The 144,179-nt window shown below is 34.4% G+C and overlaps 8 protein-coding genes and 2 long non-coding RNA genes across 10 annotated transcripts in view; 9 read left to right on the forward strand and 1 right to left on the reverse strand.

Annotated features, from left to right (window-relative positions):
* Positions 1–3,092, forward strand: part of LOC129876408 (lysine--tRNA ligase) — a 4,707-nt gene extending 1,615 nt beyond the window's left edge. Inside the window, exons 8-16 of the mRNA XM_055951845.1 lie at positions 78–161; positions 534–659; positions 746–1,028; positions 1,126–1,222; positions 1,316–1,472; positions 1,619–1,762; positions 1,855–1,923; positions 2,645–2,788; positions 2,871–3,092. Coding sequence (XP_055807820.1) covers positions 78–161; positions 534–659; positions 746–1,028; positions 1,126–1,222; positions 1,316–1,472; positions 1,619–1,762; positions 1,855–1,923; positions 2,645–2,788; positions 2,871–2,906 — 1,140 coding nt within the window. The 3' untranslated portion in view covers positions 2,907–3,092. The remainder of the gene's footprint in view (positions 1–77; positions 162–533; positions 660–745; positions 1,029–1,125; positions 1,223–1,315; positions 1,473–1,618; positions 1,763–1,854; positions 1,924–2,644; positions 2,789–2,870) is intronic.
* A 7,281-nt stretch (positions 3,093–10,373) lies between these two features.
* Positions 10,374–15,284, forward strand: LOC129876409 (acyl-coenzyme A oxidase 4, peroxisomal-like). Its single transcript, XM_055951846.1, has 13 exons — positions 10,374–10,492; positions 11,052–11,156; positions 11,429–11,535; positions 11,704–11,781; positions 11,862–11,985; positions 12,126–12,199; positions 12,287–12,346; positions 12,474–12,583; positions 12,955–13,114; positions 13,830–13,906; positions 14,427–14,598; positions 14,677–14,769; positions 14,935–15,284. The coding sequence occupies exons 1-13, from the start codon at positions 10,465–10,467 to the stop codon at positions 15,064–15,066; spliced, it is 1,320 nt and encodes a 439-aa protein (XP_055807821.1). The 5' UTR covers positions 10,374–10,464; the 3' UTR covers positions 15,067–15,284.
* A 703-nt stretch (positions 15,285–15,987) lies between these two features.
* On the reverse strand, positions 15,988–26,140 carry LOC129876305 (phosphoinositide phosphatase SAC8). Its single transcript, XM_055951703.1, has 20 exons — positions 25,838–26,140; positions 25,588–25,662; positions 22,283–22,410; positions 22,047–22,138; positions 21,884–21,941; positions 20,526–20,582; positions 20,316–20,349; positions 20,088–20,168; positions 19,827–19,933; positions 19,486–19,572; positions 19,331–19,408; positions 18,725–18,789; positions 18,134–18,232; positions 17,912–18,011; positions 17,669–17,777; positions 17,510–17,582; positions 17,331–17,424; positions 17,145–17,231; positions 16,714–16,780; positions 15,988–16,586 (listed from the first exon to the last, which is right to left on the reverse strand). Exons 1-20 carry the CDS (start codon positions 25,989–25,991, stop codon positions 16,462–16,464), a joined length of 1,770 nt encoding a protein of 589 aa, XP_055807678.1. The 5' UTR covers positions 25,992–26,140; the 3' UTR covers positions 15,988–16,461.
* Positions 26,141–35,376: 9,236 nt separating this feature from the next.
* Positions 35,377–38,056, forward strand: LOC129876698 (protein trichome birefringence-like 3). The gene is made up of 6 exons (XM_055952190.1): positions 35,377–35,555; positions 35,646–35,883; positions 36,124–36,295; positions 36,536–36,735; positions 37,308–37,466; positions 37,560–38,056. Exons 1-6 carry the CDS (start codon positions 35,402–35,404, stop codon positions 37,891–37,893), a joined length of 1,257 nt encoding a protein of 418 aa, XP_055808165.1. The 5' UTR covers positions 35,377–35,401; the 3' UTR covers positions 37,894–38,056.
* A 1,738-nt stretch (positions 38,057–39,794) lies between these two features.
* Positions 39,795–42,499, forward strand: LOC129877714 (uncharacterized). Its single transcript, XR_008763594.1, has 4 exons — positions 39,795–40,005; positions 42,200–42,261; positions 42,343–42,401; positions 42,484–42,499. It is a non-coding gene; the product is annotated as an uncharacterized LOC129877714 (long non-coding RNA).
* Positions 42,500–44,899: 2,400 nt separating this feature from the next.
* On the forward strand, positions 44,900–74,035 carry LOC129875588 (wall-associated receptor kinase 5-like). Its single transcript, XM_055950885.1, has 2 exons — positions 44,900–45,813; positions 73,837–74,035. The coding sequence occupies exons 1-2, from the start codon at positions 44,900–44,902 to the stop codon at positions 74,033–74,035; spliced, it is 1,113 nt and encodes a 370-aa protein (XP_055806860.1).
* Positions 74,036–79,634: 5,599 nt separating this feature from the next.
* Positions 79,635–80,990, forward strand: LOC129877555 (uncharacterized). Its single transcript, XR_008763555.1, has 2 exons — positions 79,635–79,722; positions 80,699–80,990. It is a non-coding gene; the product is annotated as an uncharacterized LOC129877555 (long non-coding RNA).
* A 978-nt stretch (positions 80,991–81,968) lies between these two features.
* Positions 81,969–85,214, forward strand: LOC129876253 (wall-associated receptor kinase 2-like). The gene is made up of 3 exons (XM_055951630.1): positions 81,969–82,924; positions 83,278–83,454; positions 83,866–85,214. Exons 1-3 carry the CDS (start codon positions 82,024–82,026, stop codon positions 85,026–85,028), a joined length of 2,241 nt encoding a protein of 746 aa, XP_055807605.1. The 5' UTR covers positions 81,969–82,023; the 3' UTR covers positions 85,029–85,214.
* A 33,553-nt stretch (positions 85,215–118,767) lies between these two features.
* LOC129876252 (wall-associated receptor kinase 2-like) lies at positions 118,768–122,003 on the forward strand. The gene is made up of 3 exons (XM_055951629.1): positions 118,768–119,812; positions 120,100–120,276; positions 120,667–122,003. Exons 1-3 carry the CDS (start codon positions 118,909–118,911, stop codon positions 121,845–121,847), a joined length of 2,262 nt encoding a protein of 753 aa, XP_055807604.1. The 5' UTR covers positions 118,768–118,908; the 3' UTR covers positions 121,848–122,003.
* Positions 122,004–135,173: 13,170 nt separating this feature from the next.
* LOC129875589 (uncharacterized mitochondrial protein AtMg00810-like) lies at positions 135,174–135,942 on the forward strand. Its single transcript, XM_055950886.1, has 2 exons — positions 135,174–135,252; positions 135,341–135,942. Exons 1-2 carry the CDS (start codon positions 135,174–135,176, stop codon positions 135,940–135,942), a joined length of 681 nt encoding a protein of 226 aa, XP_055806861.1.
* The last annotated feature ends 8,237 nt before the right edge of the window (positions 135,943–144,179 follow it).

The following is a 144,179-nucleotide window of genomic DNA, read 5'->3' on the forward strand; positions in this document are numbered from 1 at the left end:
TACTTTTTTGTCTCTGTCCTGTACATATTACATCAATGATTCTTAATACAAGACTCAAAAGAGTTGTTTGTTTCCAGAGTTTCCAAGGAACAACAGCTAATGATGATACTTGGACTCCAGGAGATCCAAGAAATCCTGAGTCATATGTGCTAAGGGATCAGGTATGATTATATCAAGAATCTGGCTTTTTAAATGTAAAATGGAATCCCCCTCCCCACCCCACTTCCAGACCAAGAAGGGATAAAAGAAGGGCAGCCCGGTGCATCCATGCATGAAACATCCCGCATTAGCATGGTCCTGGAAAGGGCCACACCCCAAGGTGTGTGATATAGTCAGCCTACCCTAATGCAAGCATTAGTGTCTCCTTCTACAGATCGAATCCGTGACCTATAGATCATACGGAGACAAAGAAGGGATACAACTAGAAGGGAAAAAAGGAGAATTTCTCAATTGTATTGGAGTACTATATTTGGTTAATCTGATGTCGTGCATCCAATTACATTATTCTAATTGTGTTACATTGTGATTTTCAGGAAAGTCGGTATCGTCAACGGTACTTAGATCTAATGATGAATCCAGAGGTTCGAAATTTGTTCAGGACTCGCGCTAGAATCATTTCTTACGTCAGGAGCTTCCTCGATAATCTTGAGTTTCTGGAGGTTTAGTTCTGCAAATAGCACTTCCAATGCTGACTTATTCTTCTGACTACTGTATCTTCTTTTACTCAGATTTCTATTTGTCTTAGGTGGAGACTCCTTCTATGAATTTGACAGCTGGAGGAGCTTCAGCCAGACCATTTGTTACTCACCATAATGAATTGGACACAAAACTATTCATGCGTGTTTCCCCCGAGCTTTATCTTAAGAAGTTGGTTGTTGGTGGATTTGATCGTGTTTATGAGATCGGGAAGCAATTCAGGAATGAAGGAATGGATTTAACTCACTCTCCTGAATTCACAATGTGTGAATTTTATATGGCTTATGGTGATTACAACGACTTGATGGATTTGACAGAGCAGCTACTATCAGGTAAGCTTCTCAAATAGTTATCAAGATTGCTTTTCGTCTTCAATCTGTTGATATAATTTAAGCGACAGATGATTTGATTTTTGGATATTGCTCTTAGGTATGGTGAAGGAACTAACCGGAAGCCATAAAATAAGGTACCATGCTAATGGCTTGGATAATGAACCAATAGAAATTGATTTCACTCCTCCATTCAGGTATGTTGAATATGTGACTAATGGTGTGAAACTTCACCTTCCAGATTAGCATTTACTTAAATATTTGGAGTTTCTCTTGTTTATTAATTGCAGAAAGATTGATATGTTGTCGGAGTTAGAGAAAGTGGCTAACATCAGTATACCTAGAGATCTTTCCAGTGAAGCTGCTAATAAATACTTGCTAGATGTATGTGAAGAGTTTGATGTCAAATGTCCTGCTCCTCATACCACAACACGATTGCTCGATAAGGTCACTTCCTGCCTTTCCAAAGCATGCTGTTGTCTTTACTATATTTTATTTTCCGAGTTGAATGGCAACTCTATTGATGTTGTATTTTTTCAGAAACTTAGTTTATATCTTATTGATGTACTAATACCTGTGTGATTGTTTCCCAGCTAGTTGGTCATTTTATTGAAGTGAACTGCATAAATCCCACTTTTATTATTAACCATCCTGTGATCATGAGCCCACTGGCAAAATCACACAGATCAGAACCTGGTTTGACTGAACGTTTCAACTTATTTGTTAACAGACGAGAGGTAATATTTTATTTTTCGACATTGATCCAAATGCATTTAGTACTATTTCACCTTACCCTATGATCAGCTCATCCTGTCTCATTTTCTTCCAGCTATGCGATGCCTATACTGAACTAAATGATCCTGCAGCACAGAGAGAACGTTTCGCTGAACAATTAAAGGTAACTTTGTAATATTACCAATTTGGAGGACATGAAGTAGCAAAACATATGAATGTCAAGTTCCTACTATTATTCCAATTACCACCATAAGAAAACAAGAAAATTGTGCATAAGATCTCTATTGTTATTTTATTTCAAATCTTCAAATTCCATCTAAGAAATATTGGAAACATATGCAATTGGATTTGCTGAAATGTTCTGTATTCAAGATTCAAGATAATGTATTTGTGCAGCCTTCTAACCTAAATCTCTCTACTTATTCAATGTAACGATAAGACACCTGGCCTAACGCTACTCAAAAGTTAAGTCTTGGGGTTGAGTTAGGTCCAGGTGTTATATCATGGTATCAAAGTCAGGTTTGTCCTTGTTTGGGCTATCGGTCCACGCTCCAACTTGGCTTGGGCGTGAAGGGGGTGTTGGAGTAGTTTAGAGTCCACATTGGTTAGGGAATATATCGGTGGTCTACTTGTATAATCGTCCTCTCATGAGCTTGTTTTTGGGGTTGAGTAAGACTCAAATGTCATATATTTACAATCAACAAGTATAATATGTGAAACCATCCAAAAGAAAGAAACAAGAAAATACCAATCAATGGTACTGTTAGCAAGTATTTGCTACTCAGATATCAGTCTTCTAATAGTTAGAATTCTTCTCATGTAAAGACTCATTAAGCCAAATCAGGTTCATTTTCCTCCATAACATTGCTGTTTCATTACATCAGGACCGACAATTAGGAGACGACGAGGCAATGGTTTTGGATGAATCCTTCATTACTGCATTGGAGTATGGACTACCCCCTACTGGTGGACTAGGCATGGGGATTGATAGACTTACAATGTTGCTTACAGATTCACAAAATGTCAAGGTTCAGTAAAATTTTATTCTTGAAGCATTTAAAATGTAAACAGATATCAGTTCTTACTCTACATTTTTCTCTGTTTTCTCAGGAAGTTATCCTCTTTCCAGCCATGAGACCACAATGAAAGAATTTATCAAGTGGCGCGAGCAATTGCGTGTTCTCTCTCCATTATGATCAAGTTGATTGAGCAATTCTACATAAAACATTCATAATAAGTTCCCAGAATTTGTTTAGAATTTTCATTTAGTAGTATCTCAATGTAAAAATGAACACAATGTTATCATATTGAAGATTTACTTTTTGTTTCTGAGAGGAAGTGTATTGTGGTGGACAAGTTAATAGTGTCAATTTTAGATAAATCATCCAGTTATCTATATATCATATGATGTCCATCTCTTAAAAGTGTAGTTTTTTTTTATAGGGAAAACTACCTTACATACATTCATATTATATCATATGATGTCCGCACCCTGCGCATAGCGGGAGCTTAAGTGCACCGGGCTATCCCTTTTTATACACTAAATAAGGAGAGAGGCGAGCAAGATAATCGTGTATCCTAGATCAAGGGCGGAGCCAAATTATAGCATTTATACTTGGTGTCACGCTCCGAGAGGGTACCCTAGGCGTGACGGGCATTCAGAGACTATTGCTAGTCCTCAAGCGAACCACTTGGCCTGTTCATACATTCACTCAATCAACACTCCATCAGCGGAAGACTTAACTCATCAAGAAAGAATCTCAACATGATAATCAAATAGATAACTTATAGAATAACACCAAAGGCCAGCAATCTATCTAATCCAATCAACAAGACTAGTTTAAATGAAACTAGTCAAAATACTATCCGATCAACACATCAACAATCTAGTCTATGAAACTTCTATCAACTGTCTAAGTGATGTCAATGACAGGTTCATAGCTGCCTTAAATCAAAATGAAAAGGACTAAACTCAAAGCAAGAATTACATAAATGGTATCCTCCGAATGCAGGGGAGGACTCATCAATTAGCTGGAAGAGAACAGATGCGCCTGTTGATGATCTCTAGAATCTATCTCTGCATCATGAAATGATATAGGTCCAAATGAACGTCAGTAGGTAAAATGTACGAGTATGTAATATGGCAGAATGAAATATGCATAAAGTAGAATAAAAGCAATTCAGATATCTCAAATCAGAAAGATGAGAAACTCAATCAGGATGTCATAAGTTTAAAGCAAGAGTAAGGTTTAGATATGAACCAATCATATACAATTCAATCCGATCCAATCCAATCCAATCTAATCAGAGTACTATCAAGACCTATATGAGAGTTTCTTGTATCCGACAATGATTACTTATGAGCCAGTGATCGTACAACAAGCTCGTTGATGTTGCCACAACAGTCCAATACTTTTCTAGGGTAAAGGACGAATTAACCAATCATGGATCCAACAATTAATCAAGTTCTATCTTTTCAGGATAATAAAATAAGGAAATATCTGACTTAACGATTCAATCCTCTCCTACGTTTGGCGATGTAGTTATTGAGTTCGAGTTATTATTTACTCTTACCCAATTCAATGCTCAATATTCCTCCGAAGACTCAATGCTCATAAGACAATCAATTCCAATCAAACCAATCAACAAGTCTCATATGAATTTTTATCAGGTCATCAGTTCTATTCAATCAATCCATTCAACCAATCAATTATCCAATCATTTCCGATCATTTAAGAGTAGTTGGGACAATCATTTATGACAACATTCAGTTGAGACTATTCAATTGGGTTCAATTATGAAGATATAAAGGACTATCAAGTTTCACCAAAACTATCATCATGCTCACATCCCAATCACAATCATGTTTTCACAAATTCCAGGCTCTAGACTCAATCCTTAGGCATATACATCCAATATTAATCAAAATACTATTAGGGTTTATGAAATAAGTAGTTTAAATCACTTGTTCAAGAAACAAGTTCGTAGAAAAACATCGATTACGCAATATTATGTAAAATATGTTACTTTAAGGAAATTCTCAAGAAACACAATCACAGAAACTCAAATCATTCACAAATCAACCTATCACAATCATGGAACACATGGAAGAACAAGGTTCATGTTTTAGTTAGCCTTAAATACTTGGAATGAAGACAGAACAATCAATCTGGCAAGAAATTGTTTGAATCTTTTGAACTCTAGGCTTTTCTCCATTCCTTAACCCTATATCTCTAGTTAGAATGCATGAAAGGGACTTAGGAATGTTTTGAAACTCTTTTAAGGTCGAAAACGACCTATATAAGTCGTAGGTTAAGTATAGGAGGGGTGGAGAAAAGATCGGAATGCCCCTCTTTAAAAATAACATCGGGCAGAAAATTTGGCCTGTGGGGAAGTAGGTTTGCGACGCCGAATGGTTCCCTCATAGTGCAATTTTTTCTAAAAATCTTCAACATTAATTTTTGAACTAAAATTGACTAAGTTCGCGATACGTACTGGTCGCGCACTTCTCTGAATTGTAATCTTGCTCGGAAAAATTATCCTTTGATCCAGTTGGCCTAAAATTCAATGGAGACCACTTTTCCACATGATTTTTCCCCCTGGTCGATATTCCGGCCTCGAATTGAACAAAAAAGTTAGGAATGATGCGTTGTGCAAGTGTTCTTTCGTCTAGGGGTATTTTGATAGTTTTACTAGGTGTAACACATAGTTAAAATATTTTTTTATATATAAATAGTAGATATCGGACCCCCTTCTACCAGTTTGTGTGTTTACTTCTTCAGATTTTGAACCCCCTTATTGAAAATTATGGCTCCACCACTGTTCTACATATATGTGATTCACACTAGATACGTGATTCACATGTATCTGAGATACCAAATTTGTCTATGTATCCCAGACACATGTGTATCAACTTGGATACTGTGTATCTAGATATATCTAATTTTGATATCATGTATTTCGAGATACATGTATCTAGACGCACCAAATCTGATAAAATTCGAAATATTGCAAACTAAAATGTATCTAAGTAATTAATTCTTAAACTAGTAAGATTTCTATAAATTCTTTTTTTTTATAGTAACGATTTATCGCGATTCATTGATTATTATTTTATGGGGTCAAAATCTTGAAAGTGTAGTTAAATTAACTTTCTTTAGCCAACCTGCAAGTACAGAGTTTCGTATTTTCATCCTTTTGTTTACTCTAATCTGATTTCTGATATTTTATTAAAATATTCAAATCAATAAAAGATACTTACTCCATTTATTTTTACTTCACCATATACTAAAGTACATTTTACTTTTATCAGAAGGAAAACACTTTCTTCATATTTTATCTTAACATGAATTACTTCTTCTTCAAATTATTTCTAAGATTTTTGACTGTATATGAGCACGTACAGATTGCTTATTTCTTCTCTTTTTTAAATCAAATCTATAAATTTATTGACTAGAATTTAATTATTTAACCAAAAATAAGAAGATTCATTTTTTTAATACATATTTGAACCGAAAAAGATAATTCACAAAATTTATGGACTTAGAAAGATTTAAAAAAAATATTTTATTTTAAAATATCACACGAATATAAGAAAACTAACCACAATATCAACTATTTAAAAAAAAAAATTGACCCCAAAAAGATGATTCACAAATAGTAAAGAAATTAATATTAATAATGTGTACTTTAAAATATGTTGTATTTAGGTCAATTGTAATTGCCTTATTTAGCTTTCCAATATGTTTCCACGTTGCAATATTATCTTCGCCACACACCAAATAAAAAAAATACAACCAGTCTACTATTCCTACTTAGCAATATTTTTAAAGACAAATTATGCAAAACGTTCGATTTAACCTAGGCAAATTATGCAAAATGTTCATCGAGTTAAATTTTTTACCCAAAAAATGATCCATCTTTTTTTACTTAAAATGGCCAATTCATTGTTCTTACCAAATATATAGACGTTCGGCTATTACAAAAGTGGCAGGTTGCCATTTTGGCACAACGTTAATTTGGCCATTTGGTCATTTTCTTTCTGATTTTTTTTTTAAAAAAAATAAATCAGTTTGTTTTTCCGTACTACTAAAAAGAAAAAAAATCGTTGTTTTAATTTATTCTTTTTGCTGATTTTTAAAAAAACTTTTTCCTTTTCTAATTATTTCGCCTCTTTGGTGGAAAAATGAATATTTATGTTATTTTATTATTTTTATTTATTTTTTTATTTATTAAAGTGGAATGCATAATAATCAAATAAATATCGACATATATATAATTTTATAATATCGATACATATATAATTATTTATATAATATCGACACATATATAATTATTTATATAATATCGATACATGATTGTATATATTTATACAATATTAATATATTACATATACACTACATAGTTATTTATACATCATATATACATGTGTATACATCAGTTATATATTATTGATACACTTTTATATATTATTTGGACAATATCAATACATTACATATCCACTACATAACTATTTATAAAATATCGATACATTATATATACACTATAGAATTATTTTATACATTATATATACACGTTTATACACCATTTAGACACTATTGATAGATGAAAAAAATTGCATGGAAAAAGTTTTGAAAAAAAGGGGGAAAAATTATTAAAAAAAGCACAGCAAAATAATAACAACAACAGAATAATTTTTTTTTAAAAAAAAAGGTTGCAAATGAAAAAAGAAAAAGAAAAGAAAGTAAAAATGGTCTAATGACCTTGGGCCAATTTGAGATCTGTAATTTTTGTAAATAGAAACATGATTGTATTTAGTACAAATTAATTATTTTATTGTCTATATTTGAAATTAGTCCTATTTTAAAATGATATTTTAATGTTTTAAGTACTAAAGTGTTAAATAAATAAATGCTCATTAAAAACATTCTTATTACGACAATAAAAAGAGATATCCAAAGTCTAACTTTTCTTGACTTATAGTCTCGTGTGACCATTTATAAATGTATATATAATATTTTTTCTAATTAAAAGAGAATAATGTTTGTCAGATCATTAATTTGTAAAAATAAAGGGGAGGTTTATGTTTAGCCAAATAGACCAAACGCATTATAAGGGGAGAGAAAATATACAGTATAGCAAATATATATTATGTATTTACTATATATAGCAATAGTTAAAAATAATATAATTCATAATTTATATTATTTATTTAATAACTATTTTTTAAAATATGTATCTTTCAATTAGCATATTTCTTAGTTTATTTTTAGGCATTGTAATTTGTATCTATCAATTATTTTCTTTTTTCCTTTTCAGATTAGTGTATAACCTCAAATTGTCACTATTTTTTCCTTTTTTTCATGCATGATTTTTTTCGCTCTTCTTTTCTTTCCTAAATAATTCTTCAAATTCAAACTTAATGATGTCGTACTTGCTTTTTTTTGTCCTAACAAAGTGTCATCGTCATTGATTCGTGATGATGTATGTAAATTTATTTACAACCAAGAGAAAAGGCTTTGATGTTTAAATTCTAATTGCGGGTTTATGAAATTATTATTAGATTTAAGTGGATGGTATTTTGAAAGATTAGATATATTACGAGAAGTTCATATCTCAAAATTAAGAAATTTTGGTAAATTTGAGGCAGATTTGGTGGACTTCTCTAGGAATCAAGCGTACCGATATATGCATGGTATTCATGCATTGAGTGTATATTTTCATAGTTATACATTTGTATCAAAATATTCGAGTTTTTCTGAAGTGTGTCCATCACCAGAATGTATTTGGAGAAGCAATTGAAGTACATAGGTTCTTTGTTATTCATGATATATCAATGTATGTGAGTGTATATGTACTGATTATAAATTTGTATTAATTTATTCAAGTGTATATGTTTCTTGTTATACTTTTGAATCAAGTGTTTTTATTCCTTCTTATTTATTCTGTATCAATGTATCAAGTTATTTATTTCTTATTATTATTATGCATCAATGTATTTGAATGTATCTTCAACTTGTTATAAATTTAATTTGTATCAATATATTCAAGTATACTAGTTCCTTGTTATATATTTGTAACCTGCATTTTAGTGTATATGTTCACTATTATTTATTTGTATAAATCTATTTAAGTGTTTCTATAGTTTATATATGAGAAAATGTCATAAAATGGTCCGTGAACTGTTGGAGTAAGTCTAAAAATCTGATAATTTTTTATATACTTAAAGGACTAAACTGATAAGTGTATAGTTAAGAGACTAAAAAAGGTAAGTGTATAGTTAAGAAATAAAACTTGATAACGTTTTGGATAATTAAAAGACTAAATTCGATAAATGTGTAGTTAAAAGACCATTTTATACCTATTTTAATAGTTCAGGGACCATTTATGTCATTTTCTTGTGCATATATCACCAAAATATATTTATATTAATATTGTATCAATTATTCAAGTGAAAAAAAATCTATAACAATAAAAAAAATTATGTATCAATATGGTACAAATAATAATCAATAACACGACAAAATTAATAAAGAAGAAAAAATGATGGAACATAATTTTCTTTTTATTATGAAAAAGATCTTGCGAAATTTCAAAATCTCATTGATTATGAAAAATTGAGATATCAGTGATTTATATTAAGTTTTCCTTTTTAAAAAAGATTTTTCTACATAACTAATACGGTAAGTCGTTTGATTTGAATACAAGTTATGATGTGATTAGTTATCCTGAGATTATATTTTATTAATTTTTTGGTTTGTTGTATTTAAAATAATATGCATTACTTAAACTTTAAAAATAGATTGTTTGTTTACAAAAATACCCTTCACTTTATTTAGTTTTTTTATATTTTTATTGCAAACTTTTGTTATTCATTTTTAAAAATAAAGCTTCCATCTTATTTAGTTTTTTTTTGTGTGTGTGCGCATTCTCATGATGGTATCATATATATTTAAAAATAAATTTTCATCATATTTAGCTTAAAAATAGAACTTCTATCTTAAGTTTGTTAAAGTAAAAAGAGAATTTATTATTTATGTCACTTTATTTAAGCACATGTTCCTCTTAAATTGTAAAATATTAAAGTTATTTTCAATTAATTGATATATATATAAAATACAAGCTTTCAAGTAATTAAAAGAATATATAATTTAGTAGTAGAGAAATAAAAATTTAATCAACATAAGAATTTGTCAAATAAATTCATAAATAAAAATTATATTATATAGTATAATTTTTTAATAGAAAAATATGAAGAATTATAATAAAAATAAGAAATAGTATAGATTGTGAATGTTATTAGACATGATAATAAAAAAATGTGAATATACATGAATGTGAAAATAAAGTATAAAAAGATTTAAAGAAATTTATTTTTTATATTAATTATTTAATTTCAGAATAATTTACTATACCACTCAAGAAAAAAAATAATTTATCCCAATACTAATTATTAATTTCTAAATATATTATCCAAATTTACCAATCAAACAATAAATTAAATAACATTATAATTTTATCTCAATACTATTTGATGTCATGCTAGACGGATTTGTAAAAGACGTCTTTCGACTTTCGACTTAATTAGCTATAAATATCAATCAATACCTTGATTTCCGTGCCAAATTTTTATCATCTTTTCTTTCTTCTTCTTCTTCATCATTATTTTCCTTCAAGAGTCGACAGCATTCTTCCCTTTTTATTCATGAAAGTTCCATCAACTAAAACTCAAGGTCCGTTCATTTTACCTTTCACTTTGTTCGGTTCATATTTTATACGTGATTAACATGTTTTTTATATTTTTTGCTTCAAAGATAATATAGAATACTGTAGTAAATTCTTAATTATTTCTTTTTTCAGAATTTAATTAGGAAATATAACGGAGAAGAAAAAGAAAAAAAAAGATGTGATTTTAGAAATGGAGTTTTTCGTTTGCATAAATACTACGAAATTGCAGGGCAAAAACGTACAATTTTTATTATTTTCTTTTAAAAAGATCGGTTACAGCTTTTGGGGATTACAGTTTTGGTTGAATTTGTTTTTTTTTTTTAATAGTCAGTGTTCACTCCTTTGCTTTACACTTTAGAAACTTTGGATGGTGTAGAAAGCTTAGATATTTGTAATAATCTGGAAAATTAGCTGTCAAATGAAACCTAAATTAGTACTTGTGATGTTGATTAAGAGATTCTGTTTTGTAATTTGGTATTTACTTTGAGCATGTTTTAGTTACGTGCTTCAGACTCTGTGTGTGATTCATTTGATTTAGGACTTAAATTTTTAAACGTCATGCAGAAGAAATGTATAAAGAGGCGAAAAGCTCCTATTTTGATCTACCAGCTTTGGATGTTTCCATTGCATTTCCTCAAGCAACACCAGCATCCGTCTTTCCTACGTGCAGTAAGATTGATTTTTACTCGACTTGGTTGTGTATTAATATAATTTATTAATTGAAGAAAGAAGTTCAGTACTCTTGAATATTGCTAGATGAGACTGCTTTCTTGGAAGAAAAAATTGTGTTGATCTCTTTCCTTTAGGACTGAGTTATCTTTGTCGCGATGTTGTTTGATATTCGAGCTGATCAGCTCTATTTCCTTGGTAACAACATTTGAAAAGATCATTGTTGTAGTCACAGTGCTAGGACTTCACTAACTGGGATGTAAAAATTACAGCTTCGGACTATTATCAGTTTGATGATCTCTTGACTCCTGAAGAGAGAGCCATCAGACTGAAAGTGAGAGAGTGCATGGAAAAAGAAATTGCTCCTATAATGACAAAGGTATCCGTATCCCCTAATTCTCTGTATTTCCTGTTTGTGTTAAATATTTCGTTACAAATATAGTTAATAAAAAATGAAGACATAGTCATAATTCTCCCAATGAACTCAAATTTCTAAGTAAAAGGTTGAGCATTTGATACTTATCCCTTTCTTGATTTGATTGTGCAGTACTGGGAGAAAGCAGAGTTTCCGTTTGAAGTCATTCCGAAGCTTGGTGCTTTGCACATATCTGGTGGCACTATAAAGGTGTTTTTATATAGCATGATAAGTTTATATTTCCTGGCATTCTTAATTTCTATGAGGCATGTAATTACTTTCCGCTTCAGGGGTATGGTTGTCCAGGCTTTTCAATAACTGGAAGTGCTGTTGCCCTAGCAGAAGTTTCCAGAGTTGATGCAAGCTGCGCTACATTCATTTTGGTGCATTCATCTTTGGCAATGCTCACTATTGGTAAATTTGTTTTATTATCCAAAGTTTCTGCCTGCACCATTTTTATTTATTTCATTATTTGGATCTTTGGGAATTTCAGACATAATAGTCTTAAATAATGATAGACAACTTCTTATACATTGATTTTCTTTCAACAATAGGACTATGCGGATCAGAAATGCAAAAGCAAAAATACTTACCATCTATGGCTGAACTTAGCAGTATATCTTGTTGGGTAAGATTCTCGGTTAGTTGTTGATTTTGCACTAGCATCTGTTCTTCTATAGATAAGTAGTTATAATCTTAATCTTTTGGGAGTTAGGGTCTAACTGAGCCAGACTATGGAAGCGATGCAAGTGCTTTGAAGACCACTGCAACAAAGGTCTAGAATCTAAAATTTAGTCCTGGTTCTTAAATTAAATACTGTTCATCATTATTTTGTTCTTTTTAGGGTAAAAGGCTGCTTAATATGTGCCCCTTCCCTTTCTTTTGTGATCTCAAATGGTTAGGTTGAAGGAGGTTGGATCCTTGAAGGGCAAAAACGGTGGATAGGAAACAGCACTTTTGCGGATGTGTTGGTTATTTTTGCTAGAAACACAGCCACAAACCAAATAAATGGGTAAGTAACAGTATACTATCTAGATAATCAAGTTCACCACATCTGTCACCTATTGCAACATGACTTGAGACCATTTTGAAAGTGTTGTGATAAAAATGCAGTGTTTGCCAGCTTTCATCATCTAGAGACTTGGGTTTAGTTTATTTAGGATAAATGTTGGTAGTTATATTTCTTTGAACCTTCTTGTAGAACGATTTGGTTGTTACTTGCTCCTATACCCAATTTGGATTCTAGAAGTATGACTATAATACTGATTATTGTAGGAGGTCCTCCCTCCCTCCTCTCTTTCTCACTGACATATACATTCTGTAGGTCTCTCCATCCTGAACATCTTATTTTTGTCTCAAAATCGGTTATTGTGTTTGTCTCAGTTTCATTGTACAGAAGGATGCTCCAGGCTTGAAATCTACTAAAATAGAAAACAAAATTGGGCTGCGGATGGTTCAAAATGGAGATATCCTCCTTAAGAAAGTGTTTGTTCCTGATGAGGATAGACTACCTGGTGTCAATTCTTTCAAGGATACAAATAAGGTATGCGCATCGCTGTGATGCTTAATTGAGGTTGATGATGCAAAATGTGTGCATAAGCTTGTTTTACTAATAAAGCTTTGAGCAGAAGGATCATCCTGAAGCTATTGTTAGTTTTATATACTAAAACGGAACCGACAAGGGAACAAGAATCACAAACATGTGAATTTAGATCTTAAATCTTAAGAGAATGAATTAATATGTACTTTTATTGATGCTTTATATACTAAAACGGAACCGACAAGGGAACAAGAATCACAAACATGTGAATTTAGATCTTAAATCTTAAGAGAATAAATTAATATGTACTTTTATTGATGCTAATAAAGTTATTAATATTCTTGAAAATATACCCATCCTCCACCAAATGCACCAACCCCCCAAAAAGAAAAAAGATGATTCATTGATAAAAATACATAGGTATCCACAAAAAAAAAGGGGTAAATGAATCAAAATTCCTCTGATCACTATCTTCAGTTTGCTAATGCATTTTTTCTTGCAGTGTGACTGTCATACTAACTGATAAAGCCACTGTTCTCATTATAACGATTTCCTATCTTTATTCCCGATAATCCAAGCATGCATCTTTGCCATTAATTTTCTTGAAGTTCTGTCATTTAAAATTCTGTCCTTTTAAGTTATTGTCAATATTTTGGTAGTGCCAATTACTGAAGTAGCTGAAATCGTCTTGACAGCCTATACTTTGTTCCTTGAACAGGTGCTTGCTGTATCACGTGTCATGGTTGCGTGGATGCCTATAGGCATGGCAATGGGTGTATATGATATGTGTCACAGGTAGTAGTTTAAATTAGATCACTTCTTTTATTTGCGAGCAAATGTAAGTTAATTATACTTCATGCTCTTTGGTTCTAATGACTTCAAGCTAATTCCTGCTGGGTAAAATAGGAAAGTTGATTTTCGAGATTCCTATTGTCTAAATGTCCTCTTGGTAAGGATCGAAAAAAAAGAAGAACTAGAGTAGCAACTGTTGTATCTTTCATGTCTCATCAGTCAACATATGATCTGTCATGAAATTTATTTACTTCAAGAAATAGTCAAGTTATCAAGCAAAGAAATTTTAATTCCATGATGGGATTTTATATTTTTTATTCTCTCAGGAAATAAGTAATTGAAGATAAAGTGGTCCTAGAAGTTAGTAGCTACTATTTAGGATATCTTTACCATGAAGCGGGTTAAAAGAACTTCCATTAGCATTCTATTGTACCCTTTATTTGTCAATCTTCTGTTCAATGTTTTCATAGAGTTCCCTAGTTCGACATTTCTCTGCGCTAAATTATCTTCTTCTAACTTCAAGGTATTTAAATGAGAGGAAGCAGTTCGGAGCTCCATTGGCTGCTTTCCAGCTAAATCAACAAAAGCTGGTTCAGATGTTGGGCAACATTCAGGCTATGCTTCTTGTTGGATGGCGCCTTTGCAAGTTGTACGAGAGTGGTAAAATGACTCCTGGTCAGGCTAGCTTGGGGAAAGTAAGATCTTATTCTGCAGATTTTAAAAGTGGTTATGGATTCGTCATTTGCACTGATTAACAAATTGTTTGTTTCTAGTCATGGAATACCTTGAGGGCTAGAGAGACTGTTTCTCTTGGACGAGAATTACTTGGTGGTAACGGTATCTTGGCCGACTTCCTAGTGGCAAAGGTTTGTGGATGAACTCTCAATGCATTGCTTACTTCCCTCTGCAGATGCAAACCACAGGATACTTTATTTTCCTATTTCTGTTTACTTGTATAGTTGTGTAGATCTCATTTCAGCAGCAGCTTACTTATTGTGGTTTCGTTTCTCCATATCTGCCGATATCTGCAGGCATTCTGCGACTTGGAGCCCATCTATACGTTCGAGGGTACCTATGATATCAACACCCTAGTAACAGGTAGAGAAATTACAGGTCTTCCTAGCTTCAAGCCAGCAAAATTGAGGCCAAACAGTCGGCTGTAATGCTTCAACCATCTTCCTATTCTCTGGAAATTGTTCTGCTGAAGTTAGTGCACCTTAAAATACTTGTTCAAAAAAAATGCCACGGACTTGAGAATATTTAATCCCTTTTAATTTCTGGTATCATAATCATAAAGAAGTCTATTCTAATAAAGCGAACATTGTTATATGTGAACTTGTTCGTTCTATGTATCGATTTGGCTATGTAAGCCGGTATGCCAGCTCTCTCTCTCTCTCTGATTTTATATGAATTTTCTTAGTTGAATAGATTTTGAAAAACTCACACCAATTGCCTCGTATTTATATTACACTATTCTGAAACAAATGAAATCATATTGTGAAATGATACGTAACAACCATCTAAACAACCTGTTAAAAGTTTTGATGTGCATACCTATGGACATAGCTGTTAAGTCAGGACAGTTGTGAGTTCAGGGCAACTCTTTCTGTTGTTTGTTTCCTAATGTATTATACTTTTTCTCTAGTCTCAACCTACTTGTCCCACTTCCTGATACGAAAACTTGCAGTAAGAATTCAGGCTAAAGTGTAATGCAGAATGTACAAAATTACCTGATATAGGGATGATTTCGGCCTTCTTATTACTCTTTATAGCGATACTATTTATTTTCGGAGGCTCTCCATAATCCAATCGACAACCTAATACTTGTCAGTTCTCACTTAATAATAAAATAGACAAAGATAATTCAGTTCTCAAGTTCAATCTTCAGAATCTCAAGGTTATTAAAACAATTTATTAATAGATGTGTCTTTCTTCATCTCAAAATAATTCGACTTTCATTTTAAGGAAAATCTTGCAGGCTTATATAATACAAAAGGCTCCGTGAAATTTTATTTTCACTACGCAACATTTTTTTCTCAAAAGACTCGGAAATATATAAATATTTATTTCCATGATGCAGCCTATGTTTTTTGTCTAAAAGTTTCACTATTGAAAATAAACCTCGACATCACTGCTTATTGTATGCCATGTCTGGATATACATACTATGCTTCAAATGTTTTGACTAGATGAAAATCTACAATCATCAATTCCCCCAATCAGGATGTATAACATTATTAGGATATGAACTTATGATAGCCTTGTTTAAGTCAATTTTAATACGACTACACGTCTACACCTCAGTCCCAAACAAGTGGAGGTGAAGTCAAATTTGACACAAGTAAAATACACCTCATGTTTCCCATTTACTAGGAGGTTTTCTGATGTTCGATAATATAATTTACAACAATGCCTGCCACTCCTTCCATAGTCCCGGAGTCCTAGTTTCCGAAAATCCTTTAATGGCTTGCCTGTTCATTCAGGGTTCAATATCATTCAGGTTCACGACGCAAAGATGCCTCATGGTTCTGGATATCTATCATAATATTATGCTCAGATTTACAGCAGTCCACACAATCGAGGTCTTGAGCAGATTTGCCTTCCATTTGATTTGACCAGTGCCATAACTCCAGCAGTTACACCAGCACAGAGTGCAGAGGACAAAATGGTATTCGTATTTCGACCTGCTACCCAAAGTAGATTATGCTAAACCAGAATCTTGAGAAATGAAACTACAAAAGACTTTGGCAAATACTTTGATACTGACAATCTCATTCAGCTCTATTAAAAAATGGAAGTAAAAAATGATACCTTGGTTTATCGTGATGGTGGTCACGGTCAATCCTCCAATTAAAAGAGCTGATGCTACTGGTAGATACTGCAATGATTTGTTCATATGATCAATAATCAGTCTAACAATGTGTTACAAAAGGAAAGAAGTAAAATGACCTGGTTAAATTACTGCAACAAGTCAGTAGTTATTCTTTAGACAAGTAACCACTTGGTATAGATTTACGCTTTTTCATTATAATCTGGTCAGTGATACTCATTTTCTGATCAATTTCTTTAACAAGTTTGCACCACACAATGGACACACTAGTGTGTAAAAGAAGAAATATTGCCATAGAGATTTAAGTTTGTCAAACAGATCAGTAAAGATTCATGATTCTACAAGATTCAATAAAAGATGGAGAAGCCTGGCTATACTCTAGGTTATTTACTAAGACACAGTCATTGCTTACACTGAGTGATTCGAATCCATTATTCTGGAACGGAGAGGGGCTGTCCCTGTTAACAATGTAGCGACCACTTATAAGGTCCACCGCATCCTGCAAGTGCATAGAAAGTATATGGAGGTCTCACTTGAAATGAACAGAGAATAAAATAAGAGAGGGTCATTTCATAGTAAGATTATATCTGCGGCATGCCTGACGAATTCCATCCTGAAAATTGTTCAAGAAGTATCTTGAAATGGCACTCATCCCATCTTGTATAAGTCCTGTCATAGTCTGTTTTCCATATCTGGTATATTTTTCAAAGTAAATTAAGAGTAGAAAAATTGATGTTTCTGCATTGAGACTTTAAACCAAAATATTTCGTCCATTACCTGACAAGGTCCCGTTTTAGAGCATGTGTTCCAGAATATTCCAGGCTGATTTCGTCGCCTTGCTCCACCCACACTGCAATATTATATGAGTATGAAGTCTAAATAGATAAAGATTGCAAGTATGAATTTACTGGACCACGAGTGTTACAGAGTCCATACTAGTCTTAAAGATTTCAAAATCTTCAGTGAACATAGAAATGCACTCATTTGAAGAAAGTGCACCAAGTCTTTGCAGTTGACAATCCAAAGACTTCCGAGCCAGGTAGCTCTGCGCAAGATAACAGCAGATTATAAAGGGCAAGTACAAGGGAAATCATCATATAAAATAAACAATATTATGTGTGTGTGAAGCATTTCGAGGACTTAATTCATCGAATAAAGAATAGATGTGGTTCCTCCAACCTGAGTAACATTTGTTCGATCTAGGCAGTCAATGCAGTTGGATCTTACAACTCCTCTCTGCTCTAATAGAATCTTCTCTTCTGTGTCTATGAGGAAGTATCTGCTCAGCTGGATTAGTGAATTTTAGCAAGAAAAAACAGTATTATGGAGATCAAACATTGTCAAATTAGAAGAATCTTTTCCTGGCAAGCAATGCCACTGTTGTTCTAGTTTTGTTCTTACCCATTTTTTTCAAAATCCTCCGAGATCTGATCATATAGAAGTTGTATGTTGTCAAAGTTTGAACCCCCACAACAGTGATGAAAGTCAAATGACACATATCTGAGACAATGCAAACAGAATCAAGAAATTAATCTTGAATTTGAGTAGGAAACACCTCAGTTTTTCAATGCAGTGCAGTAGGCACACAATTGCTGAAATATTGATTGGAAAAGAAACTATATTATTATGTAACACAGAAAACATAATCGCTAACTGTAGAAACTATTCATACTATTCCAATCCTATCCTTTAATCAGAATGAATGATGGGACAATCTTTCAACCAAATGTTTACCGACTTTGATGACTACCATATCAGAAGTTACTGTGGCCAACTATTATTAAATTGTGTATCTACATTATTACATTGAGACCCTATTTATAGACACTATATTAGACTCCTTCCTACTCCTATTCTAACAGTAACTATCATAGAATTAAGCGTAGCCCAACTAGTGAATTCTCCAGTTCTCTCTCTACCTTATCACTATGGAACTATGGGATGGAAATGGTCCTACAGCCTCAGATAGATAAAGGTTTGAGAGTCAGTCACCTCACACTTGACAGCTTTTGGATTTCTGTTGCATAAGCTGCACTTAATAGACCCTCATCACCTTGCTGCATAAGGAGATAACAAAACTAGTCAACACATTTGTAAATGTGAAAAAGCTATTATTAGAATTAACTCCTGTAGCAGTTAACAAAAATTGATAAGTGGAATCAAATAAAAAACAGATTACTATGAAATATGACTCAACCCAGCTGGCTGGTTAATCTCAGAGATCTTATTGGCCGGCAAACCGGAGAGGGACAACCACGGTCCCGGCCTTACCAGCACCGTAGGTATACTAATCAATAAACCCACGAAACCCCGCTCTGACTATTAAGAAATGAAATAATAGTTACTATTTTGACACAAATTTCATCATTCGTAATAATTTTGAGATATCTTGGAACGCAACATAATGTTTAGATTATAGTAATTGGATTAGAAAGAGAGAGAAAAAATCTTAGTTTTCCTGATACATGTATAGTTGAGCATGGATACACATATAATATACTTTACAACATTCTCCACGGTTGATGCTGGAAAGAAATGTCCACATTATAAACATCAAATCAACCTAATGAATTAAGTATCAACAGAAAAGCTATATACCTTGTTTGTCAGGTCAACTGCAATGACATTCCCGTATCTTTGCAAGAGATCACGAAAATGGCGCTCCACGACTTTTGGCTAAACAAGGGAAGGCAATTTCTCAAAATTCATACACTAGAAGATTTTAAATAAAAATAATTAAAATGAATACATACTGTTTCCTCGTGACCAATAATATTAAGCCGTGGTTTATAGCTCAAATCAACAATTTGCTCCCACAAGAGTGGAATTGAACCTCGAATCTGAAATGCAGAAGAGATGGTTTCTCGATGCTTAGAGCATTGAAATTGTCAAAGTTCCCTCTGTTCTTGGTTGGCGCAAAGTGCCATCTCAAACATACACAATTCCTCCAACAATGGAAAGAGGAAACTTAAAAAAGAGGCAGTTACACAAGAAAACGACGGAAGAAACATCAAGAAATCCTTATTTGCCAATAAAATGTGTGAAAACCATAGAGATGCAATTTAACTGAAAATTCATGCTTCAAAAAACTTACTTGCAAAAAAGAAGACCTCAAACCTTCAAACTCTAGCAACTGCTCAGTTTCAATAAAATTAGCAGTATCTCCTTCTAGATTAGCCCCTCTTCTCCACATTCGTGTTCCTATATTTAATACAATAATATTAACTTAGAAAACAAATTTGGGTTTGATTCCAAAAATCAATGTCATATGCTTAATGCAAAGATTAACTCAAAATACAAATTTGTGCTGGATAAAACCAACACCACATGCTTTGGAGGATAACAGATTATGTACCCAAGCGGCGTGTGCATCTCCTTGAAATCAATGCTATGGTAGCTGATGAATCTTTGAGTTTAAGATGTCCAGTCTGGAAGCTTAGGTTCTGGTTAAGGAAAAAGTATTTGTACTTCCAAGAAAAACACACGTAGTTTGGCATTTATGAATTGCATATCCTTAGGGAGGGAGGAAGGGCAGAGGGAAAGAGAGGGAGACATGGGAGTAGGAACAAGAATTTCAGGATATTTCCTTGCAAGAGAGGAACGATGAATCCATCAAGCTGCACCAACAGAAAAATGAAAGACATATTAGACAAGCTACATATCAGGGTCAAATACACTTGATTTTTAATAATCTCATTGACGGTCAACAGAAATATTTTAATTTGTTAAATGACAAGGAACTTATTTTTTTAGAAGAAATGTAACTATCAGACGATGAAGATCTTTAACAAACCTTATTTTCAATCAGTTCCTCCAACAGATTTTTATTCCAAACAAACCGTGGGTCAGCCTGAGATTAAGCCAAAAAACAAAATATTCAAGAAGAAACAACTTTACACAAATATGATACACTAATGAAAAACATTATGATGTCGGTGCATAAAGGTGATAGGAACATTGTTGTTGATGGGGGTGATGCCAAAAAATGTATAATCCTACTTGGTATTTATCATCCATCCGGAACAATGTATCAGGAATAGCCTCTATAGGAAAGCAAAAAACCCGCCAGAGTAGTTCAATATGACACTACAATGTTTTGTCCCACTCCCCCATCTATATCAATTTGAGAGGCAAAACTAATCCAGCATGATATGGCAACTAAATGTGGTAGAGTGGTCAAATATGGGAACCCAATTCAGTTTTTGGTATAGCTGTAGGCTAGCATCATGTCAGATCACATGCAAAAAGACGTCTTCAGTTGGTATTGTGACCACAATAAGTAACACATCTTCATGAGACAAGGCTCGATTAGAGGATAACGTATTTTTGGCAAAAAGATTTTGACTCCCTTCATAACCACGGACGACAACTTGATCCGATAAGGTGACACTCAACAGATTTTACTCCAACAGAAAAAAAATGTGAATCTCTTTGCTTACGAGTAATTGTTTATGGCACAGCAGAAAAATCTTAAAGCTATCACATCCAGAAATTTAAGAGACTCATAACACTAAGAGATATAATGGGATGAAAATATATGGGCAATGATATTAACATCATCAAGTATATCTTAAGCAGTTCTCGATCACTGACTTCAATCAAAATGTGCCAACCAACAGTGACAAAAAGGCAGATACAATAGCCTGATTGCAATATTTATTCTCCCATAGTGTTCACTGAGCCTTAACCTTCAGCAACCTCCATATATCAACCGAAACCAATTGGGACTAGATAAGAAAGCTAACAGTGAATCATAGTAGCCTTTTTCTTAAAACTACCTCCAACCGAAATTGAATTTAATGCTTTGTATTTCATATACACACAGATGAAGGAAAAAAGGATTCCCAAGTGTTTCATAAAACATTTTTGATACAGTAAAAGATATCATGTGAGGTGTGCATGCAAGTAGCGTCAATTGTCAAATAGGTCACTGAAGTCTACTTTCCTTCTTTTTCCTTTCTATCTTCCATGGGTTTGGTACTCAATTTAATGCACTAAGCAAGTCATCCTATCAGTGTGAATCCTTCATAAGTAGGTCCAGAAAGCTTGCAGCCGCCAGAATATGTGTTCACATGCAGTTGGAAGCAATAATATATAACATTCTACAAGTTTAATGTTATGAAATAGTTCAAAAATAGTTAGTAGACAAACCTGTTTCCAAACTGGTTTACTCATCCACCCTTTTGCCAAATTGCATCTTCTCTGCAAGCTGATAAACATATTTAGATGTCTTGAAACTAAAAGAATTGGCAATGTGCAAAGTCAAGAAAATGGCTGCACAAAAAATAGGTGTAATAGCACAGCTTGAACATACTTCACTGTTATATCGGTTTCATAGGAATAATACAAGCCTGGAGTTGATTCCACTATTGTCAACAAATTCATGAAGTAAGCTTCATCTCTTTTCTGCCAGCACACGAAAAATAAAAGAGAAAAGGTCTAAGAGATTCATCTCTTTTGTTCCAGCTCAAGAAAAGTACAAGAGTAAAAGACAAACATTATTCAAATGGAAGTATATTAAGTTTGGCTATTATGATACAAGAACCATACTTCTTGACATGTAAGATGCCTTGAGGCCTCGTTGCAGGAAAGAACCTTCATGGACATCACACGAAAAACAGGAAAACCAAGATAGTTTCCCACTTCTTTCCGGGATGTTATTAATAATATATGAGATCCTACAAAAGAAGAAATTAACAGAATGTAATAAATCTTGACAGGAATTGAGTTAAATTATGATATTATCCTTTTTCTATTGCTAATCATTCCCACAATTGACAACCTAAGTCTAATTAAGTTGACATTTAAGGAAGACCTAAACAGCTAGATTAACAACCTTACTCTTATGGATGCAGTTATAAATATGGATTTGATGAAAGATTTACATATGTCAATTCCTCACATTGTTGTAAACGATTGTGCATGCTTAACCAAACATATGATAAATGATTTGACAGCAAAGGGAAGTACTATAGTCTCAGATATATAGGTCAAGCAAAACAACAGCCAATCAAAGGAATTAAAGCCCAAAAAGCAGTGGCAAGGCAGAAGCTTCATATCAACGCAGACATTAAATGTTAGGGAAAATAAAGGAGAAACGGAACCTGGGAGATGAACCTGAACTAGTATAAGCACGAAACATGGAATCCTTTAAGAGTTGTGAATTGACTTGATCTTTCACAATAAGTTGCTTCACCAACTATAAACACTTGATAGAGTAACTAAATGTTTATGACCATGTTTGTGAATATCTTAAACTTAATGATATTTAATCTGCAACTGTTTTTGAGAAGATAATTTTACACAAAGAAAGTAGCTAACGACTTTTAGTACTTTCATTTTGTATCTATCTGTGCCATGCAAATAGACTTATCAGAAAAATCAACTTAATTTAAAAAGGAAACACAAGTGATACTATGAGATATTATGTGTACATTTGCGTAGGTTGTCCATCATCAGAAGATGGGTTTATGCAAAGTTCTTAAGGATATTTAGATGCTGACATGCAAAGAACTGGCCTGATAACATTTTTCACGAGATAGTGAAGTATATACTGAACCCCCCCCCCCCCCAGCTATTCACACTTCAACAACTTTAAAACGAAAATTGAAAAAGATCAAATTTTAGCAAGTTTGCAACTGTTTGCTAAAGCAAATTCAGTATTCAAACCGTCTACCAAGTTTACACTATTACCCATCCATCAACTACTTTCAGCTTGTTAAGTTGTACCAAATTGGTTGAGGAATCAACTATTTGTCTCCTTATATGGTTTTGGACAATCCTCATCTCATGAGCTAGCTTTGGGGTTGAGTTAAGTCCCAGGTACATCTTTTAATATGGTATCAGAGTTGGACCCATTCCTGTAATTGTATTTGCCAATGTTGGGCACTCATGTTATGTTGTCCATACTCCAATTGGCAGGTCTTCGTTTTACTTGAGTTAAGGGTCTATCGAAAAGAAAGTCTTTACAAGGTAGGGGTAAGGTTGCGTACACATCATCCTCCCTAGACCCACTTGTGGGACACACTGTGTATGTTGTTGTTGTTAAGTTGTTCCTCATTGATTGAGGGTTGCATCGTTTGTCTCCTTACATGGTCTTTTGACAATCTTCACCTCATGAGCTAGCTTTTGATGTTGAGTTAGGCCAAAAGGTTCATTTCTTACCACAACTTATTCATCATCAAAAATTGCACTGATTTAACCACATTGATGATACCACTAATATCACTAACAAAAAGAATGGCGAAGCTTGGACTACAAAGGTCAACACATATAATTTCAGACGGAATGTTTTGATTTTTACATACTTAAGAGTATGTTCGGATGGACTTATAGCTCATGGCTTATAAGCAAAAGCCATAAGTTAGAATTTTTAGCTTATGGTTTTTGGCTTCTTTTCTTTTTGTTAATCTTACTCAAACAGTACAAAAGTGCTTAAAACTATTTTGACTTAAAACAAGCAAATCCAAACAGGCTCTTAGAAATTACAAAAAGGTACCAAAAATCACATTTTTTTATGTTAAAAAGTATTTGGAAAAGAATCATAGTCAAATAAAAATATGTTCAACTCTCCAAAGTAATAAAGTCATACATTTGAATAAGTACATGCCAAAAACCTAATTGTTCAATCTTTAAGTGTATAAGCTACTGACTACAAAGTGTTTGACAACAAAGGAGAGCACTATGATTTCGGAGAATAGGTCAAACAAAAAACAGCCAATAAAGGAACTACAGCCCAAAAAGAGGCAGTAATAACAACAGGGAGAAGTTTCATATAAATGCAGATATAAAGCATTTAAGAGGAAAATAAAGGAAACTAAAACCTAGGAGATAAACCTGAAGTAGAATAAGCATGAAATGCTAAATCCTTTGCAAATTGTGATTAGGCTTCATCTTGCACAATGGGGTTTTACCAACTTTAGCACTTATTCTTAGTTCGATATTTTATACCATTTTAATGAATACTTTAAACTTAGTTTAATCAAAATACACTATTTGTGAAGATAATTTTTAAATGAACAGAAAATAGCAAAGGACTTCTGTGTTCCTCTACTGTATTTTTATAGGAAGTATTAATCAGTATCTGTCTGATGAATGTAAATAGATGAATTAGCAAAAGAAACTTAATTCAGAAAAGGAAATGCTATTAATTGTTGATGCTATGTGAGGATTTTTATTGGTTACTGCACTAGAAGGACAAATAACATCGGGTTATTTGAAGTTCTTATGGATAGTTAACTGCTGATATGTAAAGTAGCAAACCCCATTAGCCCAAGCACGTTAATTTTCACCTCCATTGAAGTATCACTGAACTCTTACTACGTGATCTTAGCAAAGATATCTAGTATTAAGTCCATATAAAGGAAGAGAGTTATAGTGGATGCATATAGTCAATCCTATACATTTGGAATTGAGATGTAGTTGATTGATAGTGAAATATCTACTGTCTTGTTTACTCTTAAAAGGTACAGTTGAATTTGTAAGTGTGGTTTAAGGGCACGTGGATTAAATTGATTTGATAATGAAAATATAATGAAATAGATTCCAACAATCGAATGGTAATTCAAGTCCAATCTTCCACATGTCAATCCCAGGTTTTACCCTATACATGTCTATAGCTATTTTACACTTCATCGAATTTGAAAGAAAAGAAAGACTGAATATTTGTAACTCTAGAACTCTTTGCTAAAACAAATCTCAATATTCACACCATGCACAACAAGCCAAGTCATGTCTATCAACTACCTTCAACTAAGGACCAAAAAAACCTCACTCATAGCATTCAAATTACTGGAGTTGTATTGATTCACTTACTAAAAAGTATATACTAATAGAGATTCATTTTAGTAGATTACCAGCCAGCAACCTAATTGTTCCAGCAACTCCATAAATTGTAGAGACTTTTGAAGGTTTTCCAAAGCTCATATCACCTGGAAAAAAAATGCATGAGCAAATGAGTACTCTTAAATTCACAACTCAAAATTGGTTCCAAAATGAATACATAGGTCAAATTAAAGCATATAATTCTGGAAATGAATAAAGTTTTACACATTTAGAAACTAAACAAAAAACAGATTATTATTTTTTTAACAAACTGCAATTCACCGGTGAGTTTCTCGATGTTCCCATCGAAGCGGCTAACGGAGAAGCCTTCAGTTGGAGATTCCGGCGATCGGAAGACGAATTTGTCTACAAACTCCTGTAATTCCAATTGGCTATATAGCTTGAAATGCTCGATTGAATTTGGTTGAATTTCCATTTGTTGGTAACTCGAGGAAATCAGAATGTCAAATTTTGGAATAGGGTTTTTAGGATAAATTGATGAGTCTACAAAAAGATAATCAAAGAGGGTTACGAAAACGCCATAAATGATTTGTTTCCATGATTGATGTGAAGACTGGATTGTCTGGAACCTACGTGGAATGGTTAAATAAGACACAATTACTTTCCTAACAAAAATATTTCTGTTGTTACTAGTACTATATTTTATTTTATTTTAGGTTTTGACCCAAAAATAGGGACTTTGTAAAAGGTGGGAATTTTAAGAGAATATATTCTTCATGTTGCACATTCGTCTCTAATAAAACTTCTGGAATAATTGATGTGGTTTGATTTGCGGATTAAGTTATTTTGAGATTATAATTTTTGAATTAATTTATTATTTTATTTTATTTGACAGATGGATAAGATGAGATATTTAAGATTAAGTTTCAAATTAAATTTATATTTATTTGATTGAAAGTAGGGGTATTCGTGATTTGGATAAAAAAACGATTCAAATCGAAAAATCAAACCAATGAAATAAATTAATTTTTATTTGGTTTGATTTTACATTTTTAAAAATCGATAATATTTGGTTTGGTTTTGTTCAAAAAAATCGAAGAAATAACTTAACCGAACCGATAAATTATATACATATTTTTTATAATTATATATACATATTATATTATTTTTTATGAACACTTTTTATGCAAAAAAAAATATAGTACACTAATTTAAAAAAGTAAGGTATGATGCGTCTTTTATTAGTGCAACAATATCATTAGCTTATGCATTATTCAATAAGTTTAAGTTGTTTAATACATTGGATTAGCTAACAATATAAGCAAGAAGTTAAACATAATTATAAGATCCCAAATGACACGAAGACAATTTATTTCTTATTGAATGAATTATTGTCTTTTTATTTCTCTTTTGAATGAATTTTTATTATTATTTTTGTATATAGTTAATAACCAAATAACCAAATCAAACGAAACTGAAACCGATGAAAAAATGATGGATGTATATTTTATTTAGTTTGATTTGGTTTCAATAATTTAAAAATCGATTAACGTGATTTAATTTTGATTTTGATTAATAACCGATCCAAACTAATCCGTGACCATCCCTTATTGAAGGTATAAATTTACATATTCAGCCAAACAAACTATAAATTTTAATCTCAAATTTAATCCTCGAAATAATTGTCCCTTCCTCTTTTAATTTTAAATATGACTTCAAGATTGAAAGTTCAATTGAATACAATTTAAAATCATTCCTTTGTAGAATTTTTTACTGTGTGTGAATACATCAAAATATTTAATTTATGTTAAATTTAAGGCTATTAAATCACTAAATATTTTTTTTTGAAATAAATCTATGAGAAATTATGCTATTTTGCATTCTTTCCAAAATATAAAATATCGACAGTAATTACAAATAGAATGATATATATTTTTAATAATAATATTATTTATAATTTACATATTAAAATTTTTGTAGCAAATAGAATGGTTAACATTCATCATATTACAGTTAACAATTCTTGCATGGTTGACATATAATTAGGACAACCTATATGAACTAAACAATCCCTTACGACCTTAGTGGATGCATTAGACGTGTTGATACTATATTTCAGTTTGTGCATAACTTGATAAACAATATTTTGCATGTAAAGATTATAAGAAGAAATTATACAATATTTTTTGCTTTGATTGAGATTAAAATTTGAAATCTCATAATTATCAAGTATTACAATAATTCATATTTCTTGATCATTAGGTCATATATACCCTTGAGTGTTATATATATGTAAGTATTAGATATGTTATATAGCCACACATCTAGTTTATAAGAACGTTCTTATGTAATAATATCTTACTAAGTATTTTTTTTAATTGATTTTTTATGTTATATTTTACCTCTTTACAACAACAACAACAACAACCCAGTGAAATCCCACAACGTGGGGTCTGGGGAGGGTAGAGTGTACGCAGACCTGACTCCTACCAAGGTAGGACAACTGTTTCTAAAAGACCCTCGGCTCAGTAAAATCAGATAAGAAAGAAAGAAGGAAGTCAGATGTCAGATAAGAATAAAGAGTTCAAAGCGATATGTAAAAGCAAGATAGAGCAATCAAAGTACAGAAAGTAATGAAAGTAATAAATGATAGTAGATATCAGACCACAGGGAAATATTGTGCGCTAATACGCCTACTAATAAGAAAGAATGACGAGACTATGAACTAGCCTTCTACCCTAATGTGGGTCTTCCACACCCTCCTATCTAAGGTTATGTCCTCGGTAAGTTGTAATTGCGCCATGTCTTGTCTAATCACCTCTCCCCAATATTTCTTCGGCCAACCCTACATCTTCTGAAACCATCCATGGCTAACCTCTCACACCTCCGCATTGGGGCATCTGTGTCTTTTCTCTTCACATGCCCAAACCATCTCAGTCGCATTTCCCGCATCTTATTTTTCACCGAGGTCACTCCTACCTTGTCCCGAATAGCCTCATTTCTAATTCTGTCACTCTTGGTATGCCCACACATCCATCTCAACATTCTCATTTCCGCAACTTTCATCTTTTGAACGCGAGATACCTTAACTGGCCAACACTCCGCCCCGTATAACATAGCCGGTCTAACTACCACTTTGTAGAACTTGCCCTTAAGTTTTGGAGGCACCTTCTTGTCACATAGCACACGGGAAGCGAGCCTCCATTTCATCCACCCTGCCCCAATACGATGTGTGACATCATCGTCAATCTCCCCGCTACCTTGCATAATAGACCCAAGGTACTTGAAACTACTTTTCTTTTGGATGACCTGGTCACCAAGCCTAATTTCCATGTCAACCTCCTGAGGTGTCTCACTGAACTTGCACTCTAAGTACTCTGTCTTGGTCCTACTCAGCTTAAACCCTTTAGACTCCAAGGTCTGTCTCTAATCCTCCAGCCTAGCATTAACTCCGCTATGAATCTCATCGATCAAGACTATGTCATCCGCAAAAAGCATACACCATGGCACCTTACCTGAATTTGTCGCGTCAATCCATCTATCACCAAGGCAAATAAAAATGGACTTAGAGCTGATCCTTGATGCAGCCCCATCACAACCGGAAAGTGCTCTGAGTCGCCTCCGACTGTCCTTACCTTGGTTTTGGCACCCTCATACATGTCCTTGATCACCCTAATGTATGCCGCAGGTATACCTTTAGCCTCCAAACATCTCCATAGTATCTCTCGTGACACTTTATCGTAGGCCTTTTCTAGGTCGATGAATACCATATGCAAGTCCCTCTTCCTCTCCCTATACTGCTCCACCAGTCTCCTCATGAGATGGATGGCTTCTGTAGTTGAGCGTCCCGACATAAATCCGAACTGGTTCTCTAAAATAGACACGCCTCTCCTTATATTTTACCTCTTTATAATAACTTTTTGCCTATAACAATAACATGACCATTTTTATAATAATACACTCTTTATAAAATTACCCATCTATAAAGACAATCTTCTTTTTCGGTAGTATAATAATTAATCATTTTTACAAAAATGAAATCTCCTAGCTTACGAATAATAGGTATAAAAATTTTGACCGATTATTTTGATACGCTATTTATGATGAAGAATATTGTATAAGTATACATTTCCATCACTAAATATCTTTCATCAATCTTGAAAGAATTTAATTTTGAAAGTAGATTTAAAATGTGTGCTTTAGAGTTTAATTTTTATACATTTAGTTATGAATTTATTGAAATTGTATTAATTTGTTCTTTCATTTTCAGTTAGTGAAGTGTGCATATCCCTGAGATTTAAAATTAAATAAGAGAGAAGTATTTATAATTGTATTATTAGTTTTGTCCTTACATTATTGACAGACTTTAAAAATATTCTTTTACTTGATTAACTGAACTTAAATACACCTCTGATCATGCAATATGGGTGAAATACACTCCTAAATTTTCATTAAGCTTAAAAATATTTTAAATACTTCTCTCAATTTTTATTAAGATCCCCATAATCTTACAAGAGTTGGAGTAATGACAATTAATAAACAAAAGAAGGCCCAAACAAATTAAAAGAGTTTTGAGTAACTCATCATTTGAAGTACTCTAGAGAGTAAACTCCAAACGAAGAAATAATTCAATGTTGAGCAGTAATGACAATGACAATTATCAGAAATAAAATTAATAAAAATCTAAGAGAACGTAAATATTTATGGGTGAGTATTCTAATATTTAAGTTATTTTTTAATTTTTAAAAGTATTTGATAAATTAAAAAGATGTTTAAAATAAATTAAAATTTATAAAAGAGAAGTCAAAAATTAATTGATCCCCTCTTACTTTTTTCTTTTTAATTTTAAATTATTTATTTAATATATTTTTTTTCTAGTCAATTCAAACAGCTCTATAATTCATATGATAATAATAATTGATAGCTAAAATAGAAAATTATGGCCACTTGTCTTCTGTCGCTCTCAAAATTGTCTGTATCAACTACCAACCATCAAAATGGCCACATAAAATATATATATATATATATATATATATATATATATATATATATATATATATATATATATATATATATATATATATATATATCCTTCCTCTAATTTAAATTAAATAAATTTTTAATTTTTTTCATAATTCAAAATAAGTGAATTGTTTAAAGCTTAAAAAAATTATTGAGATTAATTTTAGCATATTTACTTTTTATTTAATAAAATTCTTAACGACATTATATTTTCTAGGAGAATAATTTAAAAATAATAAATAAAAATTAATAGTAAAAAATAGCATTTTATTTATATATATTAATTTATTTATTTTTAATTCTGTCATACCCCACAATTCATCTAATATTAGTATTTTAGTACTTATATATAAAGGAATAACTTCAACAGCTTCCGATCGTATTGCTTTTTTGAGCAGCTTCCGATTGTCCTGCCTGCTTTAGCTGCTTGAAGCAAGTGGTCATTGATGTATCTACTTATATTTATTTTTGTATTTTTTAAATTTAATTCATTTTTACTCTTTTGGAATATGTTATATATTAAAAAATTAAGTGCGAAGTATTATAAATTACAGTGATTAGCAATTTCAAAATTTTACGTAAAAAGTATTATAAATCACAATAATTAGCAACCTAAATTGGGACGGAGAAAGTAACATATATTACTTGAAATGATGTAAAAGGTATAATAAATCACAATAATTACCAACTTAAAAATTTAAAAGACATAGATGAAATCTAAATGATTCTTTAAATTTTATCAATGCCACATAAATTGAGACAGAAAGAGTAACATATATTATTTGAAATTTATGTAAAAGGTACTATAAACCACAATAATTAATAATTTAAAATATTTAAAAGATAAATAAAATTTTGATGCGACATAAAATGGAACAAAATAAATAATATGTATTAATTAAAATGACATAAAATATATAAATCATAATAATTATCAATTTAAAAATTTTATAAACATAAAATAATAATTTTTAATATCACATAAATCAAAAGAAAAGAATAAATACTGCTAGCACGGTCTTTCATGACTGGTGAGACTAAAGTTTTAGAAGATTGGAGCAACTTGGATGTGGCATCATTGCTTTGGTTGTAGTGTCTATATCAGAGACAGAATGTTTGATTCTAGTATTGAATAATAATTGCAGTTTTAGTAGAAACCTATTTGATTATCATAGCTAATTATTAGACCCAAAAAAAAGGTCAAAATAAAGAGAATGGTAGTCTACACAAAACGAAACGAGTACCTTATTAGGAACGCCTATCTTTACCAAAACACAAGCTAATCAGGTATAATTCGAGGTGTTTAATGGATGAATTGAGTTAACTTTTGGACAGGTTACTTTATCATGAGTTGAAATGTTTATAGGCCAATTTGAGTAAGTTGTTAATCAAAATTAAAATAAAATCAATTAAATTGATTTTTAAATTATTAAAATCAAATCAAATTATATATAATATAATTTTTCGTTTTGATTATGTTCGATTATTCGGTTATAATCGCAAATGAAAATAAAATCATAAAACAAGGTGGGGGAAGAGAAAAAAAAATACATGTTTGGAATACTTTTTGTTTTGGCCTTTTTTTTTTTACTTTCATAAATAAATTATAAATATTTTTTTGATAAAAATATATATAAAATATTTGAAATTGTTCATAAAAATAATATATTATATATATATATATAATTATAAAAAATATGTATATAATTTATCGGGTTTGGTCCGATTATTTCTTTGATTTTTTTATGAATAAAATAAAAAACAAAACATTATCAACAACAACAACAACAACAACAACAAGCCCAGTATAATCCCACCATGTGGAGTCTGGGGAGGATAGAGTGTATGCAGACCTAACCCCCACCTTGAAAGGTAGGGCGACTGTTTCCGGAAGACCCTCGGCTTAAGAGAGAAGAACAAGAGAGTAAAAAAACAAAACATTATCAATTTTTATAAATGTATGACCAAAATAAAATTAATTTATTTAATCGATTTTTACCTAAATCATGAACACCCCTAATTATGAGCGCCTATCTTTAGCAAAACACAAGCTAATCAGGTATAATTAGAGGTGTCAAATGGATCGATTAAATTAAAATTGAGTAGGTCAAACCCACTCAAACCTACAACTTGAATGGATTATGATTTTATAGGCTAATTTTATCACCTTCGATACAATGGCCTAAAGAACTAAAGATGGAAATCAATAGTACTATTTAGCAGTCAACAGTGCAGGTTATGAACTTATGATTAAACTCAAAAGATGACAGTGTATGAGTGAAAAGTTTAAGGATACTGAGGCATACTCCTTGAATATGTAACTTTATTTGTACTTATAAAAATAATCAACTTACTATACCTCGATCATTTGTTATTTTTAGGTCACCTGATAGCTTTTGCATTATCGGTGCATAAAAATTTAACTCTAAAAACATAGGTACAAACCCATACACATGAACGAAGCTATAATTTTGCTTACAAGTTCAACAGAATCTTGTAATTTTGGTCTAAATGTTTTTTTATACTTAAAAAAAAAACTATATATATATATATATATATATATAAAGCAGCCCGATGCACTAAAACTCCCGCTATGCGCAGGGTCCGGGAAAGGGCCTGACAACAAGTTATATATATAAATAATTTATTTAAACCCTAGTAAATTGCATTTTAAATGCATTTTCTAGAATATAGAACCATAAACTCAAAATTCTAATTCAGACTTTGTCCATTCCTTTGATTTATTTGATTAAAATATGTTGAACTTGCTGTATAAGAAAGATACCCTATTCTGTTAGTGACTGCAAATGCAAGTCATGAGATCTCAATATAGGATGATGAAACTAAAAGACAGCTAAAATATACATGTCTCGGCAGAAAACCTTTCCCACCTACTGATTATTCTTGTTGGTCCTGTCTGTAGGCCAGAGTCTATTAGAAACAATATTTCTATCTTCGCAAGATAGAAATAAGGCGAAGTCAGAAATGTTGTTTAAGGTATTAAGATTTAATGTATATGTATAAAAAATAGTTGTCGACCTATATGCTTCATATAATTTTCTAGTATATATATATATATATATATATATTGTATAATTTTTTCTACGAAGGGTATTCAACTGATCATCCTTCAGTATATATGGCTACGCCACTGGTAAGATTGCGTACACACCACCCTCCCAAACTCTCTTGGCCTTACTTATGGAATTACACTGATTACATTGTTGTTGTTATGGTCCTGTACGAAGGGTACAAAGCAGCGGGTGGACTTGGAATACTAGTTAGTTGGGGCAGTGAATTAAAAGGAACTTTTGAGAGTGTAAATAAAAAGGACACAAGTCTTGAAAATGAAGTAAAAGAGACTCTTTTTTAAATAGTGATAATGAAACATATTTTAAGAAACCACTAGTTTTTTTAATTTACAAAAGCCTCTCTCTCTCTTTTTTCCTTGCCCCTATCCACACCTCAGCTCCATCCTCCCCTACTCCACGTCATCACCACCTCCAAACAACTAGCAGATGTTTAAACATCTTTCTAAACAACTAACAAATGTTTTCATATCTCGATCTTTCAAACAATTAGCAAATATTTTCATATCTCTCCAAACAACTAGCTGATATTTAAAAAATTCTCATTTTTTTAACTAAAGAATTATAGAAAATACCTAAACAACTTAGGGTTGTTTAAACATCTTCTAGTTGTTTGAACCAAATAACTTAGGGTTGTTTAAACAACATCTCTCGGTTGCTTAAACAACTCCTGTTTATATAAACAACATATCTTATTTGCTTAAGTAACTCTCAATTGTTTTTCGACGAACTACGAAATTCTTTCAATATTTTGAATTTTTTTCATCAATTTTTTTCAGAATTTTCACAATCAAATCGGAGTGAAGAAAAAAAATGAAGATGACAACATCCGAAGAAGAAGAAGATGAAAACACAAAAAGATGAAAAGAAAGGGGAAAACGCATAAGAAAAAAGGCAAAGATATTAAGGAAGAAGAAGATGAAGTGGAAAAGGAACAAGAAAAGAAGAAAAAGGTAGATGAATAAAAAAGAGATGGAGGGAATAAGAAATTTTGAATTTTGAAATATAAAAGGGAGACTTTTTGGGGTTGTGTTTTAATCTTTTTAATTTTTACCCTAAACTTTTAAATATTCTAATTCAACCCCCATTTCCCCATAATTAACAAAGAAAAAAAGAAAAAATATGAAAATCCTTTTTTATTCATTAGAACTCTTGTGTGTCCCTTTTAGCTCGTTTTTCCTAGTTACTTTTTCAAATATAACAAATGACTCATGAAAAAAGACAATCCAATACACAAACATTCCATTCATGCTGAAAAAATGTCGTATTCCAAGGATATTTTAGTCTTAATTCTCAGGTGTGTGTACCTGCAAATAGAAGAAGATGAACAGGTGGTTAGTCTGATTCACCCTATTCCCCTCACCCCTTGAAGAAGGCGTGATTGGCTGGATCTCTTACTAACGCGTTCATTGAGTATAACAGAACAAATGAGTCTCGCTCAGTAAAGAGAGTTGTAGGATTCGTAAAACAATACTCTAGCATTAACCTTTTCCTCCAACAAACGCTTTAAAGGCACGTCCGCTTGGAAGATTATTCTTTCCTCCTGGGAGTGTAATTCCTAGAAAAAAAAACTCAAAATAGTCATTTCCCAAGTTGGATAAATCAATATTTTGCACCAACCATGCATGACTTTCACTTCACTCAAAAAATAAAAATAATCCTCCAAAAGCTTCTCTCATGTCTCATTGTTCTGTTACTTTTAAGCCTTCCAATCACTTTGCCTTGCTTCATCTTGCAGTTAAGCTTCTCCATTGTGAATTAATTCATATTCAACATGGGATGGACAAAATCTGCCAGAAGAAAAATCTCTTTGCCCATAATCACAGTCATCATCTTTACCTTCTTAGCCTTCAGTTTCCTCTTGTATACCGAGAGGATCACTACTATTTCGAGGTTTAAGCCTAATTGCCCCAAAAGAATTTCTGCAGGTGTACCAGCTAGTTGATTAATTTCTATCCCAATTGCTCTCGTTAAAAAATTTTGTCGTGCTGATTTTTTTTTGTTTCTTGACTTAATAGATGATACAGCATTGGAGAGAGATTCAATAAATAAACCAGCAGATGATATTATTGATTTTGATCCTGATGAATGCAGTGTCAATCATGGGAAATGGATTTTCAATTCTTCAATTAAACCATTGTACACAGACAGGACTTGTCCGTATATTGATAAACAATATTCTTGTATTAAGAATGGTAGAAATGATTCTTATTATCTTCACTGGGAATGGAAGCCTGATGATTGCATGTTGCCAAGGTTAGCGAGTTACTCGGACTCTTTAAAAATGTCACTAGATGTGTGTCAGATCCTTCAAAAGTAGTGCATTTTTGAAGGATCTGACACGGATGAAGGACCTGACCCGGGTGCTGCTGCATTTGCAAAATGAAAGTAGTATAATTAATTCTTGGTTCTTTTTTCAAGTTACTTGAATTGACATCCTGACGTATGCAACGACTAAAACTTCAGGTTTGATTTTTTTTTGTTTAACAAGTTCAGGTTTGATCCTGAGATTGCTTTGAGAAAGCTTCAAGGGAAAAGACTAATGTTTGTAGGGGATTCACTACAGAGAAATCAATGGGAATCTTTTATTTGTTTGGTTGAATCTGTAATCCCAAAAGGCAAGAAATCCATGAAACGAGGGCGTGTTCATTCTGTATTCAAAGCTAAGGTAATTCACCATATAACTCAAACATAAAATAAACATGGCATAATCGTAGATAGCCACTCAAAGTTGAGCGTGTGTCTGGATATGCATTACCAAAGTTAGAGTGACTACTTGTCAACCAAAGTTAGAGTGACTACTTGTCAGTTGAAGCCAAGTTTGAGTGCTTATCTACTTATTATGCCGAAAACATTGTCTTATTCAAGAATTTGCTCAAACAAATAAGGGATTTCACTTATTTGACAGGAATATGATGCCACCATTGAGTTCTATTGGGCACCTTTCTTGGTGGAATCTAACACAGATATTCCTATTAAAAGTGATCCAAAGCAGAGAATTATTAAAGTGGACTCAATTTCTCAACGTGCCAAAAATTGGTTAGGAGCAGACATCCTTGTTTTCAATACTTATGTTTGGTGGATGAGTGGACTCAAGACCAAAGCACTGTAAGTTCTTCTCTTTATACAGTTAACTTCTACAAAAAGGAATTATAGCAGCAGAGCCAGAAATTCTAACAAGGGAATTCAAGAAAACGTTGAATATCACAACCGGAATTACAAACTACAACCTCAGTTTTTGAGCCACCCTTGACGGTTACCACCAAACTAAAGGTTTTTATTGCTCCAGGGGAACTCAACAACTTATTCTACTTCCCCTATTTTTTATTTGTTTGTTTGGTTTTGACTTGATACGGAGATTAAAAAAGTAAAAAACACTTTTAAATCTTATGGTCTTAAACTAAAGAGATACGTAGAATGTATCAAAATGTTATTTAATCTTATGATTTTAAACATATCATCAGGTGGAAAGTCACAATTAAGGAGTTGTCAAAAAAGAAAAAAAATGCTTTTTTTTTAAAAAAAAACTTACTAAAAAGAAAGTAAGACTGACATGCACAGTATAATTTTCGGGGACGGAGATTTTTATCAACCCCTTCTGATTATGTAGCTCTGCTCCTGTATAGAAGAATTTCTACTTTGGCTTTGCATATAGCTTTTAAAGTGATAAAAAAATGTAGATGGGGCGAATTCGAAAACGGAAAAGAAGGTTATGAAGAATTAGACACATCAGTTTCTTACAGAGTAGCATTAAGGACATGGGCAAATTGGATTGATTCAACAATTGATCCTACCAAAACAAAGGTTTTTTTCACTACGATGTCCCCTTCACACCAAAAGTAAGTTACCCCGACAAACACACACGTCAATTTCTTATTAAAATCGCGTTAAAATCCTGTAGAACTTAAACTCACAGAATCTTTTGCTGTCAGAAATAAAGAATGGGGTAACATGAACGGGATCAGGTGCTTCAATGAGACGAGACCAGTAACGAAGAAAGGTCACTGGGGAACTGGTTCAAACAAAGAGATGATGAATGTTGTTGCTAGTGTCATGAGGAGAATGAAAGTTCCTGTTACTGTCCTAAATATCACGCAACTATCCGAGTACAGAATCGATGCACATACGTCGATTTATGGTGAATTGCAAGGCAAATTGTTAACAGCTGATCAAAGAGCAGATCCATTGCATTTTGCAGATTGTATACATTGGTGTTTGCCTGGAGTTCCTGATACTTGGAATCAGTTGCTTTTTGCATATTTGTAGCCCAAAAAATGTAATGCTAAAAAGTCTAAACAGACTGAAAGAGATTCTTTGGTAAATTCCTGTAACCACGTTGAATCAATACGCAAAGTGAATTGATTCACCTAATTTATTTCACGGGTATCAAATTGGGTGTAATTTATTTCAAATACACAATATTCAAGCGTGATTCATATATATATATATATAGAATATGCGGACTCTGTTGCTCGTCTCTCTTCCCAGTTGAACTAAAATGAGGTCAAAGCGAGCAAAATAAAGTACGGAAGAAATACTGACAAGGTTGTAGCTATCATCAACATCTATTGAAGGAGAGAAAGAGAACGGAGAGAACAGAAAGAGAGAGAGAGGGAGGAGGGGGGAGGGAGAGAAGAGAAAAGGAAGAGGGGAGAGAGAGAGAAAGAAGGAGAGAGAACCGCAAGGAGAGATAAGTTATTATGTAATTATTTAAAGAGAAAAAACTCAAATATGTCATCGAACTTTGAGAAAAGACTCATTTATATCATCCGCTAAAAGTTTGGCTCATTTATGTCATTTTCATTTGAGAAGAAACTCAATCATCCCATTATTTGTTAACTGAAATGACATAGATGAGCCAAACTTTTAACGGATGACATAAATGAGTCTTTTCTCAAAGTTCAATGACATATTTGAACCTTTTCCATTTTAAAAAAATAAGTTAGTTAATGAAGTGGCCGAATCATAATTGACCACGTGGACAAAATAGTTTTGCAAAACAGAAAATATTTTTAGTTTACAAATAATGGCATGGATGAACCTTTTCTCAAACGAAAATGACATAAATGAGCCAAACTTTTAACAGATGACATAAATGAACCTTTTCTCAAAGTTCGATGGCATATTTGAACATTTTTCCTTATTTAAAATATAAAGAAATTTATTACTAGACTAGAGATATGGTAGGAATATTTCTTTAATGGAAAACTATCTAATACACAAATATTCCTATCATATTTACTAATTCTCTCTAGAGTTTGATATAATAACATATTGTCTCGCTAATTAATAATTTCATACCAGATTTCAACTCAAATAGATATAGATACATGTATTTTTACTACTAGATACACTGAAATAGGGAGAGAAACGAGCGATATGAGGGAGGTGAGCGAGATAATCTATATATCCTAGATACATGTGAATCACACTAGATATACATTTTGAAATACAGATACATAGGAAAAGAGGTAAGCGAGAGAGGGAGATATGCGAGCGAGGTAGATGAGAGACAAGTGGGAGAGTCAGATATATGCAAATCCACTTGGATACAGTGTATGTGAAATAAATTACACGTACTTTTGACCTTATGTATCCGAACGTGCCAACTACATGTATCTGAAGTCCAAATTCTTATAAGATTCGTAATATTGAAAATTCGCATGAAGATAATTAATTTAGGAAAAATTACGCGGATAATCAAACATATACTAGTTAATTAGCTAATATAGCTATAGTTTGAATTAATTATGACTTGCGACAAACATCTATCTGTAATTATAATTTGAGGTTTTTTATAATTTGCGCGATTATACAGTTGAATTTTGTATAATTCGCGCGATTTATATAAACGTTGTGCGCGAATCAAATTGTATAGCGAAATATATAAGCACTACAAATGTATAGCGAATTATAAAAACATTTTACATGAATTTTATAGTGAAATATACAAATGTTAAACAAAAATTGTGAATTGTATAGCGAATTATATAAATGTTGCGCGAATTATACAAACGGTGCTATAACTATAGATACGAATTGTAATTAGCAAACTATAACTATGGAGCATAATTAAGGTATTTTTTGAGTGGTTATATATGAAAATTCTCCATTAATTTATTATTAAACTAGTAGAATTTGTGTTGTTTGCCATTATTTAATGATTTTGTTTAATTATGTAGTTTTCCAAAGAAAAAAAAGTCATTTTGAAATGCTTGACTCAGATGGACGACGACTCTAAGCCCATCTGTGAAAGCTCGTCAAGATTGGGCCTCCTACCCTGCCCCACAACTAAAGAGTTCCATCTCTTTTCGTTTGCAGTCCTTAGGTATCTGGAAGCTTCGAGATCCTAATTTAGCTGATTCCTTGTTCCCCAAGGTAACCAACCGTACCTCATCCATTTGTTCGCTTACGTTTTAATTTACTGAAATCTGTTTTTTGATCTGTGAAGTTCCCAAATTAGAACGAAAACGTAAATCTCTTATTAGTAAAGAAAGAAAGAAAGAAGTTTTAGGAATCAGCTATGACTGGAGGAGGAAACTTTCTTCATAGGGTTATTTCTTATGTAGCCAACGAATTGATCGTCAATGGACTAGCCAACAGGTAGTCTATTGTTCATTGCTGTTGCTTTATTTTCTTTTCTTATCTATTTATATTTCGGTATTTTCCGTAAAGGGCAAATTTTTATTCTAATATATTCATACGGTGGACCTTAACTAGTTTGAAATTGAACCCTTTTTGTTACACATCTTCTGTAACTGTCTTCACTTAACGATTTAATCTACCTCGCTCTTTTCAAGTTTGAAGTTATCACGAGGAAGGTAGGGATGGAGATGGTGCAGGGCAGGGAAGGTAACAGTGTTTGCGGGTTGGGTTTAGACCATAAATACAATTTTTCTGTCATGAATGAGCCTAACTCGACCCCCTTCTTTTTTTTCTTTGAAAAAAGCAGTAAGGAGTGAGAGTTTAATTAAACTCTCGGATGAGACTAAGTAGCTACCGACCATTCCGATGCGCCCTTGACCTATTTTGATTAAGACCAAAAACCTATCTCTAAAGTGGAGCCTAGTTTAAGCTATCAAACAAGTGATGATTGAATGAAAGAAAAACCACTAGTAAGGATATGGATGGAGTCTCGCTCAGTAAGAGTTTTAGGATTCGTAAAATAGGAGAAGAGCATCTCAAAGTATGGGACAAAGGATGTTGTGTTTTGATTTTTTCTCCCAGGATCCTACCACAGGTTGGTTTTGAGAGCCATGTGATGGGTGACTATCCAACACGGTTCGGAGAGCACTTTTAGTCTGCGCTGGTGAATGGAAGCGTGCTGGTGTCCATCATTGAAAGTTGTATCTCTATTTGCGCACATTGGAGAAAGTGCTCTACTAGTGAAATCGGTCCATTAACACCTATAATTGTTTCAACCAAGGCCGAGCACTCTTCTCGAATATTTGGATGCACTCTCGCTTTAAGTACCTGAAACCTCATGAATTTATGCAATTTAGGAGTAATCAATGAGAGGAGATAAATTCAATCATAAATTTTTGAATTGAGAGTGATCAAGAATTCTCGGCAATTCTTAGATTCATGGACCAAATTTGATTCAATGGGATTCTTCAATCAAGTTTTTTTCTCTGTCAAAACGTTTCTTTGACCCCCAAAGTTGGAGTATCCTACTTTCATGCATTATGCAGGGTATCAAGTGTGGGGTTGTTGTCTTTTCATCTTAAGCTTGCCAATGTGACTCTGTAGTCTTGTAGGTTGTAATGATTGTGAAGATGATGGAAATTTAGCATCATCATACAGCCATACACAATAGGCCATATGATTGTGCTGGCTAGAGGGAATGGTTTTCTTCCCTTCAAAGTGAGTTGTGTTCCGTTATTTTTTATTTTTTGATGAACTTGGTGTTCAGACCATCTTGCAGGCTCTTCGATAACCTCCTATGCATGTTCGTTTGTGTTTGTCACATCTTAGACAATTGTAATACAGTGAGTGAATGAGATGAAGAAAATCTTTTTGCCTTATCTATGCAATTTCAAACAAATGAAAAGATAAAAAAAATTCCTTGCAGCTTTTGTTATACAAAACATTAAGAATCTATGAAGTAGTTGTTGCATCACTATTGTAGCTTTTTAGGCATGTTATATATAGCTTCAATGGATGAAGTTGTATTTATAAGTATTACCACGTCTCGCTTACGTTGCTCAGTGGCTGAGCCACCTTACATCGACGAAAAATTATACTATTTATATATGGTCAAAATAATTTTTTATGTATATATAATACATGTCGAACCCCTTCGGCTAGTTCATTAGTTTATTTTTTTAGATTTTGAACCCCCTTACTAAAAATTCTGGTTCCACCACTGACGTTGCTAACTACTTGTAGACATCTTAGTTGATATAAAATTATTGATGGATTTAAAATGATGACAATGGAACAAATCCTTCTGCTATCATGGGAAATATAATGTTTTTTCTTTGTTGGGGATGTCCTACAGTATGAGGCCTGAGATATCATTCTGATGTTCTTGAAAATATGCCCACTAACTGTATCTGTCTTTTAATCTCAGCCAAAGTTTCCAAAGATTTGCCGTAAGAACCTCGAGGAGAATAGAAGATCTATCTAAAATGGGTAACTAATATACCAATATCTCTTCCTTATTCTAGTCAAGTTTTCAGGCTGTTCTGAGCAAATCTGTTTTCATACATGCAGCTGAGCAGACGAAGCGAGGAATTGCTGACCATATGAAAGATGCATCTAAAATCTTTGAGGTTTTAACTGTGAAACTCTTAAAAGTAATTATAATGAGTCTCAAACTAGTAATTAATTTACTAACTGATAATTTTCCTGCAGTCTTTCAAGAACCAGTGATTTTGGAAACAAAGGTGCAAGGATGTACAGATTTCTCTTTTTTCTCCTCAACTAATGTTTTGAAGTAATTTGAGTGATAGATGCCTCGAGGATAATTACAGTAATGTAGCTTTGTTGGATATGGTGATACAGATTTGATCTCAGTAGTAATGTTGCATTGAATGTGTTATTTGTTTTCCATGTTTGTCTCTTTTGTGATGTGTTTTGCAAGTCGCTTGGATTTCCTGTACGGGAGAGATTTGAATCTGAAATAGTGTATTTTTCTCTCATAAATATAAAAACTTCACATTTTGTAAAAAATATCAAAGTAGTTCAATTTTTATCATTTTACCATATAAGCAAATCATAATTTATAAACAAGATATTATAATATTTTCAAGACCTTGCATTAACAAATTTCATATTATCATGCTTCTTTTATGAAAATAAATAATATGTGCGATTATATGCTATTATAAATTTTTAAATGTTCTCAAATTTATAAAGATTCATTGATTTGGTAAATCAACAATAATAATAACTAATTATTTTTCAATATAATTTTTCAAATGATATGAACGATCTCTTCATCTCGAATGTAAGTTTTTTTTTTTTATAAATTTAAAATTATGATTTTTTTTTCTTTTGGAAAATATAACTTATGGGTCAATTTTAATGTATTATTTTAAAAATAACATCATAAATTCAAAACTGAAATCCTCTACTTTACAAGGATTTGAAATTTGAAATAATGTTAAATTGAAGTTGAAGATTTATTTAAATGACACAAACAAATATTAATCTAAAATCAAAATTTCAAATTTGAACTCCAAATCACTTGATCAAACGCCTACTAATTTCTTCTTTTCAAGCACACATTGTTTACAAAAGTTTAGTCTCTTACTCTCTGGTGCATGTTCGCACATTGTAATAAATCATACTCGAAAGGGGTATATATAGATCGGGTTGATTTGAATTTTTCAAATAAAAATCAAACTGTTTGTATCAATTTTTAAATTTATAAACTAAATCAATTTTTTAAAATTGGGGGTAGGGGATGGAGAAATGGGGAGGGAATTACAATGAAGGGAATCGAACCTTCATCAATAAGGTGGGAGTTTAGATAGTCAACCAATTGAGCTACTAAGATTCCTCAAACTAAAAAAAGACAGATTTTACAACCTCAATTTTTTTTGGTAAAGTTTTCATATAAATATACATAAACTAATTATGTATATACCGAAAATTCCTTTTAAATGAAAGTACTCTTTCACAATCGTTGTAAGCTTCAAATTAATTATAAAAGTATACATCTACTAAATGTGTGTATATATATATATATAAATTAGCTATGCAGTCGACTTTATGTATATATAACTTGGTTACACATATCTGAATTATTTTGAGTGAAGTAATCTATCATTGTCGATGTATACATAGACTAAATGTATATATAAATTAGCTATACAGTAGACTTTATGTATACATAAACGAATTATATACCGCAAATTCCTTTTAAATGAAAGTACTCTATCACAATGATGTATACTAAACTATAATATCGTAAACTCACAAAAAGACAGATAATTAGTTCCTAAACTAGTGCTCCTATATTAAACCATACTCATTATGAAGAGTGCATGGCCATGTTGAACCAGTCTTTTCCTCTGACTTTCTCAAATGAATCGTGACAATGGTTAGAAAGAGTATTTGAACGAGCCTTTTCCGATGATCTTACAAGTTCAAATGGTTAAATTGTCTTACGTCATTGAGTTTATATACATGCTACAGAATAATAGTAACAGAATTGGTTCTTATAAAGTTTTGCCCACATATACAAGGTAAGGTTTTTTTTTTTGTAAATAGATAAATAATAATTGAATAATTTTTTGTCCTAAAAGAAATAATTGTGATTTTAGAACATATTTAGATGGACTTATAGTTTTAAGCTTATAAGCCAAAAGCAATAAATTAGGAATTCTAATATATGATTATTGGACTTTGATTTATTTATGTCTTTTTCTGGCTAAAAATGAGTGCTTAAAATTTTTTAAATAAAATTTATATATTTGCAAACTATATAAAAAAATATTATAAGTGATAATATAATTCATAATTTTATATGGCATATGAAAATAATCACAGTCAGAGAGAATTTGTTTGACTCTTAAAATTTCAAAAGTGCCACATAAATTGAGACAGAAAGTATAAAAGGTGTACAAAAACCGGTTTAACCGAAACCAAACAAAAAAACACTATTGGCTTATCAATGTTGGGTTATTGGGTCAATGACTTTGAAACGGTTTTGTGAATATTGGGTTATCGTTTCTATTTTCGATTTTATGATTTTGATTAATGGTTAAACAGGAAACCCAATAAGATTATATCAAAAATACTATTTACGTCTGATTATATAACAATGTCTTTAATGTTTTTCCACCTTATTTTCAAAATTTTAGTATTACTTTCAGTCGTAGGCAACACAAAAGAGGGTGGTGTGGAAGCAACAAGAATTTTTACAGCCGAGGAGCTCAAGAAAGCTACAAACAATTATGCCAATGACAGAATTCTTGGTCATGGTGGCAATGGGATTGTATATAAAGGTGTGCTACGTGATGCTCGCGTAGTTGCCATTAAGAAATCTAGAATTGTGGATGAGAGTCAAATTGAGCAGTTTATCAATGAGGTGCTTATTCTCACTCAAATCAACCATCGAAATGTGGTGAAGCTCTTTGGGTGTTGTTTGGAAGATGAAGTTCCTTTATTGGTTTATGAGTATGTCTCTGAAGGAACACTTTACGACCACATTCACAACCAACGTGGAGCAGGTTGGTTAACTTGGCAAAAGCGATTGAGAATTGCAGCAGAGATAGCCAATACACTTGCTTATCTTCATTCATTTGCGTCCATGCCTATAATTCATAGAGACATTAAGTCTGCCAACATATTGTTGGATAATGTTTACACAGCTAAAGTGGCAGATTTTGGAGCATCAAGGTTAATTCCTCTAGATCAGACACATGTGGCTACATTGGTTCTAGGGACATCAGGGTACTTGGATCCAGAATATTTTCGCACAAGTCAATTGACGGAGAAAAGTGATGTTTACAGCTTTGGAGTAGTTCTGGCAGAACTTTTGACGGGGTTGAAACCTATTATTAGGGCTAGAAACGAAGACGACAAGAACTTGGCCGATTTTTTTGTGTTGTCCATGAATAAGAATAGCTTGTTTCATATTATTGATCGTCGTGTTTTGCAGGAAGGGAGCCTTGAGCAACTCCAAATGATGGCTGAGCTGGTGAAGAAATGCCTTCGGCCTCATGGAGAAGAAAGGCCTGTTGGGCTATGACCCATGTTCCAGCCAAAGGCCCATGGCCTAATCCTATTTGTAAAAGTATTTGAATAAATCTCCTAATTTGGTTTCCAATTCTATTTGGAAAAGGATTGGAATAATTCTCCTAATTTGGTTTCCAATTCTATTTGGAAAAGAATTGTAATTATAATCCTAATTGGAGTTGGTTTTGACTTTAGAAAAAAATACCACTCTATAAATAGGATGACTTGAGAAAATTATGTAATTGCTCATTGGTATTGTCTTTGAGAGACATTAGGCACATAAGAGAGGTTTTTGAGAGAGCTTTCAACAAGAGAGAAGAGAGAAGAAAAGAGTGTTTTCTGCAAGAGTTTTGCCTCTCCGATCAGCAACCTTCAAATTACTTTTGCTGATTCATTAACCGTTGGATCGGGCTAAAATTTTACTGAGTGTTCCTAACATCTTAGTGTTTGATTTGAACGGTGGAGATCGTATTTAGAGGTAGAAACATCCCATTTTAGGTCCCGAACAGCAGCTCTATTTTGGATGATTTTCTTCCTATTACTTTTGTTGTTATAGCTATTACTTCTCCTTACTTGGTAATTGTTGTGTAGCCATTTAGGAGAATATTTATAACTCTCTTATTGTTATAGTGGAGCAATTCGGATTTTGAAGATCACGTAGTTGTTACCTTCAATTTGAAAGGTTTTTCCACGTTAAATTTGGTGTTATTTATTTTCTCTGTTTTTGGGTTTGCATCCTTCCGTCATAACAAGTGGTATCAGAGCTTTGGTTATCTATCAAGGATTTTTTGATGGAGGGTAATATGAGCAAGATGGTATGTTTAAATGGTAGTAACTACAACATATGGAAGAGCAAGATGAAAGATTTACTGTTCGTGAAAAAGATGCATCTTCCTATTTTTTCTGCTCATAAACCCGAGAATGTGACAGATGAAAATTGGGATTTTGAGCACCAACAAGTATGTGGATATATAAGACAATGGGTTGAAGATAATGTTCGCAACCATATTGTGAATGAGACACATGCTAGAACATTGTGGGAAAAGTTGAAGACGCTTTACGCTTCAAAAACTGGCAATAACAAGTTATTTTTGCTAAAGCAATTGATGACCTTTAAATACAAGGAGGGCAGTCCTATTCTTGATCATATAAATGATTTTCAAGGGGTTCTTGATCAGTTGTCAGGAATGAGTGTCAATTTTAATGATGAAATACAAGGGCTTTGGCTTCTTAATACTCTACCAGATTCTTGGGAAACTCTTCGAGTCTCTTTAACAAATTCTGCTCCCGGTGGTAAGGTTACTATGGAATATGCAAAAAGCGGTGTGTTGAATGAAGAAGTCAGAAGAAGATCTCAAGGCACATCCTCACATTCAGACGTTCTCTTTACAGAAGATAGAGGGAGAGGTAAAACAAGAGGTTCAAGAAGTAGAGGTAAAAGTAGAAGCAAGTCAAGATCCAGGTATCGAAATGTTTCATGTCATCATTGTGGAAAGAAAGGACATATTAAAAGATTTTGCAATCAGTTGAAGAAAGAGCTTAGAGAAGGAAAGAAAGAAGAAAATAATGGAGACAATATTGTTGTTGTTGTCCGAGATGGCCTTCTATTTGCTTGTGATAAAAACGTCATCAATTTTGTATCTCAAGATACAAGTTGGATAGTAGATTCCGGAGCTACATCGCATGTCACACCGAGGAAAGACTTTTTTTCATCTTATACTTCTGTTAATTCCGGCGTGTTAAAGATGGGTAATGCTGATGAGGTTAAGGTGCTTGGTGTTGGCACGGTTTGTTTGAAGACCAATCTTGGTACAACGTTAGTCCTTCAGAATGTCAAGCACGCTCCAGACATTCCTTTGAATTTGATCTCTGTAGGACAACTAGATGATGATGGCTACCATAATGACTTGTTCAATGGCCAATGGAAGCTCACCAAAGGCTCATTGATTGTAGCTCGCGGAAGAAAGCATTCAAATTTATACGTGACACAAGGATCAATTCTTGGGGACTCTATAAATTTGGTAGAAAGTGAGACTTTGTCAGAATTATGGCACAAGAGACTCAGTCATATGAGCGAGAGGGGGATCATATGTTTGGCTAAGAAGAATTTGCTTGCTGGTGTGAAACAAGCAAAGGTGAAAAGATGTGTTCATTGCTTAGCTGGGAAACAGAAAAAAGTTTCTTTTCACAGTCATCCTCCTTCAAGAAAGTCTGAACTATTGGAGCTAGTACACTCTGACCTGCGTGGTCCTTTTAAAGTAAAATCAAAATGTGGTGCACTTTACTTTGCAACTTTTATTGATGATCATTCTCGCAAGTTGTGGGTATATCCTTTAAAATCCAAAGATCAAGTACTTGATGTGTTTAAGGAGTTTCAAGCCTTATCTGAGAGACAAACAGGAAAGAAATTAAAATGTATTCGCACTGACAATGGTGGTGAGTATATTGGTCCCTTTGATAACTACTGCAAAGCTCAAGGAATTCGTCATCAGAAGACTTCTCCCAAGACGCCTCAATTGAATGGCTTGGCAGAAAGGATGAATAGAACTCTTGTTGAGAGAGTTAGATGTGTGCTTTCGGAGGCTAAACTTCCAAATTCCTTTTGGCTGGAAGCGCTTAACACTGTTGCTTATGTTATCAATTTGTCTCCCACTGTTTCTTTGGATGGTGATGTTCCAAACAGAGTTTGGTTTGCAAAGGATGTCTCCTATGATCACTTAAAAGTCTTTGGGTGTAAAGCTTGTGTGCATGTTCCAAAAGATGAGAGATCAAAACTGGATGTTAAAATGAAGAAGTGCATCTTCATTGGTTATGGTCAAGATGAGTTTGGATATCGTTTTTATGATCCGATTGATAAGAAGCTTATCAGAAGTCGTGATGCTGTATTCTTTGAAGACCAAACAATTGAAGATATTAACAAGACTGAGAAAACAGATTCTCAGATTGATGAAAGCTTCGTTGATGTTGATCTAGTTCCTAGTACTGACACATCTTTTGCACATGAAGGAATCCAAGATACAAATGTCAATGGGGATCAAGATCAGAATGATCATCAGAGTGTAGAACTTGAAGATGCTCCTAGTAATGATGTTATGATTGATCATCCACTAACTCATGTTCAAATGACTACTCCAGATGCTCCAAAAACCTCTTGTAGAAGATCTACTAGGGAGAAGCTAAAGTCAACACGTTATTCTCCTAATGAGTATATACTTTTGACTGACATGGGAGAATCTGAAGATTATGATGAAGTCATGCTAGATACTCATAGAAATAAGTGGATAGAAGCCATGGAAGATGAGATGAAGTTACTTCATGAGAATGGCACATATGAGTTAGTGGAGTTACCAAAAGGTAAGAAAGCTTTGACAAATAAATGGATCTTCAGAGTAAAGTAAGAGCAACATACATCTGCACCTAGATATAAAGCGAGGTTAGTTGTCAAAGGTTTTGGCCAAAGAAAGGGTGTTGACTTTGATGAAATTTTCTCTCCTGTTGTGAAAATGTCTTCTATTCGCATGGTTCTAGGCTTAGCTGCAAGTCTAGATTTAGAGGTTGAGCAGATGGATGTCAAGACTGCTTTTTGTTATGTCGAAAAATGGGCGTGGTTTAAAATTAATTTTATCTTTATAAGAAAAAATCAATTTTAGTAAAAAGAGTCGCCACTTAATTTTTTAAAGAAATTAAGAAAACTTAATTTAAAAGAGCCTAACAAATTTAAGTCTTAAAAATTCAGAGAAAAAGGTACGAGGTTCATATTACTATTTTAAGAAGGTTTTAGCACTTAAAATAGCCGCTAACATGCGGTTGTCCAACGATTTGAAAATTATTTGACTAACTTTGGGAAAATGTATTTTAACAATAATTAAAGTATTAAACAATTCTGAGAAAAATATAAATTTTAAAATATTTAAGATAGTTTATAAGAATGTTTGACTTAGTAAAACGATTAAATAAAGGAAAAATGATGAAAACAAAAATGGTATCTCTTTAGGGGATTTAATTAAGTTAAATTAAACAATTAATATTAGAACTAACACAGGATAAATAAATATTATCAATTAATTAAATAATAGCAAAAGGCAAACGAAATAATAAATAAACTACCCCAAATAATATACAAACAAAAGTATTTAAAATAGTGTAGAAATATTTATGTACTCATGTTCTTCGGATCAGCGCCGGCTTATTAATCGGAAGACAAAAATATAGTATTTTGTCGTTTTTTGCTCGGGTCGATCTCCATCATTTCCGAAGGGCCTATCTACCCCTACCCCTCCTAGATTTGTTTGTTAATTCAATCCTAAAGCGATCTAAAAGAAATATTAAAAACTAGCGTCTTAGAAGGTGTCTAGCGTCCCAACTTAATATCCAAGAGGCATTGGACGTACTATTAGGACAGGTGTTAGACTAAAGAAAATATAAGTTTCTTAATTAGACACATCGTCAAACAAAAACAAATAAGACGTCACTTAGCACATAAAATCTCAAATAAGCCTCTATATTAATTAACTAGCATGCTTGAAAACACAGATAAATAGTGAGGGTTAAAGCAAGTATTAAGCGTGTGTGTGAACGCCAAGCCAAAAGGTCGTAGAAACAAAGTTTAATTAATTAAACATATAAGAGCAATCTTAATTATAGCCTAGTTGTGATAAGAGAAAGACATTGTTGACCATTTTAATTTATTAATTAAAGATCTTAATGAAATTATAGAAACAAGATTTATACTTTATTACATGCTAAAAATTTATAAAATATACTGTAGGCATGATTCATAAATGAAATGATATGCTGAAAATTTATTAAGGTATATATGAATTTAATATAAAATAGTATGACAAGATAATTACTAAATCCTACAGATATGATTTCCACTCATGAACTTAAAAGGTTGGAAATTATTAAATAAATACTATATTCATGATTTCTATGTAACATAATATGCATAAAATTAATTAAAATTGCAGGCGTGGTGTCAAAAATATAATAATGTAATAAATATATATTAGAATCCTATAGACATGATTTTTAACTATAACATTATGGAAAGAAATACTCATAAAGGCCCATAGACATGTTATCGACTTAATTTGCATGCTAAAAATAAATTGACAAGGGTCTATAATATTTAAGCATTTGACATAATGAGAAATATTTATAGAATCCTATAGGCACGATTTCTAAATAGAATAATTGGATCAAGACTTGTTAGATTTTGTAGGCATGATTTTCTACATTAAAATAACATCATAAAAACATTTATTATTACCGGATAACATGCTAAAAATATTAAATGGGGTCTTTGAATATGATATCAAATATTTGACTTGCTGGGGTTTATAAGTTTCTATAGGCATGATAAAAGTAATATTTTATCGTTAAAATGGACATGTAGCTATGCAAGTTTACATGCTAAAAATTAATCAATAGACACCTATAGATATGATATCTAAAAAGACAAGTTATAATACAAATTTAATTCTTGAATAAGCATTTTATAACATTATGACAATTTAAAAATCACAAAGACAAATGCAACTTATTAAATCTACAATACGAAGATGTTCCAAGAAGTCAAAATTAGATACATACAAACATATTGAAATGACTACGGATATTTAAAAACCCAAATTTAAATACTTTGACACGCATGTTGATGGTTAATTAATTAGCCTAACATGCTTAAGGTGAGATAGATAAACAACTATTTTATCAACAAATCTAACAAGTAGATACGGATAGTAAAACATGTAGCACATAAACCCTCCCCCTCTTAAATAGTTCCCCAAGTAATTTCATTATGTAATATATACAAATTATTACATTTTTAGACAAAAGTAAATAAATAAATAAAAATAATATGAATAGACAAAGATGTAAAATGTAGTAGCTTCTCCGACCCAAGCGAATTCTTCTCGTCTCAAATTTGGAAGTTCCAATCCTGCTAAACTATGAAGAAGATACAAAGTAGTATACGAATAACAAGGGACACATCGTAATGATAATTATATCTCAACAAGACAAACAAACAAGGTAAAACAATAAACCAAACATATAAAGAAAGTTGTAACTAACCTGGGTACTTTGGTTAGAGGAATAAGTAAATAGGAATCTGAAAACCCAATGTTAAATACTAGAAGTGATGTTAAAGTATGCAAGAAACTCACTCCTTTTTTTTTCGTTTGAGATTTTTCTATCAAGTAAAAATATTTTCTTTCTTTCTTAGCTTTCTCCTTACTCCGGTCTCCCTTCTGTGTGTGTAATCTCTGCCTTTATATAGACGGGTAAAAGACCATCTCCCTCAAGAGAGACAACTGGCCAAATCTCTTTAATTCAAAATTTTCCACTAAGTTAGACAAAAATAAACTGCTTTTCAAGATTTGTCTCTAAAATCTTTTAAAAGATGTTTTTAAAAAGTTAAAAAGGACTAACTTTATTTAAAAGATGCTTTAAAAAAGTTAAAAAGGAATAACTTTATTTAAAGTAGTGGGGTACTACTTTATCTCAAATCATGAAGGAACAAAATTAATTATGATAAAATACAAAAAATGATCATAGCATTTAGCAAATCTTAAAAAAAAATATTAATTACTATAATTATTTCAATTAATAAATTATGTCACAATCAGTAAAACATTAAACATTCTTCCAAAATTCAGAAAGCAAATCATCAAGCTATTAAATTGACCTCCAAATTAACGAATATGCATTTAAACAATGGCAAATGATGACAACCTTACCATAAAAAATCATCAACTATACTTGTCCATCATCAAATATAAGAATATAAACATGGACAGAAACAACACAAACATGTCTAATAATTTTAATCGGCTAAAAAATAATCATCTAAAAACAATCTACATTTTTGTGCATAATTAAAATGTAAGAACATGAACAAGAACAAAAACAAGAACAAGAATAAGAGCAACATAAGTATGCTTTGTAATCTTAATTGATTAGGAACGAACAAACAACTTTGGATATCAAGTTTAACAAATCATGTGAAATAGACAATCAGCCCAATATTTGTTTTGAAAATAAATATCTGTAAACGGAGTCTAATGTGGGAAGATCTAAATCTTCGAAACTTATCAAGAACATCAAATGCAAAATATAATCAACCCAACATATGCACAATAAATCATAAAAAAGAACATGAACAATATACATAGTAATAAGAATCAAAATAAAAACGTACCAAAATGGATCCATTAAGACCTGTTTCGACTGCTGCGTGTTGTTGTTTATTGTTGCAACTCACCGTCGCTGCGCGTCGTCGGAGAAGGAGGTTGCTGCGTCATTGAGGAGCTGCTGTCCGTGAAGCTGTTAGCGGCAGCTGGTTTGCAGCTTGTTGTCGGCGCTGCTGGTGGCGAGCTGCTGCTGCTGGCGGTGCTGATGTTGTTGTCGAGCTGCTGCTCGTTCTTGCAGTTGGAGGGTCGTTTGGTTATGGTTTTTTCGGCGAGAGGGGTGAAGGTGTGGCGGCGGCTATGTCTTCTTCTCCTTGGAGAAGATGACCAAAAGGAAGCAAAACTAAAAACAATTTGGTTTAGGTTAGGGTTTGGGTATTTTGATAGTGTAGTTGTAATCCTAGCCGTTCATTAATTGAGATGAGCGGTTGAGATTAAATCTTGATATTGATAAAGGTGAAATGGATGGTTGTGATTGAAAGATGGATTCAAGATTTAAAATGGTTATATAGTATAGATTAAAATTAAAATGGATTGAATAAAATGACTATGCTTTAAATCATATGGAGAAAAATTGAATAGATTGCTAATTAATTAATAATCATAATATATATATTGAATAAGTAAAAAAAACATAAATTTATTCAAGTAGCCGTATTTATATATAAAGCAACTACTTATGTATATGCTACGCAGATATGTATATATATATATATATATATGACGTACGTATGTATATAATACATACTAAAATATAGTTAACTAAATATATAATAAATTTAATTAAGTAATAAATTTATATGCACATGTATACAAGACGTATTAAAATAGATATATAATATATGCATGTTAATATGAATACGTAAATTATAAAATAAACTTAGCTAAGAAATATTTTTTATGTAAACAAAATATACACATATATACTAAACAGATACGTAAGAATATTTAAACGTATTAAAATAATAAGAATAATAGTAGTAATATTAATAAATAGCAAAATATTATAAATTATGAATATCAAAATATACGATCTATTTATTAAACTAAATGTAAACTTATTTAATTAATAAAGAAATAATTTTGAAAAATGCCTATTTTTTTTAGATAGCAATTCGAAAAGTAGTTATGGATGGTCAAAATTGGGTGTCAACAGCTGTCCCTTTCTTTGAGTAGGGTCGATGAAAGAGATCCTGGTCAAAGAAAATTGACGAATCCAATTTTGACATTTTATTTGATGCACGACAAGTTAGAATTCAAAAGCTATCACAGAGTCAAATTATGGAGAAACCAGAAAGCTTGTGAATTGGGATGAGGAGGTTTGTTGGAGTACAGTCGAGTTTTCAACATCGAGCTCGCCTACATATCCTTAAACTTAGGAATCAGACTGCTTGTAGTTCGACTCAATCGGTTGAAAAGGAGATCTTTTATGCTAAGATCACCCTTCGACTGGGAGGAGTGAGACATGAATCGAGTATGAAAAATAGGCTTGCAACCTCTTAACCGTGCATGTGGCTAGCTTCACACCCATAATTAAGAACTTACACGGACATAATTTCCAAAACTCTTGGTGTATCGTCACTCAGATTGAGAAATTGCTTTCGGTGACAAGTTGAAGTTTTCCGGTGCGAAATTGAGACTAACAAACTCAAAGGGATGCCACATGCCTTCTTGTAGTGGTGTGGTGTGGTGGAAGTTATTCTTCAACTCGTGTTCCAATTTGCTATTGAGAAAAGTTCTACGTTGTGTTGCGCTCTTTTAATGTCATCCGTACCTGTGGTTAAATTGAGAATCTATCCTCTTGGATGATCCCGCCAAAGACAAACAAAACTCATTAGTAGAAAAATGTAACTCAAAGAAAATGGTAGTGTCGTTACTGTGTACGAATGTCAACCTCCTCCGGTTTTGACGTAGAACACAACAAAATGTATTTCTTAAGTTGATGTGATTTATAATATATTTCTCGACTGCAAATAGTTTCAATTTTGATGTAATATACAATGAGATGATATGATGATGGCCTCTCGGCAATGATATGGTAAATGATGGCCCTCTTGGCAATGATATGCAAATGATGGCCCTCTTGGCAATGATATGAAAATGATGGCCCTTTTGGCAATGATATGAAAATGATGGCCCTCTTGGCAATGATATGAAAATGATGGCCCTCTTGGCAATAATATGAAAATGATGGCCCTCTTGGCAATGATATGAAAATGATGGCCCTCTTGGCAATGATATGAAAATGATGGCCCTCTTGGCAATGATATGAAAATGATGGCCCTCTTGGCAATGATATGAAAATGATGGCCCTCTTGGCAATGATATGAAAATGATGGCCCTCTTGGCAAATGATATTACCACCTCCGATAATATAATACGAATAATAAATATGAATGGCCCTCTTGGCAAATGATATTACCACCTCTGGTAATATAATACGAATAATAAATATGAATGGCCCTCTTGGCGAATAATAAATATGAATGACCCTCTTGGCAAATGATATTACCACCTCCGGTAATATAATACGAATAATAAATATGAATGGCCCTCTTGGCGAATAATAAATATGAATGGCCCTCTTGGCAAATGATATTACCACCTCCGGTAATATAATACGAATAATAAATATGAATGGCCCTCTTGGCGAATAATAAATATGAATGACCCTCTTGGCAAATGATATTACCACCTCCGGTAATATAATACGAATAATAAATATGAATGGCCCTCTTGGCAAATAATAAATATGAATCATCATATACGGCATTAGATCATCATATACAGCATTATAAGGCATGCCTATTTGACGTCTTTGAGGATGGAGAATATAATTTGACGTCATTATGGATGCTTGCATTGAAAGTAACTCCTTGGCGTTTTCCTATACTCAAAAGAAAATAAGTAATAGACCCAATGTCGTTTTAACTAATGACTGAGTAAAAATCTTTAGGGAGAAGTTTCGAAGATATGTACAAAGTGCCTGATCACTTTGACATTAGTGTGTGAATATCATGCTCATTTTCAAACACTTTATATTCATTTTGGCACATGGTTTGCTGGATATCTGAAAGAGGCGTTGTTGTTCATTTTTTTGACCGTCTCCTTTTCGTCTGACGAATCCTGTTGACAAAATCATCATTCTGAAAATTCTTTGTTCTTTTAACTTCTTTGTATTTGTCGAAAGAAGGGATACATTGGTCTTTTATAAATCTGCATCCACAGAAAAATTGTTAGTTTTGAATGAATTGATCTGTGTTGAATTCTCCATTTGTTTTCTCCTTGTCTTGTTATCTTCGATTGCTTGCTCTGATTCCCCACTTCTCGGTAGATATAAGACAAAATATTTCTATGTAAAAAATATTTGATGTATTAAAAGCTTTAATAAAGATGGGTTTTTGAAAAGCAATTTGAGAAGGGTTACTGCCAGATGTCATGTCATGCATAGCTCAAACGAACATCCTTGATTCGAAACCTTGGGCATGTTTGCTAGCTTGTTCAAACAGTTGAGGATTTTTGAAGGTTGAAGCTGCGAAGTTCTCACATAACTAGAAAGTTTTGTAATTGACTTTGAACTCTGATGGTGCTGGAGATAATTGAGGTTGACATTGATCTTCCAACAATGACAGGGATCATTCGAAGCCAACCTTGAACTTTGAAGTTAAGTAAAACCTTCTGATGATATTAGATAAAATTTTTGAGGTCATCCTCAAAAATTTCTGTCCCAGTTAGATGTCTTGGTAAATATCATACTACAAATAAGAGATTTGCAGAATTTTTGAGGTCCTATCAAAAATTCTGTCCCAGTTACTTTTCTGATGCACCTCAGTCTTGTTTTCTCTTATGAAGAGATCTTTCTTTGAAATTTTGAGTCCCTCTCAAAATTTCTGTCCCAGTTTCTATCATAAATAGAGAACTCACGGGAGATATGACCGAACCGTTGTGGCGCCTACGTATCCCGTTGAGACAGGAATCAGGTCAAACGTAGTTCCCCTTTCTCGGGAGATAACTAAGGAATAGGGATTTTCGATAATAAAGTGACCGAAGCCGACATAGGCCGCCTACGTATCTCATTCTTGAGAATTCAGGTCAGACGTAGTTCATTAAGATAGGAGGGCTAATTTTAAAATTAACAAACATAGAAACGATTACAAGCAAATGACATACCTACAAAATATTGAACCTTTATACATAGTATCTCTTGACGGCGTCTGAGTTGATTGGCTTCGGCCATTCTTGTCCATCCATCTCGGATAATATCAAGGCACCTCCAGACAACACTTGGCGCACCATGTATGGTCCTTGCCAATTTGGCGCAAACTTTCCTTTATACTCATTTTGATGTGGAAAAATGCGTTTGAGAACCAACTGACCAACTTCAAATGTTCTTGGTCTCACTCGCTTGTTAAAAGCATGAGTCATTCTTTGCTGGTACAGTTGACCATGGCAAACGGCAGTCATTCTTTTTTCATCAATCAAGGCCAAATGTTCAATTAGATTACGAACCCAATCGGCGTTGCTCAATTCAGCTTCTTGAATAATTCTCAATGAAGATATTTCCACTTCGGCGGGGATTACAGCCTCCGTCCCATACACTAGCAAGTATGGAGTTGCTCCAATTGATGTTCTGACAGTTGTTCGGTATCCCAACAAAGCATATGGCAATATTTCATGCCAACCTCTGTGATTGCCAATCATTTTCCTCAAGATCTTTGTGATGTTCTTGTTGGCAGCTTCTACGGCTCCATTCATTTGAGGACGATATGCAGTTGAGTTTCGATGATTAATCTTGAATTGCTCACATATCTCTTTCATCAAATGACTATTGAGATTTGCTCCATTATCGGTAATGATGGAATTCGGTATCCCAAATCTACATACCAAATTATTACAGACGAATTCTGCTACTACCTTCTTCGTGACCGATTTATACGAGGCTGCTTCCACCCACTTGGTGAAGTAATCAATAGCAACTAAAATGAACCTATGTCCATTAGAGGCGGATGGCTCTATTGGACCAATGACATCCATGCCCCAAGCCACAAATGGCCAAGGAGAACTCATAGCATTAAGTTCGTGAGGAGGTACTCGAATCAAATCACCATGCACTTGACATTGATGACATTTTTGCACATACTTACAACAATCATGCTCCATAGTCATCCAAAAATAGCCGGCTCGAAGGATCTTTTTCGCCAAGGTAAGCCCATTCATGTGAGTTCCACAAACTCCCGCGTGAATCTGTTCGAGAAGCTTCGTGGCTTCAACAGCATCGACACATCTGAGAAGACCCATATCTGGAGTTCTCCTATAAAGGATTTCTCCACTTGGAAAGAAATTGTTAGCCATCTGACGTATTGCTTTCTTCTGATTGAAAATCGCATTGTCTGGATAAGTTCCAGTTTCCAGATACCTCTTTACATCAAAATACCAAGGTTTCCCATCTGGTTCTGCTTCGACATGCAAACAGTGAGCTGGTTGTTCTTTCAAGTATATCTCCACAGGATCAATGTAACTTGTATCTGGATGTTTGATCATTGAGGAGATAGTAGCAAGAGCGTCAGCAAATTCGTTCTGCAACCTTGGGGTATGCCTAAACTCGATCTTGCGAAATCTTTTACACAACCTTTGCACTAACTTCACGTATGGTGCAATCTTCGAATTTTTCACAGCCCACTCTCCTTGAGCTTGGTGAATCAGCAAATCTGAATCTCCTATTACCAACAACTCTTGAATGTCTTTATCGACCGCCATCTTTAGACCCATGATGCATGCTTTATACTCAGCCATGTTGTTCGTGCAACAAAATCGAAGTTTGGCTGCCATAGGGTAATGTTGGCCAGATTCCGATATTAGGACTGCTCCAATTCCACTTCCTTCATGATTCACCGCTCCATCAAGAAATACTCTCCAACCAGGGTATGCTTCGGAGATATTTTCTCCTACAAACAGTACCTCTTCATCGGGAAAATAAGTTTTGAGTGGTTCATACTTTTCGTCTACTGGATTTTCTGCGAGATGATCCGCTAAGGCTTGTGCTTTTATCGCCTTTTGGGTCACATACACAATATCAAACTCACTCAACAACATCTGCCATTTTGCCAATTTCCCAATGGGCATCGCTTTCTGAAAAATATACTTCAAAGGATCCATCTTGGAAATGAGATATGTAGTGTATGAAGACAAGTAATGTCTTAACTTTTGAGCAATCCAGGTTAAAGCACAACAAGTTTTCTCCAAAAGAGTGTAACGAGCCTCGTATGGAGTAAACTTCTTGCTTAAGTAGTAGATTGATCGTTCCTTCTTCCCCGTCTCATCATGCTGGCCTAGCATGCATCCAAATGCATTATCCGAGACAGACAGATATAGCAACAATGGAACTCCTTCCCTCGGAGGAACCAGCACCGGTGGATTAGACAAGTAACTTTTGATAGCCTCGAAAGCTGTCTGACATTCTTCAGTCCATTTTGTCAATGCATCTTTTTTCAGTAGCTTAAAGATAGGCTCACAAATCAATGTGGATTGAGCTATAAATTGACTGATGTAGTTCAATCTTCCCAAGAAACTCATCACTTCCTTTTTAGTCTTTGGTGGAGGTAATTCTTGAATCGATTTGATTTTAGAGGGATCAAGCTCGATACCCCTTCTACTGACTATAAACCCCAATAACTTGCCAGCTGGCACTCCAAAAGCACATTTAGCGGGATTTAATTTCAGGTTGTATTTGCGCAAACGATCAAAGAATTTTTTCAAGTGAGTCAAATGACCTTCACTCTCGCGGGATTTGATAATGACATCATCCACATATACTTCAATTTCTTTGTGAATCATATCATGAAAGATGGTTGTCATGGCTCTCATGTAAGTAGCCCCAGCATTTTTAAGACCAAATGGCATTACTCGATAGTGATACACACCCCATGGTGTGATGAAGGCTGTCTTTTCTGCATCTTCTTCATCCATTAGAATCTGGTGATAACCTGCGTAGCAATCCACAAATGACTGCATCTCATGCTTGGCACAATTATCAATGAGAATGTGGATATTTGGCAATGGAAAGTTGTCTTTAGGGCTAGCTTTGTTCAGATCTCTATAATCAACACAAATTCTGATCTTGCCATCCTTCTTAGGGACTGGAACAATGTTGGCTAACCAAGTCGGATATTTTGTCACTTCCACAACTCCAAATTGAATTTGCTTGGTAACCTCCTCTTTGATCTTCAAACTTAAATCTGGCTTGAATTTTCGAGTCTTTTGTTTTACTGGACTGCAATCCGGATTTATCGGCAATTTATGAGACACGATGTCTACACTCAAACCTGACACATCATCATAAGACCAAGCAAATATGTCGATATACTCTCCAAGCAAACTGGTAAGTTCTTTCCTCTGAGCTTTTGTTAAATGGACACTGATTCTGGTTTCCTTGGTACACTCGTCATCTCCCAAATTCACAACCTCAGTTTCCTCTTGATTTGGCTTGTACTGATCCTCAAATTGTTTCAAACCCTCGGTGAGGTGTTCAGGTATGGTAGCCTCTTCATTATAATCCTCAAACTTATCACCATCTATCTCATTTTGTTCATTTAGCTTGTGACATGACATGACATTGGCAGGTTTTAAGTTATTTTTACTGAAATCAAAAGCAAACAAAGTCAGATAAGTAAAATATAGACCGATAAACAAATAACAAGTAAAATTCATAATAAAGAAGGCCTTCATTTACCAAAATAGATACAAATTTTGGCCATGACCGTGGGTCAATTTGCCTTTTTTCAAATATCATAAAGGTAACTTAAAGCATAATAAAATAGAAACAAAATAAGGGTGGGTCTCGGGCCTCCTTCGGACTACCATTGATTTAAAAATGAGTAGATAATATGTCTTTATCTACCAAGATGAGTGAGGGACTAAGAGCGGTGCAGACGTCCAATTAGACAGTTGCTCCCTTGACTCAGCATGACGAACGCTTGATGTCCCCGTTTCTTCCTCTAGGATTGCATCAATTTCTTCAAAAGGATCCCAAATTCCTTCCCCAAGATCGCCATCATTGACACATTCTCGCACTAGAAATGAAATATACAAGTGAGGTATTGGCCTAGCGAGTACCCAATCAATCTTCCTATTTGTCACATCTGCCTCGTCGTCTTCTGTAGGGTCATATCCCAAACCATGCTTTAACCCTTTATCGGGAATCTGAATGGGCTCAATGATGCCTTGGAAGTGCTTCCCCAATCCAAAACCTGGCTCAAAACCATTTTGGAGCATGACAGTGGCTATCATTTTATAAACAGACGGCATAAGAGGTTGTGGGGCCGAATCATCGTCAGTGGCATTCACTAGCTCAACCGTATAGAAATCAGTACCTCTGGTAATATCATCGATAATTGATGTGCAACTGTTTGAATGCCTCCCCTCACCATAAACAACCACCTCCCGGTCATTCTTTACAAACTTTATCATTTGGTGGAGAGTAGAGGGAACGGCTCCAGCCATGTGGATCCATGGCCTTCCTAACAGTAGGTTGTAGCTGGTAGTGATGTCCATCACCTGGCACTCTATAATGAAATCAACAGGCCCTACCTGAATATCCAAATTCACAGCACCTAATGTATTTCTTTGACCCCCATCGAAAGCCCTTACATTGACTTGATTCTGTCGGACTTTGCCTAAATCAAAGTTCAATTGTTTGAGAGTCGACAAAGGACAAATATTAAGACCCGATCCATCATCGATCAATACACGATTCATGATCTTTTCTCGACACACAACAGTGATATGAAGAGCTTTGTTATGCATCACACCTTCGAACGGTAACTCTTCATTGTTAAAACTGATGCGGTGTCCTTGAATAACTCGACTCACCATAGCGGCCAGATTATCTCCATCTGTGCCCACAGGTACATAGGTGTCATCCAAAGCTTTCATCAAAGCATGTCTGTGCTGTTGTGAGCTCATCAACAATGCCCACACTGAGATTTGGGCAGGTACTTTCTCCAGATGCTTCACTATGGAATATTCTTTCGGCTGCATTTTCCGCCAAAACTCTTCAGCCTCAGCTTCACTAATTGGTCTCTTTTGTTGATCTCTCTTATTCCATCCTTGAGCCAATTCTTCTAGGGTGTAGCATCTACCAGACCGCGTCATTCCCTGAGTTGCTGCAGTCTCGATCACGAACTTCTTTTGGTTAGGAATTTCTTTCGACACCAAAGCAACAACCTTTGGAGGTGTCAAAATCACAAAATTCGATTTCTTCTTTATCTTCAGTGAAGCCACAGCCATTTCAAGTCTGTTAGTATGTGTTGGGACTATGGCCTTTGTTACACACCAATCTTCTTCCATCTCAATCATGTGAATATTAACCCCTCCATGATTCGGCAAAGGATTACTATTGACATTAGGGGCGGCGGTTTAGAGAGTAACGACCTCACGATCAATCAAATCCTGAATTTTGTGTTTCAAATTGACACAAGTTTCAGTATCATGTCCGACACTGTTGGAATGATACGCACATGTTTTGTCAGCTCTATAGAATCTAGAGCTTGTATCAGCCAGTTTAGGTGCAATGGGGTGAATAATGCCTGCGTCTCTCAATCTTTCGAACAACTTAGTCCGACTCTCCACCAGAGGAGTAAAATTTCTGGCAGGCCTATTTTCAAAATTGGGTTGGGAAAGGTTGTAATTATTTTGCGGGGGTAGTGGCACATGGCGATAACTCGGACGATTTTGGTGGGAAGGTGCAGGAGTTTGGAATCTTGGGTACAGTTGGGTTTGATAACTTGGTTGTGGAGTTCGGTAGTTTAGCGGGGTGTTTTGGTAATATGGAGCTGGGTAATTAGAAGGTGGAGCTTGATAACTGTTAAATGGGACTTGGTTATTTGGGTATGGGGTTTGGTGACTGGAAGCTGGGGTTTGGTAATTCGGTTGAGTGTAGTAAACTTGATGTGAATTTGGTGGACCTCGTGAATAGGTCTTGAAAGGTGTGGATTTTCCTGGCTTGGTGTTGGCAAACTTCTTCCCTTCAGTTGTATAGGAGATGGTAGATACATCCTCTCGCTTCTTCTTAAATGATCCCGAAGACCCAATTGAAGAGGCTACACGGGCTATCTTTCCGGTCTTGAGCCCATCCTCGATAGTCTTACCTACCTTGACTATCTCGACAAATTTTGCTCCAACGAGCAACATCAGTATTTCATAGTACTCGGGCTCTTGCGTGCGCACAAATACTTCCACAATCTCTTTCTCTAACATGGGAGGTCGAACTCTTGCGGCCTCTTTCCTCCACCTGTACGCATACTCACGATAACTTTCAGTGGATTTCTGTTTGATCTTCTCCAAAGAATATTGATCAGGAACGATTTCCACATTATATGCGAATCTCTCGATAAAATCTCTGGCCAAAGCGTTCCAATTAGACCATTGTTTTATTTCTTGAGCGCTGAACCATTCCAAGGCCTCTCCACTCAAACTTCGGCTAAAGAGCCGCATTAGCAAGGCTTCATTCTTACCAACTCCTACTAGTTGGTCACAGTATGCTCTCAAATGAGCCAAAGGATTTCCGGTTCCACCAAAAGTATCAAATTTAGGTACTTTAAACCCTTCAGGAAGGTCCAGATCTGGATGGATACACAAATCTTCATAATTCAAACCAACCGCATCCGGGGTATAGTGAAATTCTTTCATAGCTTTTATAATTTCCTCTTTTATGCTTTGCTTGGTTACTTCTTCTTTGGTCCTCCACTCCCTTTCTTGTTCTTCATAGTGATCAAGTTCGGAACCGTTGGTATAGGGCTCATTTGGGATTGGAATTTGGAAAGCTGTCTTTTGAGGTAGGGGAGGGATAATGGGAGGATTTGGCGTATTTTGAGGGACTTGATAATTTTGGGGGAATGTTTGGCGGTTAGTATACTGATTTTGTTGATGGGGAAAGGTCTGTGGATTGTTAACATTTTGGTTTTGTGGTGGAGGACATGCTTGAGGGTTGGTGTTTTGTGGGGGAGGAAAGCTTTGGGGATTGGTATTTTGTGGAGGGGGAAAGTTTGGAGGGTTGGTATTTTGAGGATGAGGTGGCGCTTGGTGGGAAGTGGAGGCATGATAGGGATTTGAGGCAGTGAGGTCAACAATGAAGGTATTTTGAGCGGGGTTTAAAGATGGATTTTGAACGTGTTCCGTACTTGAATTTGGAGAAGGGAAATGGAATGGAGGCCTTCCTTCACCTGAAACCGGCGTGTTGGCGGCGATAGCCAATTTTGACAACTCTCGATTTTTCTGTATCTCAACTCTCATCTCGGCGATTTGTTGCACCAACTGTGCAATTAGCTCATTTTGTTCCGCGATGATAGGGTCCGTCACAACAATATCCGTCAAACTAGTGCTGTCATTATTACCAGTCATTTTCCTTTTCCGTACCAACGAATTTTGATCGGGGAAGGAATCTTTGGAAGCCTTTGACTTGGTAAAATAAGGGTGCTCAGCCAGTTTATCAACACAGATCAATTCTAGATACCTGGAGAAAGAAAAACAACTCAAAAATAAATATGTTAGTCTTTGTTCATAGCACGTGATGCAAAAATATAATGAAGCAGATAAACACCTAAGATGCATAAACAGTTATTGCGCTTCCTAAACAGATGTGTGACCCTTTTGTGCCAAGGGTAGGCCTAGCGATTTGAAGGATGTATATGTCTTCTTAAGCAAATTCATTATCCCCAAAGTAAAAACATTCAACATGTTTAACGTATCCCAAAACAGGTGCAGAAGTTCAGAATGGAAACAACAAAACTAATTACAAATAAAAGCAATCCCACGCAGGGGATGATAGTCCCAAAATAGGTACAGAAGTTCAGAATGGAAACAACAAAACCAATTACAAATAAAAGCAATCCCACGCAGGGGATGATAGTGAAATTTACACTCCTTCTGATCCTTCACTAGATTTGTTTTTCTTGGCTATGTTGACCTCTTCCCATATGGCATATCTGTTTGCCCATAGATGATCGCTAGCTAGCTGAGCTCCTTCTTGTTGCTTGAACCTTTCTATGGACTGGATCTGTTGCTCCATGCCATCATCTAACTCAGACATGCATTGTCTTACTCTTTGTAACTCTTGCTTTAGCTGGGCTATGACTTTGGCGTCATCTAACTGTTGGCGTTGATGATCTAATTCATTTTTTTCATACTTCTCTTGGAGCTGATAGAGTCGAACGTGATAGGGGACATTTGGTCCTAATTCGACGGTTTTGATAAGGTTACTCTTTATCCATTCCCTGTACTCCGCAGAACACTCAAGTTGAAATCTATTTGGCAATGACTCACTCAACACCCTTCGAGTTTTCCATGTTCTAAGTATCAGTTCAGCGAAAGAGACTTGGCCATTTTCGTGGTCTGTTACAAACTTTCTCATACTCGTGGTTTGTGGAAGTTCCTGTTTTCCTCCTAGTTGTCTAAGGACTCGAGCGGGGGCATATGGTCGGGTTCCTCTTAATCCGGCTAATATTAAGTAAGGGACCTTTTCCCCTCAAATTGTTATTTTCTCTGGCAGCACCATACTCTCGATTGACCATTGCACATTTTCTTCTCTTAATCCCTGAAGCCTTGGATACCAGAATTTTTGACCTCCCGTTCTATGAAAATGATTGCAATATAACCACCAACTGTGACCTCCAAGTTCATCTGATCATCTCAAAGGGTCTGGATGTTCCGGAGCATCAGCTTTGAGTAAGTGTCTCATCATCCACCATTGAAGTATCAAATTACATCCCTGAAAGAACCGTCCACCATCTTTACACTTATCCAACGCTCGATAAATGTCTGCAAGAATCATGGGCGCCAAAGTGTAGTACTTGATTGAGGACCCGTAGTTTACCCCATTGAAGATGGCGTGAGTGACCATTACTACACTTGGATGGATAGTATAGTTTGGTCCTTGGGGAAACACCATTGTCCCAAGTAGGCATACCGCAAACGCAAGAGGACGTGTTTCCTTCCATTTTTCCTCTGAGATGAATTCATCATGATACTTTTCGAAAGCCCTCGCTCGTCCAAATCGAGTGTAAAGTTTTTGAAGAGGGATGTTTGGTCCGGAAAGCCTATCCATCCATTTAGCTTTGACAAGTGAAAGTTTTTCTTTTATCTTGTCAAAATCCCATATCTTAGGAATAAGGAGGTCATTGTCAGGCTTATGCTTTCGTTTGTTACACATGCCTATACTCTCGTAGCTAGCAAGGACTTCCTCGATAGTTGGGGTCATTTCTACTTCCCCGAATCTAAACACCATGTTGTCACTATCCCAAAACTTTACCATTGTTCCAACTAAATGAGGCCAAGCTTCTATTTCCATAATTGACGGGATGTGGCCTATGTGACTTCGAACCTTTTTCTTATCTTCGTTGTTCATGAATTTCCACCACACTCGGAGGTAAGGATGAGGTATAGTCACCATTCGTATTCTCAAAGGTTCGCCTATCGGGTCCATCCTACAAAAGAAAATGAATTACCCCACCCCTATTAGATAATTGATTTGCTTAAAATGACATATACATCCTTCAATTAAACACATAGGCATGATTGTCTTTTATTGACCAATAGGCCAAATAGACACAAGGTGGGCTTCTAATGGGCCCAATACGCCTTGGGTATTGGGTTGTCTTAGGCCAATGCACTAAATTAGGGATTCGGCTTTGCTCTACGCTAGGTTGACTAAGAGTGGCTTTTGCAAGACTGGTAACCCAAGCGGACAACTCAGGCTGAAACTTACGACAATCATTGGACGCATAACGTATCAATAAATTGTCGATCGTTTCGAAAAAGGGTTAAGTATAAAAAAGCCCGACTGCGATACCGCAAAATCGTTCTTTAATATACTATACATTAAATAGGAAAAATGCTATGAAATGCAAATAAGAATTTAATATATAAACTAAACACATAATTGCACAATTAAGGAAAAGAAGAATTACTAATTATTACAAACCCAAATAGTTAGTCAAACAAGCAATCAAATCTAATGGTTAGAACCTAATTAATCCCCAGCAGAGTCGCCATTTCTGTTATGTCGAAAAATGGGCGTGGTTTAAAATTAATTTTATCTTTATAAGAAAAAATCAATTTTAGTAAAAAGAGTCGCCACTTAATTTTTTAAAGAAATTAAGAAAACTTAATTTAAAAGACCCTAACAAATTTAAGTCTTAAAAATTCAGAGAAAAAGGTACGAGGTTCATATTACTATTTTAAGAAGGTTTTAGCACTTAAAATAGCCACTAACATGCGGTTGTCCAACGATTTGAAAATTATTTGACTAACTTTGGGAAAATGTATTTTAACAATAATTAAAGTATTAAACAATTCTGAGAAAAATATAAATTTTAAAATATTTAAGATAGTTTATAAGAATGTTTGACTTAGTAAAACGATTAAATAAAGGAAAAATGATGAAAACAAAAATGGTATCTCTTTAGGGGATTTAATTAAGTTAAATTAAACAATTAATATTAGAACTAACACAGGATAAATAAATATTATCAATTAATTAAATAATAGCAAAAGGCAAACGAAATAATAAATAAACTACCCCAAATAATATACAAACAAAAGTATTTAAAATAGTGTAGAAATATTTATGTACTCATGTTCTTCGGATCAGCGCCGACTTATTAATCGGAAGACAAAAATATAGTATTTTGTCGTTTTTTGCTCGGGTCGATCTCCATCATTTCCGAAGGGCCTATCTACCCCTACCCCTCCTAGATTTGTTTGTTAATTCAATCCTAAAGCGATCTAAAAGAAATATTAAAAACTAGCGTCTTAGAAGGTGTCTAGCGTCCCAACTTAATATCCAAGAGGCATTGGACGTACTATTAGGACAGGTGTTAGACTAAAGAAAATATAAGTTTCTTAATTAGACACATCGTCAAACAAAAACAAATAAGACGTCACTTAGCACATAAAATCTCAAATAAGCCTCTATATTAATTAACTAGCATGCTTGAAAACACAGATAAATAGTGAGGGTTAAAGCAAGTATTAAGCGTGTGTGTGAACGCCAAGCCAAAAGGTCGTAGAAACAAAGTTTAATTAATTAAACATATAAGAGCAATCTTAATTATAGCCTAGTTGTGATAAGAGAAAGACATTGTTGACCATTTTAATTTATTAATTAAAGATCTTAATGAAATTATAGAAACAAGATTTATACTTTATTACATGCTAAAAATTTATAAAATATACTGTAGGCATGATTCATAAATGAAATGATATGCTGAAAATTTATTAAGGTATATATGAATTTAATATAAAATAGTATGACAAGATAATTACTAAATCCTACAGATATGATTTCCACTCATGAACTTAAAAGGTTGGAAATTATTAAATAAATACTATATTCATGATTTCTATGTAACATAATATGCATAAAATTAATTAAAATTGCAGGCGTGGTGTCAAAAATATAATAATGTAATAAATATATATTAGAATCCTATAGACATGATTTTTAACTATAACATTATGGAAAGAAATACTCATAAAGGCCCATAGACATGATATCGACTTAATTTGCATGCTAAAAATAAATTGACAAGGGTCTATAATATTTAAGCATTTGACATAATGAGAAATATTTATAGAATCCTATAGGCACGATTTCTAAATAGAATAATTGGATCAAGACTTGTTAGATTTTGTAGGCATGATTTTCTACATTAAAATAACATCATAAAAACATTTATTATTACCGGATAACATGCTAAAAATATTAAATGGGGTCTTTGAATATGATATCAAATATTTGACTTGCTGGGGTTTATAAGTTTCTATAGGCATGATAAAAGTAATATTTTATCGTTAAAATGGACATGTAGCTATGCAAGTTTACATGCTGAAAATTAATCAATAGACACCTACAGATATGATATCTAAAAAGACAAGTTATAATACAAATTTAATTCTTGAATAAGCATTTTATAACATTATGACAATTTAAAAATCACAAAGACAAATGCAACTTATTAAATCTACAATACGAAGATGTTCCAAGAAGTCAAAATTAGATACATACAAACATATTGAAATGACTACGGATATTTAAAAACCCAAATTTAAATACTTTGACACGCATGTTGATGGTTAATTAATTAGCCTAACATGCTTAAGGTGAGATAGATAAACAACTATTTTATCAACAAATCTAAAAAGTAGATACGGATAGTAAAACATGTAGCACATAAACCCTCCCCCTCTTAAATAGTTCCCCAAGTAATTTCATTATGTAATATATACAAATTATTACATTTTTAGACAAAAGTAAATAAATAAATAAAAATAATATGAATAGACAAAGATGTAAAATGTAGTAGCTTCTCCGACCCAAGCGAATTCTTCTCGTCTCAAACTTGGAAGTTCCAATCCTGCTAAACTATGAAGAAGATACAAAGTAGTATACGAATAACAAGGGACACATCGTAATGATAATTATATCTCAACAAGACAAACAAACAAGGTAAAACAATAAACCAAACATATAAAGAAAGTTGTAACTAACCTGGGTACTTTGGTTAGAGGAATAAGTAAATAGGAATCTGAAAACCCAATGTTAAATACTAGAAGTGATGTTAAAGTATGCAAGAAACTCACTCCTTTTTTTTTCGTTTGAGATTTTTCTATCAAGTAAAAATATTTTCTTTCTTTCTTAGCTTTCTCCTTACTCCGGTCTCCCTTCTGTGTGTGTAATCTCTGCCTTTATATAGACGGGTAAAAGACCATCTCCCTCAAGAGAGACAACTGGCCAAATCCCTTTAATTCAAAATTTTCCACTAAGTTAGACAAAAATAAACTGCTTTTCAAGATTTGTCTCTAAAATCTTTTAAAAGATGCTTTTAAAAAGTTAAAAAGGACTAACTTTATTTAAAAGATGCTTTAAAAAAGTTAAAAAGGAATAACTTTATTTAAAGTAGTGGGGTACTACTTTATCTCAAATCATGAAGGAACAAAATTAATTATGATAAAATACAAAAAATGATCATAGCATTTAGCAAATCTTAAAAAAAAATATTAATTACTATAATTATTTCAATTAATAAATTATGTCACAATCAGTAAAACATTAAACATTCTTCCAAAATTCAGAAAGCAAATCATCAAGCTATTAAATTGACCTCCAAATTAACGAATATGCATTTAAACAATGGCAAATGATGACAACCTTACCATAAAAAATCATCAACTATACTTGTCCATCATCAAATATAAGAATATAAACATGGACAGAAACAACACAAACATGTCTAATAATTTTAATCGGCTAAAAAATAATCATCTAAAAACAATCTACATTTTTGTGCATAATTAAAATGTAAGAACATGAACAAGAACAAAAACAAGAACAAGAATAAGAGCAACATAAGTATGCTTTGTAATCTTAATTGATTAGGAACGAACAAACAACTTTGGATATCAAGTTTAACAAATCATGTGAAATAGACAATCAGCCCAATATTTGTTTTGAAAATAAATATCTGTAAACGGAGTCTAATGTGGGAAGATCTAAATCTTCGAAACTTATCAAGAACATCAAATGCAAAATATAATCAACCCAACATATGCACAATAAATCATAAAAAAGAACATGAACAATATACATAGTAATAAGAATCAAAATAAAAACGTACCAAAATGGATCCATTAAGACCTGTTTCGACTGCTGCGTGTTGTTGTTTATTGTTGCAACTCACCGTCGCTGCGCGTCGTCGGAGAAGGAGGTTGCTGCGTCATTGAGGAGCTGCTGTCCGTGAAGCTGTTAGCGGCGGCTGGTTTGCAGCTTGTTGTCGGCGCTGCTGGTGGCGAGCTGCTGCTGCTGGCGGCGCTGATGTTGTTGTCGAGCTGCTGCTCGTTCTTGCAGTTGGAGGGTCGTTTGGTTATGGTTTTTTCGGCGAGAGGGGTGAAGGTGTGGCGGCGGCTATGTCTTCTTCTCCTTGGAGAAGATGACCAAAAGGAAGCAAAACTAAAAACAATTTGGTTTAGGTTAGGGTTTGGGTATTTTGATAGTGTAGTTGTAATCCTAGCCGTTCATTAATTGAGATGAGCGGTTGGGATTAAATCTTGATATTGATAAAGGTGAAATGGATGGTTGTGATTGAAAGATGGATTCAAGATTTAAAATGGTTATATAGTATAGATTAAAATTAAAATGAATTGAATAAAATGACTATGCTTTAAATCATATGGAGAAAAATTGAATAGATTGCTAATTAATTAATAATCATAATATATATATTGAATAAGTAAAAAAAACATAAATTTATTCAAGTAGCCGTATTTATATATAAAGCAACTACTTATGTATATGCTACGCAGATATGTGTATATATATATATATATGACGTACGTATGTATATAATACATACTAAAATATAGTTAACTAAATATATAATAAATTTAATTAAGTAATAAATTTATATGCACATGTATACAAGACGTATTAAAATAGATATATAATATATGCATGTTAATATGAATACGTAAATTATAAAATAAACTTAGCTAAGAAATATTTTTTATGTAAACAAAATATACACATATATACTAAACAGATACGTAAGAATATTTAAACGTATTAAAATAATAAGAATAATAGTAGTAATATTAATAAATAGCAAAATATTATAAATTATGAATATCAAAATATACGATCTATTTATTAAACTAAATGTAAACTTATTTAATTAATAAAGAAATAATTTTGAAAAATGCCTATTTTTTTTTTAGATAGCAATTCGAAAAGTAGTTATGGATGGTCAAAATTGGGTGTCAACACTTTTCTTCATGGTGATTTAGAAGAAGAAATTTACATGGAGCAGCCTAAAGGTTTCGTGGTTAAAGGAAAAGAAAACTATGTCTGCAAATTAAGAAAGAGCTTGTACGACTTAAAACAAGCTCCAAGGCAGTGGTACTTAAAGTTTGAATCTGTCATCGAAAATCAAGGATACAAGAAAACTTCTTCAGATCATTGTGTATTCTTTCAAAAGTTCTCTGATAATGATTTTATTATCTTACTACTTTATGTGGATGATATGTTGATTGTTGGCAAAAATAAATCTAGAATTGTATTCCTTAAGAAGGAGTTGAGCAAATCATTTGCAATGAAGGACTTGGGGCCAGCAAAGAAAATTTTAGGCATACAAATTCATCGAGACAGAAAGAAGAAGGAGTTATCATTATCCCAAAAGCAGTACATTGAGAAGGTACTCAAGAGATTCAATATGACAGAAGCAAAAGTGGTTAGTACTCCTCTTGCTAAACATTTTAAGTTGAGTACGATCCAGAGTCCATCTACTAATGAAGAGAAGAAGGAGATGTCATGTATTTCATACTCTTCTGCAGTTGGTAGTCTGATGTATGTTATGGTTTGCACTAGACCAGATATTGCACATGTTGTTGGTACTGTTAGCAGATTTCTTTCTAATCCTGGAAAAGAACACTGGAATGCAGTGAAATGGATACTAAGATATTTGAAGGGCACTTCAAATATGGAGTTGTGCTTTGGTAGTGGCAAGCCTGAACTTGTATGTTACACAGACTCTGATTTGGGAGACAATCTTGACAATTCAAAATCCACTTCTGGTTATTTGATCACTTTTGCAGGGGGAGCTATTTCCTGGCAATCTAGACTACAGAAGTGCATAGCTCTATCCACCACAGAAGTCGAATACATTGCTATCACTGAAGGTGCCAAAGAATTACTTTGGATAAAGGAATTTATGAAAGATCTTGACTTTGAACAGTCAAGGTTCGTCTTATTCTGTGATAATCAGAGTGCTATTTATCTCACCAAGCACTCCACCTTTCATTGTAAGTCCAAGCATATTAGTAGAAAGTATCATTGGATTAGAATGGCCGTGGAAGAGAAATTATTTGAGGTTGAGAAGATACACACTCATGAAAATCCTTCAGATATGCTTACTAAAGTGGTAATTGCAAAAAAACAGGAGTTTTGTAGAACAGCGGCAGGCATGAAGCCTGTCAAGAGTTCCTCCACTTGAAGCCCATTTGGCCCCTTGGTTGGAGGGGGAGTTTGTTGGGCTATGACCCATGTTCCAGCCAAAGGCCCATGGCCTAATCCTATTTGTAAAAGGATTTGAATAATTCTCCTAATTTGGTTTCCAATTCTATTTGGAAAAGGATTGGAATAATTCTCCTAATTTGGTTTCCAATTCTATTTGGAAAAGAATTGTAATTATAATCCTAATTGGAGTTGGTTTTGACTTTAGAAAAAAATACCACTCTATAAATAGGATGACTTGAGAAAATTAGGTAATTGCTCATTGGTATTGTCTTTGAGAGACATTAGGCACATAAGAGAGGTTTTTGAGAGAGCTTTCAACAAGAGAGAAGAGAGAAGAAAAGAGTGTTTTCCGCAAGAGTTTTGCCTCTCCGATCAGCAACCTTCAAATTACTTTTTCTGATTCATTAAGCGTTGGATCGGGCTGAAATTTTTACTGAGTGTTCCTAACATCTTAGTGTTTGATTTGATCGGTGGAGATCGGATTTGGAGGTCAGAAACATCCCATTTTAGGTCCCGAACAGCAGCTCTATTTTGGGTGATTTTCTTCCTATTACTTTTGTTGTTATAGCTATTACTTCTCCTTACTTGGTAATTGTTGTGTAGCCATTTAGGAGAATATTTGTAACCCTCTTATTGTTATAGTGGAGCAATTCGGATTTTGAAGATCACGTAGTTGTTACCTTCAATTTAAAAGGTTTTTCCACGTTAAATTTGGTGTTATTTATTTTCTCTGTTTTTGGGTTTGCATCCTTCCGTCATAACAAGGCCTACAATGAAGGAAGTGGCTATTGAACTTGAAGGTCTGAGAAAGATAACTAGAGTCTCTTGGTCTAATCAGCATGGATACGAAGAGAATGATCAGGATGAATTATCAGATCTTTACACAGTTCCCATCAACTCCTATGTAACTACCTCGAATTTAGATAGTTCTCGTATAATGCATCCTACATACAGTCCAACTTGATTCGAAATCTGGTCCACTAATAATGACATAGATTGGAGATTGATTTGTTGGCCCATGAGATTTCTTTCTTGAGTTAGATTGTTGAGTGGGATTGTCCACCTAATTATTTCTTTATTTTAAGCCTTCCGCTGATTGATTGAATGAATGGATGTGTGATTGGATCAAGTGGTTCGCTTGGGGACCAGCAATGGTCTTCGAGTGCCGGGCACGTCTAGGGTACCCTTTCGGGGCGTGACAAAACAGAAAGTAATAGATAATAACAGAAATCAGAGCACAAGAAATTATAGTACGCTAATGCGCCTACTAATACAGAAGAATAACGAGACTATGTATGTAATGACCTTGAGGGTGATTTTCGTAAATTTGTACAAAACACGCGTGAACAGTAACATGCGTGAACAGTAACACGCGTGAACAGTAACTTTTTGGGCAGAAAATGCCCCTTTCTTCTCATTTCAATATTTTTCAACATTTGTTTGAGTTCTTGAACTCCTTGAGGTGATTTGAGAAGAGATTTTCGAGGCAAAGTGTTGGGTAAGTGATTTTTGACCTAAAACCTTCCTTTTTCATTAAGTTTTTGACGATTTTAACTCTTAAATTTTAGTTTCAAACCCCAAAAATCCTTGTTTCTTCCCTAATCCGAATTTAAGGAAAATTGTGATTTCCAACTCGTTTTGAGCTCTATTTTTATGGGTTTTTCAACCATGAGTTCCTTATTACCAATAGAATGGGATTGTTCAATAAATTTACAGATTTGACCCTTTTCGAAAATAGTTAATTTTTGGACCATTTTACCCCCGGTTCCGAAACCTATCAATATGGGTGTCATTGGACTCCTTGTGACGTGTATGTTTCATTGTTGATAGTGGGTTGTCATTACGAGCGCCGAATTCGAGAGTTACTTGTCCGGTGGAGGTATTCGAGTGCGGTTTCGGCAATTGAGGTAGGTTTGGCTATCTTTCTTTGAGATTGAGATGGGGTAATTAATCATTCATATGTTATAGACTTTGGGATGGGGTTGTAGTATGAGTTGAGAATGTTATATATATTATGATGTCCGTGTGGAGGCTTATTTATTAATGTGTTGCCGTGACGGGGTTTATTTGTATTACATAGCCCGTGTGGGGGCCTTATTTGTTATCTTATTTGCTTTGAGAGCATGTGAATTATGATTTGCCTAAGAGAGAGGCTTGAGTATATTATTTGACTTGTGATGCCGCCTGAGAGATTGAGTTGGGGTTTTTGAGCATACTTGAGTATTGAAATATTGTTGAGAAAGGGGTGAATATTTAAATGAAAGTGTGTTCTTCCCGTTACTATTTATTGAGGGTGAATATCATGTGTAGGTTAAGTTTTGAGAACTTTGAACATTATACCACATGTGAGTTGATTATTACTTCCATGCATATGTGTTTTGATGCATTCATCCTCATTCATCACATCATGAAACATGGGAAGTTGAGAAATATGGAAATTCTTTTTGAGAAAGAAAATGAAACACCTTTAAACCTTTGTATCTTGAGTCCCTGACCGAGGCAGTTTTCCGGTAGGGTAGTGGATGCATTGTGATCCCAACCTTTGTATCTTGAGTCCCTGACCGAGGTAGTTTTCCGGCAGGGTAGTGGATGCATTGTGATCCCTTGACCACGAGGAGGTGGCAAGGATAATGAGATATTGTGATTGAGGTATATGGTCTGCGAGACCCCCATGGGTCCTGCTTGGTAGCACAGCTCGGCAGGTGTATACGACAGGCTGTGCGACAGTCTTGATTCCACCGTACCACCACATCATTGCATCATCATATTGCATTGCATTGCATTGACATTTGTGCTGCTTGAATTATTTGATTAATTGTGATTATGAGTTGTTATTATACTTTATTCGTGCCACTATATATATAAACTGGCGGCACCGATGCCGAAGTGGGACTTTTCTATATGCAGGTGGAAGCGTTCCTTAGTTTATTTCATAGGTTTGATTAATTCCTTATACTCAGTCAGCTAAAACCTACTGAGTACATGTGAATTGTACTCACCCCTACTTCTGTGTCCCTTTTTGATGCAGATACTAGTCGGGGTACCCCACGTGGCAGTTAATATTCTAGCGGATTGTGTAATTCTCAGATTAGTGGTGAGGTCCCAGAATTCGGATCGTCACTAGTCTATCTTTATTTTTCAGTCTTTTGTATCATTCAGAGACTTATGTTGTATCTTCAGATTCGAACCTTGTATTAGATGCTCTTTATACTTATGACACCAGGTTTTGGGATAATTTCTTCATTGTTTTTTTTTCTTTTTATTTAAATCGTGGAATCACTTTCCTCTTTGGAAGTCTTGTATGAATTTTATTTTTAGGGTTACACATCAGATTGGGTTTTGAGATGTGTGCCATCATGACCTCAGTTTTTAGGTCGTGACAATGTACTAGCTTTCTACCCTAATATAGGTCCTCCACACCCTCCTATCTAAGGTCATGTCCTTGATAAGCTGTAGCTGCGCCATGTCCTGTTAATCACCTCTCCCCAATATTTCTTCGGCCTACCCTATCTCTTCTAAAACCATCCATGGCCAACCTCTCACACCTCCTCACAGGGACAAGAGAATGAAGAAAATACTAAATATGAGTTCCTAGCTCGTTAACCGTTTAACTTGGTGACGTTATTCCTTCCATATTGCCTACTTCCTAGCTATACTTAATTCTCAATTATAGTGATGATGAATATATAAAGCAACTGTTTCAATACTCCCTCCGTTCTTTTTTAGTTGTCAAATTTTGATTTGGTATGCTTATTAAGAAAATAATAATTGGTATAGTGAGTTTACCATTTTACCTCTATTTATTGTTAGAGTAATAAATATATTTACTCACTACACTTTTCAAATACATTAACTCAATACTAATAAATTGAGGGTATAATAGGAAGAAAAAATTGTCCTTCCTTGATTTGTCAAAAATAACAAGTACAAAAGAAAATCAAATTAGGAAATATTTGACAAGTAAATAGGAATGGAAGGAGTAATTGTTTCTCTTCACTTTCTCGAATTTTTAGATTGATTGAATTTATTCATGTGTGACTCTTCAATTGTTTTTCTTATTAATGCATAGGTTATTCTAAATTTATTGTATTCAAGTCTACTGCATTAATGCTTTTTCTTTCGTTTATGTATATTAGAGAAAAATAATAAATAAATGAAGAAGAGAAAAATATCAGTGCATATGATAGTGTTGTAGCTATATTTTTTTCGGTAATATAGTGTTGTAAATTAATTGTAGCTATGTGGCCATTTTTAGTATTTGATATAATATGATATTCTTACTATTTAATTTTTAATTAATTATATGTTTAATAACATTTTGATTTAACGTAGGAGTAAAAATAAATATCAAGAAATAATAAAGTATAAATGGTTATCATTTGTCAATACTCACATTCGTTGCCATTATTATATGGAAGTTATAAGACACAAAAGGATAAATGTAAGTTATAAGAAACAAAAGGATAAATGTTAAAGAATAATGAAATAGAAATGATTAGTATTTATCAATACTCACATCTGTTGCCATTGTTTAACATTCATCAATAAACTTTTAGTTTTATTTGTTATCATCATCCATTCAAAAACACATCCGTCACCTAATTATCATTTATTAATATTTCTATATTAAATTTATTGACCAATTCAATACAAGACATTCATCTACTATTAGTATTTAATTAATTAAATATTTTTTGATATTTTAATTTAATGTAAGAGCAAAATGGTAATTCAACTTTAAGGTTAGAGAGTTCATGCTTTTAAGGTAGTATATATATAATGATGATGATAATAATATGATATGATGATTATCAAGTGTTCTTCTTATTAATATAAAATAGATATATTTTTTTTGTTTACTCGTGAAGTTTTTGAATTTTTAAATTTTAATTCAATTGTTCACATCGCTTCATTTGAAATTTGTGGATAGTAATATGTGTTTTATCTAAATACCTTATTATATTATCAAAATTACTTCAAAATATTATTTTTCCCCATCCACCCCCCTCCCTCCCTTTTTGTATAGTTTTCTATTGTATTAATTACTTTTTTGCTAGTTTGATTTTAAAAAATACTTTCTCATCTGAAAGAAAGTAAAGTATGTATCTTGTAGAGGATATCTTTATCACTTTGTGAAATTTTTTGATGGGCGATGTGTAACACCCCTTAAAATGTTATTGATTCATGGATCCTTTCATTCATGAAGTCCAAATAAATTATCAAAAAACTATTTAATTCAAGCATGAAACTTTATGGATTTTCATATCATGATTCTAATTTCATAGATTATTAAATATTTGAAGTTTAATCACCTATCTTATGTTAGTTTATGTTAGCTCTTAAATGCATTAATATTTTTTTTGATTAATGAAAGGTCCTTATATGAAGACATAAAAATGTTTTAAAGTATTTTGATTATATTATGATCTCTCATGCCTAAAGTATTTTGATCATAATTATTTCTCTCATTACTAAAGTATTTTGATTATATTATGATCTCTCATGCCTAAAAATATTTTTATCATATTATGATCTCTCATTACTAAAGTATTTTGATCATAATTATATTCTCTAATGACTAAAGTATTTTGATTATATTATGATCTCTCATGTCTAAAGTATTTTGATCATAATTATTTCTCTCATGACTAAAGTATTTTGATTATATTATGTTCTCTCATGACTAAAGATTTTGATCATGTTCTAAAGTATTTTGATCATGTTCTAAAGTATTTTGATCATGTTCTAAAAGTATTTTGATTATGTTCTCTCATGCCTAAAGTAATTTGGGCATAACTTTTCATAAGATGGTCCAAATTAGGTGATTCAAATTTCTGAATTACCACAACATCATTACCTACAACTTTCATGAAGAACATATCTTAAGATTCGGATTTTAAGTAGATCAAATAAATTGATCTTTGCAAGACATAGTGCTGTGATGGAATGGAGTATTTGTAGAATAAAATTCATATCTCGATGTAGAATGATCCAAATTAGGTGATTCAAATTTCTGAGTAACCACAACATCATTACCTACAACTTTCATGAAGAACACATCTTAATATTCGGAGTTTAAGTAGATCAAATAAATTGATCTTTGCAAGACATAGTGCTGTGACGGAATGGAGTGTTTGTAGAATAAAATTCATATCTCGATGTAGAATGCTCCAAATCGGATGATTCTTGAACTAACTGAAACTAGACTTCTATATCTACAATTCTTATGAAGACACTAAATTATAATAAGAAATTTATCTTATTCAAACGCAGCTTCGAAAACGGATATTCCGTTAAAAGAGATTTCATCTCACCTACCATAGAAAGATCTAGAACCATTTGACATCATCCATGACATCAAAATTCTCCATTGAATTTTCAAGATCATCCTTTATGATTATGTTTATTTATGGTTAGATCCCTCCTCCACACCTATAAATACCCACCTTATTTCCTCATTTTATTCATCAAGCTTTCTTAAGCATTTCTTCTCTCTATATACTTCTTCTCAAATATAGTTTTAGTTTTAGTAGTATAAAAATACTACTCCGGTTATTCTTATACTCCGGGTAGTACACAAAATGCTTCAGCGAGAAGAAAAGGCTAGGGGTCCAAGAGTGTTCCAATTCGAAGTAAATCTTCCGATTTAAGGTATGTAAGGCTTTCATAGCATCGGATTGAGTTCGTCCATGCGCCCAATATTTAAATTCATTATAATTGAGTTATAGTTGAGTTTTATCCAAATCGTGAATTCTAAATGAAATAATTCTTCTCCTATTGAGTTAGATATATTTATGCATTAATATTATTATTATTATTGTTATCTCTCATATTATTGGAATTATTGTTCATGGCTACTTTCCCATGAATCCTAATTGATTTGATGTTCATGAATATTTTTATACATATTTTGAGTAAAGATGTTGGCTTTTTTATTATTTTCATTGATAAAAAGAAAGTTATATGAATTAATACTATATATGTATTTTATTGAGTTTTGAAAGAGCAAAAGAGTTGAGTTTGAATGAATTTGAGCAAATGATGTTTTGAGCAAGATGTTTTGATGAGATGTAAATGATGTTTTCGAAGTATAATAATTGATGAAGAGGTAATAAGATGAGTTTGATGATTTAAATTAAAGTCCAAAGAGACTAGATGATGAGTTTAATATGAGCACATATTTTGGGAGTAGTATTGAGCACCGAGTTGGGTAAGAGTTTAATTGACTCAAACCCCAGAACTACGTAGCCAGCGTAGGATGGAGGCTATGCCTCTTAAGTCCCAAAAAGAGGACTTTGATGAGTGGATCCAAGATGATGATGTCCTTTACCCTGGCAAGGTATTAGATGGATGTGGCAACGACATCGCTTCGTTGTATCATCGCTAGCTCATAAGTGATGGTTGTCGGTTAGAGAAACTCCCAACTGAGTAAGCATTGCTTATTACTATTATTTTTATTATTATATTTTAAACTTGCATTACATATTGATGTTGAGATGATGTTGAGTTCTGAGCTGAGTTTTCTTGAGAGGAGTTTCTTGATATCTATCCTTACCTTCCTGCCATTTTACATACTCGTACATTCCACGTACTGACGTCATTCGACCTGCATCGTTTTATGATGCAGATACAAGTGTTAGAGATCCTCAATAGGCGCATCGTTGAAGATCATTTCTTTTCGGCTATTTGGTGAGTCCTTCTTGTATTCGAAGGAACTCCTTATCCTTTTATTATTGTTGAGTGTGATGTTTCTTTTGAGGTAGCCATGGACATGTCATTGGCACCATCTAAGAGTATTAGAGGCTTCATAGACAGAGTTTGATGATGTAATCCGAGTAGTTCTCCTTAGAAACTACTTCTTCTAAGAATTATCATTTTTTTTCTTTTAATATTGATGATGACAAGCCCACATTAGTATTCTTAAGTCTTCCGCTGATGAACAAATGAGTAATGAGATCAAGTGGTTCTCTCGGAAGCCAGAGATGGTTTCTGAGTGCCGGCCACGCCTAGGGTACCCTCCCGGGGCGTGACACGATGATCCGAATTGGTGTTGCTACAAATCCACGTTTGCTAAAGAGAAACTCGTAAGCTAATAATTTTGATTAAATACTACAATACAAACTGTCTTGGCGTAGCTAGAACGGCTAACTTGAAATGATGTTTGGTACGTGTAAAAGACTATTCTTCTTCGAGGTAGTGAACCAAGGAATATTTACTAGCTAGTCTTTTTTATAAAATTTTATGTCCAATATTTGTGGAGATGATGATTTGGTTTCTTCTACACGCAAAACTTATTAACTAAAATTTGGCTTTCTTTGTGCGATATGACAGATTTGCAAGACTAGTGTTTAGTTTAGTCAACCTCGTCCCTCTTGACTCATCTGAATCCAGTGGTGAACCTGACAGATTTGCAAGACTATTGTTAGTTTAAATAAAATGTTTTTTTTATGATTGTTACTTAAATTATATTGTATCGTATCATTTAAATTCATCGTTAACTACGATGAAAAGAGCCATTTTATGTAACGACCGACTTGGTGTGATCGAGTCGTTACCTTAATATTTTTTTCTCATTTTTTCTTTATTTATTATTTAATAATTATATTTCATCTTTTACCTTATCTTTTCTGAGTAGCTTTACCCCGTACCCTACTTTTCTTGTAAGTTTATCATTCAAATTAAAGAGGTGTGATATTATGTAACGACGAAGAATGATACAATCTATCCAAATACTGTATTCATTAATATAATACGGTACGATACAATACAATACTATACGTTATGAAATAATACGTAACAACCATCCAAACAAAGTGTTAGGCATGATTGACCCCAAGTCTTTGCGTTTTCTATTAATATGAAAGTGAAAAATCATAGTGCAATGTCTATATATTAATTTTATAGTAAGTTGTTGGTCGAATTAGTTTGTATCCATTTTGGAAACTAAAACAAATGATTTTGCTTCCTTACCAAATTGCTTGTTTCTATGCTTGTGTGCTAATACTAACATTAGCCACGGCCCAAAACACCACTAATAGTACTACTAGTACCAATGTCACAAAACCAGGATGCCCTGAGACGTGCGGGAACGTTACGGTTCCATACCCATTTGGTATTGGCTTAGGATCAGGCTGCGCCATTAATTCGGGGTTTGAGATCATCTGCAACATTTATAGTGATGGTTCTCAGAAACCTCTGATAGGAAACATTGACGTGTACAACATCTCTGATGCTGAATTACGCATCTCAAATTCCATCGCTTGGAGATGTTACTACCCCAATGGATCTATCAGCAGCGAATTTCTAAATTGGATCCGTTTGGGGAACTCAACTTATCCCTATAGCTTCTCCACAAAGAACAGGTTTATCGTGGTTGGCTGCGATGACAATGCTGTAATCATGGGGCGTAACTTTCAGTTTAACTGCTCAACCAGCTGTAACAGCTGGAGTGATATTACTGATGGACAATGTACAGGCAAAGGCTGCTACGAGGCGCAGATACCCAAGGGAATGAAAAGATTTAACCCAACTATTTCTAGCACACGAAACCACACGGGTGTTTGGTCTTTTAATCGATGTGGGTATGCATTTTTAGCCGAGGCAGATCGATTCCAGTTCAGGGGCCTATCGGATTTAAGTGATTTTACTTTTTATAGGAGGACTATGGCTAGTGTTCACACTGTGCTGGACTGGGCCATCGGGAATCTTACTTGCATGCAAGCGCAAGATAAGAAGGATTATGCTTGCAGGGAAAATAGCCACTGTGTTGATTCAGACACTGGCCTTGGTGGTTATCGCTGCAGCTGTAATAAGGGTTATGGAGGCAATCCATATCTCACTCCAGGCTGCCAAGGTAAATACACACACACACACTAAAATTCGGTGTTATTTGTGAGTTGAAAATATTTTAGAAATTGGTAGTACTCACAATTAAGGGATGTGGTGGGGTGAAGGAAGACTCTGTTAGGGATCGATGGCAAAAACAAGACTTACTTCTAACAGAGGAAAAAGTTACTCAATTTCGCATAATACAAGAACAAATTTGACCCCTTCCCCAATAATCAGTATGGTTATTTCAGGCTGTTTCATTTTCATAAATGGAAAAGATCAAAGCCTTTTACGCGAAGTGAAAACTGCTTTATGCTCCATTTGATCAGTTCAAATGCTTTGACATAAGTTGGTATTCTACTTATTTGGTTTTTCCAGATGTTAATGAATGTGCTGATCCAAGCACCAATTCGTGTGAAAAGATCTGCACCAACACCCCAGGGAGTTTTTATTGTTCCTGTCCCGATGGATATACCGATGATGGCAAAAAGGATGGTCTTAGTTGTATTCCTCCATACTCTGATCATGAGTTCCCATGGATCAAGTTCTCTCTAGGTAAATATCTTGGAAACTTTCATAACAACCATACTCCCTCCCTTCCATTTTATCTCATGTTGTTTGGCCGGGCACAAAGTTTCGGAAAGAAAGATAATCTCATTGAGAGTAAAACGATAAGTCTAAAGTTCAATTATTTCAAATTATATAAATATGATATTCTTTCATAGACTAAAAGCATATCACATAAACTAGGATGGAGGAAATATTATTTTCTATGCTAAAAAATGTCTAGGAAGCTTGGAAGTCTATTCACTAGCTGCTTTCATGTATTGGAAACAGTCTCTAGGAACACCAATTCGTTAGCATGTACATTCATGATTCAACAGTAAAATGAAAGTGTACAATCTTGAACTTTTGATTTAGCGAGTTGAAATAGACAGCAAAAGTTCAACTCTACTAATTACACAGGTACTGGAGTTGGGTTAATCTCCCTAGTGGTTGTGATAACTTTGCTCTATTTTTGCATCAAGAAAAGAAAGTTGATTCAAGTCAGGGAGAAGTTTTTCCAACAAAACGGTGGTTTATTATTGAAGCATAGAATATTCACTAAAGAGGGCGGTGTGGAAGCAACAAAAATTTTTACCGCTGAGGAGCTCAAGAAAGCTACAAACAATTATGCAAATGACAGAATTCTTGGTCGTGGTGCCAATGGAATTGTATATAGAGGTGTGCTACGTGATACTCGCATAGTTGCCATTAAGAAATCTAGAATTGTGGATGAGAGTCAAATTGAGCAGTTTATCAATGAGGTGCTTATTCTCACTCAAATCAACCATCGAAACGTGGTGAAGCTCTTTGGGTGTTGTTTGGAAGATGAAGTTCCTTTATTGGTTTATGAGTATGTCTCTGAAGGAACTCTTTACGAGCACATTCACAACCAACGTGGAGCAGGTTGGTTAACTTGGCAAAACCGTTTGAGAATTGCAGCAGAGATAGCCAATACACTTGCTTATCTTCATTCATTTGCGTCCATGCCTATAATTCATAGAGACATTAAGTCTGCCAACATATTGTTGGATAATGTTTACACAGCTAAAGTGGCAGATTTTGGAGCATCAAGGTTAATTCCTCTAAATCAGACACATGTGGCTACATTGGTTTTAGGGACATCAGGGTACTTGGATCCAGAATATTTTCGCACAAGTCAATTGACGGAGAAAAGTGATGTTTACAGCTTCGGAGTAGTTCTGGCAGAACTTTTGACGGGGTTGAAACCTATTATTAGGGCTAGAAACGAAGACAACAAGAACTTGGCCGATTTTTTTGTGTTATCCATGAATAAGAATAGCTTGTTTCGTATTATTGAACGTTGTGTTTTGCGGGAAGGGAGCCTTGAGCAACTCCAAATGATGGCTGAGCTGGTGAAGAACTGCCTTCAGCCGCATGGTGAAGATAGGCCTACAATGAAGGAAGTGGCTATTGAACTTGAAGGTCTGAGAAAGATAACTGGAGTCTCTTGGTCTAATCAGCATGGATACGAAGAGAATGATCAGGATGATTTATCAGATCTTTACATAGTTCCAAATTCAGATAGTTCTCGTATGATTCATCCTACATACCGTCCAAGTTGATCCACAATCTGCTCCACTAATAATGGCATAAGATTGCCTATATATTACTGTCTCATACCTATGTTTCTTCCATGTTGAATGTTCTAATGTAAGTTTCTTTCCTTTTTCCTCTCAATTTAGATATTTCTTTAAGATACAGTGTTGGAGATCCTCGCATATTATATATAGAGGACCTTTTGATGATAAGAGTTTCCTTTTCTTTTGTTACATACTAGTCTCTGGGCACGCGCTTTGCGTGTGTACCCCAATATCTATTATATAGTCTATTTGTTATTTTATGATTTTATGGTTAAAAACCTTTAATATAAGATCAACTTGGACATTGTTTGTATTTTCAAATGACCAATTGTGACAACTTAAACATCAGGGCTACTAATGTCACAATGATTAACAATCTCCTCAATAAAATCAATCATAAATAAGAAAATATAGTGCTAAAACTTTGGAATGTAAAGAAAGAGTAAACAAAAGTTGCAAGCTAATCATTCTACATTATGATTACTTAGGAAAAACATATATAGTAGAAAACTTGCTTGACTGAAATGTCAACTATATTGTCCACATCTAATAAAAACCAAGTAGACAACAGAGAATGCTAATTTTTTTTATTTTTTTCAAGAATTCTGCTACTGACCATTCTGCTCAACTTTTCTTTTGCTTTCTTCCTGCTCCTTTTCTCTCAACTTGGAATTTGATGAAAGGTAAGTTTCTAATTTATAGCAATGAGTAATAACTTTTCCAATGTAATTTGAATTATCAAGATGAATTTGGCCTGATGCTAATTAAGAAAATCATTGAATATGATTTTTCAAATTCCTTGCCTTTTGAGAGTAATAACAACTGACTACATCATCCCTAACCTCCTCCCTTTAATTCATTCCCCAATAGTATTGGTTTGGTAAATGAATGGTCCTGTAAACTGATAGAATCAAAAGTAATCATTATTCATGAAATCTAAAACAACAAACAATTAAAGCTGCCTAATTAAGATAATTAAACCCACAATTGATGGAATAGAAGTAATTACTTAATTATTTAATGGGGGTAATTTTATTGTTAGGAGAGGATAAATTGGTCATTCAATATTTTAAAAGGGTATTTTCGTAATTCAATTTTTAACTTAGGATGTCTCCACTTTTAGTATAGTATGATGACATACTCAAATAATTTGAAACTTTGTGTTTGGTCCAATATCTTATGTTTGATTGGCTTAAATATTTTCAAAAATGTTTTCCAAATTAACTTAGTAAGGGAAATACTTTCCAAAACTCTTTCTCAAACACACACCTCAATTTTTCACCCTAACTCAAATCTCGGGTATCGATTATCGATACTAATTCGGGATCCGAATGTTGATTCTCGATTCGGCACCGGACTCCCGACATCGATTCGAGACCCAACTCCTGCATCCTAGATTGAGTCAGTCCCGAGTTAGAATTGGAGGTCGAATCTCGGGTCAGTGTCGAGGTCTGGTCTCTAGTCAAATATCGAGATGGAGTTTTGAGTGAGATTTCAGGTCAAGAGTCGAGGTCAGGTCCCAAATCAAGTGTCGGGTTTGGGTCTTAAATCAGTCGTCTATGTCAGGGTAGAATTCTGTTTTGAAAGTTGGGTCCCCGGTCAAGTATTGGGGTGGGTTCTCGATTTGAAAGACTAGTCCTAGTTTTGGTGTTGAGGTCGGGTATCAGGTCCCGATTTGAAATTCAAGTCTCAATTCTGGTGTTGGGTCTCGGTTAAGGTATCAAGTTCGTGTATTGGGTCCTAATTTGAGTGTTGGTATCAGGGTCATATCAGGGTTCGAAAGTCAGGTCCCTAGTAGGGTGTCGAGGTCGGATCTCAAGTTTATAAATCAGGTCTTGGGTTGGGGTCTGGTCTCGAGTTTGATTGTTGGGTAGTGTATCGAAGTCAGGTCCCGAGATGAATGTCGGGATCGGGCCCTGAATCAATATTGGGGTTAGGTGTTAGTGTCGGGATCAGGTCTAGGGTTGGGTGTCGGGTTTGGATCCCAGACCGGTCATCTGGGTCGTGTGTTGGTTCGGGTGTCGATATCGGGTCCCAGATCTATTATCGGGGTTAGTTTCCGAATTAGAAAATATTTTTAAAAAAATATTTTTCACTTACCAATCAAACGTGAGAAAATAAATTAGAAACCAAATTGTTTTTCAAGAAAACATTTTCTATGAAAAATGTTTTCCTTCATATCAAACACACCCGCATATATTTTATACAAAACCAATTTTACCTCAAAATGTGACTAACAGAGTAGAGCGTTAGATAACAAAATAAAGAAAGTCACAGAGTAGCATGTCAGACATTTCCCCTTTGTAACAAATGCTTAACTCAATAGCAAACAGAGAACATGAAACTTGAATAGCCGTTGATTAACGGTCAGAAGCAGATAAAAAATAGAAATACAGTAGCAATAGAACAACAATTAAGATATAGGTGATAGGTTCCGTATTCAACGAGAATATAAGAAGAATAAAGAAAAACAGAAAGTTTAATTGTAATAAACAAATATCCAAGATCATAGAATTCAAGTTCTTCCTCATTTCAGGAACATGAAAACGTTGTTTAGAGTCACCACCTTACAAGATGTCATCTTTAGGAATACTTTTCCATAGTCTTCAACTTTTGATATTGAAAAATTTCTCATATATATATATATAGTCTCATCGGATGCAGTAGGGGTATATGTTGCAAAGGCTTCTCTAACAGCACAAACATGTGAGGTGGCTCCAGAATCAAGCCACCACTCCTTGTGACTTCCTACTAAGTTGCTATTAGCGGAAACATGAAAATATAAAGAACAAGGAAGAACAACAATATTTAATGTGGTTCGGATCAGAATGATCCTATGTCCACCAGAGAACAACTGCCTTTATATTAACAAAGAAAGGGGAGAGATCCCAAATACAACTAAGAGAATTTCTCTATCAATTGTATACTCTTCTAATGTATTTAGCAAATGCCTTAGAATATGAGAAGACAAGAGAAAGATATTTTTGAGGTGTGTTTCAAATGAATCAAGAACTGCCTATTTATATGAATAAATTCTTTCTCTTGATGTCATCAATGACATCACATTTTGTCAAGATGTCCAAGTTTACCAAACTTTCACTTACCAAATTTACCAAACTTTCACCAACCAAGTTGCTACATTAAAACTATCTAGAATCTTGTCAATTTTAACAAATCTCCACCTTGACAAGATTCTCCACTTTCAACTTTCTTTTAGCAACTTTTGATTGTGTCTTCAACCTCAACTCTTTCAATCTCCACCATGGTTTGTGTTCCGAGCATGCGTATGAACAACTCAGGCTAAAACTTCTAAGCTTACTGGGCAATCCCTTTGTAAGAAACAAGAAGAATCAAACTTTGATTGAACACACTAGCTCTACCTCGCAGTTGTTCTCCCAGAGTTTGCATCAGTTGATGCATACTCCTGTCAAGTCCTTGCAGTGTGCAAACTTTGCAAGCAGGACTATCTTGATCAGCATTTCTTCAATATTATCATCTGTGATAACCTTCTCGACCTTGATAGCCCCCTCTTCAACGACATCACGAATGAAATGGAATCTGACATCAATATGTTTGGTGCGCTCATGGCATCTTTGATTTTTAATCAAATGAATAACACTTTGACTATAACATCTTAGAGTTGATTCCAATTGAACCAAACTAAATTCTGCTACCAAACCTTTCAACCAGATAACTTATTTCTCTGCCTCTGTTATTGACAAAGTGACAATCGATTGTAAAGTCGATCTCCAACTAACGACACTACCAATGAGAGTAAAGATGTATCCAGTTGTGGACCTTCTTCTATCAAGATCCCCTGCATAGTCAGAATCTACATAACCGAGAACTGAAATACCTTTACTTTTTCAAAAGGTTCGGCCAACATCAGAAGCTCCTTTGAGATATCTCAATATCCACTTGATAGTTTCCCAATGCCTTTTTCCTGGATTGGCTATGTACCTACTTATCACACTTACAGATTGAGCAATATCTGGACGTGTCCATACCATAGCATACATAATGGTATCAACTGTGCTAGCATAAGGAACTTTTAGCATATGCTTCACCTCATCCCCATACTGAGGCGTTTGTAACTCTGAAAGCTTAAAATGAGAAGCTAATGGTATACTTATAGGCTTGCTCATCTGCATATTGAATCTCTCAAGAACTTTTTCGATGTACCTCTTCTGAGAAAGATGTACAACACCATTTCACTTGAAATCTCCATTACAAGAATTTTCTTTGTAGCTCTCAAATCCTTCATGTCAAATTCCTTGCTCAATAGTTTCTTCAAGATATTTATCTTTGTGATGTTGTTAGCAGCAATAATCATTTCATCAATATACAATAGTAAATAAATCATAGAGTTACTAGACATTTTCTTGTGAACACACAACTATCAAATGTACTCCTCGAGAATCCATGTGTAGTTATGAATGCATAAAATCTTTTATACCACTGTCTAGGGGATTGCTTCAAACCATACAAAGACTTCTTTAGTTGCCATACATGATATTCTTTTCCCTCAGCTAGGAAACCTTCAAGATGTTCCATATAGATTGTCTCTTCTAGATCATCGTGTAAGAAAGCAGTTTTGACATCAAGCTGTTGAAGCTCCAAATTAAATTGTGCAATCAATGCTAGTAGCAAGCGAATTGAGCTATGTTTCACGGCTGAAGAAAAGATCTCGTTATAGTTAATTCTCTCCTTCTGACTGAAACTCTTTGCAACCAATCTCGCCTTGAACATAACATCTTCCACTTCTGGAATACCTTCTTTCTTCTTATTGATCCATTTGCATCCAACTGTCTTCTTCTTCTTTGGCCTTTAAAATAAGACCCATGTCTCATTTTTGTGAAGAGACTCCATCTCTTCCATCATGGCTAACCGCCATTGTGCAACATCTTTGCAAGAAGTTGCTTTAACATACAAGGAGGGCTTGAGGTCTTTAATCTTTTCTTCTACAGCTATGAACGCGTATGTAATCAGATTTGCTTGCTCTATAAGACGTTCCGATTTTTGTATTTGCTTTTTGTCCCTTTCCTTCACAATTATGTATGGTTCATTAACAACATGTTCTTCAAGATCTGCATCTTTTAACTCATCAACTTAAGTCTCTTGATCCTTTTCCTTAGTATGCTCCACCGATAGCTCCACCTGTTCATTTTTCTTATTTCTTGATAACTTCACAGAAACTTTACGAGAATCAAGTATAGAGGATTCATCAAAGATAACATCTCTACTAGCTACAAATTTGAGTAAAGATAAACACCAAAGTTTGTACCCTTTTACTCCATCTACATACCCTATGAATATAGCCTTTTTAGCTCTTAGTTCAATCTTCCCTTTATTAACATGATAATAAGACGGACACCCAAATATTCGCAAGTATGAATAGTTAGAGGGTTCATATGACCATACCTTATTCAGAGTCTTAAAGTCAATCGTTGATGCTGGAGATCGATTGACAATATGAGAAGCAATGTGAACTGCTTCAGTCCAAAACACTTAGGATATTTTGGTTTGTTAAAGCATACAACGAGCCTTCTCAAGAAGAGTTTTGTTCATTCTCTCGTCCGTCTTATGTTTTGCTATCCCATAAACCTTGCAGAAATTATTGAACTCTTCACTGCAAAACTCCAAGCCATTATCTATGCGAAGATACTTGATTTTTCTCTCCATTAGATTCTCAACCAAAATCGTCCATTTTTTAAATGCTTTAAAAGCATCACTTTTTTCCTTCAAGAAATGCACTCAAACCTTTCATGAAAAATTGTCAATTAATTTGAGAAGATACCTCCTTACTCCCTTTGATGGAAGCTGAGAGGGACCCCATAAATCTGAATGGATGTAGTCTAGCACTCCTACAATCTTGTGCTTGTTAGTGCTGAAACTGACCTTTTTCTTCTCCCCAAGGACGCAATGCTCACAAAATTCAATTGTGCTGATCTTCTTACTGTTTAAAAGGTTGCGTTTTCTCAACATCTCTAGTTCTCGTGCGCTCATATGGCCCGGTCTCATATGACATAATCTTTCCTTGTCATCATCAGATAACTGTTGTACTGTAGATGCATTAATAGAGCTAATAATGGTGCTTTCTGCTAGTGTGTAGAGGCCATCCTCCAGTCACATTCTATCAGCAGAAGACTCAGCTCATAAGAATACTATTCATAAATAAGGCCAAAGTCCAACCACATATCTAATCAACAACTAGAAAGAATAAAACTAGTCAAAATAAAATAATTAACATCATCCACACTCTAGTCTATGAAGCCTCTATCAACAATCTAAGAGGTGTCAATGACAGGTTTATGGCTACCACAAATCAAATAAAGGAAAACAAACTCAAAGCTGAAAAGATAACTTCGGTATCCTCAAAAAAAGGGAGGACTCACCAACTAGCTGAAAGAGAATAGATCTTCAACGTTGTGCCTGTTGATAATCTCTAGTACCTGTCTCTGCATCATAAAATGATGCAAGCCAAATGACATCAATACGTGGAATATACGAGTATGTAAAATGGCAGAATGAAATATGCATTAGGGTAGGATCAAATCAACTCAGGATCTCAACTTAGAAAAAGGAACAACTAAATCAAGATGTCCTAAGTTTAAACAAGAATATGATTTAGACAAGACCAATCATATACTACCCAATCCAATCTATTCCAATCCGACTCAGAGTACTATCAAAACTTATATAGGAGTTTCTCTTATCCGACAACTATCACTTATGAGCCAGTAATAGTATAAAAACCAACATTATTGCCATGTCCGTTCCTACCTTGCCAGGGTAAAAACGAATCAACAATCATGGATCCATAACCAATCATGTCCTATCATATCAGGACAGTAATTTGGGAAATATCCGACCTTAACAGTTCAATCCCCTTCTACGTTTGGCGACATAGTTATTTGATTTGAGTTATTATTAATTACTCTTACCAAATTCAGTGCTCGATACTTCTCCCAAGACTCAATCCTCATAAAACTCTATCCAATCAGTTCAATCTAATCATTTTGACAAGTCTCATTTGGACCCTTATCAATTTATCAATCCTATCACAATCAAACCTCTCGACCGATCATATTATCCAATCAACTCCAATCATATTTTTCAAGAGTAGTTTAGATATGCATTTATGACAATATTTAATCTTATCAAATCATTTCTCCATTCATTTATCCAATCTTTTGGGGCTAAATCATGACTCACCAAGATTCCAAATCAACAATTAAGGATACTCAAAGTATTTAAGTTTATAATAAAAATATGTATAAAAACTCATACCAATCAACTCTTATACCCAACCATAGCATAAGAATATTGTAATACAGGAATCAATTCAGGGTTCATGAGGATGTAGACATGAAGTATTTATTAATTTCTCAACTTATCAACATCAACACAATAAAATCAAGTTAGTAGATGTAAAATCTCATTATGACATAAATCTATCAAGAAAACTCAATTCTTATGAACATTCAACTCAAAAAAGATGTATGACACATGGGTGAATTTAATCCATGTTATGAGCAGCCTTACATACCTAACTCGAAGAAAAATTAGAGAAGTCTTAGTGTTAGGTCTTCAATGGGAAGCTTGAATCCTCGAGTTTGAGAGAATTTTGTTTTTATAGGAGATTGATTTGGGAGAGAGGAGGATGAAGATTAGGGTTTTTTAGAGGTGAAAGACTACAAAATTTGACCCCAAAACGTTCTAAGTTTATATATATATAGTTAGGGAATTATCCAAGTTGCCCTTACTAAAATCTGGAAAAACTGGACAAGTCTGTGGTAGGTCCGCGTCATGGACCTCTTTGGACAAAAAAGAATCTGGAAAAACTGGCCAAGTCCGTGATAGGTCCGCGTCCGAACTTGTCGCGCACCTCTTTGTTCGACTGGGCATAACGTTTTACTCTGAACTTCAAAAAAAAATAATCTTGGTGGTGTTGAAAAGAAGACTCAAAAACCTTTAATTTTATAGGTTATTGAACACCCAATTCATTATATTTTAGGAGATATGGTCGTTTGAAGTATACCCTTATACAGACTCATCGGAAAACTTAGCCAATAGAAATTCTTTGGACTTGGCTTGGTGTTAGAGATCACTTATGACCATAAACGACATCTAATACACCTTAAATACTTAGGAATTGATCCTATCTTATATATACAATTAAAAGTCTTCGAGTTCAAGCCTATACACATACAAAGAACGATTTGAATCTTAACGTAGAGATTTTCAAGGTTTACCAAAAGACCTTCCAGCCTATCCCATAATTGTTTGGTCGTCTCCTCGGTACTTGTACTCACTTTCCCGAGCACATTAGATAGAAGGGATAGTTGGATTACATTCAATGCATCTCCTTCAATCTTTGCCTTATCGGAAATTGATGTGTTATTAGGGTACTTTTCGTCAATAACGTGGATTGAACCTTCACTTAGCAGTAACTCCATCATCTAAATTTTCCATATATTGAAGTTGTTGCGCCCACTAAATCTATCAATTTCAAACTTCATGGAACTCATTTTCACTAGTTCTTTCTTTTCTACTACAAAGTATTTAAAAATACAGAAAATGAAAGTAATTTTTTTCTGATGTGGAAGTTCAGGCTGTGCTACAACCACAGAGCATACTCAGATAGAACCTTGGCTATAATACCAATTGTTAGCGGAAATATGAAAATATAAAGAATAAGGAAGAACAACAATATTTACATGGTTCAGATTAGAATAATCCTACATCCACTAGAGAATAACTGTCTTTATATTAACATAGAAAGGGGAGAGATTCCAAATACAACTAAGAGAATTGCTCTATCAATTCTCTACTCTTTTAATGTATTTTGCAAATGTCTTAGAATATAAGAAGACATGAGAAAAATATTTTTTAGGTGTGTTTCAAATGAATCAAGTGCTACCTATTTATATGAATAATTCTTGCTCTAGATGTTATCCATGACATCACATTTTGTCAAGATGTCAAAGTTTACCAAACTTTCACTACCAAGTTTATCAAACTTTTACCTAACTTTCACCTATCAAGTTGATACATTAAAGCTATCTAGAATCTTTTCAATTTTAACAGTTGCATTTAGTCAATATAGCACACAAGTTCTCCATTTCCTCGATTTTTTCAATCATGTTTGCTTGATTCTTTTTCTTCTCCTTGTTTGAAGAGCGGCAATCCACAGCTTTGTGTCAAACCTTTCCACAGTTGTGACAATTTCCTTTGAACTTATTTTTAGGGGATAGTTTTTTTGATCTAGACGATTTCTTTCTCTTTTTGTTGTTTGGCCCGTGTTCAACAATCTTCGCCCATGCTACTGTTGAACTTACTCGAGACCTTTTCTCTATGGGTTTGTTGTCTTCTATTATTCTCAATCTTATGATGAGATCTTCGGCAGTCATCTCCTTGTGTATATGCTTCAAGTAGTTTTTGAAGTCCTTCCCCAAAGGGGATAACTTCTCAATTATAGCAACAACTTGAAATGCATCATTTAAAACCAACCCTTCGGCAAGGAGATCATGGACTTTAACCTGCAACTCCTGAACTTGGATAATAACAACTTTACTGTCTACCATCTTGTACTCCAAGAACTTTGCTATAATGAATTTCTTCATTCCAGCATCCTCTGTTTTGTACTTCTTTACCAAGGCTTTCCAGAGTTCATTTAAGGTCTTTATGTTACTGTACACACTGTATAGATCATCTTGTAGTCCGCCCATAATGTAGTTACATAAGAAATTTGAGTTCTTTCAAGCTTCTGCCACTAAAAAGCATTCATCATCCGGAGTTGTTCCGACTAGACATGAATATTGTCACTGATGAACTTCTGCAGACTTGAAGCATTCAAGTAGAAGAACATCTTTTGTTGCCATCTCTTGAAATTAATGCTGATTTTTTTATAAAAAAATTCAGCTAGTGCAATAGTAGGGACAACACTTGAATGATTTGGAGGTGTAGTAGATGTTGCTGCAGCATTCACTGTTCCAATACTGACTTCATTTAGATAAATAATTTTTTGTTACAAATAGACAGACAATTTAGTATTTACAATACTAACAATAAATATTGAATCTTTACATAAATGTTTCTAGTTAACGATGAAGTTTTTTTATGTTCTTCAAATCGTCAACAGAATGAACTTCGAATCTTGATTAAGTTTTTATGACTTCAAATCAATATCAAATTCAGACAAGTACAAAACTCAAAGATTTTAATCTCCAGAAACAAAAAAAAGATTTACTATTGATAAAGTTTTTATATTTTTGAATCAAATATTAAACTTTTGTTTTGAAACAAATTTACTAGTATATGAAATTTTTATATTTTTTGAGCCGAATATTAAATCGGAATAGAAAAACTAGAAGGTTGTCAGTCTCCAAATTCAGAAAATAGATTAACACATAAAATAACAAATGTAAATTCCTTAAAACTTGATGGGTATTATGATCAAAATATAAGAAGAACAAAGAAAAATCGTAAGTTTAAATGCAATAAAAAATACTCGAGACCATAGAATTCAATGTGTCCTTAAGGAATTTAATTTACTCATTGTACCTAAGATTGTAAATTATTCCTCCCAGGATTAAATAGATATACCAGTTAAAGAAGTAACTACACCTTAAACTTCAATAACTTCAGAAAAGTAAGCAACGAAATCACACAAAATCTCTATTTTGTTTGTAAGAAAATATATGCCGAAGGAAGAGAAAATTCGATGCCGAAAACTGAGAGGAAGCCTCTCTATTTATAGCCAAAACTAGGTGCGAACTTACCTGTTCAGAACAGACTCATTTATTCAGTTAGGCATGGCGTCTTTTGGAAAAAGAAATGTCTGTTTGGAAGTAATTTTTTTTCGAAACAGTTTCGCGAATTTCAAATTAATTTCGTTCTGCAAATTAATTAGTTAATTCCGTTACGTGAACTAATTAATTCAAATTAATTTTGTGAATTAATTAATAATTCAAATCAATTCCATGAATTAATTAATTAATAAATAATTCAGCTATTTAATATTAAGAAAAATGAAATTAATTAATGAGATTGATAAATAATAGTAAAATATCAATCACATCATTTATCGAAATCGAGACCGAGCGAACGACAACAATGTGAAGAAGCACTCTCTGCTTAACATTTGAAGAGCTAAAGAAATTATTTTCTAATATAAGGGAAACACACTCCATAAGAAGGAAGAAAATCACATTGTCACACATCATAAACCCAGAACTAATGTTCAATCCGCTGCAAGGGCATTGATAGAGATGCAGTAGGATAAACAACACAAACTATTTCACAGGCAGAAAGTTCAAGTAAAAACTGATTTCACAGTGCACGGTTTTCTTAGAGGAGACAAATTCAATTCATTTTCCGATGTGCCTTCACTAAGCAAACAGAAAGAGAAAGTAATATCACAAATCAACAGAACTTTGGCATTAGGAGAATGTTTGACTTATCTTAAACAACTTATAAGTTATAAATAATTTATAAGTCAAACAAAATGGGCTAGTTTCAAATATATACAATAAAGTAATTACTTTACAATAAATATAGGGAAAAATTACTTGATTGAGTGCTTTTTAAAAATTAATTACTGATTTTAACAATATTTTTTATTTATTACCATTTATAGCAATACATAGCAATATTATGATAAATCTACACTTGTATTAAAAGTGAATTTTGCATATAATATAAATGTATTATAAGTGTTTTAAAATAGATATTATGTTTGTATAGTAAGAAACTGACATAATGTATTATAAATCTATTAAAGTATGTGATAAATGTATTATCTATCTATAAAACTTGTATTATATATGTTTTATAAATAGTTCTCTGCAATATGTATTAAAACTGTATTATAAATGTATTATAAGTGTTCAGTGAATTTTTTTTTATTGCTATAGATGGTAAATATTTTTTTAATATTGTATATTTATGTAAGTTTCCCTAAATATAGTCATGATTCTATTTACAAAAAAGGGAAACTTACATAAATATACAATATTAAAAAAATATTTACCATTTATAGCAATAATTTTTTTTTCACTGAACACTTATAATACATTTATAATACAGTTTTAATACATATTGTAGAGAACTATTTATAAAACATATATAATACAAGTTTTATAGATAGATAATACATTTATCACATACTTTAATAGATTTATAATATGTTATGTCTATTTCTTACTACACAAACATAATACATATTTTAAAACACTTATAATACATTTATATTGTATGCACAATTCACTTTTAATACAAGTGTAGATTTATCATAATATTGCTATGTATTGCTATAAATTGTAATAAATAAAAAATATCGCTAAAATCAGTAATTAATTTTTAAAAAACACTCAATTAAATAATTTTTCCTACAAAAAAATAGCCAAATTCGGCCCAAGACAGGTCATGCGCTCAGGACTACAAAGCTGAAATTGGCCCAAGTCTAGCCATGAGCTCAGGACTAAAAAGCTCAAATCAGTCCAAGACAAACCATTTTTTCTTTCCAGTGTTATTTAAAAAAAAATATTCTGTTATTGTGTTTTTGTTGCAATTTTTTTTAAAATAAATTATAAGACCACACAATTCATTTCATTTATCAATATTGTATAAATGGTGTATAAACATGTATATATAATGTATAAACAACTATGTAGTGTATATGTAATGCATCGATATTGTATAAATAGTGTATAAACGTGTATTAATATTGTATAAATGTGTATAATCATGTATCGATATTATATAAATAATTATGTAATATATCAATATTTATTTGACTATCATGCATTCCCATCTTAATAAATAAAAGAATAAACAAAAACAACAACATAAATATTTATTTTTTTCATAAAAGAAGTGAAACAATTATTTTTAAAAAAAATTTTAAAAAAAATTATTATTTTTTTTGTTCTTTAAACAACACATAAAAAAATACTAATAAAAAGTTTTCTTAAAAAAATTTGAAACAAAATGGCCAAAATAATGTCGTCACCAAAATGACACTACTATGACAAATTAAAGGCCATGGCCATTTTTTTGTTAAGACAAAAGGCCATGGCCATATTTTTTAAAAACAAAATTGCCGAAGGGCTATAGGGCGTAAATAACCCCCAAAAAAATAAGTTGGTGCTTTAGATAAGCTAAACCAAATAGGCCTAATTATTTTTTTAGACTTATTTTAAGGATAAATGTCCTTAAATTGGTCAGTCAACACTCAAAAAAAATTAAAAACAACTTATAAGTTATTTTCAATAAGTCAATCCAAACACTCTAAGAAGCCTATTTTGTAAGTGGGCAGTCTTTGGATTAAGGGGAGCAGTCTAATAAATGAACTGAAATTAAACTCATAAAATTTTGTCCGTACTAGCATAAAAATCACTTGTGCCAGAAAATTCAATTTTCGATGGGTATTTCTTTTTCTTTTTATATTGTTTTTATTTTTGATCTAACAATACAAATTCAATTAAAAAAGACGGATTCAATCCGACCTAACTCCAAAACTCAAATTCGATTGATAATAATATTTTATTTTTTATTTAACTTTATTCGAATAAATGCAAATTCGAATGAAAAGAACCAATCCAACCCGACCTAACCAAAACGATAAATTCTATATTGAGAAATCAAAATACTAAAAGTGTGAATGAACTTGAAAACAATTGTCACGAAATTATTACTCTCAATGCAAGTAGCAACTATTAATCTATAATTTTTTTTTTACTATCCAACAAGATGTAGGATCATATTTGAAAAAGTTAATTTACGAAATTGTTCATTAAAAGTTGATTGACGGTTTGTCCTTCAATAAACTATTGCTTCAAAATATTTTCTTAAAATCAATTTATCAAGTTGTTAATTATACTACTCCAATATTTCGTATTCTTATTGTAAATCAAATCATATATGAACTGATTTTATATTTTTATTCCCCACTAGATACTTCATTAAAGTATATAATAATAAAATCGATAATAATTTAAAGAAGTGATTTGAACTATAACTCGATCAGATGAAACTTTGGAGTTTCAAATTAAAAAAAGTAATAACATATCTTTATTCCTTTTAGCCGAGGGAAAACATGACTATATGTTTTAATGTATTAGAATTTAGGAGACTAGCAATAGAGAGTATAGAGAGAAAAGAGAATCATTGAATTAATTTAGAGAGAATTACCATTTCATTCCTTTACACACATCAGCATAGCCCCAATTTATACATCTGTGAAATGTGTAACAAACTAACTAACTCATTCAACAACTTAACAACTTGACTTACTAACTTGATAGCTAGATTACAGCTGTGGCACATCACACACAACACACTTCTTCTAACTAACTCAACTGCTACCTTTAACTAACTTGTTAACTAACTCGGATGAACTTCAACACTTCCCTCAACCAGGAGGATGAAGAGGATTGAATACTCCTAGCTTGCTTAGCAAATAGACATGTTGTGGTCGGCTAAGACCTTTAGTAAGAATATCAGCCTGTTGTTCCTTTGTGCCAACATAAGCAACTTCTACTAGTCCTTCTTTGATCTTGTCTCGAATGAAGTGACAATCTATTTCAATGTGCTTTGTACACTCATGGAATATAGAATTCTGAGCTATTTGCAGGGCAGCTTTACTGTCACTAAAAATGCAGACCGATTCTTTAACTTCAACACCTAACTTTTTAAACAATCCCAACAACCAAGTAATTTCTGCTACTGCTATTGTCATACTCCTATATTCTGCTTCAGGAACTTTTGGAAATTGTGGCTTATTTCTTAGACTTCCAAGAAACCAAAGAATCACCAAACTTGATGACAAAGACAATCACTGATCTTCTAGTATTGGGGCAAGCTGCCCAGTCTGAATCACACCAGCATGCGAGTGCCTTGAGCTGAACTTGACTTTAATAGAACACCTTGACTAGGAGCAAGTTTCAAATACCTCACTATCTTGATGGTAGTATCCTAGTGAGAGGCTTTTGGTTGTTGCATAAACTGACTCAAAGTCTGTACAACAAAACTAGTATCTGATCTTAAGTCTGTACAACAAAACTAGTATCTGCTCTTATGATTATTATATATAACAGCCTTCCAATTAGTCTCCGATATGCAGTAACATCTGTCAATAGATCATCACTTGGAATGCCTACTGTGATGTCATACTCATAAGTAGTTAGTTTTTGATTTACTTCAATAGGGGTAGTGGTAGGTTTGGCACCTCCCAACCCCATTTCTGATATGAGTTCCAATATATTTTTCCTTTGATTTAACAATATACCTTCTGCAGACTTGAGTACTTCAATTCCTAGGAAGTATTTTATGGAACCTAGGTGCTTTACTCTAAACTTCTGATGCATAATAGCCTTAGCCTGAGCAATTAAAGCCATATTACTCCCAGTAATCAACAAGTCATCCACATACATCAATATTAGGACTATTTCTAACCTTTCTTCATGGTAAACAAAGAATAGTCATGATTGCTTTGAACAAATCCAATTGATATGAGAGCTTTAGTGAGTTTAATGTTCCACTGCCTTGATGCTTGTTTGAGACCATAGAGATACTTTTTTTAACTTGCATACTTTTTTTTACACTCCTCTGTCTATCAAAGCCTTGTAGCAGCTGCATGTATACTTCTTCATCAAGATCCCCTTGCAAAAAAGCATTATATACATCCATCTGTAACCAAAACAATTACAAACTTGACTGTAACTATTTTGGCAATTGGTGCAAAAGTATCGTAATAGTCCAGTCCTTCCCTAAGGCTATAACCTTTGGCCACAAGCCTTGTTTTAAATCTCTCAACACTACCATCAGCTAAGTATTTTATCCTATAAACCCATTTGGATTCCACAGCATGCTTACCTTCAGGAAGAGGAATTACATCCCAAGTGTTGTTAGTTTCAAGGGCCTGAATCTCTTGCTGCATAGCTTACACCTATCTAGGGTCTTATGCAGCTTCCTTGAATGAAGCAGGTTCTACCAAAGTAGAAAAATTGGCAAGGAAAGTTTTATAAGAAAGAGATACATTGACATATGACAAGTAGTTTGATAGAGGATAACGTGCAGAGGATTTTGGTTTAATGGATACATAATCTTGCATCCAGATGGGTTGTTTTACGATCCTTGTAGACTTTCTAGCAGGATTTGAAGGAGCAGAAATCACTACAACAACAACAACGACCCAATGAAATCCCATAATGTAGGGTTTGGGGATGATAAAGTGTACACAGACCTGACTCCTACCACGGTAGGACGGTTGTTTCTGAAAGACCCTCGGCTCAGAAAAATTAAAATAAAATCAAAAAGGAGAAGTCAGATAAGAATAAGAAGTTCATAACTTGATGGAAAGCAGCAAGTAACGAAAGCAAAAGCAACCCAGATAAGATAGAACAATCAAAGTACAGAAAGTAATAAAAGCAATAAATAATACTAAACATCAGACCACAGGGAATTATAGTGCGCTAATAAGCCTACTACTAAGGAAGAAAAACGATATTATGAAGTAGCCTTCTACCCTAATATGGCTCCTCCACACCCTCCTATCTAAGGTCATGTCCTCGGTAAGTTGAAATTATGTCATGTCCTGTCTAATCACCTCTCCCCAATATTTCTTTGGTCTACCCCTACCCCTTCTGAAATCATCCATGGCTAACCTCTCGCACCTCCGCACTGGAGCATCTGTGTCTCCTCTTCACATGCCCAAACCATCTCAGTCGCATTTTCCGCATCTTTTCTTCCATCGAGGCCACTACTACCTTGTCCCAAATAGCCTCATTTCTAATCCTTTCACTCCTGGTATGCCCACACATCTATCTCAACATTCTCATTTCAGCAACTTTCATATTTTGAACGTGAGATACCTTAACTGGCCAACACTCTGCCCCGTATAACATAGCAGGTCTAACCACCATTTTGTAGAATTTGACCTTAAGTTGTGGAGGCACCTTCTTGTCACATAGCATACCGAAAGCAAGCTTCTATTTCATCCACCCTGCCCTAATACGATGTGTGACATCATCGTCAATCTCCCCACTACCTTGCATAATAGACCCAAGGTACTTATAACTACTCTTTTTTTGGATGGCCTGATCACCAAGCCTAACTTCTGTGCCAACCTCCTGAGGTGTCTCACTGAACTTGCACTCTAAGTACTGTGTCTTGGTCCTACTCAGCTTAAACCCTTTAGACTCCAAGGTCTGTCTCCAATTCTCCAGCTTAGCGTTAACTCTGCTGCGAGTCTCATCGATCAAGACTATGTCATCCGCGAAAAGCATACACCATGGCACCTCACCCAGAATTTGTCGCGTCAATCCATCCATTACCAAGGCAAATAAAAATGTACTAAAAGTTGATCCTTGATGCAACCCCATCACAACTAGGAAGTGCTCTGAGTCACCTCCGACTGTCCTTACCCTGGTTCTGGCCCCCTCATACATGTCCTTGATCACCCTAATGTATGTCGCAGGTACACCTTTAGCCTCCAAACATCTCCATAGTATCTCTCATGGAACTTTATCGTAGGCCTTTTCTAGATCGATGAATACCATATGCAAATTCCTCTTCCTCTCCCTATATTGCTCCATCAGTCTCCTCATAAGATGAATGGCTTTTGTAGTTGAGTGTCCGAGCATAAATCCGAACTAGTTCTATGAAATAGACACATCTCTCCTTACCCTCATTTCCACTACTCTTTCCCACACTTTCATAGTATGACTTAGAAGCTTGATACCTCTATAGTTGTTGCAACTCTGGATATCACTCTTATTTTTGTATAGAGGGATTATTATACTCGACCTCTATTCTCCGGGCATCGTTGCCGTCTTAAAGATGATATTAAATAACCTAGTCAGCCACTCTAAACCTGCCGAGCTCTCGCTCTTCCAAAATTCTTTAGGAACCTCGTCAGGTCCAATCGCTCTTCCCCAGCGCATACTATGAACAACACTCTTAACCTCCTCGACCGTAATACTTCTGTAATACCCAAGTTTGTGAGGCCTTCCTGTATGTTCCAAATCTCCCAACACAATCTCTCTGTCCCCTTCCTTGTTCAAGAGTTTATGAAAGTAGGACTGTCATCTCTGTTTAATGAGGGTCTCGTCTACTAATATTATTTCATGCTCATCCTTAATACACTTCATTTGACCCACATCGCATGCCTTTCTCTCCCGCACCCTAGATAGCCTGAATAGTTTCCTATTCCCACCTTTCTCTTCTAGTTCAGCGTAAAGGCATTTGAAAGCTGCCGTTTTTGTCGTCAAAACTGCCGACTTTGGCTCTTTCTTTGCTATTTTATAAAGTTCCCCATTCGTCCACTTCTCCACCTCATCTTTGCTTTCCATTAACTTCGCATACGCCATCTTCTTTGCTTCCACCTTTTCTTGCACTTCTCCATTCCACCACCAGTCCCCTCGATGCCGGCTACGACTATCTGTCGAGACTCCCAACACTTCCCTTGCTACATCCCCAATAAAATTAGCCATCCTATCCCACATACCATTTGCATCCCCGCTACTATCCCAGGCCCCCATATCATTCAATTTCTCTCCCATCTCCAAGACACTAGTCGTGGTCAAACTCCCCCATCTGATCCTAGGTCGGTCATCCCTAACCCTCCTCTTCCTCATCATCTTGATCCTTAAATCCATCACCAAGAGCTTATGTCGGGTTGTAAGGTTGTCGATCGGGATGACCTTACAGTCTTTGCACAGATCTTTATCATCCTTCCTAAGGAGTAAATAATCTATATGAGTCTTAGTCGCCGAACTACGGAAGGTTACCAAGTGGTCCCCCTTCTTCGAGAAACTCGAATTGGCTATCACCAACCCAAAAGCTCTCGCGAAATCCAAAAGTGAAACTCCTCCTCTATTTCTGTCCCCGAAGCCAAAGCCTCCATGCACATCATCATACCCTCCCAAAATAAACTCGATATGCCCATTGAAATCCCCTCCTACGAAAAGCTTCTCAGTAGGTGGTATGCCTCCTACTAGCTCATCCAAACCCTCCGAAAAGTGCCTCTTATCCTCCTCGCTTAAGCCCGCTTGCGGCGCATAAGCACTAATAATGTTCAATGTGGTCCCTTCAATGACCACCTTAATCGACATTATCCTATCAGTGACTCTCCTAACCTCCACCACCCGATCCCTTAAATCACTATCTACTAAAATGCCTACCCCATTCCTGTACTTTGATCTACCAGAGAACCAAAGCTTATACCCGTCTACCTCCTTAGCTTTAGAGCCTATCCATGTGGTCTCTTGGACACAAGCTATATTAATCTTCCTTTTCTTTAGAATCTTAACTAGCTCTATTGATTTTTCCGTTAACGTCCCAATGTTCCAAGAACCTACCCCAGTCTAGACTCTCCTTTAACCCACTTACCCCTCCTTACCCTCGACCTTGTCCCCATCTCCGTCCCCGTTCGAGAATATGACCCTAGTCTACCATCACTAACCAAAGCAAGGAAAACGCGTATGGACTAATAAATTATTCAACTAAATTATTCAAAGGTCAAGTAAGTGAAAATTAACTACAAGTGTATGGACAAAGAATAGATATAAAAAGGATAAAATATATTAAAATTGGAGGTACCAACTCCAGTCGAAATGAACCTGATTGTCGCCATAAGTGAGTTCCTCGGTGTGGCCAGATTTGCCCAGCCATGTTCCCAGACACTTGGGGAAACAATGGTTGTATTAGGCGTACCATCGTCGAAACCTTTATCGATTTGGCCATCGTCAGGCTTATACATAAAAGAGACAACCAGATCTGATGAAGCATTCCCTATTCTATAACCTGTAAAAGATGAACGCACAAGAAAAGCCGAAGAGAAACAGTAGCAACAACAATAATGGCCAAAAAAATATAAACTGTTGAGGAAGAATAAATAGAAAGAGCTTTTTAAATAACAGTAATAAGAAGAAAGAATCCAATGCTGCCAAGCTAACGCTTTGTGACCCTTCAAGATAAAGTGGGTGGATGTTGGCGATACGCCGGTGGTGTAAGTGATTATTATGGCGACGATAACGGTAACCTGCAAAAGATGAAAGCATAGGAGAAGCCAAAATCTAGAATGTAGTTGTGAAAATGAAATAGAAAATATAGAATATAGAATATAAAATATGCAGAATGTAAGCTTTTTCGTGCGTCTGAGATTCTCGACGATTCCGTCGGCGGCTTCTCCGGTGGTCATCTCCGGCGATAAAATCTTGGAGCCTATAGCAGACGAGAGGGCGCCGGACTTTGCTGGAGCTTGGAGCCTGGACGCCGGCGCAGTGAGGCGTGGTACTAGAAATGGACAACGGCGGGCGCCGATGGCTACCCAGAAGTTCTTTGGAAAAACAAAGACGTTGGAAGAGAGAGAGAAATCAGAGGGACTTGCACCAAGGAGCAAAAATCACTGATACACTAATTTCAGGAGCTTCATGGACATCAGCTTCATGGACATCTATTGAAGATTCATTTGCACTTGTAAAGTCTTCATGGACACCTGCATGTTCAGGCTCATTTGCAATTGTAGGTACAATATCATCAACACTGATAGGCTTCTGTTGAGAATTAGCAGGAGTCGGCATAACATTTGGGGCATCAACTAAAACATGATCAACAAGGTCATGTCCTTCTACTTGTGGGCTATGATGAGGAACATAATCATCTAGAAGTAATTCCTCTAATTGATAGGCACCTTCAGGAGTTTCAGCTAGTAAGGACTGAGCATCAATGAAAGGGAAAACATTTTCTCTAAAAGAGACATCTCTAGTAACAAAAAATTTCTTATGAGCAATGTCAAACAATACATATCCCTTTTGTGTTTCTATAAAACCCATCAAAGCAGCTGCTCTAGCCCTTTCAACATATTTTTCCTCTCTAGGGATTGTAGCAGCATAACATTAACAACCTATAACTTTGAGATGTTGATTAGACATTTTCCTTCCATGCAGTATTTCACAAGGAAGGTTGCCTCCAGGGCACTAGATGGCAATCTATTAATGATATAAACAACATCCTTAATACACAAACCCAATACTTAATAGATATGTGTGCTTGGAATCTTAAGGCTTTAGTTGTATATGAGATGTGCCTATGCTTCCTCTCAACCATATTATTTTGTTGTGGAGTGTATACACAACTACTTTGATGAATGATACCAAGATCTTGAAATAACGCAGTGTAGTGAGAGTTGAAAAACTCTGTACCATTGTCAATTCTAACCACTTTAACCAGTCTTCCAAACTAATTTTTGACCATAGATAAGAAAATTTTAACACTACAATTACTTCAGATTTAAGCTGCAACAAGTATATCCATGTATAGTTACTGTAATCATTCACAATAGTAAAAAAATATTGCTTGCTATTAAAAGTTGTTGTTTTATAAGGACCCCATAGATCAATGTGTACAAGAGCAAATAAAGCATCAGACCTTGATACACTATGTGGAAACATCAGTCTAGTCTGCATAGCTAGGGGACAAATACAACACTTATTTTGTAAGAAACTAGTATCCGCATTAGTAAGAAAGTCTATCTTATTCATAGTGCATGATGAAGTGTGTCCCAATCTCCTGTGCCATAGATCAGCTTTATCCTTCTTTTTATTGTTGCAACAACATGTGCATCCTTATGACTAATGTGATTCAGTTGTTTGACATGACAGCATCACTGAGAATGTATAATCCATCTCTTATTCTACCAATCCCCTTGACCTTGCCACTTGAGAGATCCTGAAACACATATAGATCAGGAAGGAAGGTGACAGCAAAATGGATTTCTTTAGTCAGTTTAGCTACTGACAATAAATTGAACTTAAAATCAGGGACATGTAATAAATCCTTCACAACATCACTACCAAATAGTTTTAAGCTACCAATATGTGCAATATTTGCCTTTTGTCTAGTAGGTAATTGGACTGTATCTCCTGTGTTTCTTATAGTTTTGATAACTTCTTCTTACCTCTTTATATCTGTTGTCACATGATGTGTTACTCCTGAAGCAATAATCCACTGATCTACTTTTATATTCTTCATAAAATATGCAATCATACATGTCATGTTGGCCTGATGATCACAGTATGGTTGAGTTTATTGAGCTGAAGCAGCACTGCCTTCTTTGTTCAGTAAGCCAAGAATTTGCTTGTATTGGTCTTTACTAAATAAGGCTCATTTTCGTCCATGTTCAACATTTGGTATACCTTCCATACAACCGTGTTTCTGATAAGTAGTCTCAGCAGCTACATTATTAACAACAGTGTGAGGTTTCCTTCTTTCCTGGACATCATTTGGATAGCCAAGTATCTTCCAGCAGTGTTCCTTTGTGTGTCTTTTCTTTTGGCACAAATCACACACTTAGAAAGGTTTCTTCCCTTTGTAAGGTTGGCCTCTTCCAATAGGAGCTTGATAGGGTTTTCCCCTACTAGTAGACCCCTGGTAACCCTGTCCTCTTCTATGACCAAAACTCATTGCCAAAGGATCATTTGAACTAACATAATTTACACTAATAGACTTGTCACTTTCTACCTCAATTATTATTGCGTATGCTTGGTTCACTGAAGAAGCAATAATTTTCAGTAAGATTTGCCTCCTTGTATGATTATATGAGTCATTTAGACCAGCTAAAAATTGCAATAGCCTTTGTTCCTGAAGATGTTCTACATACTCCTTGGACTTATCATATCCACAGCTTGTGTTATACCCCGTACCTTTGTACCTCGGAATGCGCTCTTAAGCCTCATAAGTTTCGTGAAAAGTTCTTAAGTTTCATGAAAGGATCTTAAGTTTCTTAAGTTTTTTAAAGTTTTTTAAAGCTTCTTAAGAACTCTTAAGCTTCTTAAGAGTTGCCATGTGAGACGGATAATCTATAACGCTACCAAACAACTCTAAGGAAAGGAGAATGCGATATCCTATAGTAGAGAAGATTGGAAATGGAATCATAGGAATCCGGAAGGGATTGGAGGCCAACTAGTGAGTTGTATTACTCGACTTACTTGTGTAAGCTATTACTTTGGATGTGTTATATATACGTAAGCTACCAACTTGGAAATCTTACATACTTAAGCTACTTGAGTATATACCAAGCTTACGTAGCAAGGATTACATAAGTTCGTAAAATAAGACAAGATTACGAACCCACGAGAAGGAGAAGGAAGCGATATGTGGTAGCAAGGGAGTGTGACACGTAGAAGAAGCTGGATGGTCTATGTGGTAGCAGCTGGAGCAAGTGGGGGTGGGCCCCACTGCCACGTGGCAGCCCGTGATTGGAAGGCATGGTGTGTTGGCCAATGAGGGATTGACACGTGTCACCACTTAGGGATTCACACGTGTCACCACTTAGGGGATGACATGTGTCACCCCTAAAGTAGCCTATATATATATATATATGTTCATGACTCATTCTATTCTATAAGAAAGTCATTTCTTCTACAAAATTCTAGAGACAAAAGAAGAGAGGAGAAGTCTAGAACAAGAGAGGAGAGAAACTTAAGCTAGAGAGAACAAAGAGCTACGGTTTTGGGAGGAGAAAAAGGTAAGTTCTCTGATTCCGTTCCGAGAATTAATTATCTAATGTGCACCATAATGTTAAAAAGGTGTTAGTAATGAAAATTTATGGTTTGGATCAGCTCAAAATATTACCAAACAGCCAAGAGGTTTTAGGTGAGCTAAAGGAACTTCCGAGGCAAGTTTCGACGAGGTTGACGAGTTCCGGGCAAGGTAAGAGTTTCTATTTCGAACTGGAGTTTATGATGATATTATGAGGTATATTACATGTATTAAATGATGTTGTAAGTGGAAAAATTTCACAAGGATGCTTGACGTTAAAAATAAGCTAATTAAAGTCGTAGTAGCTAAATCGAAGTCGCGTAGTGTGTTGTCGTTGTGGTGCTGCGGGTGCAGCTGGTGGGGTTGCATGTTGCAGGGATTTAAAGTGTTTTAAAAAGGGTGTGGGTACTGCTGGTTTCAGCCACACGACCCTCCATTTGGTATGATTAAAGATTTTGCGAAATAAAAATTAAAAACTCTATTTTCGTATCGTAGTTTGGGACTAGTTGTTTGGAGCTTGTATTGTGTAAGGTTGAAGTGATTTACTTGTAAATATGTGCTGCTAGTTGTTGTTGTTGGTTGGTTATTGATATTGTGGCCAAGTTAAAATCTCGGGGATGGTGTATTTACAGGGGAAGTGCTGCCGAAATTTTGATAGATAAAATGTTAGTTTAGGATGAGAATCTTGGATATCTACAGCTAATATTTGCATTCGTTAACATTATTATAGATTTTTTGGAAGGCCAAGAGTTAAGTGGGATTGAAGAAGGAAGCGGATAAGGTATGTAAGGCTTACCCTTCCTCTTTGGCATGATCTTTGTAAAACGAGCAACGATGTATATGTATATGTATGTTTTTAATGAAATTTCCTTTTTGTAGATCCGCTAGGAGAACTAATATTACTGACCTCCCTAAGTCGTTTCACATGGTCATGATTCTCTTCTATGATGACCAAAGTTGGTTGATATGTTTGATGTGTGCGAATTATTTCAAAAGCCTATTTGATTTGATCCATAACATGTTAAAAAAGGTTCCTGAGATAATTATGGCTTTGGTTTTCCAAAAAACAGCTTCTGAAATGGTTGTAGAACGTTCTGTACTTCAAACGCTCATAAATTTCTAATACTAACTCAAAAGAACCTGAAACTTGTTTCTGAGACTTCATGCGTCGATCCATGTACGTAACCACCGGTCTTAACAATTTGCTCGATGTGCATATGTAAGTGGTTTGGCAACTTACGAGCTTGTGACCTTATTCTACGTTCTCTTAATATTATTCTTTATTGATAGTCTCATCTTATAATAATTGTTCCTTCAAGGTGAGACAAAGAGACCATGGTTAGTACATAATATAATCGGAGGTTACCGACCTTTTGTCACTCCAATGGATACACGACTTTCGTTGGGCTCTCATGCATGCTGTTTATATAACATATGTATATGTATATAAATATGTATATGTGGAAGGGCCATATGTTGCGCTATAGACGCATTGCCACCTGGTCAGTTGGTATAATTTTCATCCCAGACACGGGACATATGTAGGCGAGCCGACGTCGTTCGGCGCTATGGCATGTTCTATTTTCTATGTATATGAAAAAGAAATTTTTTTAAAGAAAAGACAAGCATGCATGGAATCTGACCTAAAAGGGCACTCATATGTACAAATTACTCTCTTATCTCACTATATGTTCTACGATTCTATGATATGGTTGTTCATACCTTATTGTAACACCCCTCAAAATTCTTCACTAAGATTTGGACCCTTCTTGTATACGTGTAGGATCAAACTCAACTATTGTGAAGTATATGCATGAGTTAGGATAAGTCCCTAAGAAATTAAAGAGTGTTAGAGGTGATGTGGGGTCACAAAGGACCCCTAGGACCAAGCTAAGTCCAAAAGATTCATCGTGGCTAAGTTTTAGGATGAGTTCGTATAAGGGGTCAACTTCTAACGAACCTATATTTTGAAAGACGACAATATGGGTGGCCCATGACCTATTGAATTAAAGGTCTTTGAGTCATCTTTCCAAAGCCGCCAAGATTGTAATTTTTGGAGTTCGGAGTCAAAAGTTATGACTATCCTAAGATGAACTAGCACGGCAGGATTTTCAGGCCTCAGTTGCAACTGCTGGAAATCTGGGCTTGGCACCGAGGTGGTGTGATGCACCACTATCACGCCAGGAACAAGCCTCAGTAGTTTGGTCCCTGGTGCGGCGCGCACTACGAGTGTGCAGGGTTTTTAAGCCTATTTTCCAGAACCCAGAAAACTTGGGCTTGGCGCTGTAAGGGCACAACGCGCCACTATCGCACCATAAAATAGCCTCAATAGTTTGGTCCTTGGCGAGACACGCCACTAGCAGATGTGCAGGTTTTAAGCCTATTCGATGGCGCAATGCACAAAGAGCATTTTTAGCCTGTTTTTCAGATTTTTGGAGAAAGGGCAATTTGGGAATTTTCCTAAATTATATATGTATCTTCCTTGGGATGTTTTTGGGACCATTTTCAGTCCCTCTCTCTCTCTCTCTAAAAGCCCTAACATTTCCCTCTCTTCTTCTTCTTCTTCTTCTTCTCCAAATCCTTCTCCAACAAAAAGTGCCTTCAAGAGCTTCAAGATTTCAAGTTTCCTATTGAAGACCCAACAACAAGGTTTCTTTAAAATCTATTCTAATATATGTAAGGCTACTCAAAGCATGGGTTGAGTCCCCCCATGTGCCCTATACTTTCTTTGAGGTTGAAGGTTCATAAGAATGGAGTTTCTTGATAGGCTTATGTCCAAATGAGTCTTGTCACCTATTAACTTGATTTTTGTTATGTTGATGTTGGTGAGCCAAGAAATTTCTAAAAGTCTTTATGTTAGCATGAGTCGATGGTGAGTTGTTAAACATACCTTGTTGAATTTCTTAGCCATGTTGATTATGATAAATATATTAATTTTCTTAAATATGTTATTCATCTTGAATTGTTGATTTAAAACCTTAGAGTTGTGATGAGTCCTAAGGACGTGATAAATGAGAAGAGGAATGGTTGGATATGTTTGTAGGTTGTTATAAATGCATATCTAGGTTACACTTGATTGAGTTGATTTGAGGATAGAGTTGATGATGTTGGCAAGGTTCTAAATAAGACTTGCCGTTATGACTTGATTGAGTTGAATTGAGGATAGAGTTGATGAGTTGGCAAGGTTCTAAATGAGACTAGCCGTGATGACTTGTTTGAGTTGATTGGATGGAGTTTTATGAGCATGGAGTCATGAGAGGAGTATCGGGTACCGAATCGGGTAAGAGTATTGTCCATACTCGAACCCTATAAACTACACCGCCAACGTAGGGTGGGATCGAACCATTAAAGTCGGATGTTTCCCATTTTATTATCATGAAATGATAGGACTTAACTGATCGATGGAATCCATGATTGGTTGATGCGTTCGTACCCTAGCAAGGTATGAATGGACGTGGCAACAATGTCGATTTGTTGTACTATCGCTGGCTCATAAGTGATGGTTGTCGGATAAGAGAAACTCCCATATAGGTCTTGATAGTACTCTGAGTCAGATTGAGTTGAAGGGCATGTGAGTTGGTCCTGTCTAAACCATGTTCTTGTTTAGACTTAGGAAGCTTGATTGAGTTGTTCTTCTTTCTGAGTGGAGATTTCCTAGTTGATTGATCTTTTCTGATGTTGTTTTATTCGGCCATTTTACATACTCGTACATTCCATGTACTGATGCCATTTGGCCTGCATGGTCTCATTATGCAGAGAAAGGTACTAGAGATCATCAACCGCCGCACCATTGAAGATCTTCTCACTCCCAGCTAGTTTGTGAGTCATTCTAGTTTCCGAAGGATGCCGAGATCTTCTTTACAGCTTTGTTTTCTTTTCTTTATTTTGACGGTTGGTAGCCATGGGCTTGTCATTGGCACCTCCTAGATTGTTGATAGAGGCTTCATAGACCAAAGTGTGGCAAATGTTGAATTATTCATTTGAATAGTTTTACTATAGGTGTTTGTTGATTTGATAGTTGTTGGGCCTTCGGCCCCAAAAAAATGAATAGTATTCCTATGATTGAGTCTTTTGTTGAGAATGTGAATGAACGAAAGTGTGACTGGACTAGGTGGTTCGCTTGAAGGCCAGAAATAGCTTTCGAGTGCCGGTCACGCCTAGGGTACCCTCCCGGGGAGTGACACTTATTTTCTTTATTATGCTGATTTTCATGCCTTACATACTCGGTACATTACTCGTGCTGACCTTTTTTCTCCGGAGGCTGCGTTTTATGCTGTGCAAGTACACCCAGACGAGTAGAAGCTATTATAGAAGATGTTCCAGTAGGGTTAGCAACTCCACTTGTTCCTGGAGTGCTGCTGAGTCAGAGTATATGCGCTATGATGTTTCGTTCGAAGTTAGAGACTTTACAGACGGAGTCGTGGGTATAGAGTGTCAGCTTTGTAAGTGGCGTCACTAGCCGATATGTTATTATGTCGTATGTCACGAGTTTTATGGGATGATGGATTTTGGAAAGCAGGATTCGGAAAGCTTAGCTATGTTTTTCATTTCTTTTTGATGTAAAAATCTAAAGAGATTAAGTATGTAATATGAGGCAGCAAGTTCGCTCATATCCGAGCATGGGATCGGGTGCCCATAACACCCTATTAAGATCGGGGTATGACATCTTGGCATGGGTACAATTATATCATATTTATCCCATAATTCCTTCAACCTCAAATAGTAAATAAAAATAGAATTTATACCTTGAGATAATGTCGCAATCTCTTTGTGTAACTAGAAAATCCTCATGCGATTTACCTTATTGAACCGCTACTTTAGATCACCCCACACTACATGTGCATTAGATCCATACACTATTCCATTCAACAAAGCCTTCTATATAGAGTTCATAATCCATGAGTGCATGATTGCATCACACTTATCCCACAGATATCTGAGTTCACTCCTGCATTTTTGTTTTGCAGGTTCCATTCACAAATCCTAATTTTCCATTTCCAAGTAGAGCAATCCTCATGGATCTACTCCACAATCTATAATTTTCATCTCTAATCAACTGAGTTGGAATGAGAACTGCACCTGGAGTATCTGATGCTAGTAAATACAAAGCATGATTATGATCACTTTCTGCCATTGCTGGCTGTGTTGTTGCAGATTCTTCACCCATGGCAATTTGATATTTTGTGGTAGTTTAGAGCTGGAGCTCGATACCATATTAGAATTTAGGAGACTAGAAGTAGAGAGTATAGAGAGAAAAGAGAATCATTTGTAACACCCCAGATTTTGTTTTGTCAAAACTCGAACGGTTCTTCACATGTGTGTAGACTCAATTCGAATGACTTGTAATTTTATATATGAGTTAGGATAAATTCCTAAGTATTTGAAGAGTATTAGATGTGATTTAGGGTCATGAGGGATCTCTTACACCAAGCCAAGTCTAAAGAGTTTCTATCAATTAAGTTTCCGAATGAGTTCGTATAAGGGTCAACTTTGAATGACTATATATCCTAGTATATAACGAAGTGGGTGTCCCATGACCTATCACATTAAAGGTATTTGAGTCTTCTTTCCAATGCTACCAAGATTGCAATTTTTGGACTTTGATGTCAAAAGTTATGACCATTTTACGATAGAATATTATTGCAAAAAATTCAGGCATGGCGCTCTAGTGGAGCCCGGTGCCACTATAGCGCCAAAAACTACTCTCTGAAGTTTGGTCCTTGGCGCGATGCGCCAGTATTAGGACTGGAGGTTTTTGGACCCGCTTTTTAGATTTTTCTTGAGAAAGGGCATTCCGGACTTTTCCCCACCTATCTCAAATATAACCTTAGCCATTTTGGGATAAAAAAATGAGTTCTTCATCAAACCAAGGAGGGTTTTCTCCTCATTTTAGGCATGGAAGACTTGGAGAGAAGAAATTAGAGAAGAAGAAGAGGAGTTAGATTTTAAGCCATTCTTTCAAGTCTTGATTTCCTCCGATTTTCAGGTATGTAAGGCTAACCTAAAATATGGATTGAGTTCTTCCATATGCCCCATAGATGTGTTGGATGAAAATGGTGAAAAGTTTGAACCTTCTATGAAGATTTTCTTGAAATTTTCCTAAACTCTAGAATATTTTTATATACTAGTAATTGATTGATGATTTTCATGACTTGAATTACTAAATAGTTATCTTTCATATTATTGACTACAAATGAATTTTTGTATATAAATTCATATGTATTGATGGTGTTCTTAAGTGGAGTTTTGTTGAGAGTATGGATTCATGTTTCATTCACATGAAAACCAAGATGAGATTTCCTTTTTGGTCATAAATTATCTTGAGGTTGAGATGGATGGTTTTTGTGTATATGTATTGATTGGAATGAAAATAATGAATTGAGATAGTTATGAATGTGAATGGCATAAAAAGAAATGAAACATTGATAGAGCTAGAATGTCATTTTTGTTTCTATAAATGAAATATAGAATTAAATAAGAATTTTGGAGTAAGATGTTTGATAATGATGTGAATGATGATGTTTGATGATGATGTGAATGGTGGTTATTTAACAAGGGTAGAATGATTGATGAAGAGGTATGTTGATGATGATGTTTGAGGTGAAATGGATTGGAGTCTAATGTGATTACATGATATGTGATTTGCATAATGTGATTTGATTGGAGTCATATGAGTATAAATGATTGTTTGAGAAGGAGTTTTAAATAAATAATTTGTGAATATTTTTGCATAAACTATTTATACTCTATTTTGAGTTTAAAGAATGATTATTTTTCATCTTTTATTTTAAAAAAGTTTAAGCATGAGTTGAGTTTGAGAAGTCTTTTAATTATTTTTGAACATTCGTATTTTAAGTATAAACGAGTTGAGCATTTTTACATAAAAATGTCTATTTTGAGTTTGAGTTGAGGAGTTGAAATTATGTTTTAAATGCATCTAATATTTTCTGCATTCATTGAGTTGAGATTGTATCAATTTCTAAAGAGAAGAGTTTGATGGTTTGAGATGAGTTAATTTGAAAGAAGGTCCAATGAGGCCAGATTCGATTGAGTTTTGAAAAAAGTCCAATGAGACTAAATGAGTTGATTTGAAAATAAGTCCTAAGAGATTAAGTGAGTATTTTGAGTATTTTACTCACTTGATAGATATGAGCATATTGAGTCTTGGGAGGAGTATTGAGCACCAAATTGGGTATGAGTATAGTCCATACTTGAATCCCATGAACTACGTAGCCAACGTAGGAAGGGATTGTACCGTGTTGGATGTTTCCCTATTTCATTGTCCTGAAATGATAGGACTTAATTGATTGATGGATCCATGATTGGTTGATTCGTTCATACCCTGGCAAAGTATGAACGGACGTGGCAACAACATCGGTTTGTTGTACTATCACTTGCTCATATGGTGATGGTTGTTGGTTAGAGAAACTCTCAATTGAGTGGATTGTATTTGATATGATTGGTTTGATTAAGATTGTATCTGATTGAGTTGATTTGTAAATTATTGCTAAATTCTAATTTGCATATCTATTGAATTGAGTCCTTTGACGTTATTGTTGAGTTGATTGTATATGATTGGATTGGATTGGATGGTATGCGATTGAATTGTAAATTAATGGATTGAATTGGATTGGATCGGATTGTATGCGATTGGATTGGATCAGATTGTACATGATTGGATTGGATCGGATTGTATGTGATTGGATTGGAATGTATATAAGTAGCCTCTGTCTAAACCGTATTCCTACTTTAGACTTATGACACCTTGATTGAGTATCTCTTATCTTTATGACTTGAGATATTTGAACCGGTATTGTTTCATTCAGCCATATTACATACTCGTACATTTCATGTACTGACGTCCATTTGGGCCTGCATCATTTCATGATGCAGAGACATGTTTAAGGGATCTATTCACACTCAGCTTATTGGTGAGTCCTCTCCAACATTCGGAGGACACCACTTATGTTATTCTTGCGTTGAGTCTAGTCTTTTCATTTTGATTTGAGGTAGCCATGAACATGTCATTGGCACCAATTAAATAGTAGTGATAGAGGCTTCATAGACTAGATAGCGATGGGTTGATTGAGTATTTTATTTCTTGAATTATTCTTGTCAAACTATTTAACGACATAGATTAGAGTTCGATTTGTTGGCCCATGACCTTTATTATTTGAGTTAGATTGATGATTTGAGTTGCCCACTAAATTATTTCTTTAATTTAAACTTTCCGCTGGTTGATTGATATGAATGGATGTGTGATTGGATCAAGTGGTTCTCTTGGGGACCAACAATGGTCTTCGAGTGCCGGCCACGTCTAGGGTACCCTCCCGGGGTGTGACATCATTGAATTCATTCAGAGAATTATCATTTCATTCCTTTAAACACATCAGTATAGCCCCTATTTATACATTTGTGAAATGTGTAACAAACTAACTCATTTAACAACTTAACAACTTGACTAACTAACTTGATAGCTGGATTACACCTGGCATACATCACACACAACACACTTCTTCTAAGTAACTCAACTGATACCTTTGACTAACTTGTTAACTAACTCGGATGAACTTCAACATAATGACAGACATGGTTCCACACTAGGAATAACAAACAAAAATTAGATACCTATTTTTTTTAGTTTTGCATTGCTTTATATAGTGAAAGTAGATTATTTTATTTTATTTTTTTTCTTAATGTTTAGTTATGTAATTAATACTTATTAGTCGTACCTATTTCGGTATTATTTAATATTTTTTTATTATGATCATTTTCATTATGGCTTATTGATTAACAATTTATTTTATGCAATTTCATTATTTTTTTTGCTGAATATTTTATTACAATGATATCACTCATTTCATATTTTGTGTTTTTTTATTACCGCCATCTTGGGGTATTGGAGGGTGTGACAGTGATTCCTACTTTGTAAATCAAAATCCAAAAGGTGAATACATTTAGAAGGGGACATAAACCTAACCTTCTCGAACATATTAATGAATATGGATATGTTAATATCCTGACAAATTCGGACTCTATAGCGAAATTTGTGGTTTGTGTATTATTTTGGTAAGGTCTGCATACATCCTATCCTCTGCAGACCCCACTTGTGGAATTCCATTGGGTATGTTGTTGTTGTATTATTTTGTTAAGACACGCCTTAAATAATTGTGCGTATATATATGTTTTGTATGAAGATTTTATCAAAAAAACTCGAGGTTGAAAATCCCAACTTTATTGGTTTGATTTAATTTATAAAATCAAAAACTCTGCACAATTAATTTTGTATGATATTTGAAAAATCTGAACCAAACTCTGTACACCTCTTCTTCTGACCCACCATGGGCTTAAATTGGTTGACTGGGTTGTATGTTAGTTTTAATTGCGATGTTGAGGCTCTAAATAATTTAAAACTAAGTTAGTAATATATCAATTTTAATACTTTGATTACGTTTGACTCACTCAGCTCGACGCTCTGTGCATGATGGGCACTACTAGTCTCGCCTTCAATGTATTGGGTTTTAAGTTCTTCTTATCCACACATACAAGGCAAGCTGGGTCGTCCCTTTTGAGTACTCTTTTGAACTAATCGTCAGCATTAATATGAACCCTGCCCCATTAGCATGATTGACCCTAAGTCTTCCTTGCATCTTATTATTAACTAGATGTGTCATCACTACTCTCTACACGTGGAAGTATTCAAGTACGACAAAATTTTCAAGCATAATAGTACTTTTTAACTTGGCCTCAGCTGACATTTATGTCCTCTAATAATTGCCCCTTTTGCGACAATTGTTTAGTCGGCACAAAAATCCTTGGCAACTATATGTGTCACCACTAAAAGTCGTCACAAAAATAATGTTTCTTGTAGTGTAACAAGTAAATACTTAAACTTGTATAAAGTTGAATAAGTAGATACAGGCGACTTACATGACGTCAATGTGACAATTCATGTGAAATACACTTGAATTGATTTGTAGGACAACACACAGAATATGTGTGTCTACTTGTCCAACTTTATACAAATTCAAGTATACTTGTGCACACTCAAAGTTGGAGTACATAAATGTCCACCGAGTACAAGTTAAAAAGTACGTTTATGCCAATTGTTTATGTGCACTTGCCAAAAATTAGAAGGGGCAACACAAAAATAAAGCAGCCAGAATAAATCATATGTGCAACCAATGAGAAAGCACAAGTTGGAGCAGGACCACCCCAAGTTCCTCTGCTTGTGGCTTCTTTTTAAGAGAAATAAAAGTTGCTACCCGAACTTGAGTTTGCCTCATATTGAAAGCTCAAAATTAAACCATATCATATGAGCCTAAAACAAATGAGTTTGCTTCTTTACCTCATTGCTTTTCATGTGCTAATACTGACATTAGCCTCTGTCCAAACCAGTACTACTAATAGCACCAGCATCAGTATAACAAAACCAGGATGTCCTAAGCAGTGTGGCAACGTAACGGTTCCGTACCCATTCGGTATTGGCTCAGGTTGCGCTTATGATTCGGGGTTTCAGATCGACTGCAACATTTCCGAGAAACCCCTCATAGGAAACAATTTGACGGTGTATGACATTTCGAATGCTGAATTGCGCATCTCCAATGACTTCGGTTGGAGATGTTATGACTCCACCGGAGCTGTGATTGGAGAGTATATGGTTTTTAATATATTTTTAGAATCAACTCCGTATAGTTTCTCTGTGCTGAACAGGTTTATGGTAGTTGGTTGTGATGACTATGGTTCCATCCAGGGGCCTAACGACTTTTGGTATAGCTGCAACGCCAGCTGTATCAGTTCTAGGGATATGACGAAAGGAGCGTGTATGGGAAAAGGCTGCTGCCAGAAACAGATTCCTAAGGGCTTGAAATACTACACCACAGAAATGTCTAGCCCGGGGAACCATACCGATGTTTGGTCGTTTAATTCATGTGGGTATGCATTTTTGGGTGAGGCAGATACCTTTCGTTTCCAGGGCTTGCCAGATCTTGGTGATGATCTAAGTGTTGATTATTTTTTTGAGAGGCTAAAGGCCACTGTGCCCATTGTGCTGGACTGGGCCATCGGGAATCTTACTTGCACGCAAGCTCTGAAAACCAAGGATTATGCTTGCACTGAAAATAGCTACTGCATTGATTCGGATACTGGTCTTGGTGGCTATCGATGCAGCTGTAATCCAGGTTATCATGGCAATCCTTATCTCAATCAAGGCTGCCAAGGTATAAGTAATGTTTCAATTCTTGGTGAAGTGAAAGGTGCCTTATGTTTTTCTCGATGGATGAATGAGATAAATGTCTATATTGTTTTATAATGTTATTGTTATATTAAAAAAAGAAATCTAAAAAAGTTGTTTAGTCCCATTCTTTAGAATTATCTTTCTTATACTGTGTGAACAAACTTCAAGTCTGAATTACGTACTGTACTCAACAGAAGCATCACAACATACTCTAGAATGTAACTTTCATGCATTAATTTGACGGTGTTATATTGATTTGATCTTTTTCAGATATTGATGAATGTGCTGATCATCCAAATAACAGTTTGTGTGAAAAAATCTGCATAAATACTCCAGGAAGTTACAATTGTTCTTGTCCCCATGGATATACTGGTGACGGCAAAAAGGATGGTCGTGGTTGTATTGCTCCCTACCCTGATCAGTTCCCGTGGATCAAGTTCTCTGCAGGTAAATATCTTGTTATACTTACGTAACCACAAATACTATCTCCTTCTTTCCAAAAATAATGATAGATTTGTATATTCGAAAACAATAAGCTTTACTCTTCTCAAATCATCCTTAATGAGAAGCTTTGCATTACAAAATTTAAAAAAGAAGCTCTAATAGGATGATAATGATCTATGACTATGAACTATGTACTCAATTCAGGAATCTGGACAATGTTTGAATAATACAGAATCTTCTTTTATATGTGTTTGAAACAGATACACGGAACATCAACTCGTTAGCAGATATATACATTGAATAGTGTAATGAATGTGTACAGCTGATCCTGTACTTTTGATGTAGTTGAAAGTTGAAACAGACAATAAAAGTTTAATTCCACTAATTACACAGGTATAGGAGCAGTTGGCTTTATATTCCTAGTGGTTGGAATAATTTGGCTCTGTTTCAGAATCAGGAAAAGGAAATTGATTGAAGTTAGGGAGAAATTCTTCCAACAAAATGGTGGTTTATTATTGAAACACAGAATCTCCACTAACGACAGTGGGGTGAAAGCAACAAAAATTTTCACAGCTGAGGAGCTGAAGAAAGCTACAAACAATTATGCCAATGACAGAATTCTTGGTCGTGGTGGCCATGCGATTGTATATAGAGGTGTGCTAAGTGATAACCGCATAGTTGCAATTAAAAAATCTAGAATTGTGGATGAGAGCCAAATTGAGCAGTTTATCAATGAGGTGCTTATTCTCACTCAAATCAACCATCGAAATGTGGTGAGGCTCTTTGGGTGTTGTTTGGAAGATGAAGTTCCTTTATTGGTTTATGAGTATATCTCTGAAGGAACTCTTTACGAGCACATTCACAATCTACGTGGAGCCGGTTGGTTAAATTGGCAAAATCGGTTGAGAATTGCCATAGAGACAGCCACTGCACTTGCTTATCTTCATTCATTTGCTTCCATGCCTATAATTCATAGAGACGTCAAGTCTTCCAACATATTGTTGGATAATTTTTCCACAGCTAAAGTGGCTGATTTTGGAGCTTCAAGGCTCATCCCTCTGGATAAAACACATGTGGATACATTAGTTCAAGGTACATTTGGATACTTAGATCCTGAATATTTTTTCAAAAGTCAATTGACGGATAAAAGCGATGTTTATAGCTTTGGAGTAGTTCTGGCAGAACTTCTAACAGGGTTAAAACCAGTTTCTGGAGATAGAAATGATGAGCAAAAGAATTTGGCTGATTATTTTGTTTCGTCCATGGATGACAATCGCATATTTCAAATCGTTGATCGTCGTATTTTGCGAGAAGGGAATCTTGAGCAACTTCAACAGATGGCTGAGCTGGTGAAGAACTGTCTTCAGTTGCATGGAGAAGATAGACCTACAATGAAGGAAGTGGCTATTGAACTTGAAGGTTTGAGGAAGGTGACTGGAGTCTCTTGGTCTAATCAACATGGATACGAAGAGAATGATTTATCAGATCTCTACACAGTTCCAATAGACTCCTTCAAAAATAACCCTAATTCAGATAGTTCTCGTATCATGCATCCTACATACAATCCAAGTTGATCCAAAATTCAGGCTACTAATTAATAATATATGGCATTACACTGCCTCTTACTGTACTATCCCTATTGAATGTTCTAATGTAGGTTTTATTTTCTTTTTCTTGTTTTAGTGATGGAGGCATGAAATAAAGAGCTACAAATAAATTAGTTAGCGTGATATACATTCCCAGTCTCTCCATATTTATATTAGTTTCTTGAAATAAATTTTCTTCTTGATCATAATTTCTAAACGTGTCTTTTAACTTGGTCTCATTTGGTATCTATGCCTTCCAATTTCGAGTGTGCACAAGTAGACACTTAAAGTTGTATAGAGTTCAAAAAGTAAACACACAAGTCATAAGGGCATCCTGCATAACATCCTACGTGTATTATAACACGTAGAACGCATGAGTCTACTTATTCAACTTCATACAAGTTTTAGGTGGCTACTTATCCATTTCAAAGTTGAAGGGCATTGAATATTTATGTTTTATGCCTATTTTTTTCTTTCTTATTCAATTTATATTGGTATAATACATAAATATGATCTTTAACTTGGCATTAGCTAGCAACTATGACTTCTAACTTTACTGGTGTACAAGTAGACACATTAACTATCTAAAACTTGAGCAAATAGACACATTCGTCCTATATGACAACATACATGACAATTTTGTGTCCTACATGTATTATGTCACGTAGGAAACGTATGTCTACTTATTTAATTTTATACAAGTCTAAGTGTCTATTTGTGCACACCCAAAATTGGAGGGCATAAATGCCCGTTAAAGCCAAGTTAAAAGGCATATTTATGTATTATGCCTTTTATATTACATGATCACCAGAAAAAGTGGAGATCACTAGGCTGAGATTATTGCATATAAGTGTAGATGTGTACATGTATTATGGAACAAAGTTTTAGTCTAATTGACTAAAGTTTGTTCGTAACTTTTGGTATAGGTTAACCTATATATACAAAATGCATAACACATAAATATGACCCTTAACTTAGTTTCAGCTAATAATTATTACCTCTAACTTTACTAATGCACAAGTAGACACTTTATCTATCCAAAACTTGAACAAATAGACACATTCGTCCTACATATCACCTACATGGCAATTTTGTGTCCTATGTGACATCCTACGTGTATTGTGTCACGTAGAACAAGTGTGTCTACTTGTTCAATTTTATATAATTCAAGTGTCTATTTATGCACACCCAAAATTGGAGGGCATACATATAAAATAAGGCCAAGTAAAAAGCACATTTATGTATTATGCATGTACAAAAAGTTCTTTAACCACAACAATAAAGGTCTTTAGTGGTAATAAATCATTTACCGGTCATTGAATTTTGGCCGTTGTACTTACTACTCAACGCTGAAGCTTCTTGAGGCCATCCACACCGGTAAAGGTAGTTTTGGGGTATTTAAACATCGGCATAATACATAAACATATTTTTTAACCTAATCTCAACTAATATTTATTGTCACGCCCCGAGAGGGTACCCTAGACATAACCGGCACTCGAAGGCCATCTCTGACCTCCGAGCGAACCACCTGATCCAGTCACACCTTCATTCAATCACATTCTCTTAGTGGAAACTCAATTAATAAAATGCTATTCACAATATGGGGGCCGAAGGCCAAACAACCATCAACCTTGACAAGAATTTTTAAAAAAGAGGTTACTCAAAAGAACAGTTCAACATTTCTACACTCCGATCTATGAAGCCTCTATCAAAGTCTAGAAGGTGCCAATGATAAGCCCATGGCTACCAACAATCCAAAATAAAAGAAATAACAACAAAACTATACAAGGAAACTCGATATCCTCCGGAAACTAGGAGGACTCACCAACTGGCTGGAAATGTGTGGATAATCAACGGTGCGCCGGCTGACGATCTCTGGTACCTGTCTCTGCATCATGAAAGGATGCAGGCCAAATGGCGTCAGTACATGGAATGTACGAGTATGTAAAATGGCCGAATACAACGAACATCAGGGAGAATCAAATCAACTCGAAATCTCAACTCAGGGAAATAACAACTCAATCAAGTGCCCTAAGTCTAAACAAGAATATGATTTAGACGGGACCAATCACATACAATTCAACTCAATCCGACTCAGAGTACTATCAAGACCTATTTGGGAGTTTCTCTTACCCGACAACCATCACTTATGAGCCAGTGAAAGTACAACAAGCCGACGTTGTTGCCGCGTCCGTTCATACCTTGCCAGGGTATGAACGAATCAACCAATCATGGATCCAATCCAACCAAGTTCTATAATGTCAGGACAAACATTTTGGGGAAACATCCGACTTTAACGGTTCAATCCTCTCCTACGTTTGGCGACGTAGTTATTGGGTTCGAGTATGGACTTTACTCTTGCCCAATTCGGTGCTCGATACTCCTCCCAAGACTCAATGCTCATAAAACTCCATCCAATCAACTCAATCAAATCATATCGACAAGTTTCATTACAACCTTGTCAACTCATCAACTCTATCATGATCAAATCTTTTCCAATCATACTATCCGGTCAATCTTAGTCATATCTTTAAAAAGAAATTTGAATGCACACTTATAGCAACATGTAAGCACAACTAATCATTTCCTCTATCCATTTATTCAATCTTTGAAACTCATCACAACTCCAAGGCTTTAAGTCAACAATTTAAGATAAGCAACATTTTAAAGAAAATAGCATTCTTCATCATAATCCACATAATTAAGAAGATCAATAAACATATTTAACAACTCATCTTTATCGACTCATACTCACATAAAGACTCAATTTAGGAACTTTTTGGCTCAACAACATCAACACATATAGAATCAAATACATAGGGGACAAAGTTCATACAAGCATAAACCATACCAAGAAACTCCATTTTTATGGACATCTAACCTCAAAGCAAGAGTAGGGCACATGGGTGGACTCACCCCATGTTTTAGATGGCCTTACATACCTTAGTAAAGACTTGGAGAGAACCTTGATGTTGGGTCTTCAATGGAGGACTCAAATCTTGAAGCTCTTGGGACAAGTCTTTATTGAGAATGAAGAAGGAGAAGGAGATGAAGAAGAGAGAGGGAGAGAGGAACTTCTAGGGCTTTTAGAGAGAGAGAGAGAGCTGGAAATTTTGTCCCAAAACGACCAAGGGCAATACATATATAACTTGGGTAAGTTCCCAAATTATCCCTCCTCAAAAGTTCTGAAAATAGGCTAAAAATGTACCTGGCGCGATAGTGGCGCATCGCGCCATTGCAGCGCCAGGCTGATTACGCCTAAAACCTGCACACCTCGTAGTGGCGCGCCGCGCCAGAGACCAAACTACTGAGGCATGTTTCTGGCGCGATAGTGGCGCGTCGCGCCCTTATAGCGCCAAGGCCATTGTTCTGAGTTCTGGGAATTTGGCCTGAAAAACCCTGCACAACTTTTAGTGGCGCGCCGCGCCAGAGCCCAAACTACTGAGGCATGTTTCTGGTGCGATAGGGACGCATCGCGCCACTGCGGCGCCAAGCCCAGTTTTCCAGCAATTGCAACCCAGGCTTGAAAATCTCTGCTGTGCTAGTTCATCTTAGGATCGTCATAACTTTCGACTTCGAACTCCAAAAGTTACATTCTTGGTGGCGTTGGAAAGAAGACTCAACGACCTTTAATTTGATGGGTCATGGGCCACCCAGATTGTCTTCTTTCAAAAGATAGGGTCTTTAGAAGTCGAGCCCTTATGCGAACTCCTACCCAAACTTAGCCACGACGAATCTTTTGGATTTAATTTGATCCTAGGGGTCCTTCACGACCCCACCTCACCTCTAACGCTGCTCAAATTCTCAAAGACTCATCTCAACTCATGCATACGCTCCTCAATACTCGAGTTCGACCCTACCCGTATACAAGGAGGGTTTGAATTCTAGGGGAAGATTTTGAGGGGTGTTACATTTATGTCCTCTAATTTTTGGTGTGCATAAATACACATTATTATGCCACGTAAAATGTGTCTACTTGTTCAATTTTATACAAATTTAAGCATCTACTTGTGCACACTAAAAATTAGAGAACATAAAATTCAGTTAAAATCAAGTTAAATGACGTCATATTTATGTATTATGCCTTTAAACATCATTAGTAGCTTTGAAGAGCGCTTTTAACGCCATAAAATTTTAGTGGAGGACAATTTAGAGATCGTTTTCGTCTTATCCAGAAATGCAATAAAAAGAGTATGATACATGATTATTATAATGTACCACATATGTAAGTACATTTGTACAACTTAATAAGCTTAAAAGTTTTTAGCCTTGATTTTCTTTTTAAAAAAACATTCTTATTTGTAATTTTGTAATATCACACTATCATTTTAAAATAAGTTTTAAATATTTTAACTAATACAATTTGTATAATACAGCGAGATATACAAACGGAAATTGACATAGCAACTGAAACTATAGCTATGGAATGTAATTAGATAAACTGTAAATAAGGAGCCTAATTATGTTTTAAGTCTTTGCTATTTTTGAAAATTTCTATTAAAACAATTCCATCAAGGTCCCCGTCCGATCCCACTAAGCTCAGCTTGTCTCGTCTCGATGGACAACCTTAAGTCCGGTTAAGGTGGCAATTATATGTTGTTACACAGGGTTACTTTTGCAAAAATGCATGAGTCCAGATATTGGTGAATTTGCTTTTGGTAACAAAGGGAGAATCTTGATTTTAATTTTCTTGTATCTTGAATTATATATGTTTCTGCTGGTGGAGTTTTGGTCTCTATTATTTTGATTTGTTCTATTTTTTGGGTTGGTGCAATTGATGGTGTTGGATTAGAAGAAAAAGGTGTGATTTGGAGATGGGATGGATTGATAAATGCAATAAATATTAAATTTGTTATTGTGGTATGCAGTTTTCCCAACAATATGCAATTCCATGAAGGATAGGAGCCAATTTCCCAAAGGTAATTTTGAACCCAACAAATTGAACAAACCAAAACAATAGAGGCCAAAACTCCACTGGAAGAAACATAAGCCAATAAACCTAAACTTTTCAAGCATGTTGTTGGCAATAATATAATAACAATTAAGAAAACAAAAACTTCTCTTCCAACAATTTAAGACAACCAACATGAATTTTTGCATTTGGGAATAATTTATGCAAGTTGTCACCTTCTAATATGAGGAATTCAATTGCAACAAAGTAAAGTTCAAAATACAAGAAAATTGAAATCAAGATTCCCCCTTTGTTACCAAAAGCAAATTCACCAATATCTGGATGTCTTGATTGATGGTGAGGCACTCATTGATTTTTGCAAAAGTAACCCTGTGTAACATCATATAACTGCTACCAAAAAAAGTATCATCAAACATAACCATCCACCTTGTGAAAGTGCATAGGGTACTGATATTATTCCAATACCTATATGAAAGAAAGGGAAAAAAGAGACTTTAAGTATTATGTATCAAGCTCGTAATTAAATATTTATGCAGCCAAATCACTTATAAGGTGGTTACAGATAAATTTATCTATATGATACACATAGGTAAGACGATTGAAATAGTAATAAGTAACTTGTTATAACATGTTGAACAAGACTACTAATAACGTAAAAAAAAATTATTTTGTCGATGTATATAACTCAAATTAAACTATACAACAACAAATCGCAACATACCTAGTGAAATTCCATAAGTGGTGTCCAAGAAGGGTGGTGTATACACATCCTTAACCCTACCTTAGCTTATGAGGATAGAGAGGTTGTTTTCGATAGACCCTCGACTCAAGTAAATTAAGTATAACAGAACAAGAAGGAAAAGAGAATACCAATAGCACCAACAAATAATATGATAAACAAAGGGAAGAAATGGATGGTACCTATAATCAGACCCAACCGTTGCAGTACTTGAGAATAAAGAAAAAATTCTTCTCTTTTTATCTATCTTAAGGTTGCTACCGATTCCTTATCTGTTATCCTAATGTATAAGGAATTAAAGTAGGACCAAAACAAAATACAATTAATAAAAGAAAACTAGACAATACAACTACCTTACTAACCTCTAATCCTCGACCCCCATATTCTCCATAAAAATCATGTCTTGGGTAAACTAAGTGATTAAGACTTAAAATTAAACTATACTAACTCAAATATTCATAACAAAAATTGAAGTAATTATGTCTTTAAAAAAAACAAATAATGAGATATTTACCTGATAATGCATTAACACCATTGAAGCATGTTCTAAAGAAAGAGGCTCCTTCCAGAATTTGTGGAATCTGATTTTGGCTCTCAATTTTCTCCACACTATGGGATTTCATATTTTTTTATTGTCCTAATTAACACCAAAATGCTAGTTTATACATTGGGCTTTAGTAGATTTTGATAGAATAAAAAAGGACAGTTCGGTGCACTAAAGTTCCACTATGCGCAGGATTCGGAGAAGAGTTTATTAATACTAATTTAGAATACGTATTTGCATGTATGCATTGCATCAATTAATAAAAAAATGTATATTAAAAAAATCAAAATAACAGTTGATGTTAAAATATATATGACATTAGTTTGAATGATTTAGTGTTCCGTCACTAAATAAAGTTACATCAACTATGAATTATTTTTTTAATCCTCAATGCATTATATTTATAACGAACTCATTCTTCGATAAAGGTATAGAAAGTTGTAGTTGATAGTGTATTTTCGTCACTAAAAAGGTTATTAATACAGAGAAAACTATCTTGTCACTAATATTTTAGTTTAATTAGTGATGTCATCAATTGTCACTGGTATACCCCATTTTAACTCGAAGTCAAATGGTGTAGAAAATACCGGTGATTCTTATGTTATTTTAAAGAGTCGTCACCTAATTATTTTAAAGGTGAATTAGGACATCTATTTTGCTAATGTAATTCTCGATTAACTTTATATTAAAATTTGCTTAATAATAATTCTAGGTAAGAGTTCTAATTATCCTAAAGGGAAGGTGTAAGACATCCTTTAAGATCCGTTACAAACGTTTAATCGGCCAAACTTAGGTTAATTAATTTAAAAACTAAATGTGGGTGCTAAAAAATTAAATAATTGAGTTACCAAGATGGAAAGCATTTTTAACCTTTGAAAAACTTCTTACATTTGTAGTAGAACTAGTTCTGAGACACGTGTGTTGCACATGATTTACTCAATTATGTAATTAATCAGTTAAGGTACTTAATTTTTTCTTCCTTCTACAAAGCCAATTTCAATATGTAGAAAATTTTAATGTTATAAATCCTATAAAAATATAGTTTTGATTTATAATGATTTCGGTTATCTTCTTCTACATGGCTTATATTTTTCTACTTGTATATCATTGAAGTTGAGATAAATAAAACTTCAATTATCTTATCAAATTAGTGAAAGACATGAACACTATTTTCTTCCTTTCTTGCTTAATCATTTAATACATTTCTAAGCCAAGTTTAATTTATGAGATATATGACAACAACTTTAATTTATGATTGTTCTTTCTAGTGATTTTACAATAAAAGAAAGAAGTAAATTGTGAAAGAAACTGAAATTCATAATATTAAATTTAACTTTCATGTTTTAAAATTTGTTAGTCGACTTAATAAGAAGGCTGAATTTTTAATCTCATAAAATTCTACATTTAACTCCTGAAAATAAAAGAAGAAAGCCCTCGTAATATGAGAGAAATAAAAAGGAACATCCTGAACGTGGTTCCATAGCATGATGTTTATTTATTGTGAAAGAAACTAAAATTCATACTATTAGATTTAACTTTCATATTTTAAAATTTGTTAGTCGACTTAATAAGAAGGCTGAATTTTTAATCTCATAAAATACTACATTTAACTTCTGAAAATAAAAGAAGAAAGCTCTCGTAATATGAGAGAAATAAAAAGGAACATCCTGAACGTGGTTATGTTTATTTATTGAAATTCCACATACACAATTTATTGCTAAAACCAAACAGAAGAGGAAGTAAAGATGTAACGTCCATAATCAGATTGGTAATTAGACAAATATTGGAATAATTTTTTTTTAGCTACAATAATACAGAAACAACAAAGGTAACACTATTTTCTTGTGAAAAGCAAATACTACATCATAGAAAAAATATATAGAAAAACAAATCGTTTATTATGGAAATATACATAGAAAAGAAACAATTATAAGCATAAAGGACACTTACTAAAAGTAACAGTAAAAAGAGAAATTTTGTTTGCTCCGACAATCTTGTCCGAGACTCCCTCCCTTCATTCAATATGCTTGACTATTTTTTTTATACGTCTTGGTATGTCTATCTTTGACATTTATGAATCAGCTAATTTGATATAAAATTTTGAATTGGTTGTATGTGATGTAGATAGTAAGAAGGTATGCCAGATGAAAAGGATTTTTTTTTTAAAAAAAAAAAAGAAGGAACTTTTCAATTGAGGATAATTTTTGGTAAAGTCTAATTGATTTCATATCTATTTTTATAAGTGAAAGAAAGAAAACAAAAAGATTGAAACGAATGAATAAGTAATAATTGTAGGAAGCAAAAAGGAACAAATATTGAATGAAAATATTGATATCAAGAACTATGTACGTTTCAATTCGTTGAATCTAATGAGGGGTGAGGGGATTCAAGTCTTCTTTTTTAATGGTCACAAATTAATTCTTTTTATTGTCTATTCTTTGATAAATTTGTGGCCATTTAAACCTTATAATAATTTATTAGCCATTACATATAACCCACGTCTCATAAAAAACATAATTAATTCATTAAAATTTTATCATTTACTATTTAATTAATTAGATATTTTATAATATTTTAATTAAGTATCAGGGTGAAATAAAAATTCAACTTTACACTTTGGAGTTTTTCATTTTTAATAATACTAGTTTAGAGAACGTGTTTTGCACGTGTGTCTTACGTCATCAATAAAATTATAAATAATTATTTTTTAAATTCATCCTCAATATTAATTATTTATTCTCTAAATTGTTTTCAAATGAATATTAACTTATGAAAAATGTTCGTGTGCTTTGATATAAAATAGAGAGATTATATTTTATTTTCTCTAGCGTGAAATCTAATTGTAAAGGGAAAAGGAAATAATATTTTGCTAAGGGTCTTCCTTTAAAATTGAAAGTCATACCCAAGAGGCTAACAACACGATAGTTTTTCCACTAAATCAATACACCTAAAAATATAATTAAACCCCACAATTTATATCATAATTAGGAATAAATGCAAAAAATGGGGGGGGGGGGGGGGGCTACTATGCCCTATATAATCATTCTAGAAAAATGCCTATTAGCATATGCTAAATAATCAGTGCAAGTAAGGATGGTAATTTCAGCCCGTTTAAGTAAAATGAATCCATTTAGTCCATATTTATTTCAATGGTCACTCATATTTTGGTAAATATGGATTGACCAATTTCAAAAACTCATACAAATATGGACAAAGTGGTTAAAATATAGGTATTCATATAGACCTTTAGATCACCCACCTATAATAAAAATTTCTAATTGCACTAAAAATATGTTTTATTTTAAAAAAATAATAAGAAAATTGGGGTGAGTGGGGGTAGGGTGGAGGGTGGATTGGGGGTTGTAGGGATTAGAGCAATAGCAATTTTTCTTTGATTTAATTTTTTTTTTTTTGGCTTTAGGAGATTAAAGTGGGTTAGATGAATTTTACCTAAATCATATTTGACCAAATTCATACTTACCCATATTTTATATGGGTGGATTATAATTCAATCCATTTTGGCTCAATCCATATTGAATCCAAATCCAATCCTATCCAACCATTTTCCACCCCCAAGTGCAAGTATGTGATTTTAAAATTTTAGCTATTTGTACTGTTAAATAATGTTGAGTTAGTTAGATGTTGAGCTGGAAGTTAGTTGAAGATTAGTTGCTGAGTTGGAAGTTAGTTACAAATTAGTCATTGAGTTTGATATAACAGAATTAGTTGTATAGTTAGCTTGAAGAACAAGCTGACAATGCTCTATATAAGAGCATGTGTAATGCATTGTATACACAGAAAACAATCACCAATGAAACTTTATTCTCTATACTACTGCTTCTTCTATTCTTCCTCACTTAGTACTGTAGATTAGATAGAAATTTGATATGATATTAGAGCAGCGATCGTTATAGTTCTCGCATTACAAGGTTTCTGAAAGTAACTCAAGCTCAATTGTTGAAGCCATGGTTAGTTCAGAGGCATCGTAGAAAGGAACCACTCAGATTTCACAACTAGATTACACTCATTCATTTTTTTACAGCCTTCAGATACACCGGGAGCTACATTGATTAGTTTGAAGTTAACATGACCAAAAAATTATACATTGTGGAGAAGATCAATGGGACTAGCTTTGCTGGGAAAGAATAAGCTAGGTCTAATTGATGGTGCTCGAAGTATGTACAAGGGAGAATTGGCAAAACAATGGGATAGATGTAATGCATTGGTCCTTTCATGGATCAGTGGAGTGGTTGCACCAGAGTTAATCTCTAGTATAGTACTTACCTCGATGCAAAAAAGTGTAGGATGAGTTCAAAGAGAGATTTCACAAATCAAACATCACCAGGATCTATCAATTGTGCTGAGAAATTTCCATGATGACACAAGGTACATATTCAATCACTAGCTATTACTCTAAGTTGAAGGATTGCTGGGATGAACTAGATCTATTAGCACCTCAGCCTTCTATGTGTGAGGGTACAGAATCAGGAGAATACATAATGTATTTGAATAATCAAAGATTGCTCCAATTCCTAATGGGATTAAATGAGACTCACATCCACGTAAGGAGTTATATTCTTCTTAGAACACCAATTTTAAGTGTGAATCAAGCATATTCTGTAATAGTGCTGGAAGAGGGTCAAAGGAAACTAGGAGTAGTTGATCTCACTAGAGATTCCTTGAGTTTGTTAGCTGCAAGTAGAGATGGTAATTTTAGATCTAAAAAGCCTATGAGTGGTAAAACTATAGGTACTATTCCTGGTACCGTATGTGATCACTGTAGGTATAAAGGTCATTTGAAGAAGAATTGTTATAGATTAGTTGACTGTCCTCCTTATTTTAAAAGTAGGAAACACCTAGAAACACAAGAAGGAAAAGATCCAGGACAAGTAATCCAGGAAGGAACTATCCACAAGCACATCATGCTGCTATAACTGAAACTAGAGGTGAACCAAGCTTTGGATCATCAGGTGGAGGTCACTATCTTTCAGAGGAGAAATATCAATACTACATGAACCTGAAGGGGAAAACACAGGAACAACAGTCATAATATCACAGAGGTGAATATCATTGCCATTTTGTAGGTATATCCTCTTTGTTATCACAAGTACAACAGTATGAGTGGATTGTAGACTCAGGAGCTTCTCATCATATGACACCACTTAGGAGAGTTGAATGATCTTAAAGCTGTTGACAAACAACAAAATAATGGAGTTCAGGTTCCTACATGAGATAAGTGTAATATAACACACATAGCAGAAACAATTATTTAAAAAACCCATAAACTTAAAAATGTCTTATATGTGCCTAATTTCAAGTTCAACTTGTTATCAGTATCCAAGATAACTAAGGATCTTTGTTGTTCAGTCAACTTAGGCAAAGTGTTGGGGATTGATAGAGAATATGATAGATTGTACTAGCTAAAGAAGGAAGAATCAGTCACAATAGGAGCAGTAATAAAAGATCAGTCAGACTCAGCTTTATGGCATAACAGGCTTGATCATCCTTCTATGGAGGTATTCAATAGCATTGGTGACTTAGAAATAAATATGTGCAAAGAACAACAACATCTTTGCATAGTCTGTCTTATGGCTAAACAAAGTAGGCTCAAGTTTTCCCCCAGTATATCTAAAATTACTGGTTATTTTCATCTATTACATGTTGATGTATGAGACCTTTCAAGGTTCCCACCTATGATAGGAAGCACTATTTTGTGACTATTGTAGATGACTTCAGTAGATACACTTGAGTCTGTTTAATTCAGTCTAAATGTGAAGTCATTGTTATGTTGAAAGATTTTTTTATATAAAGTGAAAAATCAGTATGCTGTCAATGTCAAAATATTGAGATCTGATAATGGGAAAGAGTTCATCAATTCCAGTTGTCATGAATTATTTTCTTCTTTAGGAATTGTGCATCAAAGTAGTTATCCCTATACCCCTCAGTAAAATGTACTTGTGGAAAGAAAAAACAGGCACATTTTGAAGGTTGCAAGAGCCTTAAAGTTTCAAAGTGGGATCCCCCATAGGTTTTGTGGTGATTGTTCGAAAACAGTTGTTTATCTTATCAATAAGTTACCATCTAGTGTCCTGAAAGAGAAGTCTCCATTTGAGGTCTTGCATGGCAAACCTGCAATCTTAGATCATCTCAGGATCTTTGGTTGTCTTTGTTTTGCTGCAATGTTACCTAAAGGGAACAAGTTTGATTCTAGAGTAAGGAAGACTGTCCGACTTGGCTATGAAGAAACACAAAAAGGTTATAGACTGTTTGACATGGAAGCTGGTAGTTTTCTGGTTAGTGGGGATGTCAGCTTTAGGGAATCTATATTTCCTTTTAAGGGCTAAGACAGATCTTGATAACATATTATGTGATCAAGATATACATGAGCATGCTTTGCCACTTGAAATAGATAGAGAACAGTCTAGACATAAGAAGACTAATATTACTTTACCAGTAGAAGGAGTGAATGTTGAATCTTCAGTAATATCAATAGAGATAACTGAAGTTGTGATAGAAGGGTCAGACAATGCAGACAATGTGATAAATGATACTACATTTCCAAAATAGGTTATAGAAACAATTTCTCTTCAGGTTATACAGTAGAACCAGAAGTGAGAAGAATCAGTAATAGGGCAGCCAAACCTGCCATATGAATGCAGGATTATGTAGTGTCTAAGAAGACAGCCAGTCGGGCATCTTTGTTTCCCATTTCTGATTACATCTCATATTCCAATTTATCTCCTTACTATCAAGCATACTTAAGTGCATTTTCAGCTGCACTTGAACCTCAATCATTCCAAGACGCTTCTAAATATCAGAGGTGGATTGAAGCAATGGAGCAGGAGATCTAGGCCTTGAAAGCGAATCATACTTGGGATATTGTTGATCTTCCTGATGATAAGAAAGATATAGGTTCTAAATGGGTATATAAAGTTAAGTACAAGTCCAATGGTGAAATTGAGAGGTTTAAAGCTAGACTAGTGGACAAAGGGTACAATCAAAAGAAAGGGTTGAATTTCCATGATACATTTTCACTAGTGGCAAAGATGATGTCTATTAGAGCTGTGATAAGTTTAGGTGCATCTAAGCATTGGCTTATTTCACAAATGGATGTAAGCAATGCCTTCTTACATGGGGACTTATATGAAGATGTCTACATACACATGCCACAAAGATTTTGTAAAAATGAGACAAGAAGGTTTGCAAGCTTGTCAAATGTCTATATGGATAGAAACAAGCCTCAAGACAATGGAATATCAAACTTACAGATACACTGATCAATGCAGGGTATTCACAAAGTGCATATGACCATTCTGTATTTACAAAGAAGGCAGGGATGGATATTGTTATTATACTAGTATATATGGATAATTTGTTGATAACAGGTAGCACACCTGAACTGATAAAAGATGATAAAAGGACCTTACATGATCACTTCAAAATTAAGGACTTAGGAGATTTAAGATACTTCATTGGCATTGAAGTTATGAGGTTTGGGAAGAATCACAAGCTCACAGCAGTAGATTATAATGCTCATGTAGGAAACAAAGTTGATCCTGAAGTAGAAGACTTGGTTGGGTATCAAAAATTGATTGGAAAATTAATCTATCTTACCATCACTAGGCCAGACATATGTTATGCTATCCAGGTACTTAGTCAGTTCACGCAAAGGCCTAAACAATCTCATTTGGATGTAGCTATAAGAGTGGTGAGATATTTGAAAGGATCACCAGGCCTTGGTTTATTTTTCCCATCCAATACAACATCAGAGTTAGCTATATACTGTGAATCTGATTGGGCAATCTGTCCTAATACTAGAAGGTCAGTCATAGGATATGTAGTGAAGTTAGTGGGTGCTCTTTTGTCCTGGAAATCAAAAAAGCAGTAGACAGTCAGTAGAAGCTCAGCTGAAGCTGAGTATAGGGGCATGGCAATGGTAATGGCTGAACTAACTTAGGTGTATGGACTCCTACAAGAATTAAACTATATTGTTCCTACTCCTGTTACATTGTATTATGACAATCAAGCAGCCATACAGATAGCTTTGAATCCTATATTCCATGAGAGAACTAAACACATAGAGATTGATTGCCATTTTGTTAGAGAAAAGATCAAGAATGGCCTGGTTCAACTACAATTTATTTCCACAGCTTCACAACTTGCAGATGTGTTAACTAAGAGTTTGGGTGTTGCTCAGCATAAGTTACTAGTTTCCAAGCTTCGTATGTTCAATGCTTTCCACATACCAGCTTGAGGGATTGTGTTAAATAATGTTGAGTTAGTTAGATGCTGAGTTGGAAGTTAGTTGAAGATTAGTTGCTGAGTTGGAAGTTAGTTATAGATTAGTCATTGAATTTGTTATAACAGAATTAGTTATATAGTTAGCTTGAAAAATAAGCTGACAATGCTCTATATAAGAGCATGTGTAATGCATTGTATACACAAACAATCATCAATGAAACTCTATTCTCTATACTGTTGCTTCTTCTGTTCTTCCTCACTTAATATTGTAGATTAGATAGAAATTTGACACGTACAACCATACATATTGCCCTTCACCTTTTAAAGTATGTACGTTCTAAAAGTGCAAAGAACCTACAATTAAGATCGATTGCAATATCTTAGAATTCTTACCATATAAGTTTTTAGACCATATTTTTTTGGATTCCTTAATTTTTAAAATAATTTTTATATCATATATTTTAGGACTCCTTAATTATAAATTTTTCTAATACTTCGTACCATTTATTTTAGGACTATTTAATTATTAATTTTCATCATACTTCTTACATATATTTTCCTCTTCCTCTTCCTCTTACCATATATTTTAGGACTCCTTAATTAATTACTCAATTATTAATTTTGTTGATACTTTTTACTATATATTTTACGACTCCTTAATTGTAGGACTCCTTAATTATTAATTCTTCTAAACTTGTTACCATTTTATTTAGGACTCTTTAATTTAAAATATTATAAATATATTAAATAATAATTTGAGAAAAATAGTAACACGTAAAAAAGATTCCTACAACTGTAGTTACAAAGATGTTTATAGTAACTACAACTGCAACTACATGTTAAAAAGATTCTTATAAGTACAAAGATGTTTCAAACGCTATTCCTTTAAACTTCTAAACCTTAAAATGGTCTTCTTTCACAATTATGGTATTTAATTGATAATATCTCCTCTATATTGATAGATTTTATTTTATTTAAAAATGCTTTCAACCCTTTCTTAAGATTGTCAAAATATAAATTTTATTATCTTGTAAGAAGTTAACCAAATCACACAATTTTTTTTATGATAAAGTAAATTACCTTGAACAATATAATATTAAAAATGAATCAAATTTATTTTTTTCCTTGCGAAAATAATATCTTGAGACCACAAGTACATGCCATGGACCTAATCAAAAGTTTGTTGAACAAAATTTTAATTAAATAAATAAATAATAGAAATAGATAAAATCATAATTAGGACAAAAAAATCAAAAATTTGGATGAAAGTAGATGAAAAAAAATTCATAACAACTGACATAAATAAAAGTAATATCAAACATTATAAATTACATGCTCCATCTCTTAAATAATATAATATCAAAAACAAATCAACTTTGTTTTCTTCCTCGTGAAAAATCCTGAGACCACAAGTACATGTCATGGATTTAACCAAAAGTAAAAAATAATTTCAATTTAACAAACAAAAATAGAAATAAATTAAATCACAATTCGAACAAAAAAATTAAAAACTTGGATGAAAGTACAAGAAAAGAAATTCATAATAATTGACATATATAAAAATACTATCGACCAATATAAATTACCTGCTCTATCTCTTGAACAATATAATATTGAAAACAAATCAACTTTGTTTCCTTCCTTGTGAAAATAAGATCCTGACCACAACTACATATTGTGGACCTAATCAAAAGTTTGTTGAAGAATAATTTCAATTAAGTAAACAAAAAATAGAAATAGATTAAATCACAATTAGGAAAAATAACAACACGAATTGAAATATAAGAAAAGGAATTTACAACAATTACATATATAAAAATAAGTTGAAAGGTGCATGAAATTTTGTGTTTTGCAAATTGAAGTTAAATAATACTAAGTAGATTCTAAATATGGCAAGGTAAATTCTAACTTGAAGTCTTTAAATATTTTATTCATTTTTAATTTCCAAAAGGAATAAATTTGTTAAACGTAGTGGCCCCCCATGCCCTGAACCTCACCTCCTCCACCAAACAAATTATGCACATAGAAATGATCCAAGATTACTTGGAATTCTTGTTTTAGGAAAAAAATTATATTATATTACATTAAATTCACTCAAACATTAACTCTCTTTTTGTCACAATCTAACCTACTGGGCCGTGCGAGTACCTACTCTAACACCTAAATAGGATAACCCTAAAACAAATATCATGCGGAAATTTAGCAATTACCAATAGTAGGCCAAAAAGTTATAAAATCACTTTATATCAAATTAAAAAAACTCTGATGGTTTATTATAAGGAACAATCTAAAATCCCAAAGGATACTAGTCTAAATAGGTACAAGAGTTTCTAAAGATACAAAATATAAATAAGGTAATGACTCAGCTCCCACCATAAGAAAGGTAGAGTAGAAGCTGTTGGAGAATCATCTTCGTCTTCACCTAAGAAACATCACTGACCCTACAACTAGACTATGCCAAGTGTTATAGCAAGAGTAGTATCAGTACAAATAACACGTATTCGTAGGCATCATCAGTCAATCCGATACCCACCGCATAATATAAAGAAATTAACAAAAAGAAGATATGCTCTTAAGAAATACACCACCAAACCTTTATTTGCAACTCTTACTATTCTCGATAACCTCAATAAATTCGTTCAAGCCTAACTCTCATCCCTTCTAGTTGGTCTGCTTCCAACTCTAATACAAATCAAGGCCTAACCCTTCTATCACATAAAGGAGTTTTCAAACTACGGGTCACTACTAACTCTGTTTAACAAGTCTATTACCTTTAGCTTTTACTCCAACACCTGACCCTAGAATAATTAACATCTCACTTGGAAGAGATAAACATTTAAGTGAACTAAGACTTACCTTATAAAAATATTGTCCGGCTATGGCGGGACCTATCCCGCTCTAGCGACCTGGCCACAGTGGAATTTCTTCTGCCAGAGTAGCCTGGCCGGAGACAGTAATGGCATGCTCAATTATCATCAAGTCAGTTTCTCTATCATCACACATATAGTCAACATCAATTTACAGATGATATCCGTACAATGGTTCTCTCATGGAATCCATACCCAAACTATTAGTGTCGACGTGACACCCTATTCAATATTTAGTACATGTCAGAACGTGATATCAAATCCAATATATGTGTTGAAACGCGACACCAGATCCAATATATGTTTCGGAACGTGATACCCAACCCAATATATATGTCGGAATGCAACACCCAATCCAATATCACTATCACAGTTCACAATGAATAGTTCACATAATTGCACAATCATGGACTCTGACTCTAAACGAAGGAATCTGAGCTTTATCAACATTGATAAGATTTCTAGCTTGTGCAGGCAGCTGGTGGAACTCCTCAAAAGTGCCAGAAATCTCCTCATCAATGGCATAATTAGCTAGGCTATCTGCCACAGCATTTCCTTCCCAATCAGGCTTATTGCATGTAATTGTTCACAAATAGTCATTTCATTAGTTGAATTTTATTTTATTGTATGAACTCATATTACTCAACCATTTCACATGGAACTGTCACTATGAACACACACACACACACACACACATATATATATATATATATATATATATATATATATAACCCCATATTGGACCCCCTTGATTATCACAAGTCAAAAGATCTCACTCTAACCCAACAATTTTCTTACACATTAACTATATAAGGACCATCAACCATATCAACAAGAAATATTAAGGTTAACAATCAAGAACTAGACTATCATCACTAGTCATAACATAATTATAACCCACATAGTATATTCTTACCATAAACAGCAACAACACATTCAGCCATCCAGACTCCGTATCCAAAGGCCTAAGCATGTAATCTCCTGTCAATCTACGATACATTATGCAATGGGGACAAATTTATAACTACTCAATTGAGAAACCTAGCCTACCTGGCACCAAGCAACTATTGTAGAAGTTTGATCGCGAACCTTGACTCCTTTTAGTAAAACTTTAGCTTGCTCTTGATCTAAAATAATAGCATAATACAAAATCAATCACAAATGGCCTAAATACTTCCAGATTATATGCAAATCTCAAATCTCAGGTCATTCCCATGATTTTCCTACCTAAACTAGGGTTTTTCTACAATTAGTTTTAAGCCAAAACCCTCCCTCAATGATGTAATGACCCTCCAGAATGGCCAAATTAGGCTAGCATGGTTGGCATGAGTATCGAGGAAATCGGTACAATTTTAAGACCACTTGGCGCTTTTAACTTTAAAATTTGTCCTATAGTTGACTTTGGGTAACATTCTTGTAAAACGTTTTTGGATGAAAATTCTAACAGTCGGTTAGTTTCAAAACATATCAATTTTGGTCTAGAACGATCCTTCGTTCACTTCTCAAGGCCTCCGATCAAATCCCGAGACTCATTGTGAAAATAGGCTCAAAATGACATTGGGTGTGGGACCCACTTTTCGTTAAAATGACCTCATATGGGAATTTTAAATACACTATTAAGTCTGAAACATCGAATTTAGTGGGGTAGCATATCTCATTTGCACATACAAAGTTCCAAATGAATCCCGAGCACCTCGTGGGAGGCTTTGGCATGCTAAACTTTTTTTGCCCCAGCTGTATCTGGTGTCACCGCTTAAGTGACCCCTGGTCGCCAAAGCGAGTGTCACTTAATCGGCTAAGAGCTCGTTAAAGCGACCAGCTCTGTTGGAGGGGGGTTGTCTCTTAAGTGACAGCTCTATCGCTAAAATGAGGCTCGCCTTTTAGGTGGGTGTCGCTTAAGCGATCCCCGGATGGTCGCTAAAGCGACACCTGAGGGTCGTTCTTAAGACTCATTTTTCAAATTTTAAACCAAATTTCAAACTTTTTTTTCTTCTTAAATTCTTAGGTGACTTGGGTGATTCAAATAGCTACTTTGAGTAAATTTTTTAGGGAAAGCTAGTGGTGTGTTCAGAATTAGGATTTAAGGCTTCTTTTGAGGTAATTTCCCCGTTTTCCTGTGTCTCTAAGTTCTTAAGCCTTGTAGTTGATTATGAATACATGATGGTATTGAGGCTGATTTAGTGTGGGAATTGTGCTCCCGTGTAGAACATGAGCTGAGGGTAGTAGTTAGAGCCTATTTTCGGAGTCAATTCCGTAAGTTTCGAAGCGGGTCCCATAATTCCTAAATTTTGACTCCAAAATTGGCTTGTCTCTGAATTCGATAATTTTTATGTCATATCGATCGTATTAACATTGTGATTCTATTGTTGATAGCGTGGCAGCATTCGCAAGCCGCTTGAAAAAAGAAAAACTCTGGTTTCGTAAGTTAGGCTACAATTTTTTCGTCGTAAGACTAAGCATGTTTAGGCAATTATACAGTGATTTGTATGAGTTTGGAGGGGTTTGGGTGTCGAGCATGCTAAATTCCTAGAATCCATGTCCTAGGCCTTATTTTGGGTAATTGTTGGACTGTTTAAGCATGACTATATGGTTGTTGGTTGTTACTATCATGTGATGAATACTGTGCATGTGGTTATATGTTTGCAAGCATGTTTGTCCTTAGACTAGTATTGCCTTAGACTTGCGCGCTTTTGGTGCCTTTGGGCTTAGAACTTCTCCAACGTTGTTTCGGACGGTTAGCCCTTTATAGACTGATATAGCAGATGTGAGTCTGATAGTTTGAGCCTTAGCTAGGCAGTAACTCAGCTTATGACCTTACCTCCATAATTCCCTATTCTCCTATTGGTCTTGTGTCGCTCGGCTCTTTGTTTTTGGATGTTTTCTTGGCGATTCGGGTTATATTTGGTTTGGGCTGGAGTCCTGTATTGATGACACTTGGTTTAACGGTACTCCTCATGACGCACGATTGGTCGTTGATTCTAATTCGGTTTGACTCCTTAGATATAGATACCCAATTAAAGTCTATGGTCCATCTTACCTGTGTCCAAGCTTCCTAGCTACAGATACTCGATTATCCATGGTCTAACTTACTCGTGCTCTACCTTTGGCTACAGTTACCCGGTTAAAGTCCGCGGTCTAGCCTACTTATGTTGACCTATTATCTATAGTTACCCGATTGCAGTCTCGATTGTGGGTTGAGGTGTTAGAATTTGGAAATGGTTCGATTCAAGTCCGGGAAATGGTGATATTATTGAAATCCATATGGTTCCATTTATTTTCTTTCAGCTATTCTTGCATCTGTCGGGCTTATGGGAGTCTGTATGGTGGTTACTCTTTATTTGTGTACAAGCGTACCCATCGGGTTTATGGAAGCCCGACGGAGTTAGTTAGAATCTTTCTCTTTGTTTGCTAGTACGCTCGTGTACATACCCATATTTACTTTTTATCTTATTTTTTATTGTGATCTTTTACTCTCATTTCAGTTTACTTTTGCTTATCTTGCTCAGTCGGCCTATGATGCATGTTGGGTACCTATTGTTTTGGTACTCATACTATAATCTATATTTTTTTCATGATGCAGGTCTGAGTACTAGCTATCGGCATTGATTCTATCCAGCTGCGGTTGTAATTGGAGGTGAGGGTGAGCATACTATGTTCTGGATTTACCCATCTACTTCTGTACATATATTTTGTCTATCTTTTACTTTTTGAGACAACTTTGTTTTCGTGGTCCACTTTTGGGACTATGCTCTTTATTAGCATCTCTGTACATGTGACTTTCAGGTTTTAGGAGGGATCCTTTTTGTCTGTATATATATTTAGTTGCTTCACCCGTTCATTATATATCCCTATTATTACTTTACTATTTTAGATTATATTGTCGGTCTTCTACCCCAAAATCTTATTACTTGCAGTTCTGAAATATAGGTCGACTTGCCTATTAGTGGATCATAGTAAGCGTCATCATGATGTGAGAAATTGGGTCGTGACAAGTTGGTATCAAAGTCCCAGATTCATCGGTCTCACTTGTACAGAGTTAACGTCTAGTAGAGTCCTATAGATCGGCGCGAAGACGTTCGTAACTTATCTATGAGAGGCTACAGAATGTCTTTTGGAACATGTCTTTTTTGTATCGTTGTCTTGCAGTATGTCTATAGGCTACAAGATGTCTTGTTGATTTCTGGAAATCTCACTTGTTCCACTCTTTTGCAAGGATGGCTCGCACGCATACTAGAGGTAGAAGCCGACCTCGGGGTCATTCCAAGGCTACAGCACCAGCTCAGGACCGAGAAACGACTCCGGAGCCGGAGGTAGAGCCACTAGTAGCTCTAGTACATCAACAACCAATAGGTTCAGGACTAGCCCAGCCATCGCCCGAGCCAACCGTAGCTTCAGGCTTACATGCGATATTTGCCCAGATTTTAGCTGTCATTGGAGGTATAGAGCAGCCCTCAGCTCTTGCCACTCCAGTACCACAGGACCAACCTGCATCAGCAGCACAGGTTCTTTAGTGGCCACCGGCACTGGGCACTCATCCTGATGATTTGGAGGGGGTCATATCACTCCAGGAGCAGAAGATGCTCGGGGTGTTCCTTAGATTATCACCGCCGAGATTTTTTCGGGCTGTGGGTGAGGATGCCCACAAGTTTTTACTTACTTGCCATGACCGACTATACACCTTGGGTTTAGTGGATTTGAGAGGAGATGACTTCATTGCTTACCAGTTAGACGATCCCGCTAGGCAGTAGTGGTGTAATACTTAGAGACCAGGCCGATTGGGTCCCCATCGGTCATATGGGCTGAGTTTTCAGAGGGCTACTTGGCCCGATTTATCCCAGAAGCATCAGAGATCAGCTTCGAGATTAGTTCTCCTAATTGAAGTAGGGCTCCATGACTGTATCGGATATGAGGCCAGATTCTACAAGCTCTCTAGGCATATCGCCATGATATTACCTATAGATGAGGAGAGAGTTCGGTGCTTTGTTAGGGGATTGAGGCTTCAGCTATGGATCAAGAC

The sequence above is a fragment of the Solanum dulcamara genome, chromosome 12 (assembly GCF_947179165.1).
Source record: "Solanum dulcamara chromosome 12, daSolDulc1.2, whole genome shotgun sequence".
Taxonomy (NCBI): Eukaryota; Viridiplantae; Streptophyta; class Magnoliopsida; order Solanales; family Solanaceae; genus Solanum; species Solanum dulcamara.

Bases quoted from the DNA above. Each gene is read 5' to 3' on its own strand.
- LOC129876698 (XM_055952190.1), top strand. From the start codon at position 35,402: ATGGGATGGACAAAATCTGCCAGAAGAAAAATCTCTTTGCCCATAATC. The intron at 36,296-36,535 runs GTAATTCACCAT...CTTATTTGACAG, and splicing joins ATTCTGTATTCAAAGCTAAG to GAATATGATGCCACCATTGA. The intron at 37,467-37,559 runs GTAAGTTACCCC...TTTTGCTGTCAG, and splicing joins ATGTCCCCTTCACACCAAAA to AAATAAAGAATGGGGTAACA.
- LOC129876409 (XM_055951846.1), top strand. From the start codon at position 10,465: ATGAAAGTTCCATCAACTAAAACTCAAG. The intron at 11,782-11,861 runs GTGTTTTTATAT...TTTCCGCTTCAG, and splicing joins TATCTGGTGGCACTATAAAG to GGGTATGGTTGTCCAGGCTT. The intron at 11,986-12,125 runs GTAAATTTGTTT...TTTCAACAATAG, and splicing joins TTTGGCAATGCTCACTATTG to GACTATGCGGATCAGAAATG.
- LOC129876252 (XM_055951629.1), top strand. From the start codon at position 118,909: ATGAGCCTAAAACAAATGAGTTTGCTTCTTTACCTCATTGCTTTTCAT. The intron at 119,813-120,099 runs GTATAAGTAATG...GATCTTTTTCAG, and splicing joins TCTCAATCAAGGCTGCCAAG to ATATTGATGAATGTGCTGAT. The intron at 120,277-120,666 runs GTAAATATCTTG...CTAATTACACAG, and splicing joins GTGGATCAAGTTCTCTGCAG to GTATAGGAGCAGTTGGCTTT.
- LOC129876253 (XM_055951630.1), top strand. From the start codon at position 82,024: ATGATTTTGCTTCCTTACCAAATTGCTTGTTTCTATGCTTGTGTGCTA. The intron at 82,925-83,277 runs GTAAATACACAC...TGGTTTTTCCAG, and splicing joins TCTCACTCCAGGCTGCCAAG to ATGTTAATGAATGTGCTGAT. The intron at 83,455-83,865 runs GTAAATATCTTG...CTAATTACACAG, and splicing joins ATGGATCAAGTTCTCTCTAG to GTACTGGAGTTGGGTTAATC.
- LOC129876305 (XM_055951703.1), bottom strand. From the start codon at position 25,991: ATGGAAATTCAACCAAATTCAATCGAGCATTTCAAGCTATATAGCCAA. The intron at 20,350-20,525 runs GTTTGTTAAAGA...CTGTTGGTGCAG, and splicing joins AGGAACTGATTGAAAATAAG to CTTGATGGATTCATCGTTCC. The intron at 17,425-17,509 runs GTAATGGACGAA...AAAATATACCAG, and splicing joins CTAAAACGGGACCTTGTCAG to ATATGGAAAACAGACTATGA.
- LOC129875589 (XM_055950886.1), top strand. From the start codon at position 135,174: ATGCCTTCTTACATGGGGACTTATATGAAGATGTCTACATACACATGC. The intron at 135,253-135,340 runs GTTTGCAAGCTT...TGATCAATGCAG, and splicing joins TGTAAAAATGAGACAAGAAG to GGTATTCACAAAGTGCATAT.
- LOC129875588 (XM_055950885.1), top strand. From the start codon at position 44,900: ATGTCTTTAATGTTTTTCCACCTTATTTTCAAAATTTTAGTATTACTT. The intron at 45,814-73,836 runs GCCTGTTGGGCT...CGTCATAACAAG, and splicing joins CGGCCTCATGGAGAAGAAAG to GCCTACAATGAAGGAAGTGG.